The sequence below is a fragment of the Heterodontus francisci genome, chromosome 7, assembly GCF_036365525.1.
Source record: "Heterodontus francisci isolate sHetFra1 chromosome 7, sHetFra1.hap1, whole genome shotgun sequence".
Taxonomy (NCBI): domain Eukaryota; kingdom Metazoa; phylum Chordata; class Chondrichthyes; order Heterodontiformes; family Heterodontidae; genus Heterodontus; species Heterodontus francisci.
The window spans coordinates 108,811,891-108,956,069 of NC_090377.1; the positions used below are offsets into that span (position 1 = coordinate 108,811,891).

The window sequence follows — 144,179 nt, forward strand, 5'->3', positions numbered from 1 at the left end:
TGCCATCCCAGGAATCAGCCTAGCAAATCTTCTTTGCACTCCCTCCATGGCAAGAACATCCTTCCTCAGATAAGGAGACCAAAACTGCACACAATATTCCAGATGTGGTCTCACCAAGGCCCTGTATAACTGCAGTAAGACATCCTTGCTCCTGTACTCAAATCCTCTTGCTATGGCCAACATACCATTCGCCTTTCTAACTGCTTGCTGCACCTGAATGCTTGCTTTCAGCGACTGATGCACAAGGACACCCACGTCTCGTTGCACCTCCCCCTTTCCCAATCTATCACCATTCAGATAATAATCTGCCTTTCTGTTTTTACAATCAATGTTGATAACTTCACATTTATCCACATTATACTGCATCTGCTATGTATCTGCCCACTCATCCAACTTGTCCAAATCACATTGGAGCCTCTTTGTATCCTCCTCACAGCTCACTTTCCTCCCCAGCTTTGTGTCATCCGCAAACTTGGAAATGTTACATTTAGTTCCCTCACCCAACCTTTATATTGTGAATAGCTGGGGTCCAAGCACTGATCCCTGCGGTACCCACACGTCACTGCCTGCCACCCGGAAAAAGAACCGTTCATTCCTACTCTCTGTATCCTGTCTGTCAACCAATTCTCAATCCATGCCATATGACCCCCAATCCCATGTGCTTTAATTTTTCACACTAACCTCTTATGTGGGACCTTATCAAAAGCCTTCTGAAAATCCAAATACACCACATCCACTGGTGCTTCCTTATCTTTACTACTAGTTACATCCTCAAAAAACTCCAGTAGATTTTTTTATTTATTTAGAGATACAGCACTGAAACAGGAACTTTGGCCCACCGAGTCTGTGCTGACCAACAACCACCCATTTACACTAATCCTACATTAATCCCATATTCCCTACCACATCCCCACTATTCTCCTACCACCTACCTACACTAGGAGCAATTTACAATGGCCAATTTACCTATTAACCTGCAAGTCTTTGGCTGTAGGAGGAAACCGGAGCACCCGGCAAAAACCCACGCGATCACAGGGAGAACTTGCAAACTCCGCACAGGCAGTACCCAGAATCGAACCCAGGTCACTGGAGCTGTGAGGCTGCAGTGCTAACCACTGCGCCGCCCTATTTGCTAAGCATGATTTCCGTTTCATAAACCCATGCTGACTTTGCCCAATTCTGTTTATGCTTTCCAGGTGTTCTGCTATCACATCCTTTATAATAGACGCTAGCATTTTTCCCACTACTAATGTAAGGCTAACTGGTCTGTAATTCCGTTTTTTCTCTCCCTTCTTTTTTAAGTAGTGGGTTACATTTGCCACCCTCCAATTTGTAGGAACTGCTCCAGAGTCTATAGAATTTTGGAAGATGACCACCAATGCATCCACTAGTTCCAGGGCCACTTCCTTTAGTACTCTGGGATGTAGATTATCAGGCCCTGGGGATTTGTCAGCCTTTAACCCCATTAATGTCCCTAGCACTATTTTTTTTTACTAATACTGATTTCTTTCAGTTCCTTCCTCTCATTAGACCCTTGGTTCCCTAACATTTCTGGGAGGTTATTTGTGTCCTCCTTTGTGAAGACAAAGTACATGTTTAATTGTTCTGTCATTTTTTTGTTCCCCATTATAATTTCCCCCATTTCTGACTCTAAGGGACTTACATTTGTCTTCACTAATCTTTTTCTCTTCACATATTTATAGAAGCTTTTACAGTCAGTTTTTATATTCTCCGCAAGTTTACTCTCTTACTCTATTTTTCCCCGCTTAAATCATCCTCTTTGTCCTCCTTTGCTGATTTCTGAACTACTCCCAATCCTCAGACTTGCTGCTTTTTCTGGCAATTTTATATGCATCCTCTTTGGATTTAATACTATCCCTAATTTCTTTTGTAAGCCACGGTTGAGCCACCTTTCCTGTTTTATTTTTGCGCCAGACAGGAATGAATAATTGTTATAATTCATGCACACGTTCTTTAACTATTATCCATTGCCTATCCACCGTCAACTCTTTTAGTAAAGTCTCCCAATCTACCGTAGCCAAGTCGTGCCTCATTCCTTCGTAGTTTCCTTTATTTAGATTCAGGACCCTAATTTCGGATCCAACTACTTTACTCTCCATCTTAATGAAGAATTCTATCATGTTATAGTCACTCCTCCCCAAGGGACCTCGCACTACAAGATTGTTAATTAATCTTTTCTCATTGCACAATACCCAGTCTAGGATAGCCTGTTCTCTAGTTGGTTCCTCAATGTATTGGTCTAACATATTTGTGGTAGCTATTTGGAGCTCCCATAGCTGCACTGCAAGGTTATCATTCCAATGCACTTAATTGAAGAACCATTGTGGGCAGTCAGCCTTACCATGTTGGATCATACCATAGATTCCCATTTCTTTAGATATATTTCCTTCAGTATACAGATGTGCAGAATATTTGCACTTGCTCTGGTGTCAATTTTCACTCTGAGCTTATGCTTGCCTCTCTTCTGCGGACATATAATCCCAATCATGGCAAATGTCTCAGATTGCACAATAGCATTGACGTGCTGATCCAAATTAACTATGTGAAATACTTGCTCGCTGTTCACACAAGTGCATTTTGCATCCGTATCCTCCTGACAATCTGCTCTTTGCTGACCTGATATACCTGCTTAGGCTTTTGTTTTGTGTTGGCATAACTTTTGTTGCATTTGCCATCCTGCCTTGCAGACCTTCTCTCTGCATGTGATCTGCCACCATTCCTGTGTGCAGTATCTGAGCTCATCCTTCTGCACTGCCTTGCTCAATGTTCTGTCATGCCACACACCATGCAAAGGTCTTGGTACGCCGGACTACCGCAAATTGGGTGAGTTAGACCACATTAGGGCAGAGAATTGTTTGGCATGAAGAACGAAATCACGATTTATGCACGCAATTTAAGAAAGGGAGGAGATACAGGACATTGAAGATAAAGGGGCCATGACTATAAATAGATCATCTAAGAACAGAGCCAACAAATATGAGAGGGGAAAGCTAATGGCTAGATTTGCAACAAACTGCAAGAATGTCATAAACAATTCACAGAAATAAATATTTTCATTTTGACATTAAAAGGCAGGAGGAGATTGAGGTTTAGTGATACAACAGCACACCACAAGGAATCTTCTTGTGGCCTGTCAAATTTGTCCCCCTAGGTAACAGGACTTTTTCTTACAAAGGTAATTTGATTAGAAAACTGTGTCCACTACTGCAAGCTGAAGAAATGGCAAGGGGTTAACAAGCACTCTAAGAAAGATATCCAGGGTCATGCAAGACACCAACGTATATTCGCAACCAGAGAATGGTGATTACAGTAACTCCCAATTTCTGACTGCTTAATGAATAATTTAATTAGAATCCTCTCCAGTGGCATTTGAGTTAAGATGCTAGAATATTCCCAATGATTCAAAGGCTAAATAACATTAGTGACAGATTTGCTAGCTGGTTGCTCTATTTTTAAACTGTGGAAACAGTTACTTGTGTAAGTACATCTATACTGTTTCATTCAAACACAAAAGCTAAATACTGTGGATGCAGGAAATCTGAAACAAAAACAGAAAATGCTGGAAATACTCAGCAGGACAGGCAGCATCTGTGGAAAGAAAAACAGAGTTAATGTTTCAGGTCTGTGAACTTTCATCAGAACTGTGTTGTATATTGTTTCATTATTTTGTTTCTCAGTAGAAAATATTTCTTAGATTGCTGAAAGTAACACAATCTATTTTTGTTTATCTTACTTACAGTCAGTATATATTTTATGTGTATGTTAGTTATATATTATAGATAGATTTGTCTGATAATTTATAGATATTGTTACGACCAGGTGAGAAAGAGGTCTGGGGGTTCCTTTCAGCCTTCACCTGGTCTTACTGTAACAGGGTTTAATTTTAAACACACTGTTTTTAGCTCCCCCTTGATGAATCCTTGTTCACTGCTTTCCAATTATAAGGTAAAGAAACCAGCACAAACAGGCTTTCTTAGGCTTAAAGAAGAAAAGTGAAATTTCTTAAACTTAAACTCTAATTCAGTTGACGCCTACGGATACACGATGCGCCCACACTAACATGCATGCGCGATACGCATATGGAAATAGAGACAGAAAAGACAAGAAAGATAAAGTGGAAAGGTTTGAAGCAATATCTGAAGAGTTTGTTACAGTTCTTCGAGCTCACTTTAGAGTCCTTTTGTAGGTTGATCTTGCTTTTCATTGGGGCCCAGTATTCTTTTTAAACCTTGTTCACTGTAGGAGACTTTTCTCTCTTGGGGTTCATGTGTCTTCAGTGGGTTTTTGGAGATCCGTGAGAAAGAGATGGGAGCAGACAGGAGAGGCTGCAGCAAGCCAGCCAGGAGAGTCTTTTCAATCCAGGAGCAAAGAGCTTTCTGCCAGTTGAAACACTGTCTCTGCAATTTAAAACTCTACAAGTTGGCCAGCAGGGTAGTCATGTGACTTGTCTAACTACGTCTGACTTTGTGTATTGTTGGATCGGGGATAGCTCCTTTGTTCCAAGCAGTGTCTGTTAATATGCAAAAATGTCCTTCCAGCCAGAGGCCTACAACCCCTTGTATTAGGCCTCCTCTTCTCTCCAGCAACAATTTGGAAATTAATGTCCATGTGACGACATTAATGCGCCTCATTCTTGACAGGTGTGGGCCTGCATGCCACCTCCACACCTGGGGGAATGAAAGGTGAAAAGGCACATTTCATTAAAAGGGTTGTGAGAAATATATATGTAAAATACAGAAAACCATGCATTTCTCTCATTCATTCCCATTCATTTATAAATCCTAAAGCTTATTCAAACTGTCTTTTCTGGGTGCCAGTTCTGCTTTAATTTCCCCTTTATGGCATCCTAGTAACCATGTGTTTCCTTGGGGAAGTTGTTCTTCATTTTGCGCCTTTCCATGACTACCTAGGGCTTTTGTTCCTGCTGAAGTAATTTTTGTTCAGGAAAGTTAGTAGTGGGCAGGGCCATCCTGAACTCTTTATCAGTGCTTTGCTGAGTCATGCAAAGGTTTTTGACTTCAGGGGATGGATGGTTCTCTTTTTCTCTGACTGTGGGGGTGGATTCTTTGTTAATCTCCACTTTGTTCTCTTGGACACACCTGTCTGCAGATATTTGTGCAGACTCAACTGCACTCTCCTGTGGTACTTCAACTAGGAGAGGCATCACCCTCATGGTTTCTGTGCCCACTAGAGGTCTCTCTTTGTCTCTGCAGATTCCTGTAAATGCTGTAAGCAACTCTGGTGGATCTGCTTTGATCATGAGCTGATCCACTACAGATTCAGGGAAACTGCAGGGGTCCATCTCCTGACACTGCCCTGTCTCTCTGACCTCCTGTGGTCTTTCTTTCACTACTGGGGGGGCTACCACCTTCACCAGTGCCAGATCATTACCTAGGAGCAGGTCAACCCCGTTCACAGGCAAACTAGGGACAATTCCTACGGTCACCAGTCCCGAAACTAGGTCGCATTCCAGGTGCTCCCGGTGTACAGTTACAGGCATACTCTGCCCTCCAATACCATTCAACAACATTCTGGTTTTCACTGCACTCTCTGGGGGAAAGGTCAGGCCTTTTCCCAGTAAAAGGGATCTAGTGGCCCATGTGTCCCTGAGAATTACTCTGGGCTTGCTTGCCCCACTCGAGGGGTATGGGGTTACTTTCCTTTCAGACACAAAACCTGATAACCTTCAGGAATCCTATTAAATTTTCTTGCACTTGCAGCCGTAAGCTTTCTGGGTCTCACTCTTACTGCATTTAAAGCCACAGCTTGTTCTGCTGTGCTTTCCATCAGGTTCCCGTCTTCACTGAGCAGGTGTGTCCTGATTAATCTTACCGGTTTTCCGTTTAGTTTCCAGCAGTCAGCTCTTAAATGCCCTGCTTTATTACAATGGAAGCACACAGGTCTCCAGGTCTCACTTTTGCTCACAACACCTTCCTTTTTGGCTGAAGGAGGGCCCCTTGGGTGTCCTGCCTTCCTTTCTCTCCCAGGAGTGCCTGGGCGGATATCACCTTCCCACCTTTTGTCCTTTTTGGATTTGTGGGGGTGATCAGGAAAGGCTCTCCCCTGGGAAACCAACTTATAAATTAAAGCAAACTCACCAGCCAGGATGGCCTTTTGCCGGGCTCTCTGAACCCGCTGCTCCTCTTCATAGGTCTTTCTGGAGAATGGGCAAGAGTTTTTAAATTCCTCTAACAGAATTACTTCCCTGAGATTCTCATAACTGAGCTGTACTTTAAGAGCCCTTAGCCACTGGTCAAAATCCAGTTGCTTACTTCTTTCAAACTCCAGATAAGTTTGATTAGCTTGCTTCTTGAGGGTTCTAAACTTTTGGCAATAGGCTCCGGGTACTAATTCATACGCCCCGAGGATAGCATTTTTGGTCAGTTCATAATTTGATGAACTCTTATCTGGCAAGAGGGAATAAACTTCATGGGCTTTTCCAGTTAGCCTGCTTTGCAGTAAAAGAGATCAGGACTCAGCAGCCCATTTTAGCTGCCTTGCCAGTTTCTCAAAAGACACAAAAAATGCCTCCACATCTTCCTCACTGAATTTTGGAATTAGCTGGGTGAGTTTTAGCAATTTTTTACCCAGCCCTGAATTATGCTCCTCCATATTGGCCATGCTTTCACTGGGGTTACTCTGTTGCCCCCTCATTAACTCAAGCCACTTCAATTCTCTTTCTTCGCATTCTTTTTGGAATATTCTTTCTCTCTTTCTCCTCTCTCTCTCGTTCCTTCGCCTGTCTTTCTTTCTTTCTCTTCCGTTCCTTCTCCTGTCTTTCTTTCGCTTTCTCCTGCCTTTTGTTTTCTTCACATTCCTTCTGGAAGGCTCTCTCTTTCTCCCTCTCTCTTTCCTCAAATTCAAGTTTCCTTTGTTCTAATTGTATCTTTGCTAACAATACCCTGTCAAAGTCAGCTTCTAACACTGCTTCTGCTTCATCAGATTCAAGGGAAAATTGGTTGGCCACTAGTCATACGAGTTCAGACTTCCTAGCCTTGCCACGTACAGTGATCCCACACTGCTCAGCCATTTTCCTCAACTCTTCCATAGACAGTGCTTTTAACTTATCCCAAGTTACTTCACCCTGGCTTGGAGAGCTACTAGCTTCAGTTGCAGGCATGTTAATATTCAATCACACACAACCACAAGGAAACCTCTTGCTCTTTTGTTGATTGGGAACAATTTGGCTTTCCACTTCCAATCTCTCTTGTTTGTCTGTGGATAAAATCCAGACGCTAGCACCCAAATTTCTGTTACGACCAGGTGGGAAAGAGGTCTAGGGATCCCTTTCAGCCTTCACCTGGTCTTACTGTAACATGATTTTATTTTTAAATACACTGTTTTTAGCTCTCCCTTTGTGAATCCTTGTTCACCGCTTTCCAATTATAAGGTAAAGAAACAAGCACAAACGGGCTTTCTTAGGCTTAAAGAAGAAAAGTGAAATGTAATAAATTTAAACTCTAATTCAGTTGACGCATACGGATGCACGACGCACTCACGCTAGCATGCATATGTGATACGCAGATGCAAATAGAGTCTTAAAAGAGCAGAATAAAGATAAAGTGGAAAGGTTTGAAGCAATATCTGAAGAGTTTGTTACGGTTCTTCGAGCTCACTTTAGAGTCCTTTTGTAGTGCGATCTTGCTTTTCGTTGGGACCCAGTATTCTTTTTAAGCCTTGTTCACTGTAGGAGACTTTTCTCTTTTGGGATTTTTGTGTCTTCAGTGGGTTTTTGGAGTTTTGTGAGAAAGAGATGGGAGCAGACAGGAGAGGCTGCGGCGTGCCAGCTCGGAGAGATCTTTTCAATCCAGGAGCAAAGAGTTTTCTGCCAGCTCAAACACTGTCTCTACAATTTAAAACTCCCCAAGTTGGCCAGCAGGGTTGTCACGTGACTGGTATAACCACTTCTGGCTTTGTGTATTGTTGGGTCAGGGGATACCTCCTTTGTTCCAAGCAGTGTCTGTTAATATGCAAAAATGTCTTTTCAGCCAGGGGCCTGCAACCCCTTGTAATAGGCCTTCTCTTCTCTCCAGCAACAATTTGAAATTTAATATCCATGTGGCGAAATTAATGTGCCGCATTCTTGGCAGGTGGGAGCCTGCATGACAATATCTATATATAAATGCATCTGTGAGTGTGCTGTTGTACTTTTGATTTATTGAGGAGGGAGTTATAGATTTCTTTCATGCTCGTGAATTAATTACCTGTAATATTCTGTGGCAAAAGTATTATGAAGTTTTTCTTGTGACATTTCACACCATTTTAGAGGTGTTTCATTAATTCAAACAGTATGACGTTGCATCTGTTAAATTGCTCTCACAATATTAACACTGAATGAGTTCAAGTGTAATGCTGCCAGTCATGAGACAAGTACCTCTAGCTGGATAATGTTTTATCGCCATTGCAGGTAACAGTGTAACTGAGAAATTAAAATAAGACTGCCACCAATGCAATAACTGTGTCTGTGCTGAACTGTACTTTGAAGTCTCTCTACATTCAAAGGAATGTAGTTTCAATAGCCTTGTAGCCAAGAATGCCCTCCAATGGTTGAGTTGAGCCCTGAAAGTGTTTAGATCAGGGTTGAAAAATGATGTGTGAATGAACTATAGTTTAAACAGGTGTCACATGAGTCAGTCACTGCAGGAAAGATCTGTGACATTTGACTGAGATAGTAACAACAGGCAGCTGGTAATTGAGTCAGGGTCAAAGACAGTCATACTGATTGGAATAGATCATGCTGGCCCAATACCCAATCTGATTCTGATAAGATGGCAATAGACTTTGCAATTCTAAACTCAACGAACACTAATTGAGACACTAGAATGATTTTCCCTCCATGTAGTTAAGACTGTGGGTAGAATTCCTGAATTGTTTTTAACAGAAAAACTAGCAATGAATCATACTTTCTGTAGTGAAGGACAATGGAGAGATTAGTAACAGGAGTGGTAAATTGCAAACTTATTGTCAATGATGAATCGCTACTTGAACTTAGATTTAACATTTAACAAGCTCAGATGTACATCTCTATTCATGAACTACTTTATGTGGCATGACCTACATAGATGAGAAGGCAAACAAGCCATAACAAATCTCGTTAATTAGCTGTAAGACGCACTGAGCGTTTAATAAAAATGTGTTAACTATGAAAAAATACTTGTAATTACTTGTGGCAATATCTAATGAATATTTTAACAGAGTACTGTTACTGCCAATAGTTTAACCATGGGAATGATTTGTAACCTAATTATACTGAACTATAACTGACAGTGAAGCCCCACCCCCCCAATGGATATTTAAGCTGCATAGTCAGAACTTGAATATTCACAATCACAACAAATTACTGTCACGTCTGTTATGTTAGATGGTGGCCTTACAGTGTCAGCAGTCGTTATCTGATGAGCTGTTTGCTTAAACCAAAAACAATCTGCTAATTAGTCAGCAGACAGTCAACAGCATGGACTCATAAGGAAAAGGTGTTCCAAAAGGTACACCTGAAACATGAAAAAAATTAGCACACCAAGATACACCTCACAGCTTGACTTCTTGCTCCAGCATTACATTTTAGTTCTTAACATTTTAATTGCAAAAAGGACTGACAGTAACAACTGTGAAAAACAGACAATTGGAAAATGCAGTTCTGAAAAAATAGCAATTTTGAAACAATAATTTGATTTTATTAATTTTGAAACATGAACATGTATGATTGGGCATGCCTGCTGCCTGAATATTTAAGACACATTCAGCTGCTTAGATTTAAGCCGGCGTGGGTGCTGAGTGACACGTCAGACTCATTCGAGCAAGCTCACTAATTCCTGCACCTCAGCTAAGGTCTGGCAGGCTATGTTCCTGTAGAGTGCTGAGGAGAGTGGTGGGGCAAGACAACAACAGCAACCTGTATTTATATGGCTCCTTTAACATAATAAAACATCCCAAGGTGCTTTACAGGAACGTTATAAAGCAAAATTTGATACTCAGCTGCATAAGGAGATATTAGGGCAGATGGCTAAAAGCTTGGTCAAAAAGGTAGGTTTTAAGAAGCATCTTAAAGGAGGAAAAAGAGGTGGAGGGGTGAAAAGGCTTGGGGGGAATTGCTGAGCTTAGGGCCTTGACAATTGAAGTCATGGCCGCCAATGGTGGAGCAATTAAAATTATGCTCAAGAGGCCAGAATTAGAGGAGAGCAGATGTCTTGGACGGTTGTGGAGCTGGAGGAGATTACAGAGAAAGAGAGGGGTGAAGACAGGGAGGGATTTGAAAACAAGGATGGGAATTTTAAAATTAAAGTGTAACTTAACCAGGAGCCAATGTACATCAGCAAGCAGAGGGTGACAGAGGAACAGGGCTGGGTGCGATTTAAGACACAGGGAGCAGAGTTTTGGATGTGTTCAAGATTATTAAGGGTGGCTGATAGGAGACCAGCCAACCAGCATTGGAATAATCAAGTCTAGAGATAACAAAGGCATGGATGAGGGTTTCAGCAGCAGATGAGCTGAAGCAGGGATGGTGTTGTGCGATGTTACAGAGGCGGAAATAGGCGGCCTTTATGATGCATGGATATATGGTCAGAAGCTTATCTCGGGGGCAAATATGACAGTAAGGTTGTGAAGAGTAGAACAAAGACAACTGGTGTCTGTAGATTGACCAGAGATCTAAGCTAACTGTCTCTAGTCAACATTATACTGCTATGCATATCAGTTGAGACAAGATTTTGATGACATTGAATATTTTAAAACTTTGACTTCCACCTTTAGAAATATGAATGGGTTCAATAATATTATGAAATCCTCTAACTTTAAGGTTTTTTTTTTAGAACAGATCTAAACTGCAGTGTTCCAGGATTTTGTGATACATTGGGCCAGATTTTGCGGTGTAAATAATGGTAAGGGCGCTGTTTTTAATTTGTAAATCGGACAGCAACTTCCATTGACTGCACATGTGTAGTTAAATGCATAAATTAGGAAGTTGCTGTCCAAGACACCCTACTCCTCTAGAAGTTGCACAATAATGTCAAGAGACTCGGCATTCAAATACATTGAATTTGCTGTATTTACCTCATAGACAGGCACTAAACTGAGCTGAAAATGTTAAAGCTTGGCTAGTTCAGTGTAATCACCCTTATAACAGTGCAGTAAGTCTGCCAAACAACTTCTCTGGCACTGAAAATTAACTTTTATAAGTGTGGAGTCTCATGCTTTCAGATTTCAATTTATTGTCAGTGTTTTAAAATAAAACAATTTCTTTTACTTTTTCTTTCTGACTCTTTTATCCAATATTTATTTCCCTTTCTTTATTTTGCATTTGTAACTGATTTGAGAATTGAATTTAATAATACAACTTCCGTATTGCTAAAAATAGAGACATTTTGTCAAAGCTTTTCTTCTTGCACTCATCAGGAGAACTCGCAAGAATACCAATGTGAGGGAAAGCAACAAATTTATACAGTATGAGGAGACAGTGCTGATTGGTTGGCAAGTGGACTCTGATTGGTAGAGGTGCTTCCATGGAGAATACAGACTGTTAACTGCCAAGCTTTGTCTGAAATTTAAACCAGGCAGCTTGATTCTGATTGGTCAAGACATTGCCCTGAGGAATGAACCAGCAAATGGCTGTCACTTATTTTGTTTAGCTGAAACAGGCACAATCTAACTTTCAACAATGTGTGTAATAATGTGTGAAATCTAACTTTCACTTCCTAGTTTGGTCTCGATACGGCTCATTAATGAGTCTTAAATCTGATGGGTTAAGGTGATTCACAGTTGCTTGCCCTGTTCCCTCAGGCCCCAGATGCTCTGGAGAGGGCACTGCACTTTTCTGATAGTTGGCTGATAGGAACTTTGCATGAAAAAACTCATAAAAAGTTTATGGGCAAGTGCAAGTGTAACAAACGGCTGGTGCTGTTCTTTTGCCACTCACCGCAAAGTCCACCCCATTACGTTAGGATAATATACTGGCTGTTTTGATACCTTGCTTCAAGTTCATCCCAGACTAATTAAGTGAGTATCTCTAGCTGTTGTCTTCAAAACCATAACTCAGTTACTATAACATGCAAACAGGAGCATTAACTGCCCGTAAATCAATAACCTGTTAGTCTCAATCTTAAAGATAGCTGTGTGGTAAATTTAAATCACAGGGTGCAGTGGAGGACATTCTAGGATTCAGATTAAGGGACACTAATGAAGCAATTTAATCCCAATACCCACACCAATACAATAAATGTGGAGAGGAGAAAGAGTCTGTGGGCTAGCAACTGAGGGATGCAGCATTCAACCTTCCAGTTTGATGGCTGGCTAAGTGTTGAAAGAACTGTGTGAAGTAGATCTAAGCAGATTTGCGGTGTTTCCCCTCTCCACAACACCCTCCCATTAAGACAGAAGGCAGCATGCCTGTAGGAAGTGCTGGCCAGGCCACCAGATTGCATGAATCATACATAAGAATGATGATTCTTATGATTTACTTTAAAGCAAGTGCCAAGGTACATCTAATCAATGGTTCCATTTACAAGGTACAAGGCTTAAATATAGAATCAGACAATCACAGAGCACAGAAGGAGGCCATTTGGCCCATCATGTCAGTGCTGGCTCTTTGGTAGAAGTATCCAATTAGTCCCACTCCCCTGCTCTTTCGCATAGCTGTTTTCCTTGAAGTATTTATCCAGTTCTCTTTTGAATGTTACAATTGAATTTATCAGCATTCCACAAAAAGTTGCCAGGCAACTTTTGTACATTTAGGGCTGGATTTTCTTCCCAGCCCGACGTCGGGTTCCATAGTGGAGGGAGTAGCAGAGAATTGGAGCGGCAGTGGCCGCCACGGAAACTGATGCCAGGATTGCCAGAACCGATCTTCCCGGGGGCGGGAGAGGCCAAGGTCGGCCTTCCCGCCCAGAGGCCAATTGAGGCCCTTAAGTTGCCTACTAACTGCCAATTAAGGGCCTCTCCCCACCACCACTGGGATCTTACTCGTGGCGTGGGGGCCTCTGCCGCACAGGGAAGACACCTTGGAAAATGAGACAGGCTCTCTGTGGGCTTGGGGAGGGTTCCCTCCTTCGTGAGCAATTTGTGGCTACTGAGATTGGCTGGCAGCTCTTGGGGGTGGGATCCCCATCGCTATGAAGTGCTTAAATGGACAGGGATCCCACCTCCTTAAACTTTGACCCCAAAAGACCAGAGGATCGCTCCGGGGGTCAGAATAAATGCAGAGACGGGTTTCCCCCCGTCTTTTCGGCCCAGCACCAGTAGCCCCGCCTCCTGCCTCAAGTGCTGTTCCCTGCAAGTCCTCACAGAACCTTACGACTCTTTAATTGCTGACCATTTACATCTATAATGCAAATGCATTGGTGCAATAACATCTTTAAGGAAATAAGGACAGAGAATGCTGGAAAACATTTAGTAGGAAAGGCAGTAACAGTGCATACAGAAACAGAGTTCACGTTTCAGGTCAATGACCTTTCATTAGAACTGGAAAATGTTAGAGATTGACAATTTTTAAGCAAGTACAGAGCCAAGGAAAAGTTGGGTGGAATGGGAGGAATGAACAAAGGGGAAAGGGAAGGTCTGTGATAGGGTGGAGGAAACATCTTTAAAGAACCTCACACATAAGAGCACTGTAGCTCACATCACATGGTCATTTAATGATAGCCAAATGGTCTGAAGTCTTGATGCATGTTTGTCACCATGTGCATGACACGTTGACTTACAATTTGTCAAGACTACTTCTCCATTTGGACCTAATACAAGGAACTAGATCTGAACAATATAAGGATTCAGAAAATACAGGGGATCAGTGATTTTCACATTTGGCAGAAGCAGTAAACTGGCGATATAGGTTTGGCCATCATTATACACTGAAGTCAATGGGAAGGAACAGCGGGTGTGCCCTTACTAAAAGTGAAAATTACCCCCAAATATTTGACTCTATCAATGATGGCCCACAATAGATAACGTTGCCTGTAATCAGTTTGGGGGCAAAAAGAAGATTCTGATCAGGGATCTCTTGGAGATGGCAATGTAGCATTAATCAATTTTTTGTCATTGTAGGCCTGTAACAGTTGCCTGCCAGCACTGGCCAATGCATCTCTCTTTGCAAGTGCACGCACAGTTGCTCACATCCCAAAAGATGCAAGTTGTGAGCTTAAGGAGGTGGCGCCAGGTGAATTACAAAGGACGAGCAGGCCATAGTGCCAAAGGAGTGAGAGCTTGATTGCCATCATGGATTCCTGTGGGAAATGTAGCTGTGTGGTGGCAATGGATAGCTGTGTTATACTCCTGTGGCTAGTTAGTTATAAAAGGAAATTAAACAGCTGGCAATGGTGCACCATGATCGGCCAGTCATTTTGGATATCTGCCAGGAGCTTATTCTTACCTGGAAGGATGCAGAACCACAAATGTTAAGTTAACGGTAACCTTAACTACCACTGACCGTGGAAGCACTATCATGCATATCATTAATTAATAAATCTGGAATAAAACGCTAGTCTCATTAACAATAATCATGAAACTACCGGATTGTCCTAAAAAACCATTTGTCCTTTCTCTAAATCTCCTTTAGGGAAAGAAATATGCCATCCTTACCTGGTCTGGCCTACATGTGACTCCAGACCTATAGCAATGTGCTTGATCCTAACTGCCATCTGAATGGTGTAGCAGCCATTCAGTTGTACCAAACTGCTACACAAAAGTCCACTAAGAATAAAACCGGACAGATCACCTGGCATCGACCTAGGCATTGGAAACCACAAAGGTGGTCAACCCAAAAACCTGTCAACCCAAAAAAGTCCTCCTTTTGAACATCTGGGGACCTGTGCCAAAGTTTGGAGAGCTGTCCCAAAGACTAGTCAAGCAACAGCCTGACATAGTCGCACGCACGGAATCATACCTGACAGCCATAGTCCCAGATTCCTCCATCACCATCCCTGGGTATGTTCTGATCCACCAGCAGGACAGACCCAGTAGACATGGCAGCACAGTGGTATACAGTCGGGTGGGAGTTGCCCTGGGAGTCCTCAACATTGACTCCAGACCCCATGAAGTCTCATGGCATCAGGTCAAACATGGTCAAGGAAACCTCCTATTGATTACCACCTACCGCTCTCCCTCAATTGATGAATCAGTACTCAACGACACAAAAACACAAAAAATAGGAGCAGAAGTCGATCATATGGCACATTGAGCCTGCTCCGCCATTCAATACGATCATGGCTGATCTTGGGTTTCAATTCTACTTTCCTGCCTGCTCCCCATATCCTGCTTCGCTGCGAGACCAAATATCTATCTATCCCAGCCTAAAATGTATTCAATGATGGGCACAACCCTCTGGGGTAGAGAATTTCAAAGATTCGCAACCCTTTGAGTGAAGTAATTTCTCCTCATCTCAGTCCTGAATGATTGACCCCTTATCCTGAGACTGTGTCCCCGTGTTCTAGATTGCCTGACCAGTGGGAACAATCTCTCAGCTTCTACCCTATCAAGCCCTTTCTGAATTTTGTATGTCTTAATTCTCAATGCTGAACACCACTTAGAAGATGCACTGAGGGTAGCAAGGGCACAGAACGTGCTCTGGGTGAGGGACTTCAATGTCCATCACCAAGAGTGTTTCGGTAGCACCACAACTGATGGAGCTGGCCGAGTCCTAAAGGACATAGCTGCTAGACTGGGTCTGTGGCAGGGGGTGAGTGAATCAACAAGAGGGAAAAGTCTGCTTGACCTCGCTCTCAGCAAACTACCTGTTGCTAATTCATCTGTCCATGACAGTATGTGTAGGAATGACCTTGTGGAGACAGTCCTTTCTTCACACTGAGGATAGCCTCCATTGTGTTGTGTGGTACTACCACCGTGCTAAATGGGATAGATTCAGAATAGATATAGCAGCTCAAAACTGGGCATCCATGAGGCACTGTTGGCAATTAGAAGTAGAAGAATTGTATTCAACCACAATCTGTAATCTCATGACCTAGTATATCCCTCAATCTACCATTACCGTGAAGCCAAGGCACCAAACCTAGTTCAATGAGGAGCGGAGGAGTGCATGCTAGGAGCAGCACCTGAAAACAAGGTGCCAACCTAGTGAAACTATATCACAGGACTACTTGTATGCTAAATAGCATGCGATAGGCAGAGCTAAGCAATCCCATAACCAACAGATTAGATCAAAGCTCTGCAGTCTTGCCACATCCAGTCGTGAATGGTGGTGGAAAATTATACAACTAACAGGAGGAGGAGGTTCCACAAACATTCCCCATCCTCAATGATGGGGGAGCTCAGCACATCAGTGCAAAAGACAAGGCTGAAGCATTTTCAACCAGCGGTGTGTGTGGATGATCCATCTTGGCCTCTTCCTGAAGTCCTTAGCATCAGAGATGCCACTCTTCAGCCAATTCGATTCACTCCACGTAATATCAAGAAATGGCTGAATGCACTGCTTGCAGCAAAGGCTATGGGCCCTGACAGTATCCCGGCTGTGGGGCTGAAGACATCTGCTCCAGAACTAGCTGCACCCTGAACCAAGGTGTTCCAGTACAGCTACAACACTGGCATCCACACACCAATGTACTAAATTGCCCAGGTATGTCCGCTGTCCACAAAAAGCAGGACAAATCCAATCTGGCCAATTACTGCCCCATCAGTCTACTCTCAATCATCAGCAAAGTGATGGAAGGGGTCATTGACAGTGCTATCAAGCAGAAATTACTCATCAATAACCTGCTCATGGATGCTCAGTTTGGGTTCTGCCAGCAGCTTCAGAACTCATTACAACCTTAGTCCAAACATGGACAAAAGAGCTGAATTGCAGAGGTCAGGTGAGAGTGAGTGCCCTTGATATTAAGGCAACATTTGACCGAGAGTGGTATCAAAGACTCCTTGTTAAATTAAAGTTAATGGGAATCGGGTGAAACTCTCTCGACTGGTTGGAGTCATACCTAGCACAAAGGAAGATGGTTGTGATTGTTGGAGGCCAATCATCTCAGTCCCAGGACATCATTGTAGGAGTTCCTCAAGGTCGTGTTCTAGGCCCAATAATCTTCAGCTGCTTCATCAATGACGTTCCCTCCATCGTAAGGTCAGAAGTGGGGATGCTCACAGATGACTGCACAGATGTGTTCAGTACCACTCGCAACTCCTCAGATCTGAAGCAATTCATACCCACATGCAGCAAGATCTGGACAACGTTCAGGCTTGGGCTGATAAGTGGCAAGTAACATTCGCACCACACAGGTGCCAGGCAATGACCATCTCCAAAAACAGAGCATCTAACCATCTCTCTTTACATTCAACGGTATGTTAACATTGCTGAATCCCCCACCGTCAACATCCTCAGGGTTACCAATGACAAGAAACTTAACTGGACCAGCAATAAAAAATGCTGTGGCTACAAGAGCAGGCCAGAGGCTAGAAATTCTATGGCAAGTAACTAACCTCCTGACTCCACAAAGCCTGTCCACCATCTACAAGGCACAAGTCAGGAGTGTGATGGAATACTCCCCATTTGTCTGGATGTGTGCAACTCCAACAACACTCAAGAAGCTCGACACCATCCAGGACTAAGCAGCCCGCTTGATTGGCACCCCATCCACCACCTTAAACACTCATTCACCATTGGTGGCAGCAGTGTGTACCATCTGCAAGAAGCACAGCAGCAACTCACCAACGCTCCTTTGGCAGCACCTTCCAAACCCATGACCTCTACCACCTAGAAAGACTAGGGCAGCAGGCAGAACGCCATTACCCACAAATTCCCCTCCAAGCCACATACCATCTTGGCTTGGAACTTTATCGCCCTTCCTTCACTGTCGCTGGGTCAAAATCCTGGAACTCTCTCCTTAATAGCACTGTGGGTGTACTGACACCACATGGACTGCAGCAGTTCAAGACGGGGGCTCGCCATTGCCTTCTGAAGGGTAGTTTGGGATGTGCAATAACTGCTGGTCTTGCCAGCGACACTGACATCCCATGAATTAACACATATTAAAAATACACATTATCTGCAGGTGTCCTTGGAGCACCTAGCAGAGCAGAATAACTGGATTTTTGCTGACCCGTAGCACATGAAACCAATTCTTAACAGTCATTGCAGGTAGATGGGCCAAGACCTGTGAAGATGGCTGGTGACTTTTGGTAGGAGGAGCCAATTGAACCCTGATATTTTCTGATCTCTCTGTCATGAGTTCTTTTATCTGTACCAATTAAAGGATGAAATACTGGAATGTGGTGCTTCAATAAGGTAACTCTGACTAGGTGTGACTTCTGGTCAGGTGCAATGTTGCTCCTGAGGTAATACAAAAGTTGGTACTGTGGGAGAAACTTTACAGATCCCATTTTATTTAAGGATTTTTATGTCTGCAGAACTTATTTTTAAAAAAGGCTTCTTTGGTCAGTTTCTCTGTAATACTGATTCCGCTAATCCTTTCATTACATAAACATTCTCTCCCCATGGTCTGATCCAGAAAACACAAAACATTGTATCGATCATTAGCTGAGAGGGTAAAATAATGCTTTAATCAAAAAGGAAAACTGTTACCAATCCAAAATTATCTGAAAAATTGAAAAACATGCTTTCAATACTCTTCAGCTTTTTTTAAGTTGCAGTTTTAGCACCGGTTATAAGAGACAGAAGTGCAAATGTGTTGGACTTCCCTCCCCATTCCCCCCCACCCCAAACATCGGAAGTTTGAATGCACCTGCTTACGGCCTTTATTAGCATGCTGAGTGCATGAATAACTATACTCTCACTCAAAAGTAGTGAGAATGAACAGAATGGATGTAAAGCCCAGCAGAAATATAACTGCAATGCAGGTGAGACAGGAACCAGCTGGGAGAAATATCCAACTATTTTTAGCACTGTATTTCATCTGAATCTCACCAACAGTAGTGATACTGCCAGTAGAAAAATCCAATCCAATGATGCAAACTATTACATACTATACTGATGAGCCGGAACTCTGATAATGTCTCAGTTCTGAGCATATGCAAATACTTTGTCCGTTGTTATAACTGTGCTTCTATATTTTTTGTTAGGTTTTTTTGAGGACTCGTATTTTAGAATTATGGACATTGTTTCATTTGGGAAAACTGAAAAGGATGCCATGGATGTTGTTTTCACTGGGATCATTGAAAGGACACTGAGGGGACTTGGTTTGTATACAACCCTTGATGGAAGTCACCTGTCTTCAGATAAATACCCAGCAGGGGCTTTTTGACTTGGGGGAGATGTTTACAGAGAAGTGACAGATCAAGATTTATAGGGGTCAGGAGGCTTGATTTTTGAGATATTGTTTTAGGTTTCGCTTTGGAGAGTGTGTTGGGGTGTGAACTGTTTTGAAGGCAGTTGGAGGAAACCAGCCCAGAGAGCAGTCACCATCAGTACCCTCTTCCATCTCTTTGAGAAGCTCTTTGAAGTGAGGGTAATAAATAGAGAAATTGATGCTGCATTCCTCCTGAAAGGCCTGCCAGAAACCCTTCTTGCTGCATTTCTTCTGGAAACCCTGCCAAACTGATCTTCAACGTCGGCTGAAAATAACTATTCTAGAAAGATCCCAGTGACAGCCGTTTATGCGTATTTGGGATGCCAAACTAAGAACGAACAACTGACATCTTTCCATATCTCTTTTCTTTTCTTCAAGAATTAGCTAGTATTTGGCCAATTTGGTATTCATTTTTGTCTTTTTTTGGTAACAGAGCTCTAAAGGGAAAATCTCTATTTTTCAGTGTGTGTGTTTGTGTGTATGTGAGGGGCTAAGGTAAAAGAGAACCTTCATATTTCAATGTGTGTTAATGCTCTGCTTTGTTACTAGTTAAGTCCTGTTTTATAATAAACTGATAATTTTGTTGCTTATTAAAGAAACCTAATTGGTGTATTTTATTCTAGGATAAAATAGAGTCTATGATTAATCATATCAGTAACGGGGTAAACATTTACATATGGCGAATGCTGGCAACTGACTCCCACGACTTGTGATCAATGTCACAGGACTTCATGTCGCATTTGCAGACGTCTTTAAAGCGGAGACATGGACGGCCGGTGGGTCTGATACCAGTGGCGAGCTCGCTGTACAAAGTGTCTTTGGGGATCCTGCCATCTTCCATGCGGCTCCCATGGCCAAGCCATCTCAAGCACCGCTGACTCAGTAGTGTGTCTAAGCTGGGGATGTTGGCCGCCTCGAGGACTTCTGTGTTGGAGATACGGTCCTGCCACCTGATGCCAAGTATTCTCCGGAGGCAGCGAAGATGGAATGAATTGAGACGTCGCTCTTGGCTGACATACGTTGTCCAGGCCTCGCTGCCATAGAGCAAGATACTGAGGACACAGGCTTGATACACTCGGACTTTTGTGTTCCGTGTCAGTGCGCCATTTTCCCACACTCTTGGCCAGTCTGGACATAGCAGTGCGCTTGTTGATTTCTGCATCTAGAGACAGGTTACTGGTGATAGTTGAGCCTAGGTAGGTGAACTCTTGAACCACTTCCAGAGCGTGGTTGCCAATATTGATGGATGGAGCATTTCTGACGTCCTGCCCCATGATGTTTGTTTTCTTGAGGCTGATGGTTAGGCCAAATTCATTGCAGGCAGCCGCAAACCTGTCGATGAGACTCTGCAGGCACTCTTCAGTGTGAGATGTTAAAGCAGCATCGTCAGCAAAGAGGAGTTCCCTGATGAGGACTTTCTGTAGGGTTAGTATAAATGGGTGGCTGTTGGTCGGCACAGACTCGGTGGGCCGAAGGGCCTGTTTCAGTGCTGTATCACTAAATAAAAATAAATAAAATAAATAAATATGTTGTGGCCTGTGGAGAAGTGAAACTTGAAAAAACAATGGACTCCTCCCACCTCGGTCGTAACACCGTGCAGAATTTAATTAGCATCTAGAACAGAACCCTTGTATCATGCCAAATTTTCAATGTAGTCTTTGATCTTCATTTTGTGTTTTCATATGGAAAGATAGTTCCATTTTAATTTTGGTTATTTCAGAACCATGGAAAAGAATATCCAGTGGGAGAAATGTTTTGAGGCCTGTTTTCAGGCTCAAATGACCCGCATGCTCACAGTGGCACCAGAGGCAGGAGGGCAGAAATTGGACCCCAGGCATCTCCTGAGTAGTTTTAGTGAATTCCAGATTCCTGAGACAATCTGCCAGCTTCCTCTGAACCAATTGTGATGGCTGCAAAGATGGCAGAAACCCACAGTTGTGTTGTAAATCCAGGAGGGACGTTCTACTCATCCTGGCTCCATAGTAAAGTAGCTTAAAAAGCAATAAATAATCTTTATGTTGGCAGACTCCAGTAATCCTTTTAAGGATCGCACTCCCAGCTCATGCTCCACTCTGTTTATAATGGAACTTTCAGTGGGGTCCTTAAACGAGCATTATGCTATCATATGAAAGGGGCTTAATGTCTATTTAAGGCAAGCGTTAGGCACGCCTGAATATACTGGAGTCAATATGCATCATGCGTCCTGTCTGAGGTCTAATACAAAAGGCAAAATATTGCAGACACTGGTAATCTGAAATATAAACAGAAAATGCTGAAAACACTCAGCAGTTCAGGCAGCATCTGAGGAGAGAGAAACTGAGTTACCATTTCAGGTTAATGATTTTTCATCAGAACCGGAAAATGTTAACAGTTGTAACAGGTTTTAAGCAAGTGCAGAATGAGGGGAAAAGGGGAGAGGTGGAGGAAAGAACAAAAGGGAAGGTCTGTGATAGGGTGGAAGGCAGGAGAGATTAACTGAAGAACAGAATTATTGCCAGAACTTGCTGTCTGAAAAAAATGGGAGCAGTGGTTATAATGTAAAATTGCTGACCTCTAATTTCACCTCCCACAAAAATCTTCACATATTCATCACTGTCTTCATGCTTGCTTCTTCTGCGTTCCAGTTCAACTTATACAACCTGTAACCTAGTACATCCTGGAATCATTGGGGAGATTTCTAACCTGCAAAGCTGGGTGTCAAATGGAAAGTAAAAATAGTAGAAAATTGAAATGCGACCACAACCCAGTTTTAATGCACCTAATTCCAGTTTAAACAGAGGTGTGTTTAGCTGTATGCAAGTAATCTGCTTGCCAGAGGTTGGTCGATCAATAGGACAGGCGAGTTAGTAATTAGCTGATTACATGATGGTAATGAGGCAATTTTTCATGGAACCAAACAGGATTTCAATTTAACACCACCAGAAGCTTGAGAAACCCACCAGTGAAATGGAAGCCAGATTGGACTGCACCTCATGATGGATGTTTAAAGTTCAGATCACCTGATCTCAAAACAGGGTCCATGTTTAAAGCTGTTTTGTCAGTACCCGCCGGTAAATGTTTTGTCGAGAGTTCTTGGCAGCACAGAGGTTTCTGAAAGGTGTGAAAAGTTTCCGAACAGACAGCAGCAGGATGTGGGAGTGTGGGGGAATGGGCACATGAATGTGAAGCTGAGTGGGGCACGGGGTAGGCGTCATGGATGTTTTAAACATTACACTGGACAAGGGCAGCAGTCACCATCCATGGCAGCAATGTCATTCTGTGGGTAGGATCAGCAGGTTAGGAGGTGCGCAGGAGAAAGGTGCACATGAGAAAGGTGTAGAGGAAAGAGATGCAGAGGAGAAAGGTGCAGAGGAGAAAGGTGCACGTGAGAGAGGTGCACGTGAGAAAGGTGCAGAGGAGAGAGGTGCACTGGAGAGAGGTGCAGAGGAGAGAGATGCACTGGAGAGAGGTGCAGAGGAGAGAGATGCACTGGAGAGAGGTGTACATGAGAAAGGTGCAGAGGAGAGAGGTGCACTGGAGACAGGTGCAGAGGAGGGATGTGCACATGAGAGAGGTGCAGAGAAGAGAGGTGCACTGGTGAGAGGTGCAGAGGAGGGAGGTGCACATGAGAGAGGTGCAAAGGAGAAAGGTGCAGAGGAGGGATGTGCACATGAGAGAGGTGCAAAGGAGAAAGGTGCAGATGAGAAATGTGCAGAGAGAGGTGCACATGAGAGAGGTGCAGAGGAGAAAGGTGCATTGGAGAGAAGTGCAGAGGAGGGAGGTGCAGAGGAGGGAGGTGCACTGGAGAGAGGTGCAGAGGAGAAAGGTGCACTGGAGAGAGGTGCAGAGGAGGGAGGTGCAGAGGAGAGAGCTGCACTGGAGAGAGGTGCAGAAGAGGGAAGCGCACATGAGAGAGGTGCAAAGGCGAAAGGTGCAGATGAGAAATGTGCAGAGGAAAAAGGTGCACTGGGGAGAGGTGCAGAGGAGGGAGGTGCAGAGGAGAGAGGTGCACTGGAGAGAGGTGCAGAGGAGAAAGGTGCAGAGGAAAAAGGTGCACTGGAGTATGGTGCAGAGGAGAGAGGTGCACAGGAGGAAGGTGCAGAATAGTAGAGAGGAGAACAGAGTGGATAATAGCAGGGAGGAAAGCAACAGAGGGCCGAGGTTGCAGGATTGTTTCCACAAACAGAAACCTACCTTCTTTGACCTACCTGAAGATCAGTGCTTCCATAGGCTCAGATTAATTCGCAGGTGGTCACAGATATCTGCAGCCTCCTTCAAGAGCAGCTTCTTGCTGAATCCAATGGGCATACAGTGCCCATCATGCTGAATGTCACTACAGGCTTCAATTCCTTTGCCTCTGGCTCCTTCCGGGGTACTCTCAGAGACTTCTTGAGGGGCTGTAGGTTGGCTGCCATAAATACATATGGCAAGTGGTGGATACATTGTTTGCCAGGCTGTCCACTTATGCCCAATTTCTCTGTGATGACGTTAGACAGAATGACTGGCACTTGGACTTGCCTCTTTGGCTGGCTTCCCACAGGTCCGGAGAGCCATTGATTGCACACAAACTCTGGCACGCAAATTCTGGAGAAAAATCATGGGGGAATTAAAAGTTGTATTTTTTCATTTTCTTTGAGCACTTTCATTGATTAGTTATAGAATTATTGCAGATGGGGCAAAGGTTGTTTGACTGATAGTCAGGAATCATCCAATCAGTTTAAAAAAAGGATCAGTTCACTTTCCAATTAGCCATGGGACAGCAATCCACACAGAGGATGGACCAACGGCGGGAGTGTGAGGGCAAGGTGGTTTGAGGTAGGCAGTCATGTGATGAAACCTCCAGGAATACAACCAAACAGATTAGGCAACCCTACCCATCATGTTGCTGCTGCCGGTGGGGGTGGGCGAATGGAAATCGAGACCGCTGTCTCAGTAAAGGATAAGGAACCAATTTTCCTGTCACGGTGAGTGCCATCAGTTGTGGCTGGGGTACATGTTATATGTATCTAGGATGAGAAAAGACTATCAGGCTCATATATGCTTGCCACCCATCTTCAGCTGATCACCACCACGTACCAAACCCTCTGCCTCCTGGGCAAAGGAAAAATAAAGCAAGCAGTCGAAATTCAGAAATCTTCTTGCAGATACATCTCCCTCCATCACCTCATGGATGATCAAACAAGCCTGTTATAATACAGATGAATTTAGGAATCTTTTGTTGAAATGAAGTTAAACAATGCAATCCAGATCAGCAGCAGATGAAAACAAATTGATGCTGACTCTACCAACTCTTTCTCTAGTGGGTGTCTTAAAGCAGTCAGGCTTCTCGCTTGAAGTTACTCAGCAGTTTAGAAATGTTGATTTGCAATGTGTAATTTTGAACTAAACTCAGCTTTCCTTTCAGATACCTTAAAGGTGGAGATTGGTGATTGGAAAGAGTAAGAACTGTACTGATTTTTTATGGATATCTATGCAGTGTTGAATTGCCATCGACTGGTCTTGGAATTGAAAATCTATTTTGTGAGTGAGTTTCCCAAAAATTTCCAAATGTAAACTGAGTACCAAAAGTTTATCTGCGAACATCAAGATCCAAGCCATAATCCCATCCCCTGTTCCCCCCACCGCCAGGGGTAGATCAGAAACCCCAGCGAGGAAGCGCAGAGGTGGAAGGGAAGGGATCAGAAAGAACGAGGTTGGGTGGAGGGGAGATATTGGGAAGGCCAGGTCAGAGAAACATTATGACACAGAGGGGAGTTCAATTGCAGGGTGGTTTACAGGTTAGCTTGGTTGGGAGGAAACAATCATTTTCAAATATATATCTACTTCCCTTTAAAAATGTTACCATTTAATCTACTTTCACCACTCTTTCAGATCACAACTCGCTACGTAAAAAAGTTCTCCTCATCTCCCCTCTGGTTCTTTTGCTAATTATCCTAAACCTGCATCCTCTGGTTACTGACCCTCCAGCTGGGAGAAGCAGTTTCTACTTACTTACTCTAACAAACTCACTCATAATTTTAAACACCTTAATCAAATCTCCCTCTAACCTTCTCTGCTTTAAGAATAATTCCAGCTACTATAGTCTCTCCACATAACTGAACTGCCTCATCCTGGGTATCATTCTAGACTGTTTCACAAGGTCAATGCAGGCAGAAAACTGGAGGAAACACTTGCTTCCACCTTTTCCCAATTGTATGAGCATTTTATTTTACAGGAGACATCCCAGATCGACACCCCTGTCAAGACAACCTGTCAAAACGATCGTTCCTCCTACTGGTATCATTAGCACCCGAATTTGCAATTACATTTTGGCCTTGTTCAGGGTACAAAATATTTTGGGAGAGTCGGGGACATATGGGATCAAGCAGTAATCTTTTACGTCTCAGTTATACTGCAGCTTCTACATTTGGTGCAAAGTGATTGGATGCTTATCAATGCAAAGATAGAATTGTAATTTAGAAGATGCTAGAGATGTGAGGTGTCAGATCCCTTACAGGAGGATATCTCATGCCAATTTTCAGTATCATTGGAGCCTAAAGCTGCAGTGATGGAGTAAAAGTGAAAGAAATTAATAATTTTATATCTGAGATCAATAGATTCTTGTAAGCGAAGAACACCAAGGGACGTGGAGCCAAGACCGGTGGATGGAGTTAAAGTACTGAAAAGTACCAGGATAGATTAATATTTCCTATTTGTCAGGAAAATGTAATGGAAGATTTATTTCAAAACATAGTCAGTGTTGACTGTGAACAGAAGACAGAGGGCGCTTTTTACTCATTTATTGGATTCCCAGTATCTCAAATGTCTCCTGTTAACCCAAACAAACACCAGAGATTTGCTCATGTTAGCTAAGTGTCATTTGGGCAAGGATCACTATCTCAAGTAAACCATCACCTAGCAAACTGGGTTTAAATGGGCAGCATTTTAACAGTTAAATCTTCAATCTTACTTCAGAGAATACTATTTAGGCCAACCCCTGAGCATCAATTTAGTAGTGACTGTATCAAGAATCAACACATTTAGTTTATTTACTCTTTATCACTTTTGCTTTTCCTTTTAACGACTGGAGGGGAGATGAAAAGTTTTTTTTTTCACAGCAACTTGTTGTGATCTGAAATGTTCTGCCTGAAAGGGCGGTGGAAGCAGATTCAATAATGACTGCCAAAAGGGAACTGGATATGCGCTTGAAAAGGAAAATTCTGCAGGGCTTTGGGGAAAAAAGAGGGGGTGTGGGACTAATTGGATAGCTCTTTCGATGGGCCGAATGGCCTCCTCCTGTGTTGTAAGATTATATGAATTGAAATGTGTGGGGGCTTATGTTTTGGCGGCAACTACTGACGATTCCGTTACATACAATTGCATAGTAAATTTCTCAAAGCACGTCATAAGAAGATGGAACATTGAGCAGAAGATTACAAGTAATTGGAGGAGGCAGTAAAAAGCGCGATCATTGAAGTAGGTTTTGAGGAAACTTTTGCAGGTTCAGAGAGGGGTAATAAACGGAAGGCTTTAGGACAAGAATTGTAAAGTGCAGAGACGTGATGGCTGAAAGTCATACCACCAATGGAGGGCATTGAGATCCTGTATTCAGTTCAGCAATAGAAAAATATTAGAAGGAAATTAAATAATCTGAGCATCCAGGTGTTGTCTTATATTGAGAATGCACACTGTATATTTACTATGTATTTCCTGTCCGCTACATGTTGTCCCAGCAACAGAAAATACCAAAATCAGAATGCTCACTGGCTCTTAATTGACCTTAACAACCACACTTTAAAAAATAAATCACAAACTAAGCCACGGTTATTACCTGCAGCCTGGGCAAGGAGGCATAGTCTCAGGTTGAGGAGTCGGCCATTTCGGACTGAGATAAGAAATTTCTTTGCTCAGAGGGTTGTGAATCTTCAGAATTCTCTATCCCAGAGAGCTGTCAATGCTCAGTCGATGGGTATATTCAAAGCTGAGATTGATAGATTTTTGGACTCTACTCCTATTTCTTATGTTCGACATTCTGCACATAGGGCATAATTTTATCTTCGTATGATATTGTAGAATGGGTGATGGTGAACTGGCAGCCTGTTGACGTCAATGAAAATAAATGTTGAGGGAGATAGAAAATGGGCTGTTGACATGATGGGGTCGCAATTGTTGCACAAAATGGCGATAAAAATTACCAATTTTGCATGTCTATGCTTTTCACCCCAAAGAGACCTGGAAAATGTCAGTCCAATGTGAGTCTGGGACAGCAACCTAAAACAGGAGTTATGCGCTTTGCATATGATAATGAGGGACCTAACCTCTATTTTAGTTCCTCTTTGCCCTGAGCGTACCTGCATAGAAAAAGTGCACTGGCGTTAACATGATTTGCCCGCTGTAAGCAGGAGACAGTTAATCCATAATAGGTTGCATGGTACACCACTCTCCAGTGTTAAGCCTCCTTGTTTTGTTTCCATAACAAATTGCTTTGTCAAAGAAATGGCTTACAATGAGTGGCCACGACAATTCACACTGCATTTCCAGTTCGTGTTATCCACAATACAATCTCTATACAGATGAGCCCCGTTCCTGCAACACACTGTTGTTCTAACAGACAGAAGCTGGATAACATATTCTCTACAGCAACAGCCCCAAAATTCTTTCCAAGGCTGAAATCAAATAATATTCAAGTGCTAAGGATTAAACAGCAACCTGTGTGTTAACTGCCCGTTTTGATCGTGCATTTCTCTCTCCCTCTTTATTGCTTTGTTTTGATGCCTTTGATGAAGGGAATCCTTACGGAAACTCATTTCATTATCTGCTGGAATCCAACCATCAAAAGAAAGGACCAATTTTACAAATGCAGAAGTTAAAGGATATGAATTCCATTAAAGGGTCTGGGGAGTTCTGCCACCTTCCCCATTACTGACCTTGTAAGCAGTGGACAGAGCTCCTTCTGCTACAAGACCTGTGGATTCCCAACATATCGAGCTGAATTTTCCCTGCCCCATAGAGATAGGGTTGGAAGCAGTTGGTTTAGTTTAGTTTAGAGATACAGCACTGAAACAGGCCCTTCGGCCCACCGAGTCTGTGCCGACCATCAGCCACCCATTTATACTAATCCTACACTAATTCCATATTCCTACCACATCCCCACCTGTCCCTATATTTCCCTACCACCTACCTACACTAGGGACAATTGCTAATGGCCAATTTACCTATCAACCTGCAAGTCTTTGGCATGTGGGAGGAAACCGGAGCACCCGGAGGAAACCCACGCAGACACAGGGAGAACTTGCTGGGAAAATAGGGGGAAGCAAAATCTGAATGACTCCCAAAATATTCCTACCTCCAGGGGACTTTACATGGAGGTGGTCAGCCAATTAGGGCAATTAAAGCACTACTTAGGTATTTACCTGCCGTTCGAGCTGCCCCCTGCCAGGTTTGGAGGCCGCCATCTCATTGGAGATGGCCTCCTGGTGGCAGGTAGGGTGGCCATCGGAGCCGGAGGCTCCATGCCCCAATGGTGGGGTCGCAGGGATCAAAGGTGGCAATCACATTGGTCACTGCTCCTGCGGAGGGGTTGCCCCTCCACCCCAATGGCTCTATTGGCATCGGGCCTCTTTATTTGATGACTTCTCTGTAGGCAAGCAAGGCTGCCTCCATATTGAGGTACCCTCATGCTCGGCTTCTGTCTTAGCTGTGCCCACCTCTCCCAGTGAGGTTCCCAGCCTGCCATCGCTGCAAACCCTCTGATTGGGCCTCCAAGCTCGGGAACCCACCCGCCATCCTTAATAGAACAGCAAGTGCGGAGGCGGCCAATTAGGAGGCTGCCTCTTGGAAGGTTGCACCGGCAGGCACACTGATGATATGGGCCAGCTCGGGACTTCCCCCCCCCCCCCTATATGGGCCCATCGTGGGGGTCCCGAACACCTGCCGGGAAGTTGAGCTCAATGGGATTAGGTCCTGGTTTAATTTCCTTCTGCATTCCACTAAACATTCAGCAGGAAGTGCACCAGCAGCACTGTAAGTTCAGCCCCTAGATCATTTGACTTAGCATAAGCAATACCACAAGATATTCCACTGTGTATGTATTATATACAGAGAATCTTGCATCTAGAATATGTACATTTCACATCAGATGTCACACTTTGTTACAGGTTCAAAACAATCCTAAAAATAAAGAATGCTCGTTACTGACCTGGAGCTTGAAATTTACATGCATTTAGAGTTACCGAGTGAACTCAGCAATTCATAAGTTGCTCATTACCTGAATTTGCCTATTTACAGCATTGGTCTTAAAGGCTAAGGCAATGAATAAGAGCTAAATCATTAAGGTTTACAACAATATTTGATATTCTTAAAGTTATTCCCCTGCAAAAAAAATTAAGTCCAAGTGCTTCAATGCTGCACCCCTTAATGTCCATGTGCAATTTTATCAGACAGAAGAATCCAACCTGGGACTCTGCTTAAACACAAATATAGAAAAAGGCGGATAAAAGGAAAAGGTCAGCTGGTTTGTTAAGCCTGTCCCATACAATCATGCTGCCACTGAGCTTCATTACCCTAGATGCTGCCTGTTCATTAGCAAAATCTCCTGATAGGCAAAAAATAAATAAAAACTGAGGCTAATTCAGGGATAAAGAAAGAATTCTGGGAAATTTCTCTCTGGTCCTGAAGACAATCAAAAATGAGTTCCAGTAAACAACAGTAACTTCGAGGTACATCACGTAGTATTCCACCTATCAGCCTGTTTCAGAATCTCCCCTTGTTGCCTTTTGAACATTTGCAGTTGAATCAGCCCTGGCTGCATGAAGCTGCAACTTCCAAATGCAAATGTCCATGGCCAACTGTAACAAGAAAAACCTTCTGAAGACGAGAGACCCAAACTGTAGATATGATGTATTGCATCTGAACCCACCAACTAACTGAAGGCGGCAACAACATTTACATGCTGCTTTCTTTTACTGGAAACAGTATAGGGAGTTTAGACGGGGGTCTAATTCGAAGCCACTCCTCCCTTTTTTTCTGCACCAAGAGGGCTGGATTTAAAACAAATACAAATCTTCAGGAAACAGCACATCATGGGGTTAACACATTGCAGGAAATCAGATATAACCAATTCCTTTTAAGGCAGAGTTGCTGTGTCTGTTTCTGTTCCGCTACCCTGTCTTTAATAAACAACTGGAGAGTCCCGCCAGCTGCATCCTCGATGTGATACCGTGCTCGAGAAGTTCTGAAGGAAAGGGGCCGCTAAAATGAGATTTGGACGCGGCTGGAGGCGGTGAGAGAAAGTGGGCACATTGCGGCAGATGTGAAGCGGATGGCTGGTCCAGATGTTTTCAGAAACTACCAAGGGGACAGTTAAATGGTTTTTTTATTTGTTGCCAAAGGGTCTCTCTCCCTCCCAGTTCTCGGTTTGGTGATCGCATTGTCACGGGCTGCTTGCTCCATGTCACTTGCATCATAGTGAACCTGACAAGAACATCGCGGGTCACAACATAAAGTGACTTTAAAAAAAAAATTCAGCTGCAGCAGAGAGCTCGACTCGATTGGGACAGAATTCCACATCGACACCGAGACATCGGAACTGAAAACTGAGTGCAAATCCAATCCAGTTTGCAAAAGCAAAGTGCAGACAAACCGCCTCTGCAGGAAGGGGTATTAAAGAAAGACACAGCGTGTTTGGTGTTGAGCAGCGAGAAGGGTTTGCTGCAATAAACTGTGGAGATGCGGTGAATTTCTTTGCGGTTCAGTTGCTGGGTGCTGAGGATCGCAATCGGAGACGGGTCGCTCCGTTAATCGCCGCTGCGATCGTGCTGGCTTGGACTTCCAGCTCCAGAGTTTTGGTTGGACCGCACTTGGAAAAGGGGGTTTAACCCGATTCCCACCGCGATTCGCCTGGGGGAGTGTTCCGCCAAAACGGACATTTTCTTAACTTCTCAACTCTGATCTGACGTGGCATTTTCTCAACATTTCCTCCCCTCCCCTCCGTCGCTGATCCTCAAGTTTTTCTGTTGAGGGATTTGATTCGGACCTCCACAACTGGAACAGATGGAAATCCTTTCCCTTCCTGTCTGAACACACTATGGGGGAGTTTCCCTAATGGCTACTTTTTCAGGGAGATGCACATTTATTCTCTAGGATCCCCACCCGCATCCAGCTAGACCCTGGACACATCATAGCCGCGGGGCCTCGGGATCCTTCAGCCGCTCCCGAGTATCCCTCAAACTGCAGTGGCTGTGACCTTCCAGACTTCCCTGATTCTTGAAGATTTATCAACCCCAATCCAATTCCCCAAACTCTCCAAAGTAGATTGCATTATCCAGGTTCCTGTTAAATTGAAGTTTGCTTCATCCTTTATCCTCTCTGGAGCTCCTTGCACTGGGTTTCTCAACCCAGATCCCCTCCCCCCCCCCCCCCCAACCAAACAGGATGATGGCTTCTGGTGCGAAGAAGGTTTTGAAGAGCAAGAAGGTGGATGAAGCTCAGGCTTTGGCTCGGAGTTGCGCAGGGAGACCAGACTTCCAGCCTTGTGACGGCCTCTCCATCTGTGCCACCCACAGCCATGGCAAATGCTTCAAACGACACTGGTGCTGTCACTTAGGATGGTGTCACTGTAAGCAACATTTATTACTGCTCCTTAATGTTTGTGTGTGATTAGATGTAGTAAAATGTCAGTTAAAATTATGTTGAGGTCCATCATGATGTTGTGATTGGCTCATGCGGTCTACAATCCTCAATATCTACTGAGAATCTCAAATTAGCATCATTTAAGTATCTCTTGCAGGTGAAGCCATGTTGACTGGAGTTTGTACCAGCAATAGCCATAAAACCCGTTGATGATCCAATTTAAAGTCTGACCATCATCCACTCTTTTAAGTTCGGAAAGCAGGTTGTGATAGCTGTATGAATGGAACGCTTGCTACATATCTGCTTTTGGTACTCACATTTACCTTGTTATAGTTAGGGCTTTTAAGACACAATTTTCTGTTTCATTTGACCTGTTAACAGGTTCCATATGGAGACTGCGTTTCCTTACTTCTGTGTGCCCTCCTCCAGTTATACCCTGCCATCTTCACCTGTGGACCACACTTGGTCTGATTCCCCTTGGCAACCTCATAAGAGCTCAATAGTTTATTTAAATAAGTAAAAATTGGATTTGACTGGTAGGCTCAGCAAAACATCAAAGCAGCAAATATTCATCATTATAATCCTGATGGCTCATTGGATAAATGCATCACATAATTTGGCACTGCAATGAACTGATCCAAAAAGCCTTTTAGTTTCATCATGCCCATTGTTGAATCTCAGCTGGGTGGTTTTCCTGGTAATGCATTTTTCCTCACTGCCAAACGAAGAAATTGGTCAAGATTTCTAGTCACATTTTCCATCTAGTAATCCCTGCTGGAGAGCATTTCACCTGGGTGGAACTTGGGCAACCATCAGAATTGAGCACATTGGTTGAGAAAGGGATTCACTCAACCCCTGCCCCTGGTCAAAGTGCCTCCTGATACTGATCACTAGGCTGACACATGAGGAAGGCCATTGTGGTAATGTACCAGAGGGCTACTGCCCATTCAACAGTGAATTCATGTCTTCAGTAGAGGGAGGATAAGATCAGAGGAATAAATTGGAAGAGGAAATAACCTAAATGCTGGAAAGAGAAGTTGAAATTCTGAAGTTAGTCGGGACTGCAGTATTGAGACAATGGGATGACAGTCCTTCAAAGTCAACTCCCACGCTTTACATAAAAATTGATAATTCTGAAGTTGCAGACAAAGTCTGTCAGCATGTAAAAGATAAAAGACAGGTTATTGTTTTAAAAGGGCACAATTCATCATGATGGAGCTCCTGCGTACTTCCAGTATTTTCTGTTTTTAATCTCTGATTTCCAGGACATGTGGTTGCTCTATTTATCTCCTTGCTTTTTCAGTCGATTTCAAAAGGATAGTGCAAACTCACTGGAGGTTTACAGAGCAACATTAAGCAAGTAAGGTTTCATGAGGTGACTTATGAACCCCCAATCAAGCAAAGCAAAAAAAGGCAAAACGAGAGGAAGCCAACCTGCCCTCAGTTCCAACAAAGCCGACAACCTAATTTAGGCTGGACAAGGAGGGGAAGAAAATTGAATTCACCACATTTTTACAATTGAATCTTGTAACCACTTACATCCTGATCTGGGAAATTTGGCTGGAGCACCTGCCAGCCTTTGATTACCATTAAATCCCGAGACCAGAGCACTTGGTGAGACCTCAGTCACAGGCAAGAAGCCTAATCGTCTAAATATGAATCAGATTAGGTTAAATGAAAGTCAACACATCAGAATTCATCAAAAATTGCGCACAGAAACCAGTTTTACAATGTTAGTTTTATTTCAGTATAATAGACATCTGAAAATTACATCATAAACTGGACAAACGTAACCTCAGTTTTTTCAGTTATTCATTGGCTCAGAATTCTGAACATTTATTGCTTGGTTGAGAATTATTGCTATTTAATTTCGTCCTCATCTCATGCACCGCTCCCCCCCATAAAAAAAAGCTGGTCATGTGAAGCCACGAAATAGGAGAAAATGAATTCAGAGTCCTCCTGTTTATGTTGAATTTCTGTGCTCAGCCTGTTGAGAGATGTTTGCTCTGGAGATGTGCAACATTTTCCCATTTTATCCAGAATAGATCAGTTTCAAACACACCCATTTTCAGCTACATTTGGAAAATGGGAAAATATTACACTCAAAAGGACACAAATGTGTATCAACAAGAAATGTTTTCACCTCTACTAAACAACCCAGAAGTTCCATCTGCATGGTGATCACTCCTTGCACGAAGAGGAACCTCATGACATCAAATCTAAATTTGCCATTTTCCTTTCTGAACCTGTGTCCGCTTGTCCTACTGTCAAGGTTCAACCTGACATAGTGGCCGGAATTTTACACCACCCCAAAGAGCCGGATAGTGGTGTGGGGGGGGGGGTGGCGTAAAATGGAGTGGGAGGCTCCGGGAGGCCTTCCCAACCTGCTCCCGCCTCCGCCCCACTTTTGTAGGGCGGGGGGCAGGGGGGGGGAATGCGAGAAACGGGCCGCCTGCCCCAGGCCAATCAAAGCCCTTAGGTTGCCAATTAACGACCACTTTTATGTGTAGCAAGCGGGTTTCCTGGAGCCGGGAAAGGCCGCCGGTAAAAGCTGGCGGCCTCACCGCACCCCAGGGGTGGGCCCTGACAATTGAGCACAGAGTGCCCAATTGTCGAGGGCCACTGCCACTTCCCCAACTACCCTCAGGACCCACGACGTCCCCCTTCCCCCTAAACAACCACCGTTGCCTTGCCGGAGCCCAACCAATTACCCCCAGCGAGGCAACCCAAACTTACATGGACTCTTGACTTGTACGTCGGTGGCCAACTCCCGTCCGCCCAACATAACATCCAGCCCAGTGTACTGAATTTACTTCATCTATGTTATTTTTTATATTTTTCTGAGAGCTCATGTCAGTCATCTCCTTTCAGGTTTCAGATACCAAACCTTCTAACTCAGTCCACCATATACTAGGGACCAGTTTCACCTCATACCCAGCACTGGACTCAAGATACCATATTGAAGGTGTGGCCTAACCAGAGTACCACACATTCTCATTTTTTTAAAAGGTGGGGAATGTTAGTGCTCAGGAATAGGGCACTTTCCATTCCAGGCATCCTGGGCCAATGTTTCCGCTTTTACGCAATCGTTAATCCAAGCCCAAAGTGCACCCAAAATTGCGCTAGTTTTGAGAAGTGATATTTTTTCCCTCAAGTTTCTTCTCAGACTCATTTGCATATCACCAAATGTAAAATCATTACAAACCAGTGTTTTAGAACATACTTTTAAAAACAAATTTATTTTTAAAAAATTTCCTCGGTATATTTAAGAGTGGTAACCTGGTGTAGTTTGATTAATACAGCTGAAAATGGGTTTACCACAAGAAAATAAGCAATAATTAATTTAAAAAGCTATATGGAACTTGCTAGTTATATTGATGTATAGTGGTCAGTTTCGTAGTAAATTAGAAAACAAATATTCAGTAGCTTTTGAAAAGTGTCTATTAGTGTCCTTGCATCCAAAATAACCAGCTTAATTTTAAGTGGTGCAAACAGGGACAATTAGTAAAAACCTGCAATAAAGGTTAATTCAAGCTGGGGTGTGACCAGTTTTGAAGGCAAGACCAGATTCAAGTACGATATTATTTGAACTAGTCAAAAGATTGCGGAAACTCGTTTTGTGTTGGACGTAATTTGTGCATAAAATTCCTTGATCTATCTTTTGTGCTGGTTTGGCCAATTTTGGGAGAATTGCACAGAAAAAAAGCAGTGCAACCTAGTGGAAACCCTGGGCCCCAGTTTCAGAAACATGTGCTCCTAGACCAGGTCAGGTATAGTTAGATTTTATACTAAAGCTCCCTCTACTCCAAAAATCCTCCTCGACTCAACAACTCAAAATCAGAAAAGCATTTCCCTCTGTACCATTGTGACATTTCTTTCCATTTTTCACACCAACCTTCCTTAAAATCATGTTGTCATTAAGTATCAAATTCGGTGCAGTTTTATGCTGCAAATACTTTCCTAGTGGAAAATGGATTTAGGCTGCCCGAAGTGATTTCACGTAGGAGAGGAGACTTTCATTCCATCAGTCTGAGATGAATTTGAACCCAGATCTCAAAGGTGTTAGACCAGTGTCTAACTTACTGCACCACTAAATATTGATAGCAGCTATACCTACTTTACAACAGTCTCACAAGTGCCAGCTACAACTTCAGCAGCTCCTTCAGATTTGTAATAAATCAGATCTGATAGCTCTGTAGCCCTATGGCTTGAAGACATTTATTGCAGCCACTGCTGATTGGCTGCAGAAAGAGATAATCCTTTGTAGTGCAGGCCAACAAGGAAGTGCAGCAGTTGTCATGGTAATCTGGAATATCTTTTATGGAGAAATATTTCATAAAAAGATCATCCCAGGGATTCTTCCCTCAGGGTAGTGCCTGAGATGGGAGTGCAGTTCCATGGCAGTACATTCTGTGTACTTGCCACCCTCACTGCTTCTTCTAAGTGGTGTTCAACATAGAGGAGTACTAATTCACCAGCTGAGGGACAGAGGGGTGTGGGGGGGTGATGCGTGGTGGTAGGTAGTAATCAGCAGGAGGTTGCCATGCCCATGTTTGACCTGATTCTATGAGACTGCATGGGGTCCGGAGTCAATGCTGTGCTTCAGGGAAGGAAATCTGCCATCCTTACCTGGTCTGACTTATATGTGATTCCAGACCCACAGCAATATGGTTGACTCTTAAATGCCCTGTGAAATGGCCTAGCAAGCCACTCAGTTGTACCAAACCGCTAGAGAAAAGTCTAAAAGGAATGAAACCAGGCGGACCACCCAGCATCGACCAAGGCACCGGAAACGACAACGGCACACCCAGCCCTGTCGACCCTGCAAAGTCCTCCTTATTAACATCTGGGGGCTTGAACCACAATTGGGAGAGCTGTCCCACAGACTGATCAAGCAACAGCCTGACATAGTCATATTCACGGAATCATACCTTACAGACAATGTCTCAGACACCACCACAGTGGCGCAGTGGTTAGCACCGCAGCCTCACAAATCCAGCGACCCGGGTTCAACTCTGGGTACTGCCTGTGTGGAGTTTGCAAGTTCTCCCTGTGTCTGCGTGGGTTTTCTCCTGGTGCTCCAGTTTCCTCCCACAACCAAAAAGACTTGCAGGTTGGTAGGTAAATTGGCCATTATAAATTGCCCCTAGTATAGGTAGGTGGTAGGGACATATAGGGACAGGTGGGGATGTGGTAGGGGTATGCAATTAGTGTAGGATTAGTATAAATGGGTGGTTGATGGTCGGCACAGACTCGGTGGGCCGAAGGGCCTGTTTCAGTGCTGTATCTCTAAACTAAACTAAACTAAACTAAATATCTTGACCCACCAGAGGTGGCAGCACAGTGATGTACAGTTGGGAGGGAGTTGCCCTGGGAATCCTCAGCATTGACTCCAGACCTCATGAAGTCTCATGGCATCAGGTCAAACATGGGCACAGATACCTCCTGCTGATTACCACCTATCACTACCCCCTCAGCTGATGAAGCAGTACTCCTTCATGTTGAACACTACTTGGAAGAAGCACTGAAGGTGGCAAGGGCACAGAATGTACTCTGAGTGGGGGACTTCAATGTCCATCATCAAGAGGGGCTCGGTAGCGCCACTACTGACCGAGTTGGCCGAGTCCTAAAGGACATAGCTGCTAGACTGGGTCTGCGGCAGGCGGTGAGGGAGTCAACAAGAAGGAAAAACCTACTCGACCTCGTCCTCACCAATCTACCTGTCGCAGGTACATCTGTCCATGACAGTATTGGTAGGAGTGACCACCGCACAGTCCTTTTGGAGATGAAGTCATGTCTTCACATTGAGCACATCCTCCATCGTGTTGTGTGGCACTACCACCATGCTAAATGGGATAGATTTCATACAGATCTAGCAACTCAAAACTGGGCATCCATGAGGCACTGTGGGCCATGAGCAGCAGCAGAATTATTTTTAGCCACAATCTATAACCTCATGGCCTGGCATATCCCTCACTCTGCCATTACCAACAAGCTGGGGTATCAACCCTGGTTCAATGAAAAGTACAGGAGGGCATGCCAGGAGCACCAGGCATACCTAAAATTGAGGTTTCAACCTGGTGAAGCTACAACACAAGACTACATGCATGCGAAACAGTGGAAGCAGCATGTGATAGACAGGACTAAGCGATCCCACAACCAACGAATCAGATCTAAGCTCTGCAGTCCTGCCACATCTAGTTGTAAATGATGGTGGACAATTAAACAACTAACAGGGGGAGGAGGCTCCACAAATATCCCCATCCTCAATGATGGGGGAGCCCAGCACATCAGTGCAAAAGATACAGCTGAAGAATTTGTAGTCATCTTCAGCCAGAGGTACCGAGTGGATGATCTATCTTGGCCTCTTCCTGAGGTCCCCAGCATCACAGATGCCAGCCTTCAGCCGATTCAATTCACTCCGCGTGATATCAAGAAATGGCTGAAGGTACTCGATACTGCAAAGGCTATGGGCCCTGACAATATTATTGCAATTGTGCTGAAGACTTGTGAGCTAGAACTGGCTGCACCCCTAGCCAAGCTGTTCCAATACAGCTACAGCACTGGCATCTACAGGTATGTCCTGTACACAAAAAACAGGATAAATCCAACCTGGCTAATAACCACCCCATCAGTCTATTCTCAATCATCAGTAAAGTGATGGAAGGTGTCGTCGACGGCGGCACTTACTCAGCAATAACCTGCTTGCTGACGCTCAGTTTATGTTCTTCCAGGGCCACTCAGCTCCTGACCTCATTACAGCCTTGTTCCAAACATGGACAAAGGGGCTGAACTCGAGGTGAGGTGAGAATGACTGCCCTTGACATCAAGGCAGCATTTGACCGAGTATGACATTAAGGGCCCTAGCAAAACTGGAGTCAACGGGAAGCAGTACGAAAACTCTCTACTGGTTGGAGTCATACTTAGCACAAAGGAAGATGATTATGGTTGTCGGAGGCCAATCATCTCAGTACCAGAATATCACTGCAGGAGTTCCTCAGAATCATGTCCCAGGTTCAACCATCTTCAGCTGCTTTATCAATGACCTTCCTTCCATCATAAGGTCATATATGGAGATGTTCGCAGATGATTGCACAATGTTCAGCATCATTTGTGACTCCTCAGATACTGAAGCAGTCCGTGTCCATATGCAGCAAGACCTGGACAACATTCGGGCTTGGGCTGATAAGTGGCAAGTTACATTCACGCCACACAAGTGCCAGGCCATGACCATCTCCAACAAGAAAGAATCCAACCATCTTCAATGGCATTACCACTGCTGAATCCCCCATCAACATCCTGAGGGTTACCATTGACCAGAAACTAAACTGGACCAGCCATTTAAGTACTGTGGCTGCAAGAGCAGGTTAGAGGCTGAGAATTTTGCATCGAGCAACTCACCCCCTGACTCCCCAAAGCTTGTCTACCAACCGCAAGGCACAAGTCAGGAGTGTGATGGAATATTCTCCACTTGCCTGGATGGGTGCAGTTCCAACAACACTCAAGAAGCTCAACACCATCTAGGAAAAAGCAACCTGCTTGATTGTCACCCCATCCACCACTTTCAACATTCACTCCCTCCACCACCGCTGCACAGTGGCAACAGTGTGTACCATCTATCTACAAGATGCATTTCAGCAACTTACCAAGGCTCCTTCGAGAGCACCTTCCAAACCCGCGACCTCCACGACCTAGAAGGACAAGGGCAACAGATGCTTTGGAACACCGCCACCTGCAAGTTCCCCTCCAAGCCACAGTCCATTCTGAATTGGAACTAAATCGTCATTCCTTCACTGTCAATGGGTCAAAATCCTAGAACTCCCTTCCTAACAGCACTGTGGGTGTACCTACACCACATGGACTGCAGCGGTTTAAGGCGGCAGCTCACCACCACCTTCTTGAGGGCAATTAGGGATGGGTAATAAATGCTGGCTTAACCAGCGATGCCCATATCCCGTGTAAGTATAAAAAAAAGCTGCTTTCCAGTAGCCCAATGCAATGGCTATTCTTCATGTACAAACCTAAACAGTGAATGTCGGCAGGCATGTTCCATGAGGAGTGCTGCAGATGATCCTGATCCACTCCTTAGGTAACATCCGCACAACCACAATTTTAACAGAGGGAAGGAAACTTGCATTTATACAGCGTCTTTCATGAACTCAGCACACCTGGAAGCATTTTACAGCTTTGAAGAATAGTCACAGTTGTAATATAGGAAACAGCCATAACGTGCACAGCAAACTCCCACAAACAGCAATATGATAATGACCAGATTATCTGTTTTAGTGATGTTGGTTGTGGGATAAATATTGGCCAGGATACCGGGGTGAACTCCCTTGATCTTCAAATAGTGGGATCTTTGACATCTGGCTGTGAGGTCAGACGGGGCCTCGGTTTAATGTCCCACCTGTAAGACGGCACCTCCGACGTGCAGCTTTCTAATCCCCCTCTCTATCCCAATTACAGCACCCAATGCCAGCCCTGCTGAGAACAGCTAACTCATGTCAGCGCAGGGATCCAAACCTGGGATCTTTCTAATATGTAAGGCTGAATACCACACAATATTTTTACCCACTGAGCTTTGGGGGAAGGGCAGCTATATATATTTTATGAATTACTTATAGAATGAAAAAGGATTGTCCAATGTAACAAATGGAAATCCGATGTGTGCTGGGGTTTGAGTTTACAATTGGAATGCCAGTTTTGCACAGAAGGAGGCCATTCAGCTCATTGTGTCTGTACTGGCTCATTGAAAGAGCTATTCAATTAATCCCACTCCCCTGCTCTTTCCCCATAGCCATGCAAATATTTTCCTTTTCAAGTATTATCCAATTGCCTTTTGAAGTTATTATTGAATCTGCTTCCACCACCCTTTCAGGCAGCACAGTCTAGATCATAACATCTCACTCTGTAAACAAACTTCTTCTTATCTCTCCTCTGGTTCCTTTGGCAGTCACCTTAAATCTGAGCCCTCTGGTTACCGATCTTCCTGCTAGTGGAAACAATTTCTTCTTATTTACTCTATCAAAACCCTTCATGATTTTGAACACCTCTGTTAAATCTCCCCTCAATCTTTCTCTCTCTAAGCAGAACAATCCCAGCTACTGTAGTCTCTGCACATAACTGAAGTCCCTCATTCCTGGTATCATTCCAGTAAATCTCCTCTGCACCCATTCCAAGGACTTGGCATCGCTCCCAAAGTGTAATGCCTAGAATTGAACACAAATCTCTCGCTGGGCCCAACCAATGATTTATAAAGGTTTGGCATAACTTCTTTACTTCTCTACGCTGTTCCTCTACTTATAAAACCAAGAATCCCATATGCTTTTTTAATAACTTTACCTTGTTCTGTCACATTCAAAGATTTGCGTATGTGAACCCCTAGCTCTCCCTGTTTTTTATCCCCTTTAAAATAGTACCATTTAGTTTATACTGCTGCTCATCATTTTTCTCCCAAAATGTGTCATCTCACACTGCTCTGCATTAAATTTCATGTGCCAGATGTCTGGCCATTTCTCCTGAAATCTGCTGCTATCTTCCTCACTGCTTACTACACTTCTAAGTTTTGTATGATCTGCAAACTTTTTAATTGTGCCCTATACCCAAGCCCAGGTTATTAAAATATATCAAAAGGCACAGTGATCCGAATACTGACCCCTGGGGGACACAGCTGCATACTTCCCTCAGTCTGATAAAGAGCCATTCAACACATCACTCTGCTACTTGTCTCAGCCAATCTCTTATCAATGCTGCCACTGTCCCTTTAATCTCATGGGCTTCAATTTTTCTAACAACTCGATTATTTGTCACTTTATCATTGCTGGTGTTGATCACAAAGGAGTCCTTTAAACCTGTATATGTTATGCTATTCAGTACCTCTATCATAAACAAGTGCTCTTACAGAGCTTGCATGAAGACCTTTAATGAGCTCAGTATTAAATTAATCAGCAGTCTGCCAACAGCAGGGGCAAAGCCAGTATCCATCAGTAAAGCACCAAAGATTAAAGGAAATTGAAACACTGCAGATTAAAAGTTGAAAACGACAAATGCTAATCATTTAAATTAAAAATTGAAAATACTGCAAATATACAGCATCTGGAAACAAAAGGACAGGTTAATGCTCATCATGGAAATAGCAGATGCGCTGAGGCTCATCTACAAATCCTAACTAGATACAGGCGAGGCACCAAATGATTGGAGGTCTGCGAACGTTGTACGATTGTTTAAAAAGGGTGTGAGGCATAAGCCAGGTAATTATAGGCCAGTCAGTCTGACCTTGGTGTTGGGTAAATTGTTAGAATCTATTCTGAGGGACAGGATAAATTGTTACTTAGAAAGACACGGATTAATCAGGGATAGTCAGCTTGGATTTGTTAGGGGACGGTCATGTCTTACTAAACATGATTGAGTTTTTTGAGGAAGTGACAAGGAGGATTGATGAGGGTAGTGCAGTGGATGTGGTCTACATGGATTTTAGTAAGGCATTTGACAAGGCTGCCAACTGTGTAACAGCCCCGACAAACAAATTTTTCTGCAGCACCTGTGGAAGAGTCTGTCACTCTAGAATTGGCTTTTATAGCCACTCCAGGCGCTGCCCCACAAACCACTGACCCCCTCCAGGCGTTACCCATTGTCTCTCGAGACAAGGAGGCAAAAGAAGATTTGACAAGGACCCGTATGGCAGACTGATCAGTAAAATGAAAGCCCATGGGAAACAGGGAAAGGTGGCAGGTTGGATCCAGAATTGGCTCAGTGACATGAAACAAAGGGTAGTAGACGAGGGATGTTTTTGTGAATGGAATGCAGGTTCCAATGGTGTTCCACAGGGCTCAGTGTTGGGTCCCTTGCTGTTTGTGGTATATATTAATGATTTGGACTTAAATGTGGGTGGCTTGATAGGGAAATTTGCTGATGGCACAAAAATTGGCCGTGTAGTTAATAGTGAGGAGGAAAGCCGTGGACTCCAGAATTATATCAATGTTTTGGTTGAGTGGGCGGAAAAGTGGCAAATGGAATTCAATCCAGAGAAGTGTGAGGTATTGCATTTGGGGAGGGCAAATAAAGCGAGGGAATATACAATAAACGGGAGGATATTGAAAGGGGTAGAAGAAGTGAGAGACCTTGGTGTGCATGTCCACAGGTCCAGAGGTGGCAGAACAGGTAGATAAAGTGGTGAAGAAGGCATATGGAATGCTTTCCTTTATTAGCCAAGATATAGAGTTCAAAAGCAGGGATGTGATGCTGGAACTGTATCGAGTGTTGGTTAGGCCACAGCTGGAGTGTTGCGTGCAGTACTTGTCACCACATTACAGAAAGGACATAATTGCTTTGGAGAGAATACAGAGGAGATTTACAAGAATGTTGCCACAGCTTGAAGGTTGCAGCTATGAGGAAAGATTGGACAGGCTAGGGTTGTTTTCCCTGGAACTGTGGAGGCTGAAGGGTGACTTGATTGAGGTGTACAAAATAATGAGGGGCCTAGATAGAGTGGGCAGGAAGGACCTGTTTCCCCTGTTAGGGAGGTCAGTTACCAGGGGGCACAGATTTAAGGAGATTGTTAGAAGGATTAGAGAGGACATGAGGGAAACTTTTTCACCCAGAGGGTGTTCGGTGTTGGAATTCACTGCCAGGAATGGTGGTGGAGGCAGAGACCCTCAATTCTTTTAAAAGGTACCTGGATATTTACCTGAGGTGCTGTAACCTGCAGGGCTATGGAACAGGTGCTGGAAGGTGGGATTAGTTTGGGTGGGTAGTTAATTTGGCCGGCGCAGACACGATGGGCTGAATGGCCTCCTTCTATGCTGTACTTTTTCTATGGTTCATCAGAACCTGTATTTAAGATTTTAGGGTTAGGGTTTCTCTTTCCAGATGCTGACATTCTGGCAGTATGTTCAACCCCATATTCTTTCCATCACAAAGACCACCTAATTGCACAGCCAATCTGCTACTGAAACCCTTATCCATGCATCTGTCACATCCAAACTCAATATTCCAATGCTCTTCTGACTGCCCTCCAAACCCTCAGAACGATGAGCTCATCTAAAATTCCAGTGGCCAGATTCCAAATTGAACCAAGTCCTGTTCACCCATCACCCCTGTGTCCGCTAAGCTGCAATAGCTCCTAGCCCAATACCTTATAGTTAAAATTCTCATCTTCATGTCTAAATGCCTTTGAGGCCTGCACCTCCCTATCTGTACAATCTGCTACAACTCTACAACCCTCAGAGAACTCTGCATTCCTCCAACTCTGGCCTTTTCCACATTCCCCCAATCACTTTACCCCACATTTGGTGGCCATGCCTTCCGTTGCCAAGGCCATAAGCTCTGGAATTTCCTCCCTAACCCTCCTTTGAAAGCTGCGTTATTGGCCAAGCCTTTTACATAAAGCAGTGTTGTAAAAAATGCAGCTGTTCTAAATTTAGAAAATAGTAAACCAGCTGGAAGAACTGAACAATTTTGTTACTGAGAGTAATGTATTCATAAGTAAATAACATGGCATTCATTTGATTTATGTGGATAGAAAATTTGCTGGATTATCCCATTCACTGGGTGCCATGAAAACTGTAGACAAAGTGAAAATGACCCTGTCACATATTTAAATGAATGATCTGTGCGAATTGAGAACATAAGAACACAAGAAATAAAACATAGGATTATAGAATGGCTACAGCACTGAAGGAGGCCATTCAGCCCATTGCAGCCGTGTCAGCTCTCTTCAAGACCAACTCAGCTCATCCCACTCCCCCACCCTTTCTTTCCCATAGCCCTGAAAAATGTTTCTCATCAGATAATTATCCAAGAACCTTTTGAAAGCCAAGATTGAATTTGATTCCACTGCATTCTCAGGCAGTGTATTGCAGATCCTAACCACTCGCTGCATAAAAATATTTTCCTCAGGTCACCATTGGTTCTTTTTCCAATCACCTTAAGGTGTCCTTTGATTCTTGACCCTACTGTCAATGGGAACTACTCTGTCCAGACTGCTCTTGATTTTGGACAACTCTATCAAATCTCCTCTCAACCTTCTCTAAGGAGAACAAACCCAGCTTCTCCAATCTATATTGATAACTTTAGTCCCTCATCCCTGGAACTATTCTCGTGAATCTTTTCTGCAGTCTCGCTAAAGCCTTCACATCCTTCCTTAGAGTGCGGTGCCCAGAATTGGACAGAATATTCCAGTTCACCATAACCTCCTTGCTTTTGTACTCTATGTGTCTACTTGTAAAGCCCAAGATCCCATATGCCTTATTAACTGCTTTCTCAATCTGCACTGCCACCTTCAATGATTTGTGCACATATACCCCCAGGTCCCTTTGTTCCTGCACCCCTTTTAGAATTGTAACCTTTATTTTATATTGCCTCTCCTTGTTCTTCCTACCAAAATGCATCACTTCAGACTTCTCTGCATTAAATTTTATCTGCCATGTGCTGCCCATTCCACCAGCCTGTCTCTGTCCTCTTGAAGTCTATCACTGTCCTCCTCTCAGTTCATTACACTTCCCAGTTGTGTGTCATCTGCAAATTTTGAAATTGTGCCCTGTACACTCAAGTCTAGGTCATTAATATAGACCAAGAAAAGCAGTGGTCCCAGTACTGACCCCTGGGGAACCCCACTATATAACTTCCTCCAATTTGAAAAACAACCATTCACCACTACTCTCTGTTTCTCGTCACTCAGCCAACTTCGTATCCATGCTGCCACAGGCCCTTTTATTCCATGGGCTTTAACTTTGCTGACAAGTCTGTTATGTGGCACTTTATCAGAGCCTTTTGGAAGTCCAAGTGCAACACATCAACCACATTACTCTCATCAACCCTCTCTGTTACCTCATTCAAAAAACACAATCACGTTTGTTAAACACAATTTGCCCTCAATAATCTATGCTGGCTTTCCTTAATTAATCCACACTTGTCCAAGTGACTGTTAATTTTGTCCCGGATTATTGTTTCTAAAAGCTGCCTCACCACTGAGGTTAAACTGACTAGTCTATAGATGTTAGGTTTATTGTTACACTCTTCTTTGAATCCCAGAATTAGAGATCCAAGGGACTAAGGAGAATGAGGAATTGAAGGAAATTAGTATTAGGAAGAAGGTTGTATTGGAGAGATTAATGGGACTGAAGGTTGATAAGTCCCCGGGACCAGATATTCTACATCCCACAGTGATGGAGATAGCGGATGCATTGGTGATCATCTTCCAAAGTTCTATAGATTCTGGAACGGTTCCTGTACATTGGAAGAGAGCAAATGTCACCCCACAATTTAAGAAGGGAGGGAGAGAGAAAACAGAGAACTACAGACCTGTTAGCCTTACATCAGTAGTAGGGAAAATGCTAGAATCTATTCTAAAGGATGAGATAAATAGACATTTGGATAATAATGATCTGATTGGGCATAGTCAACATGGATTTATGAACAGGAAATCATGTTTGACAAACCTGTTGGAGTTTTTGAGGATGTTACGAAAAGAATTAATAAAGGGGAGTCAGTGGATGTTGTATACTTGGATTTTCAGAAAGCTTTTGATAAAGTCCAGCACAAGAGGTTGGTTAGCAAAATAAAAGCACATGGGATAGGAAGTAATATACTGGCATGGATTAAGGATTGGTTAACCAGCAGAAAACAGAGTGGGAATAAACGGGTCATTCTCGCATTGGCAAGCTGTGACTAGTGGGGTACTGCAAGGATCAGTACTTGGGCCCCAGCTGTTCACAATATATATAAATGATTTGGATGTGGGGACCAAATGTAATATTTCCAAGTTCGCGGATGACACAAAACTAGGTGGGAATATGTGCTGTAAGGAAGATGCAAAGAGGCTTCAAGGGAATTTGGACAGACTTACTGAGTGAGCAAGAACATGGCAGATGAATATAATGTGGAAAAATGTGAGGTTATCCACTTTGGTAGGAGGAATAGATATGCAGAGTAGTTCTTAAATGGTAAGAGATTAGAAAGTGTAGATGTACACAGGGACCTGGGTGTCCTCATCAATAAGTCACTGAAAGCTAACATGCAGGTGCAGCAAGCAATTAGGAAAGCTAATGGTATGTTAACCTTTATCGCAAGAGGATTTGAGTACAGAAGTAGCAAAGTTTTGCTTCAATTGTATAGAACCTTGGTTAGACCGCAACTGGAGTACTGAGTGCAGTTTTGGTCCCCTTACCTTAGGAAGGATATTATTGCCATAGAGGGAGTGCAACAAAGGTTCACCAGAATTGTTCTTGGGATGGCAGGACAGTCCCATGAAGAGAGATTGGGGAAACTGGGCCTGTATTCTCTAGAGTTTCAAAGAATGAGAAGTGATCTCAGTGAAACCTACAAAATACTTAAAGGGGTAGACAGGGTAGATGCAAGTAAGACGTTTCCCCTGATTGGGGAGTCTAGAACCAAGGGACACAATTTCAAAATAAGCCACTTCGGACCAAGATGAGGAGAAATTTCTTTACTCAGAGAGTTGTGAATCTTTGGAATTCTCTATCCCAAAAGGCTGTGGAAAGTCATTGAGTATGTTTAAAGCAGAGATTGACAGTTTTCTAAATGCCAGTGACATAAAGAAATATGGGGATAGTGTGGGAAAAAGACATTGATGCAAAGTTTTTATTCATTCATGGGATGCGGGCACCTCTGGCAAGGCCAGCATTTGTTGCCCATCCCTAATTGCACTTGAGAAGGCTGTGGTGAGCCACCTTCTTGAATCACTGCAGTCCATCTGGTGCGGGTGCTCCCACAGTGCTGTTAGGAAGGGAGTTCCAGGATATTGATCCAGCGACATCGAAGGAATGGCGTTATGTTTCCAGGTCAGGATGGTGTGTGGCTTAGAGGGGAACTTGCAGGTAGTGGTGTTCCCATGCATCTGCAGCCCTTGTCCTTCTAGGTGGTAGAGGTCACAGGTTTGGAAAGTGTTGTTGAAGGAGGCTTGGTGAGTTGCTTCGGCGCATCTTGTGGATGGTACACTGCTGCCACTGCGTGTCGGTGGTGGAGGGAGTGAATGTTTAAATTGGTGGATGGGATGCCGATCAAGCAGATTGCTTTGTCCTGGATGGTGTCATACTTCTTGAGTGTTGTTGGAGCTGCATTCATCCAGGCAAATGGAGAGTATTCGATAACTCTGTGACTTGTGCCTTGTAGATGGTGGACAGGCAATGAGGAGTTAGGAGGTGAGTTACTCGTCACAGAATTCCCAGTCTCTGACCTGCTGTTTTAGCCACAGCATTTATTTGGCTGGTCCAGTTCAGTTTCTGGTCAATGGTAATCCACAGGATGTTGACAGTGGGAGATTCAGCGATGATAATGCCATTGAACATCAAGGGGAGATGGTTGGATTCTCTCTGGTTGGACCTGGTCATTGCTGGCACTGGCTTATCAACCCAAGCCTGAATGTTGTCCAGGTCTCATTGCATATGGACATGGACTGCTTCAGTATCTATGGAGTCACAAATGGTACTGAACATTGTGCAATCATCTGCGAACATCCCCACTTCTGACTTATGATGGAGGGAAGGTCATTGATGAAACAGCTGAAGATGGATGGCCCTACGACACTACCCTGAGGAACTCCTGCAGTGACGTCCTGGGACTGAGATGATTGGCCTCCAATCACAACCATCTTCCGTAGTGTTGAGTATGACTTCAACCAGTGGAGAGTTTTCCCTGATTCCCATTGACTTCAATTTTGCCGGGGCTCCTTGATGCCACAGTCAGTCAAATATCACCTTGTTGTCAAGGGCAGTCACTTTCACCTCCTCATTTAGTATCTCAGCCATGCTCTCTGCCTCCACACGTAAATCTCCATTTTGGTTCCTAATTGGCCCCACTTCTCCTTTTACTAATTATGTGCCCATAAAAGACTTTTGGATTCCCTTTTATGTTAGCTGCCAGTCTCTTATACTCTCTCTTTGCTTTTCTCATTTGTTTTTTAATTTCCCCTCTGAACTTCCTATATTCAACCAAGTTCTCAATTGTATTATCCACCTGACATTTGCCATACACACCCTTTTCCTGCTTCATATTACTCTCTATCTGTTCCACCATTCAGGGAACTCTGGCTTTGCTTGTCCTCCTTTTCCCCCTCATGGGAATATTCCTCAACTGTACCCGAACCATCTCTTTCAAGGCAGCCAATTGTTCCATTACAGTTTTGACTGCTAATCTTTGATTCCAATTTAGCTGGGCCAGATTCGTTTTCACCCCACTGAAATTGCCCCTCCTCCAATTAGTGATTTTTACTCTGGAATACTCCTTGTCCTTTACCATAGATACCTAATCTTTTTGGTACAATGATCACTGTCTGCTCAATGTTACCCGACAGACTCTTGATCCATTTGACCTACCACATTCCTTAGAACCAGATCCAGCAATGCCTCCTTCCTCAGTGGACCTGAAACATACTGATCTAGAAAATTCTCCTGAGCACACTTCAGAAACTCTTCCTCTCTCTGCCCTTTATACTATTACTATCCCAGTCTATATTAAGATAACTTAAGTCTCCCATTATAACTACTCTACTGTTGTTGCACCTGTCTATAATTTCCTTGCAAATTTGTACCTCTATAACTTTACGACTAGTTAGTGGCCTACAGAATACACCCAGTAGTGTAATGGTACCTCTATGTATCTCTAAACAAATAGATTCTGTCCTTGATCCCTTTAGGACAACCTCTCTCTCCAGCACTGTAATATTTTCCTTAATCAATGCTGCTACCCCTCCTCCTTTCTTTCCTTCCTTCTCTTTGCTAAACGCCTTGGCTGTTCTATCAGAGTTCTGATGAAGGGTCATTACCTGAAACGCTAACTCGGCTTCTCTCTCCACAGATGCTGCCAGACCTGCTGAGTATTTCTAGCATTTCTTGTTTTTATTTCAGGATATAATTCAGGAATATTTAATATCCCTTTTTTGAGCCAGATCTCTGTTATTGCCATGATATCATATTCCCACTTGGCTATCTGTGCCTGCAGCTCACCAACCTTATTTACCACACTCCATGCATTCACATACATGCACTGTAAACCTAAGAAATAGGAGCAGGAGTCGGCCATAAGGTCCCTTGAACTGGCTTCACCATTCAATAATATCATGGCTAAACTTCTACATCAAATAAGATGTAGGGGATATTCAGGAATTAATAGAGATAGTTTGACATAGGAGTCTGATCGTCAATTAAACGTAACAGAAGTACTGTTGGCATCACTCTGATTTATTTTCATGTCATTTTTTTTCTTATAAATTTTCATACTTGTTGAGGTGTGACTATCAAGTAGCATAAACTGGTTGCAAGGCTGGTGCTCCTTCAAGCCCTGATGAATCAGATACAGGATAGGTTAGATACTGATCAAGCATTCCCAAGGCAGTGACAGGTGGATCCATAGTGTTCTGTACTAGTTCCCCTGCTCTTCATATCTTATCTGTAAGTAATGTAGCAAGGGGTATTTCTTGTATAATGATCTTAGAAAATTGCTGATTTCATGTATCAGGAGAGCGCAATAGAATTCTAAAAGATCTAGATCAACTGTAAGGATGCACATTGGAGGAAACAAAGTATATGTGCACAGTATGGAAGAATGAGCATTAGAGAAGGTGAAGAATCCCATTGGTTTGATTCATTAACCATTCACCGTGAAGCTGTTATTAACACAGCTAATCAAATACCAGGGCATACCTTAAAGGCATTTGACAATAAATCAAGTTATTCCAACTTAGCATAGATCGTTGGTGAGTACCCCAGATTATCATCCCATTGAAATCAATAGATTGGAAATCAGGTGGATTCTGTAATGGGCAGGTGGTCTGCTCCACCAATCATCACGCAGGTGGTGAAAAGAAAAATTTCCCCACATTTCTGAACCTTTTTTTTCTTGCTTTAGTTGGCTAAGGATATTTGTGCCAACCATTCTGGCCTGCCTATAATATTGGGACAATGAGTTGCCCAATGGAATTCGCCATTATTATTTGTGGAGGAGAAATGATAGAGCGATGCCAGGCTAACCAGAGGCAGATTGCACCATCTGCCAGTGCCCCCTCATCCCCAGGTAGAGATGTAATTTCATAGAAATAGCCCTTGGAATTGGTTACATAGGCTCCAGGCAACCAGATATACAAACATATGAATTAGGAGCAGAAGTAGGCCATTCGGCCCCTCGAGCCTGCTCCGCCATTCAATAAGATCATGGCTGATATGTTTGTGTCTCGAATTCCACACTCGCATCTACCCCTGATAACCTTTGATTCCCTTGCCTAACAAGAATCTATCTACCTCCACCTAAAAAATATTCAATGGTCTCCCCTTCACTATCTTCTGAGGCAGAGAGTTCCAAAGTTGCACAACCCTCAGAGAAAAAATTTCTCCTAATCTCTGTCCTAAAAGGGCGGCCCCTAATTTTAAAACAGTGCCCCTAGTTCTGAACTCACCCACAAGAGGAAACATCATTCCACATCCACCTTGTCAAGACTGTTCAGAATCTTATATACTTCAATCAAGTCTCCCCTCACTCTTCTAAACTCCAGTGAAAACAAGCCCAGTCTGTCCAGCCTTTCCTCATAAGACAACCCACTCATTCCAGGCACAAATCTAGTAAACCTCTTTTGAACCACCTCCATCGCATTTACATCCTTAAATAAGGAGGCCAAAACTGCACACAGTGTTCCAGATGTGGTCTCACCAGTGCCCTGTATAACTGAAGCATAACAGCCTTTTATTTTCAATTCTTCTCATCATAAAGGATAGCATTCCATTAGCCTTCTTTATTTCTTGCTGTACCTGCATATTAACCTTTTGTGACTCATGCACGAGAACACCTAGGTCCCTCTGCACCTCGGAATTCTGCAGTCGTTCTCCATTTAAGTAATACTCTGCTTTTTTATTCTTCCTGCCAAAGTGAACAACTTCACATTTTCCCACATTATCCTCTATCTGCCAGATTTTTGCCCACTCACTCAACCTATCTATATCGGTCTGCAACCTCCTTATATCCTCTTCACGCATATTTCCATGTGTCATCTGCAAATTTAGCTTTCCTCATCTCAGTCATTGATATAAATTTTAAAAAGTTGAGGCTTCACTCGTCACATCCTGCCAATCAGAAAAGGACCCATTTATGTATACTCTCTGTTTTCTGCCAGCTAGCCAATCTTCTATCCATGCTAATATGTTACCCCCTACACCTTGAGCTTCTACTTTTTATGTAGCACCTTGTCAGATGCTTTCTGGAAATCCAAGTACTGCACGTCAACGGGCTCCCCTTTATCCACAACACATGTTACTCCTTCAAAGAACTCCAATAAATTGGTTAAACATGATTTCCCTTTCACAAAACCAAGTTGACCATTCCCGAATACGTTGAGTTTTTCTAAGTGCCCAGCTATAGCCTTTCTAATGATCAATTCTAACATCTTCCCCACGACAGAGGTCAAGTTAATTGGCCTATAGTTACCTGTTTTCTGCTTTCCCCCTTCTTGAATAGAGGGGTTATATTTGCTACTTTCCAGTCTGATGGAATCTTTCTAGAATCTAGCTAATTTTGAAAAATTAACACCAACACATCTATGACCTCATTAGCTGCCTCTTTTAAGAACCTAGGATGAAGCCCATCAGGACCTGGACACTTGGCAGCGCGCAGCTCCATCAGTTTGCTCAGTACTGCTTCCCTGGTGATTGTAATGTCACCAGATTCCTCTCTTCCTTCCACCTCCACTATCTATTGTGAAGGTATCAGGTACCATAGGACTAGCACTGACAAGTGGAGTCAAGAGAATTTGTAAGGAAATTGTAGAGAAACTAAAATACTTTGTGTCTGTCTTCACAGAGGAAAATACTAAAAACCTCACAGAAATAATGGTGACTCAAGAGACTAGTAAATGAGGAACTGCAAGATAATAATATTAGTAAAAAAAAGTACTCGATAAATTAATGGGACTTAAAGTAGATAATTCCCTGGACTTGATGATCTACATCCCAGAGTGTTGAAAGAGATGGCTGTAGAGATAGTAGATGCGTTGGTGGTTATCTTTCAGAATTCTATAGATTCATGAATGGTTCCTGCAGATTGGAAGGTGGCAAATGTAACCCCATTGTTTAAGAAAGAAGGGAGAGAGAAAATGGGGAACTACAGACCTGTTAGTTTGATATCAGTCATAGGGTAAATGCTAGAATCTATAATAAAGGATGCGATAACAGGATGCTTAGAAAATAATGGTAGGATTGGGCAGGGTCAACATGGATTTATGAAAGGGAAATCATGTTTAACAAACCTGTTGGAGTTTTTTGAGGATGTAACTAGCAGAATAGATAAGGGGGAACGAGTCAATGTGGTATATTTAGCTTTGCAGAAAGATTTTGATAAGGTCCCACACAAGAGGTTTAAACAAAATTAAAGCACATGGGATTGGGGGGAATATACTGGCATGGATTGAGAACTGGTTAACGGACAGAAAACAGAGAATAGGAATAAATGGGTCATTTTCAGGTTGGCAGGCTGTGACTAGTGGGGTACCCCAAGAATCAGTGCTTGGGTCCCAGCTATTCACAATCTATATCAATGCTTTGGATGTGGGGATTAAATGTAATATTTCCAAGTTTGCAGTTGACACAATACTAGCAACAGAGGGAGCAACAAAGGTTCACCAAACTAATTCCTGGGATGGAGGGATTGTCCTGTGAGGAAAGATTAAATAGACTGGGCTTTTATTCTCTGGAGTTTAGAAGAATGAGAGGTGATCTCAATCAAACATCCAAAATTATTACAGGGCTCGACAGGGTAGATGCAGGAAGGATGTTTCCCGTGGCAGGGGAGGCTAGAACCAGGGGACACAGTCTCAGAATAAGAGGCAGGCCATTTAGGACTGAGATGAGGAGGAATTTCTTCACTCGGAGAGTAGTGAATCCATGAAATTCTCTGCCCCAGAGGACTCTGGAGGCTCAGTCATTGAGTATGTTCAAGACTGAGATCAATAGGTTTCTACATATTAAAAACATCAACGGATACAGGGATAGTGCAGGAAAATGGTGTTGACGTAGAAAATCAGCCGTGATCTCATTGAATGGGAGAGTGGGCTCGAAGGGCTGAATGGCCTACTCCTGTTCCTATGTCTTATATTCTTATGTTCTACCAGTGGTTGTAATAGCCAGTTGTGCCGTCAATCCCTCTTCACTGCCTCCCTCTATGAATACCACAATGATGTTTTATAATGATAGTGCCTAGATGCGAATAGCATAGCCACCTTCCTCACAATTATCTCATTCCTCACCAGAGCTGGTAGGTTGGAGTGTTGTGCTGCTCCATCATTTGACCACAGACTCAAGTTTCCTGCTTCCACTGAATTTTGCCGGTAATTTTTGTTACCCAAACAACCTTTGCAAAGGCTGAAGCACACATTAAAAATATTACTACCATTTTTATTACTTTTAAGTGGCCACATTTCTTTAAATTTGCCGCCTACTTTGTAAATAGTCACTTGTTTACATACAATTTACCCATCCCTCTCTAACACGCTCCCAAGCTTGGCCTAATAGGGGCCAGGAGATTACACTGCGCAAATGAAGCTGACTCCACAAAATCAAGGGGCAGGGGCAGATGCTAATTGCATATCATCCAACTGGTGCCCAGTCATTAAAATCAAGTCCATTTTGTGCTGTTTTGGGTATCATATCTTCAAAATGACATTGAGTTGCAGACGGTTCACAAAAGAGCAGTAAGGATGATTTTGAGAGTTTCTACACTTCATTGCAAAGACTGACAAAATGGAACTAGCTGTTCCTAGAGAAAACAGATTGCAAGGAGCAAGATGAATATTTTACCAAAAAGCAAATCATTTACACCATGATCACAGAAATACAGGAGGTATATATATAAAATGAACAAACTTCAGAGACTCTACGATTCTATGACCCTAGTGGATGTGGGGAGCAGGTTTATGAGTATAGTGAAGAGACCCAGTTAAAGCAGCAATGGTGTTTTAGTTGATGGCTTGAAAAGGAGCTGGATAAATATCTGGTTAGGAGGAGTCTTGAGTATTATAAGACTATTGGGATCTAGTGTTATCACCAGAAATTGGAAGGGTGAGACCCAATATGATGAAAAGATTGCCACAATTACATGCAATGTGGTTCCCTTCAGGATGTGTGGCCTATGAGAAAAGAAAAGACACTTAAAGAAGAAACAAAGAATCAAGGATGTAGGGAAATAATGAGGTCGTAGAGAAGGAATATAACAATAAGAATGCCATAGGAAAATAAGAAATAAGCAATTTTGGAAGAGGATAGAAATAACCATCAATTCTCTTCTTGTATGATCATTTATTGCACTTGCACTGAATTTCTTTCTGCACTATTTTAACCTAGGCACTACCCTGTTTAATTTAAACATCTATGTTAAAATAATGCAGAGAGAAATTTGGTACAGGCAGCTTAGAGTTTGTATGAGAGCAGAGCCAAATATAATTCCTATCCTTAGGTGTTCAAAACATAAGGGTTTATTTTAACTCCTAGCAGGAGTTGTGCGGGCAAAGTAAACCTACCAGTTCTCCACAGAGTGAGTCTGGGAGATTTTAACTCCCAGGTAAGATTGCCAACCCTCTTGCTTTGCTCGGGAGTCTCCTGGAATGAGCACTCTCAGATGCTGCTGCTGATAGAAACAGTCCTTTGTGTGCAAGGTTAGTGCATGTGCTGTAGGCTAGCCTGCATGGGAGAGATTAAACACTGGTTGCAAAATGACAGAAGTGAATAAAAGGTCATCTGCAATCTGCAAAAAGGGCAACCCTGGACACTATTTCATTTTCAGTTTGTTTCAATTCAAAATCCCCAAAAGAATTCAGGTTGAACACAAATGCAGAGGACGATCAAACCACTGAAGCAGAAAACAAGTCTAAATTTTTTCTGCAAAATAGTTAAAGCCTTATACTGATCTAAAATAATTAGATAAAAGCAAAATACTGCGGATGCTGGAAATCTGAAATAAAAACAAGAAATGCTGGAACCACTCAACAGGTCTGGCAGCATCTGTGGAAAGAGAAGCAGAGTTAACGTTTTGGGTCAGTGACCCTTCTTCTGCTATCTCCATCCCCACTTCCTTTGACAAACTTAGATGCAAGCCATCTAGACCAGGTGACTTATCCACTCTAAGCTTAGCCAGCCTTTCCAGTATCTCTCACTTCTCAATTTTCACCCCATCCATGACCTCTACCATTCCGCTTCTACCAATATTTTGCCAGCATTGTCTTCCTTAGTAAACACCAAAACAACGTACTCATTAGGTATTCCAGCCTTGCTTTGCTCCTCGAAGCATATATCACCCTCTTTGTCCCTAATAGGCCCCACCCCACCTCTTACTACCCGCTTACCATTTACATGCTGGTAGAAGATTTTTGGGTTCCCTTTCATGTTGCCTGCCATTCTATTCTCATATTCACTCTTTACCAGTGTTATTTTCTTCTTCACTTCCCTTCTCAACTTATTATATTAGACCTGGTTCTCACTTGAAGAATTCATCTGACATGCATCATACACCATTTTTTTGTTTCCTCATATTCACTATCTTTCTTGTCATCCAAGGAGCTCTGTTCTTGGTTCCTCTAACTTTCGCTCTTGTTGGAATGTACCTAGCCTGTACCTGAAACATCACCTCCCTATAGATCATCGATTGTTCCATTACAGATTTTCCTGTCAGTCTTTGGTTCCGTTTTACCCTGGGAGAGATTCCTTCTCATCATATTGACATTAGCCCTCTTCCAATTTCGACATTCTACTTTAGATTGTTCCTTGCTCTTCTCCATTACTAGTCTAAACCTCATCATACAATGATCAAGATACTCAAGTGTTCCCCCTGACACTTGGTCCACCTCATTTCTCAGCACAGATCCAGCAATGCCTCCTTCCTAGTTGGACTGAGAACATACTGATCAAGGACGTTCTCCTGAATGCAATCCAGAAATTCCTCCCCCCTCCTTTCCCTTTTCTCTAACATTATCCCAATCGATATTTGGGTAATTAAAGTCCCCCAATATCACCACTCTATAGTTCTTGCACATCTACGTGATTTCCCTGCAGATTTGCTCCTCTCTCTCTCTCTCTCAATATTTGGAGGCCTATAGAATACCCCCAATAGCATGATCATTCCCTTTTTGCTTCTCAACTCTAATCAAATGGATTCTGTCTTTGAACCTCAGGACTTCAGCTCTTTCCAACACTGCAATGTCTTCCTTAATCAGCACTGCTATCCCTTTTTCCCTTCTCTATATTTTCTGAACACTTTAGATACTTGTACATTAAGTGCCCAGTCCTCGCCATTTTGAAACCATGTTTCTGTTATTGTCAATACATCAAATCCTCACATGGCTATTTGTGCTTGTTCACCACACAAACATGTATGTTTACATACATGCATTGTAAACCTGTCTTTGTATTTCTAGAAGTGCTTCTTAGTTTGCTCCTATCTATTATGGAACTACCCTAGTCATATCCAACACTCTCACATTATGTACGTTATTCCTCTTTTCTACTTTTATATGCTAGTGCCCATTCTGCTGCCAATTTAATTTAAACCCTCCCCAATCACACTCGTAAATCTCCCCATGAGGACATTGGTCCCAGTTCCGTTGAGGTGCAACCTGTCCCTTTTGAATAAGAGCCTTCCTGCCCCAGAACTGGTCCCAATGCCCCAAGAGTCTGAAGCCCTCTCAGCCGCCCCATGCTTCAAGCCACGCATTATCCTTCCCACCAGTCTCGCTGTGCTCTCGCTCTCAGGGGCCACACTTTTATCCTTCCCACTGGTCTCACTGTGCTCTTGCTCTCCAGGCAGCTCTTTAATCCTGCCCACCAGTTCAATAGTGAATGAGGGACTGATGACATCTCCAGGACCACATGAGACCTCAGAGGAGAATGCACCATCTGTAGAGACAGCATTACATCAGTCCAGTGTACCCTTCACACACGCGTATACTCTCAATTCATTGGGCATTGACACGCAGTTAGAAAGGGTGGCACCAGCTGGTGACGCGCATGAGCAGGTAATGGAGATAATGACAGCTGCAGCCACTCACAATCGGAGGACTGAGGAAGCAATGCTCAGCTTCACACAAGTGCCAAGCCTCAGAAGTCAACAGCAAAGTGGCAGTTACTGCAGCAGCATGAAATGTGTGGACATCTGTCAGAGTTCCCAGAGGCTGTTCACTCCCACGCGCATACAATGGAGGTGTCCATCCATGCCATGAGTGGCGACATGTCTCTGGTGTGTAAGTGCATGGCCTCATCCATTGAGAGAGTGGGACTCTCATGGACAGCCACATGCAACAGACCACCAGTGGATGGAGCAAGTGCACAGTCCTCCACAGAATGGCCTCATCCATGAGCTGTGTCAAGTGATGGGTGGGCAAGTTGGCCCTGAGATGCCTGGACCCAGCGTCAGGTATTCAACCACTCCAGGCAAGCAGGGAAGAGCAGATGGGCATTGAAAGGATGGAGGTGCAGCTGCCTGAAGTATATGGGGCTCTTGCGGTTATGGCATTAACGACTTGGATGATGGCATAGTAAGTCATATATCCAAATTTGCTGATGATACAAAGTTAGGCGGCATTGTAGATAGTCTAGATAATAGCATAAAATTGCAAAGAGATATTAACAGACTCGGTGAGTGGGCAAAATTGTGGCAGATGGATTTCAATGCGGGCAAGTGTGAGGTTATCCATTTTGTACTTTCTAAATGGGAAGAGGTTAAGTACAGTGGATGTCCAAAGAGACTTGGGGGGTTCAGGTGCATATATCTTTAAAATGTCACGAGTAAGTGCAGAAAATAATCAAAAAGGCTAATGGAATGCTAGCCTTTATATCTAGAGGATTGGAGTATAAAGACACAGGTTAGACCCCACTTGGAGTACTGTGAGCAGTTCTGGGCACCACACCTTAGGAAGGATATATTGGCCTTGGAGGGAGTGCAACGTAGGTTTACAAGAATGATACCTGGACTACAGGGGTTAAATTACGAGGAGTGATTACACAAATTAGGCCTGTTTACGCTAGAATTTAGAAGGTTAAGGGGTATCTGATTGAAGTCTTCAAGATATTAACAGGAAAAGACAGGCTAGATAAAGATAAACTATTTCCACTGGTTGGAGATTCTAAAACTAGGGGGCATAGTCTAAAAATTAGGACCAGACCGTTCAGGAGAGATGTTAGGAAGCACTTCTTCATGCAAAGGGTGGTAGAGGTTTGGAACTCTCTCCCACAAACAGCAGTTGTTAATTTTAAATCTGAGATAGATAGATTTTTGTTAAGCAAAGATATTAAGGGATATGGACCAAAGGCAGGTATATGGAGTTAGGCCGCGGATCAGCCATGATCTCATTGAATGGCGGGACAGGCTCGAAGGGCTGAATGGCCTACTCCTGTTCCTGTCTTCCTCTGTTCCTCTTACAGAGCTCCTTGTGTTGATGGCGGATCCTCAGCCACATTGACAGTGGCACAAACACTGCATGACAGAGTCGGCTGCTGCATAGATACAGACAGCCCCCCCCCATGTGCCGGACCCCTCTAAGGCTCAGGCACCCAGAGGCTGTCCACTGCAGCCATATCATGCACCGGAGCAGAAAAGGCAGCAGCCTGTCTCCACATCAACTGCAGGCGCTGGAAGAGCACAACATAGGAGCACCTGCAAGAATTCACATAAATCCACTGGGTAGCACTTGAGGTCTCACTGGGTGATAGTTTTATGCTGAATGCCAAAGCGTTAGGTATATGTGCCACTTTAAAGGTCTTGTAGTGCATTAGGTAACGATTACCAGTGGGTCGTCACCAGATGGTGAGCAGTTGAGAGGGAGGGCATGATGAAATGTGGACAGAATGGGGGCAATGGTGAATGTATCCCTTGGATTAATGTAATGTCAGGGCCAGTGAAATGGTAATGGTGTTCAATGAAAGGCCACCAAGGTGACATCATGGAGAAGAGTGAATCATTTCCAGGGGTGTATAATGGTCTCTCAGGAGAAACGTGTGCTTATGAGTGAGTCGCGTGACTGCCTTGCACACATCAATGCCTTTTTTTTATTCTTTCATAGGTTTTGTGTGTCACTGGCAGGCCAGCATTTGTTGCCCATCCCTAATTGAACTGAGTGGCTCGCTAGACCATTTCAGAGGGCAGTTAAGAGTCAACCACATTGCTGAGGGTCTGGAGTCACATGTAAGCCAGACCAGCTAAGACAGCAGATTTCCTTCCCTAAAGGATATTAGTGAACCAGATGGGTTTTACAACATTCAGTATTTTTCATGGCACCATTACTGAGACTGGCTTTCAATTCCAGATTTTTATTAATTAATTGAATTGAAATTCCACCAGTTGCTGTGGTGAGATTTGAACCTGTGTCCCCAGGGCATTGGGCCAGGCGTCTGGATTACTAGTCCAGTGATATTACCACTTCACCACCATCTTCCATCAGTCTTGCGGATGCATTTCCACTTGGCCGCCAAGTCTCAACCCCCTCAGACTTTTCCTTCTCAGAGGAGGAGAGGGATCGCTCAATATAGTCATCACTCTCATGCTACTCCCCTCTGGAGCATGAGGTTGTGCAGAGCACAGCAAACCATCACAATATGTGAGACCCTTGATGGTGCGTTTTGCAGGGCTCTCCCAGATCTATCCAGGCATCTGAACCTTATTTTCAGAAGGCCTATAGCCTGTTCAGTGTTTGCCCTTGTAGTCACATGGTATGATTGTAGGTGTCATCAGCCTCCGTGTTGGGGTTCCACACACAGGTGTAAGCAGCCATGTCTTCAGTGCATAGCCCTTGTCACCCAGTATTCATCCTCAGAGGTGTTCAGGTGGCCTGCAAAGCTAAAGCACCTAGAACTGTCTCAGGATTTAAGAGTCGTGGCAGCTTCCCGGGAACCATGCACACGCCTGCAAGATCCTTTTGCAGCGGTTAGAGACGAACTGAACATTTAGCGAGTGGAACCCCTTCCTGTTCATGAAGGCTTCCAGTTGCTCTGCTGGAGCCTTGATGGTGACAGGCATGCAGCCAATTACTCGCTGCACCTGATGGAATCCAGCGATGGTCCCAAGTCCTATTACCCTTTCAGCCAGACTGGCTAAATCGAGACGATGCCTTATGTAGTACCCTGCCCTCTGTACATGGCATCTGTCACCTGCTTGATGCAGTGATGGGCTGCAGACTGCGATATCCCACAGATGTCTCAAGATGATCCCTGGAATGATCCTGAGGCATAAAAGTGGGTGGCAATGGGTGGCAACCACATCCCATTCATCTCAACATCTGCTGCAGAATTCTGCACAGATTCACTACCACCTGCCTGGACAGACACAATCTTCAAAGACACTGGTGCACTGTCGTCTCCTTGAAGCAGAGCCTCTGTCTATAAACAATAGAATCATAGAAATTTGCAGCTTGGGAGGCCATTTAACCCATCATGTCCGTGCCAGCCAGCAAGTAGCCATCCAGCCTAATACCACTTTCCAGCTCTTGGTCCGTCGCCTTATAAATTACAGCACTTTAAATGTTATGAGGGTTTCTGCCTTCACCACCCTTGCTGGCAGTGAGTTCCAGATCCCCACCACCCTCTGGGAAAAAATATTTCCCCCTCGAATCCCCTCTAAACCTCCTACCTCTGACCCTAAATCTAAATCCCCTGGTTATGGATCTTTCAACTAAGGGGAATAATGTGTTCCTATCTACTCTCTCTTCTTTGGCCTCCTTATCTCGAGAGACAATGGGTAAGTGCCTGGAGGTGGTCAGTGGTGTATGGAGCAGTGCCTGGAGTGGCTATAAAGGCCAATTCTAGAGTGACAGGCTCTTCCACAGGTGCTGCAGAAAAATTTGTTTGTCGGGGCTGTTACACAGTTGACTCTCCCCTTGCGCCTCTGTCTTTTTTCCTGCCAACTGCTAAGTCTCTTTGACTCGCCACACTTTAGCCCCGCTTTTATGGCTCTCCGCCAGCTCTGGCGAACGCTGGCAACTGACTCCCACGACTTGTGATCAATGTCACAGGACTTCATGTCATGTTTGCAGACGTCTTTAAAGCTGAGACATGGACGGCCGGTGGGTCTGATACCAGTGGCGAGCTGGCTGTACAATGTGTCTTTGGGGATCCTGCCATCTTCCATGTGGCTCACATGGCCAAGCCATCTCAAGCGCCGCTGACACAGTAGTGTGTATAAGCTGGGGATGTTGGCCGCCTCGAGGACTTCTGTGTTGGAGATACGGTCCTGCCACCTGATGCCAAGTATTCTCCGGAGGCAGCGAAGATGGAATGAATTGAGACGTCGCTCTTGGCTGACATACGTTGTCCAGGCCTCGCTGCCATAGAGCGAGGTACTGAGGACACAGGCTTGATACACTCGGACTTTTGTGTTCCGTGTCAGTGCGCAATTTTCCCACACTCTCTTGGCCAGTCTGGACATAGCAGTGGAAGCCTTTCCCATGCGCTTGTTGATTTCTGCATCGAGAGACAGGTTACTGGTGATAGTTGAGCCTAGGTAGGTGAACTCTTGAACCACTTCCAGAGCGTGGTCGCCGATATTGATGGATGGAGCATTTCTGACGTCCTGCCCCATGATGTTCGTTTTCTTGAGGCTAATGGTTAGGCCAAATTCATTGCAGGCAGCCGCAAACCTGTCGATGAGACTCTGCAGGCACTCTGCAGTGTGAGATGTTAAAGCAGCATCGTCAGCAAAGAGGAGTTCCTTGATGAGGACTTTCCGTACTTTGGACTTCGCTCTTAGACGGGCAAGGTTGAACAACCTGCCCCCTGATCTTGTGTGGAGGAAAATTCCTTCTTCCGAGGACTTGAACGCATGTGAAAGCAGCAGGGTGAAGAAAATCCCAAAAAGTGTGGGTGCGAGAACACAGCCCTGTTTCAGGCCACTCAGGATAGGAAAGGGCTCTGATGAGGAGCCACCATGTTGAATTGTGCCTTTCATATTGTCATGGAATGAGGTGATGATACTTAGTAGCTTTGGTGGACATCCAATCTTTTCTAGTAGTCTGAAGAGACCACGTCTGCTGACGAGGTCAAAGGCTTTGGTGAGATCAATGAAAGCAATGTAGAGGGGCATCTGTTGTTCGCGGCATTTCTCCTGTATCTGACGAAGGGACAACAGCATGTCAACGGTCGATCTCTCTGCAAGAAAGCCACACTGTGCCTCAGGGTAGATGCGCTCGGCCAGCTTCTGGAGCCTGTTTAGAGCGACTCGAGCAAAGACTTTCCCCACTATGCTGAGCAGGGAGATTCCACGGTAGTTGTTGCAGTCACTGCGGTCACCTTTGTTTTTATAGAGGGTGATGATATTGGCATCGCGCATGTCCTGGGGTACTGCTCCCTCGTCCCAGCACAGGCATAGCAGTTCATGTAGTGCTGAGAGTATAGCAGGCTTGGCACTCCTGATTATTTCAGGAGTAATGCTGTCCTTCCCAGGGGCTTTTCCGCTGGCTAGAGAATCAATGGCATCACTGAGTTCCGATTTTGTTGGCTGTATGTCCAGCTCATCCATGACTGGTAGAGGCTGGGCTGCATTGAGGGCAGTCTCAGTGACAACATTCTCCCTGGAGTACGGTTCTAGGTAGTGCTCAACCCAGCGGTCCATTTGTTTGCGTTGGTCAGTGATTATGTCCCCTGATTTAAATTTGAGGGGGGCGATCTTCTTGATGGTTGGCCCAAGAGCTCTCTTAATGCCATCATACATTCCTCTGATGTTTCCGGTGTCTGAGGCCAGCTGAATATGACTGCATAGGTGTTGCCAGTAGTCGTTTGCGCAGCGCCTGGCTGTTCTTTGTGCAGTGCTTCTGGCTGCTTTAAGTGCTACGGATGTTAACTCGCTGGGGGCTTTCTTGTAGTTCAACAGTGCAGTGCGCTTAGCGGCTATGACAGGTTCCAGCTCTTCATTATGAGATTGAAACCAGTCTGCATTTCTCTTCGCACTTTTGCCGTAGGTGGTCAAAGCTGACTCATAGATGGCGTCTCTGATGTGGGCCCACTTGGTCTCAGCATCCCCTGTGGGAGTGTTTTGAAGGGCTATTACAAGTGAATTTAGAAATTTTTGTAACATAATCATAATCTTATGCACTTCGGTTAGGTCTCCTCTCAGCCTCCTCCAAACAAAACAACCCTGGCCAATCCAGTTTTTCCTCATAATGAAATTCCCCAGTCCAGGCAACATCCTCATAAATCTCCTCTGCACCCTCCAGTGCAACCACATCTTTCCGATAGTTGACCAGAACTACAGCAGTGCTCCAGCTGTAGCCTAACTAGTGTTTCATACAGTTCTAGCATAACCTCCCTGCTCTTATTTTCTATGCGTCAGCTAATAAAGGCAAGTATCCTGTATGCCTTCTTGCCCATCTTATCTAGCTGTCCAGCCACCTTCAGGGATCTGTGGACATGCATTTAAAGGTCCCTCTGTTCCACAACACTTCTCAGTAGCCTACCAGTTATTGTGCGTTCCTTTGCCTTATTAGGCCTCCCCAAATACATTACCTCACACTTCTCCAGATTGAACTCCATTTGCCACTGTTCCACCCACCTGACTAGTCTATTGATATCTTCCTGCAGTCTCCAGCTTTCTCCGTCATTATCTACAACACGGCCAATTTTTGTATGATCTGCAAACTTTTTATTCATGCCCCCTACATTCAAGTCCAAATCATTGATATATGCCACAAAAAGCCAGGGACCTAGTACTGAGCCAGGTTTGGATCCAACTTGCCACTTTGCCTTGGATCCCATAGGCTTCTACTTTTGTGACCAGTCTGCTATGTAGGACCTTATCAAAAGCCTTGCTAACATCCATATAGACTATGTCAAATGCAGTACCCTCATGAATCCTCCTTGTTACCTCCTCAAAAAATTCAATCACGTTAATCGGAAACGATCTTCCCTTAACAAATCCGTGATCACTGTCTTGATTAATCTGTGTCTTTCTGAATGAAGATTTATCCTGTCCCTCAGAATTGTTTCCAATAATTTTCCCACCACCGAGATTAGGCTGACTGACCTGTAATTACTCAGTCTATCCCTCTTTCCCTTTTTAAACAATGGTACAACATTAGCTGTCCTCTGACGCTCTGGCAGCAGTCCTGTAGCCAGAGAGGATTAGAAAATGATGGTCAGAGCCTCTGCTAGTTCTTCTGTTGCTTCCCTTAACAGCCTTGGATACATTTCGCTGGGTCTGGGGATTTATCCACTTTCAAAGATGTTAAACCCCTTAATACTTGCTGCATCTGTGAAGAGAGAAACAGAGAAAACTGCGTATTTCCAGCATTTTCGGTTTTTATTTCAGATTTCCAGCATCTGCCGTATTTTGCTTTTTTTTCCTTAATACTTGCTCTCTCACTATGTTAGTTTCAGCTAATATTTCACACTCCTCCTCCCTGATTGCAATGTTTGTATCGTCCCTCTTTTTCGTGTAAACAGACGCAAAGTATTCATTAAGATCCATACCAACATTCTCCACCTCCACATACAGGTACCCTTATGGTCCCTAATAGCCCCTACTCTTTCTTTAGTTATCCTCTTGCTCTTTATGTATTTGTACAAAATCTTTGGGTTTTCCTTGATTTTGCTTGCTAATATTTTTTCATGCCTTCTTTGCTTTCCTAATTTCGTTTTCAATTTCCACTCTACACTTTTTATTTTCCTATAGGTTTGCTGCAGTATTGAGCCCTTGGTATCTCTCATAACCCTTTCAGCTGGGTAGCGCCTTCTGCAAAATTTAGCCTGCATTCTTGGCCCTATGCACCCTCATGAGGCTGCTGCTCCTCTGACTGTTGCAGCCCTCGCTCCACGTGGCTGAACCTGTCTGTTACTCACATTCTCTTCCTCTTCCTCCTCCTCCTCACTGGAGGAGTCAAACTCTGAATGCATACCACCCAACGAGAATTGCAGCCTTCAAGGCTGAGAGCCTCTCAATGCCCTAGTGCTGCGTACACTAGATGAAGTGGACCTTGGAGAGACTGTTCCAATAAGTGCCTTCCAATATGGGCTCCCACTGTGGAATCCCTCCAACTTTCCACTCCCTTGTTTGAATGAATCTCAGCCTGCCTGTCTGACAATGCAGCTGCACTCAATGGCTTCCACCTCCAGCCAACATGCACCTGCCTAAGAGTTCTTGTCTCCTTTTAGCAGGCAAGCTGCTGACACTCCATGAAACCTGTGTGCCCCCAGTAAAATTTAAAATGCACCTCAAACTCACTGACAATTGGCTGCTTGACAGCCTCAATTGTCTGCTCGCTGCTGTTATGCATGAACGCGATCCACTGCTCGAACGCCCTGTGAAATTTGCCTGCTGGCAGGAAGCTGTCAGAGTTCTGCTCTAACGCGATCCCCAGCCATTTTACCACCCTCTCCCCCCCACACCCTCCCCCCGTCTCTGGGACCATTGCCACGGGGCCAGTAATATCCACCCTTTATATGTGCAGTGTTGATATAGAGAAGTATCTGTGGGGATATTTAGGCCTGGATATGTATTGCAACATATTTAAGTATTGTATCCACTTATATTTATAATGGATTTATATGAAAGATAGTTGAAATGGACCCCCATGACCTCCTATTTTACAGTTAATTACATCCTTGTATGGGGCCAAAAATGACTCATTGAAAAAGAAAGTAATGCAATTTCCCTTAGCCTGTGTACAATCTGACCTTGCTGGCAGTACATACTACACAATAACACTGCTGTCAAAATCCAAACAATGTGTAATGGGATATGCTTAACTCTCTGAGAACTGATGTTCTGTCAATGCATTGAGAACAACACAGTATTTTGTATAAAACCAGGGGACAAAAAAAAATGGTAGGGGTTGATTTTTTTTGTCTGTTTCATGCTGATAAAACAGGATGGGAGGCAGACATTGGCCTCCCTAAACCCATCCAACCCAATTTCCCAGCTGTCTTTGTAATGATTTTTAACTAAAAGACAGTTTGTAACAATCTGAATAATGGGATTGGGATGTGATACCAGGAGAGCGCATGGATTTTTCATTCTGGAACTTAGGCCCAGAAAGCAATCCAAATGAGCGTACAGTGGCATTGTGGTTATGTTACAGAGCTAGTAACCCAGATCCGGAGACAGGAGTTCAGATCCCACCACGGCAGCTGGGGAATCTAAATTTAATTAACTAAATCTGGTGTAAAAAGCTAGTATCAGTAATGGTAACCATGAAACTACTGGAGAGTTGTAAAAACCCATCTAGTTCACTGATGTCCTTTAGGAAAGGAAATTTGCTGTCCTTACCCAGTCTGGTCGACATGTGACACGAGATCTACAGCGATGTGATTGACTCTTAACTGCCCTCTGAAATGGACTTGAAAGCCACTCAGTTTTATAGGAATGGATGGTAAATGCTGGCTTTTCCAGCGATGCTTGCATCCAGTAAATGAATAAAAAAAACTGATGCATGAAAGGTTCCTTTCCCTTTTGGGAGTAAACATCCTGTATGACATACGGCTGCATTTTACCCTCGGTGGATGGGAGCCATCCACCGACTGAAAAGTAGGTGGCGAACCTGCCTCTGCCTGGTCTGGGGATCCGGCCAGCATTTTATGATCCCTAGGCCTTTAATGGGTCTGAGGCAAGACTTCCACCTCATTGAGGCAGGAAGTCCCGCCTAATGGAGCTGCCAGCCAATCAGCAGCCAGGAACGGTGGCCACTGCTGGGACTGCAACCCAGCCATTGGAAGGAAGAATAAGGACGGCAGTGGAAAAAGGTAAGTTACTGGGGCCTCGCCGGGGGTGATTGGTCGAGGCCCAGTGAGGCAAGGGGGGGTGGTTGGGGCATCAAGGGCAGCCCTCTGTTGGGCACAGGGTGCCTGATCATGAGGGCCCCCCCCCACCACAGGCCATCAGAAAGCTGCCTGCTTTTGTCAGGCGGCTTTCCTTGGGCCTGGGCCGCCCGACCGGCCAAGGGTAAAACCATTAACTGGCTACTTAAGGGCCTTGATTGGCCTGAGGTGGGCAGGCCATTATTCACCACTACCTCCATAAAGTGGCAGCGGGAGCGGGTCGGGAAGGGCCCTCCGAGCCTCCCGCTCCATTTTATGCCCCCCTGCCACCTTCCCACTCTTTGTGGGGGGGGGGGGGCGTAAAATTCAGCCCATAAGCTTGGGTACTCTATTCAATTTCAACCTTATTTAGCAATCTGACTCAGAAGAGATTGAAAGGATAACCAGGCGAGAAGAGGGAAAATGCACAGTATTGCAGTTGGAGGTGCTTTTCTGAGACTGAAGTTGAGGCACAATGTTGGGGAATTGTAGTGAGAATTTCATTGTGCAAAACCCTCTATTTGTTTTTGATCTGGGAGTGCTTCAAATTGACATTGAGTGACAAAGAGACATTCCATTCCCTAACACACATTCCTCATCTTTGAGTGCTCGGTAATTCATACAAGTAAAAGCTTGGCTGATCAGAATCGTTGTTGTTTCCTGTAGTTCATCATTGCAGATTTGCTAGTTTTATTGAATAAAATATAATTTTGAGGGAAATAGGGCAGATAATCATATTGCAATAGTTCTGTTAACTCCCTTCTGAACAAGCTGGAAGAAAGGACATCATAAGCAGAAATCTGCCATTATACAATCAAAAGTTGCCCTAATACAAACAGTATGATATTTGGCACGAAATTAGGATTGGTAGCATTTGGGCACTACAGGAGGCATTTGGGAACCAAAATGGCATCCGTGGTGAACTCACATGCTTTTGGGGTGAGTCATGCTGGGTGCCATATTATTGATCACAATAAACAGCCACTGAAAGTAGGCAGAAAAGACAAATCATGATGTCAATCATTGTGCAATGCTGATTTAATGCCGCCAGTGACATTTTAGAGCTCAATATTGCAGCTAATGTCCCTCTCTACTTCGCATAGCTGAACATGTGTTCCACAGGAGGAAGGACTCCCCACCCCACCAGTGCTATTTAAAGGAATCATCAACTGCTTACAAGTTAGTTGTTGTTTGATTTCTTCTGTCTGTTTCTACAATTCTACAAGTGTTTGGAGATTTCTCTAGCTGTTTAAAGTTGCAAAAGGCTACAGGGAGTGGTGTGGCAGGTGCTCAAGAAGTTTTTGCTGACTTCAAGTCTTCTGCACAAACCAGTTGTTTCCAGACATGGTGCACAAGTAGGCATTCCTCTTGGAATACAGTATGACTTGGAGAATGAACAGAGGCAGATCAAGCTCCTGGAAGAGGTGGGGGGAGGAGGAGGAGAGCGGGAATGCTCACCCAGGATGTTCAGGGAGCAATTCTCCTACCTGGTCATCAGTGTGGAACAAAGTGTAAGGTTTCTGAGCTTCAGTAAGGATGTTCTCACTGAAATCTGCCACCTGCTGCAGTCACAGGTAGAACCTTTGAGCAGGGCAAGGACCACTTTGCCAGTGGCTGTGAAGGTGGCTGTGAATTTTTGTGTGTTTGGCTTCTTCCAGGCTGGAGCTGGAGATATTTGGAACATCTCACAGTTTACTGTCCACTGTTGCATAAGGGAGGTCACTGAGGCTCTGTATTCAACGAGGAATAACTACATTTCATTCTCTGTTACCAGAGAGAAACAGGCTGAGCAATCACGTGGCTTCACCGGGATTGCAGGCTTCCCCATGGTGCAGGGTGCCATTGGAGGTACATACATTGTTTTGTGGGTCCCATATGTCTACACTGCCCCATATCAGAAGCGAAAGGGATTCCACTCACTCAATGTCTAGCTGGTATGTAACCACAGGTAGAAAATCATGAAGGCCAGTGCTCGGTGGCCTGCAGCAATTGTGTGGCGTTATGCTGTGGCAGTCCACAGCTTCACAACAAATCAAAGGGTGGCTACAGGGTGACTAGGGCTATCTGCTGACAACATTACCAATGACTCCATGGTGCTTAAACAACGCTTCCACTGACAGAACAGTTTCAGAGAAGCCCTGCAGTACTTGGAGGAATGGGTGTCAAGATTCATTGTGGTCTACTGCATGGTGCACAAACTCGCTAGCATGAGGCAACAGCCCTTGCCACCAGCTATATGGCAAGTAGCTCAGGAACAGAAGTGTGAGGAAGAGGAGGAGGAGGATGACAGGAGGCAGCTGGACAGTCCCTTTCTGGCTAGGTTATTGGTGAAGCACTCATCAAAATGTGATGCCAGTCTAGAAACAGACCCATACTTTACCTTCCCTCTGTCACTGATCATCACGGCCTCCACTTAGTTACAATACTAAAAATAAAAGCCACCACAAAATAAACATTTCAAACCAGATACCAGATTTATAAATTAAATCATGCCATATTGCATACAAAAGTCAATTATAATGACCCTTATGCATTCCTTTAGTGCCTGTCTTCCCGTGCTCCTATGCAGTGCTTTCACAGTGGCTGCAGCATGACTGGTGAAAGGATGCTGACTTTCACTGGAGGAGACCGCAGATAACATTGGAAGGTGGGCCTAGAGACCTGTCTGTGGACTGCACCATCTCAGCATGGTTGGCAGCAGTCTGGGCAGGCTGGCTGACAGGCAACAACAAGGCCACTGGTGGACTTGCAAGTGGGAGGACGAATGCTGTCACCATGTGAGAGGAGAGCAGTTGCGTGCTCCATTAAACCACTACCCCAGGGTGGGGCTTCAGCAATCCTAGTAATCTGTCGGAGGACAGTCTGCTGGGCTGCTGTGACACTCTGCAAGCCCATTTGCAAACCATAATCCACAGCCATGATGCCAGCAGTATGAGCTTGCATGACCGCAGTCTAAGCTTCCATGCAGCACTTAGACATTAGGCACTGCTGCTTGTGCTGCAATGGAAGCTGAGTAATCAGCCATCAGATGCTGTATCATGGTTGGGTCTACAAGTGTTCTCATGGAGTTGGCCACCACTTCTATGCTGGAAATTACAGTTTCCAAGCTCTGCGCAAAGCCCTGTGCCAGGTTTGTGTTGGATGCCTCCATAGATGCTCCTTGACATTGACCACAGGCTTTCTGGTAGGTTTCCCAATGCATCAAGCAGTTCGTTCTTCATATCCACCAGCCTTCCTTTGTAGGCTGCCCCTTTGAAGTCCTCATCTGCGCCCGCTGCAACAGGATTTGTGTGCGACCTCGCCCTCTGGCCAGCTGACACCTAGACTATTTTTGCTCCCTGCCCTGACTGCAGGCCACTAGTGCCCAGTGTCTCAGCATGTGCCGATCCCACCTTACTGCTATCCTCTATCGTACGTGCAGTCGCAGTATCTGAGCTGGTGGCTGCAAATGTGAAATCGAGTGAAGGAGCATCTTCATCACCACTGTCTTGCTGCTCCTCCAGTGCCTGGCCAGGTCACACTTCTGTTTTCTTTGGGGGTGTGCTGCAATGCAGCTCTCTGTGCGCTTTCCAGGGCTGTACTACTCAGATCGGAGACACATCACATCGGAGAAAATAGTACCAACACATATTCAACCATCATATCACTCAATACTTTCTCATAATTAATGTTTCCTTATTATTACTGACCTGATTAATTTACTAGATTACATACTGGCCTTTCCAGCTTGTTGGGAAATCTATATTGAACCTAAACTTTCCTCACCGCCCCCCCACTCACCCCCAACCATATTAATTTAAATCCTCCCCCAACAGTTTCAATTACCCTCTGCACAAGTACATAGGTGCCATTTTGTGTTCAGGTGAGGATCATAGGAGCAGGTGTAGAGCACCCGGCCCCTCGAGCCTGCTCTGCCATTCGATATGATCATGGCTGATTTTCTACCTCAACTCCCCTTTCCTGCCCACTCCCCACATTCCTTGATTCCCGAAGAGATCAAAAATCTGTCTATCTCAGTCTTAAATATACTCAACATTAGATCATCCACAAGCCTCTGGAGTAGGCAGTTGCAAAGATTCACAACACTCTGAGTGAAGAAACTTCTCATCTCAGTCCTAAATGATCCTTATCCTGAGACTGTGCCCCCGTGTTCTAGATTCCCTCGATGAGATTATCTCTCATTCTTCTAGACTCCAGAGAGTATAGGCCCAACTTACTCAGTCTCTCAACGTAGGACAACCCTCTCATCCCAGGATTCAATCTAGTGAACCTTCTCTGTACTGCCTGCAATGCAAGTATATCCTTCCTTAAATATGGAGACCAAAACTGCGCACAGTATTCCAGGTGTGGTCTCACCAAAGCACTATACAATTGTAGCAACACTTCCTTATTCTTGTACTCCAGCCTCCTTGCAATAAAGCCCAACATGCCATTTGCCTTCCTAATTGCTTGCTGTACCTGCATACTAATTTTCTGTGTTCCTTGTATGAGTACACCCAATTCCACCCAATTCTGTCTGAGCATCAACTTTTAAAAGTTTCACACCTTTTAAAAAACATTCTGTTTTTCTATTCTTACTGCAAAGTGAATAACCTCACACTTCCCCACTCTATACTCCATCTGCCACCTTGTTGTCCACTCACTTAACTCGTCTACATCTCTTTGCAGCCTCTCTGTGTCTTCCTTACAGCTTACATTCCCACCTGACTTTGTATCTTCAACCAACTCAGATGCATTGCTCTCGCTCTCTTCATCCAAGTCATTAATATAGATTGTAAATAGCTGAGACCCAGCACTGATCCTTGCGGCACCCCACTAGTTACAACCTGCAATGAGGCACGTTTCAGCGAAGATTCACTATGAGTACCTGCAACTCCTGCGGGTAGTGCTCTGATGCACCCCTGCAACATTGATCATGTCACATTGTTTGGCAAACAATAGCTGTTGTTTACAGTAATACATAAAATGCTGAGCACAGCAACACAGGCCATTCGGCCCAACTGATCGTTGTTGATTTTTAGGCTGCATGCAAGCCTCCTCTCAATCTAATTACTTCTTCCCATCTTGCCCTTATACCCTGCTATTCCCTTCTTCGTGAATAAGGGGGCTGCATATTACTTAGTAAATAACAATCTAAATAGGGTAGAGGAGCAAAGGAATCTGGTAGTCCAAATACACAAATCATTAAAAGTAGCGACACAGGTTAATAAGGACATAAAATAGCAAACCAAGCACTAGGGTTTATTTGTAAAGAAATAGAACTGAAAAATAAAGATGTTAAGCTAAACTTACATTGAACCTTGAGCAGACCACACCTGGAGTACTGCATATAATACTGGTTGCCATAATATAAAAAAAAATATACAGAGGCCCTAGAGAGGGTGCAAAAAATAAATTCAAGGATGGTTCCAGGAATGCAAGGTTATACCTATCAGGACAGGATGAACAGGCTGGGCTTGTATTCTTTAGAACAGAGAAGACTGAGGGGTGACCTAATTGAGGTCTTTAAAATTATGAATGATAGAGTAGACAGTGAGCTGAAATTTATACTTTGAGTGGGCGAAAACAATGGCGGCCCTGTATATTAATATATGTAGCTTCCAGTACACATAAATACAAGCCCAACTGACATTCTTAAATAGGTTGTCAGCGATATTAAGTACAGCGGCTCATTTAAATAGCCAGGGCAGACTGCACCCCACCCCCCAACCCCGCCAGTGACATGGAGGAGACGGGAGCTGTCCATCTTTGGCAATGGCGTCAGCTGCCTGTGCTCAGGTGCTGACGCCATTTTTAAAGGGCTTCAAGCCCTACCATTCAATTTAATTATTTAAAGGTGCATTTAGTAAAAAAAAGTAAATGCATTTATTCTGTACCTCTCTGATGCCCCCCTCACGCCCCCCCCCCCCGATAACACTTAAATTAATTACTTGCCCTCTTACACCCCCCAAAAGACTTAACTTGTCCACCTGACCTTACCCCCTCCAAGTACATAAGCTTTAAACTAGAATCCTTCCCACCATCCCCAACACCAATGATATTACTTTGACCCTCTTCCCCACCCCCTGCACTGAGAAAATTACCTCCTATCCCCTCCCCACCAGTGTCACGCCTCAGTTCCCCGGACGGGGATCCAAAGGCATGGGAGTGCCGGCTAGCAGCTCAAATATTGCAAGGGGACAGATGGTGGGAAAGTAAAGGTAATTAATTTATTAATTTAAATTTATTTCAGTAAGTAAATAGCAGTCCCGTCGCTGAGCAACAGGGAGGCCGCCACGAGGCCTTGCCGCCATGGCAATATTGGGCCGGGCCCTCCCAGCGTCAGGGTGCATGGCGGCCCTCTCCTGGAGGCATGTTCCAGCTCCCCGCACCCCCCCACCCCCCACCCCCACCATGACCCCAGACGTCGGGGGATTTGTAAAATTCAGCCCAGCGTTTCCACTTGTGGGGAAGAGCAAAACTGGAGGCCATCAATATAAAATAGTCACCAAGAAATCCAAGAGGGAATTCAGAAGCAATTTCTTTACCCAGAGAGTGGTGAGAATGTGGACCACAGGGAGTAGTTAAGGCGAATAGTATAAATACATTTAAAGGGAAGCAAGACAAGCATATGAGCGAGAAGGGAATAGAGGGTTATGCTGACAGAGTTAGATGAGGAAAGACGGGAGGAGCCTTGAGTGGAGCATAAAGACTGGCATGGACTGCTTGGGCCTGTTTCAGTGCTGTATATCCAGTGTAATTCTATGTATGCAACAGGTCTCCCCTTAAATGCATCATTGCTATCTTCTTTCATGCTTATGAATCTCAGGCCCTTTCTGCAGAATGAGATTAATGTTGCTGAGGACCAGATAGTGGATCTCTGGTTCCACACTCAATCATGCCGTGCAGCAGTGAGTTCCACACTCTCACTATCTGTATAAAGAAATTCTTCTTAAGTTGTTTATTTAATCTGTTAGTGGCCATTTATATTTAAGCCTACTTGTGCTGGACTCACTGACTACTGGGAACAGTTTCCTCACATCCATCCCACCAAACACCGTCACAATTTTAAAGACCTTTATCAGATTTCAGCATGGCCTTCACTTTACCAGAGAAAAGAGCCCCAGCCTGCTCAATCTTTCCCAAGAGTTGCATCCTCTCAATTCTAATAACATCCCTGTAAATCTTTTCTGTACTTTCTTCAGTGCTTCAATATCCTTTTTGTCGTATGGAGACTAGAACTGCATACAGTAACACATGTGGTCCAACCAAGGTTTTATATAAAATTAACATTACCTCCCTGTTTTTGAATTCTGTTCCTCTAGAAATACATTTAAATATTTTGTTTATACTCTTTGTGAACTTATCAACTTGTGTAGCTACTTTTATATTTATGTAACTGTATTTCCAGATCGCTTTGCTCCGCGACCCCATTGAGTTTCTTAACTTCCAAGGAGTAATTGACCTTCTTATTCCTCCTACCAAAATGAACCATCTTACATTTTGCGACATTGAATTTAATTTGCCATTTATCCATCCATTCTGCAAGCCTGTTTATGTCTTTCTATATTTTAGTGCAGTCCTCAATATTATTAGCTATACTGTTGGTATCATCAGCGCATTTTGACACCCTGGGTAGAATTTGCAACCTGATATGGGAGCGAGAACAGAGTCGGGCTGGCATGTAATTTCACACCACCAGTCAAGATGGCAGCTTGTAGCACCATCTTGCCCCGGAGCCATTTTCTCAGAGGCGGGATCAGGGGCAAAAGGGCTACCCATCCACAAGCAGGGGGTAACCAACTGAGGTAAGTTAAAGGTCAATTATCAGAGGCTGACTGGAATTTTTGAGCAGACCACAAGGCCAGCGCTCCAGGATGCCTTTGAGGCCCTCCCCCTTTACTTGGCCACAGGCCACCCTGTGGAGAGCACCACCTCCACAATGGCGACCCAGGAACTGTGGCCATTTTGCAACTCAAATTTGTTAAAGTTGCCGAGAGGATGCCTCAAGATTCGAGAACCGATCAATTAAGGATGGAGAGCACATCCTTTGGGTCTGGCCACTAATTGACCAGGGAAATCACTACCAGGTGACACAGTGCGGGGTCGGGACACGCATCTGAACCTGACATCGGTGTCCTGACCCAAAATGCAAATTCCTGCCCCATATCTGCAATATCTCAATCCTAATATTTTACGTATATGGTGAGCAACAGTGGTCCCAGCATGGTTTCCTGTAAGACACCACTTCCCATTTTCTGCCAAAGAATTTTCCCTTAACTCCTACCCTTTGTTTTTTGTTTTGTAGCCATCTTTCAATCTATCCTGCTACCAAGCATCAGACCCCACAAGACAGTACCTTTGAAATGAGTCTCTCATGTGGCGCCTTTTCAAAAACCTTTTGAAAGTCCAGGTATAACACATCCACTGTATTGCCTTTCTGATATTCCTTTAAATAAATTTTTTATAATAATATTTTACTACTGAGTATGGAATTGAATGAAAAAATCTTGGAAAGCAGCCCTCCCAAGCTGTCGACAAACAGCACGATTCTGTTGCGAGTGCAAAATTAACCAGCCACAATGTAGTTACAGTTTTCACAAAAGCCAGAATTTGCTTTTTTAAACGGAGAAAATATATCATCAATCCAGGTTTCACCAGCATGACCCTGAGCTTCGGGTTACTTGACATTTTAGTTCACCACCCTGCTCTCACACCATCATTTCTGTCCTTGGCCTGCTCCAGTGTTCCAGGGAAGATCAGCGCAAGCTCCAGGAACAGCACCTCATCTTCCGATTAGGCACTCTACAGCCTTCTGGACTCAGCATAGAGTTCAACAATTTCAGAGCACGACTGTCATTTTTGTTATTATTTTATTTACTTTTTTAATTTTATTTTTTAACCATGTGCCTGTCTTAAACTTTGTTTTTCATGTTTCTGCTTTCAGACAAAGCTGTTCATTATTCTGTCATTAACACTCTGTCTGGATTAATGCTTTGTCTTTTACTACAACTATTAGAACCCCCTTTGCCTTTTATTCCATTACATCTCTGTCGTTTAATTTCTCCTGCCCTCCGCCCTATCCCTTTTGTTCTTCTTCCCCCTCCCCCCTTTTCACTTGCTCAAAGCCTATTACATTTCTAATCTTTGCCAATTCCGATGAAAGGTCACAGACGTGAAACATTAACTCTGTTTCCCTCGCCACAGATGCTGCCAGACCTGCTGAGCATTTCCAGCACTTTCTGTTTTCATTTCATCAGACAATGCTGTCTGACCGTACAGAATATCCTGCCCTAAAATATAGTTTTTTTTTAAACTCCATGATATTAGATAGGGCCTGGACATGGGGTTTGAAGGCATTCCTGTGTTTAAATATGTTATTTTTAGTAAGCTGTTATATGACTGAAAACTTGTCTTTTATGCTGCAGAAAGGAAGACATAATTTTTTTAGGTTGCTCATTTAATTTAAAGCAAAAATTGAAATGCTTGCTCCCTTCAGAATCAGGATACCTGTGAATTTCTTTGACTGTCTCCTTCCAAATGTTCCATCTGTTTTTTATTATCTTTCCCACTTGGCTGAATTATCTAGCTGGCATCCAACTTGTGTGTTAACACCCCTGTTAAAATGCAGGAGAGAAGTAATCCCTCTAGGCTTGCTCGAGGCTTGTTAATGTTCTAAGCACAACGTCTAGCTCTAAAGTCTCAGCCTAAGTTTTTAAAAAATCTATTTTCATGTACATTATCCATGCTCCTCAGCATTTAAAAATAAAAGTTCTGTTCTTATTCCTGGAAAAAGGCTTAAAACAGTTCTTGACTGGGTCATATTTTGTTGAAGATTAAAACTTGTTTCAAAGTGAGGTTTTTTTTTAGGGTTAGATTTAAACGTTTAGGATTTAGAGTTTAGAAATATGCTGTCTAAGGACTGTGCCAAGTCAGGCTGGAGAAACAGGAAGAGGACAACTCCTGGAAGCCAGCCAGACTGATTTCCTGTGGCTCACTGAGATTAAATTACTGAATTCCTTCACCGCAAAGGAAATGAAACCAAATGGAAACAATGGCAGGTTCTCAACAGAAATAGGCCAAGAGCTCAAAATAGACTTAAATTTTGCTTTCAGTTTGGTTTGTCTCGTTTTCCTTCCCCCATTTTCAACCCCAGCACACAGACCCGCACACATTGTTACCAGTGAATTTTGTCTGGATGTCCTTTTGTTACTACTAACCAATTAGAATGGCATGTGTTTGGAGTCTACCTCATTGAAAATTGATTTCTGGCAGGAGTAGGGCTCTTGCTGCTGCAACATTTATACATCAAGTGTAAATTCAAGGTTTTGAATTGGAACTTTAAACAGATGGCAAATCAAAAATGCCCACCAATCCAAAGACAGGATGCAGAGTGTGCCAGCTTGACTTGGTTTGCTGAATGTTTAAACACTGAGGACTGTCCCTACCTGAGCTTAAGCAAACAAGGGAGGGGGTATACCCCATACTGGAACATCAACATGTGGTGCACAAGTGCTGGGGTGAGGGTTCATGCCTGAGTGTCCCATACTGCTGAACTCCCAACTTTATTTCAGCTGCACTGCTGTGGGGTAAAGCATTTGGATTTTGGAGGGCAATGTGGCTAAGGTTAAAAAGTGCAATGGATGGAGGGAAATAACATTCCTGGCTCATTTTAAAGTGACAGCACAGGAAACAGGTCATCAGGTTGCCCATCCACAGCATTAACTGCATGTAGTATATGGCCCAGTGAGGACATTAAAAAAACAGACAGTGGGGATGTGCAGAAGGATGAAATGAATCACACTTATTATTCCCATGTTCTATCATGGTGCAGCTGCACCTGATAATCATCATCTGTCTGTTGTACCTGTCCTCAGAAATGGTGTGGAAAGGCAATGTAACATTTAAGTTATGGTCCCCTTAGTAAGGGAAATATCCGGTCTTTGCCAGTCTTCTTAGAGTGGGAAAAATTCACATTGCCTGAAGAGGTGGTGGAGGTTGGACGTTATAAGATGTTGGTCAGAGGGATATTTTTGATCCCAAGAGGTCGAGTGGAGAGAAAAGGATTTTTGGTAATTGTTGGCATCTCACACACACCATTCTTTGGGATGTGGGTGTTGCTGACAAGGTCAATATTTATTGCCCATCCCTAGCTGCCTTTGAGAAGATGGTGGTGGACCATTTTGAACCAATGGAGTGAAGATGCACCCACAGTGCTGTTAGGTAGGGAGCTCCAGGATTTTGACCTAACGATGATAGATGAACGGTGATATGAGTACATGTCAGGACAGTGTGCGGTTTGAAGAGGCCCTCAGAAATTTTAGTGCTAAGAATTACGCTGACAACCAATTTAAGATTGTCAGTCAGGCTCGCAGTGTGGTGCATTTGCATGTACTGGGAGCTACATATATAATACACAGGGCCCTTTTCTCTGCAGACAGAAAGAACATGTAGATGCATTGTGCCCGTTTCAGCGAAACAAAATAATTGACAGTCATTCACTGGTTCATTGCTCAGGGCAATGCCTTGACCAATTAGAGTAAAGCTGCCTGGTTTAAATTTCAAACAAAGCTTGGCAGTTAACTGTCAGTCACCATAAACTGGTGCATTCTCCATGGCAATGCTTCTACCAGTCAGAGTCTATTTGCCAACCAATCAGCATTCTCTTCTCATACAGCATAAATGTGTTGCTTTCCCTTACATTGGTATTCTTGCGAATTTTCCTGATGAGTGCAAGACAAAAAGCTTCGACAACATGTCTCTGTTCTCAGCAATACTCATTGTGATCTTGTTATTTATTAATTTGTTACAGTAGTTTACCTTTTCCAAGAAGAAAAAGTCTCACATTAGTAATAATCAGCAAAAATAAATGTCAGCGTTTGCTTTCTTACTCCCTTGCATTCTTTTCATTGTCATTTGTTTTGACCCTTTTCAGGTAGATATATTTACCAGCCTATGACCCATGTAGAACATCTACCAAGCACTTCAATCCCCATCGGCACAAGCAGCCATGCAGATACCGTCCAGTTATCCATCTCCCTTGTGGAACGTTTCCTAAAGACTGCTTCTTTCCTCAAGCCTCAGTTCACAACAGATACACCAAGGTACTGCAGTATTTCCAAGCTCTTTGTTGACAATTATCGGGTCAAAAGGATTAATGGCAAGATGTGCTATGTTCAGCGTCAGCCTCAGTCAGCTCCTGCTGTGCAAGACCCAAAGGTTGGAGATAGCTTTAGTCAGGCTACCTCAGTCGGTCCGAAGGATCCAACTATGGCAGATAAGATACCGGCACCACAGATAAACCATTGCTCTTCACCATCTGCTTCAGAGGATTCTGGGATAAATGCTTTAGGGTTGCACTACCCAGAATCATGTGATGAAGACACAGAGGAGGATGAGGATGAAGATGAATTGAGCTCAGATGATGACTCTAGTCCAGACAGCCAGTGGGATCAGGATGATTGTGCTTTACTTTCTCCTTCCCTATCCACTGTGGAAATCATTGAAAAAATTGAAACAACTGTCTGAACTAAAGAAGTAAAAAAGGATTTCTCTGGCCTCTTTGTCAATCTCTGATGAAACAAACTCAACTATAGCTTGCAAATTCCAAGATAAATTGAAGATGTCCTCACTATTTCATATCACTGTGTTAAAATAGTCAAAAACACAGGAATCATTCAAGCCTTTCTCAGTTATAAAACGGACAATTAAAATGTAGCACATTCAGACAGTAGACCAGTGACTATTGTGCCTACCTAGAGATTTAGACTGTGTGAAAGCCCAAAGTGGGCAGAACTTTTCACATTACCAAGCACAATATCCAAGCTCACAACTTTTTATCAAATGCTTCAGCAATGAGTCATCATTTGAAACCATCACATGGAAACACTTTCGACTGTGCAAGACCACTTCTACAAGCCTAGGCTAATGTTTTTCTTGAGGGGGTGCGGGAGAGGGCAGGTTGTGCGGGATGGGGTAAGAGAATAGGCACCAGTAGATGATGCATAGCATGTCAAGATCACTGCCAATCACCAGAAGGATTACACAACAAAACACATGAAGAAGAACAACAACTTTATTTATGTAGCGCCTTTAACGTAATAAAACTTCCCAAAGTGCTTCACAGGGGCATTATAAAACAAAATATGGCACCAAGAAACCACACAAGAAAATATTAGGTCAGATGACCAAAAGCTTGGTCAAAGAGGTAGGTTTTAAGGAGTGTCTTAAAGGAGAAAAGGTAGAGAAATGGAGAGGTTTACAGAGGGTATTCCAAAGCTTGGGGCTAAGGCAACTGATGGCGCAGCCTCCAGCAGTCGAGTGATTAAAATCAGGGATGCTTAAGAGGCCAGAATTAGAAGAGCCCAGATATCTCTGAGGTTTATGGGGCTGGAGGAGATTACAGAGATGGGGAGGGGAATGGCCATGGAGGGATTTGAAAACAAGTATGAGAATTTTAAAATCAAGATGTTGCTTGACCGGGAGCCAGTGAAGATTAGTGGGAACAGGGGTGATAGGGGAACAAGAACAGATGCGAGTTAAGACACGGGGAGCAAAGCTTTGGATGCCCTCAAGTTTACAGAGGGTAGAATGTGGGTGTCCAGCCAGGAGTGCATTGAAATAGTCAGGTCTAGAAGTTACGAAGACATGAATGAGGGTTTCAGCAGATGAAGTGAGACAGGGGTAGAGTCGGGCAATGTTATGGAGGTGGAAATTGGCAGTCTTAGCGATGGCACAAATATGAGGTTGGAAGCTCATCTCGGGGTCAAATATGATACCAAGATTGCAAATAGACTGGCTTAATCTCAGACTGTTGCCAGGGAGAGGGATGGAGTCGGTAGCTAGGGAACGGAGTTTGGAACAGAGATCAAGGCTTCCGTCTTCCCAATATTTAATTGGAGGAAACTTCTGCTTATCCAGAATTCAAATTCCACACCTTTTTCTTGAATAACAGACCCAGAAAACGGTTTAAGGCCTGGGGGCTAAAGCTTTTGTTACATATCAAGTCATGTGACTCCTTCACCTCAATAATCTGTGGATATATTGCTGAATGAATTATGTTACCCCCTGTATGGAAATGTGCTTTCAATTCTGAGTTGCCATGTAAAATATATACTGTGATTCTCACAATGTTAAATCTTTACTGAGGGTGATAACGTTATTAGAATAGAAACTTTCATGTTGTATTATTTGCCTTGCTCTATGCTGTTTTGTATTTAAACAGAACATTGCTAAAATAAATTAGTGGATCAGGATTTTCTCAGACAAATTAAGTCCTCCGACAACAGGATGCATCAACTTGGGTGTACCTATAATCTGAGACAGAAGATTATGTACAATTAAGGAGAATTTTATGAGGAATGTAAGATTAACACGGACCTCCACAAAATGTCGTCTTAGTTCCTTTATTTGAACGTGTGTGCATTTTAGATTCAAGTTGTAGATGAAAGGGTTGTATGGAGAATTAAATGCACTTCGAGCATTTCAATAGATTGTGGCACATGCTTCTATTTTTCTCTCAAACCTGTTCAACATGGCTAATTGATCACTGGTTTTCCATGTCCTCGGTCCACTTGAGATCAATGGCCAAATCTGTACCAAGCCACCAACAGATGGCAGCAATAAGCATGCTATATAATACAAGGAAGAACTGTACAACTGACTATTGGAATATACATCCAAGTAATGTGACAGTCTTCTCCCTCCTAAAGAAGCATGTGATTCAGATTAATGATGTGCCTATGTATTCAAGCAGGTAAGGAATAACAGTGCCTAATGGGCCCACTAGGAAGTTAAAGAAAAACTAAGAGTAGTAAATGGAAATTTTGCCAGTGTGACACAAGAGGATGTGCTCCTCTCTCCTTTTATAAAATTCAAATGGAGTGCCTGACACAATGCAAACAAAATGGTGCAAGAAATGTGTTTATTCACTTGATGTTTGGCATCAACTACCTGCTGTACTGCCAACTATTCAGGTACGCCATATTAAAAATAGATGCATAGTTTCTGATTACATTCCAGCAATTTTCTGATTCCCACTATAGTCTGTAATCGCAACACATTAGAGATGCGGCAAACTATAGTTTAACCTTATGTATACATTCACTGCGTCAAGGTGAAGGAATTAAGTTCTGGATTCAATGCACAGAAAGGACTGAATTTTATGTAAGCAGCGAGGGTCCCGACACTGGGCCAGAAAGGGAATGGGAACCCCACCTCAGCCGCTTGGGGAGCATTTTATGGCACTCAGGTAGAGGGCCGGCAGCGCAGCAGTGCCACCAGGAGCGGTAGCCAATGCTGGGACTGCAGTAGGCCCAGGACCACGGGCAGCGCTGGAAGCCTAGATTGAAAGTAAGTGGGGCGGGCTTGCATGGGCTGGCGAGAATGGTTGGTGGGGGGCTGGGTGGGGGTGTTGGTGCAGGGACAGGCTTTGCTGCTGGGGGCCCTCCATGGGCTACAGATTGCCCAAGCAGGAGGGTTCCCCCACCCAACCCACAGGGAGGCCGGCAGGTCTTACTGGGTGGCCTCCCCAATTGGCGGAGGACTCCCCCACCGTTGGCTAAATACAGACGGCGGCAGCAAGATGCCCATAAGTGGCCATTAATTGGCCACTTCAGGGTCTCAATTGGCCGTCCTCGGCCTTCCCCGCCCTGACAAATTTCAATGTTGTCGGGAAGGCAATGGGCACTCCATTGCCTTCCCTCATTATTTTATGAGGCCATGCCCCACCCCCCCCCCACCTCCCTGCGCATCACTAGACGGTGAATAAAATTCAGTCCGAAGTATCACAAATATTTCCACATCAGATGTTTTATATATATATATATGTATATACATTGCATACATGGCTATCTAGCTTCATTTACTGTTGTCAGAAGCAGAGATATTCTTGTTTTGGTGTTGTCTCAGCATAGCATGAAACAAGTACCTTCAACATCCTACATATTTACCTATAGCCTAAAATTATAATGTAAGCATAGGCAGATAAAACCATAAAAAGGTCAATAACATCTTGCCTTTAATAAATGGGGCATAAATTAAAAGAGCAAAGAGGTAACAATAAATTTATACAGGGCAATGGCTCAGTCAGAGTTAGAATACAATGCAGAGTGTTGGGGGCCCGTTACAGAGAGGACATTAAAGCGGTGGAGAATGTACAGTGTAGATTGTAGAAGGTCAGGATGATGCCAGGGATGAAAAACTATAGTTTTGAGGAGGAACTTGAAGTACGAGGACTCCACTGGAGCAGAACTGGCTGAGGAGATTTAATCGAGGTTTTTAAAATTATGAAAGTTTTTCCCTATTCACCCTATCAAAACCTATCAACTGGACAGGAGGTTAATGATGAGGGATTACTCCATTGTGTGGCAGCTCCTGGATTAGGGAAGGGGAAATGAACCAGGGTTTTCACTATTGATCACTATAGTTTGGTGCCTGCAGGAAGTACACTTCTGTGACTGTTGTGTCAGAATACGATCAGCTTTGCTATCCTTAACAACTGCATAGCCTGCCAGTGCTCAATGTCTGGGTTAAACATGAAGAATGGCTACTAGTATGAAATACCAGAAGGTGACTATTCCCAGTGGAGCCTGACCTCAGTGAGCAAGTCAGTGCCTTCAGGCAAGCAGATGGAGGGCATGTCACGGGGGAAAAAGGAAAGAAAAATGGTCTGAAAACAAAAATTTAATGAGTATACTAACAGTCTTGGATCATTACCATTTTGCAGTGACTATGGATTTCTGGTACAATTTCAATAGTGGAAATCAATTCTGAGTATGTATTGCGAATTTATATACTTCCAAGCTCACTATTGTTTGCAGGAAATAACTTTTCTCTAGTTTTCAAGCTTGAATTTCCTCATTGCTGGCACTTTGGCCTACCACTTTCTAGCCATCACAGACACGATGTGCTGAATGGCCTCCCGCTGCTCTATGATTCTGTGAATTTTCACATGCCTGTCTGGCTGTGGATGAACGGATTATGGCATTATTTACAGTTATATTTAGCTATAATTAGGAGAAATGTTAATGTGAATATCAAACAATAGTACAGCACAGGAACAGGCCATTCGGCCCTCCAAGCCTGCGCCGATCTTGATGCCTGCCTAAACTAAAACCTTCTGCACTTCCGGGGACCGTGTCCCTCTATTCCCTTCCTATTCATGTATTTGTCAAGATGCCTCTTAAACGTCATTATCGTACCTGCTTCCACCACCTCCCCTGGCAGCAAGTTCCAGGCACTCACCACCCTCTGTGTAAAGAACTTGCCTCGCACATCCCCTCTAAACTTTGCCCCTCTCACCTTAAACCTATGTCCCCTAGTAACTGACTCTTCCATCCTGGGAAAAAGCTTCTGACTATCCACTCTGTCCATGCCGCTCATAACTTTGTAAACCTCTATCATGTCACCCCTCCACCTCCGTCGTTCCAGTGAAAACAATCCGAGTTTATCCAACCTCTCCTCATAGCTAAAGCCTCATTTGGCTTTTTGGAAAAATCTGAAGCAAACACATTCATTTATTTAAAAAATAATGAAAATGTAATTAAAATTAAAACTTGAAAGGAGTATTACAGAATGCAATATTAGATATAGGGTTCAATGCATATGTAAGGATAGAATAATCAGAGCATCAGTAGGATAGAAGAAATGGATACATTTCTACCACACAATTGGTTATGTTATCCATGTAGATCGCATTGAGTGACTCTGGGCTATTATTCTTTTATAGAAGATTATACAGTATCATGTTAAATGCTTAGTCACAGCAGGTTCACATCAAAATGTGCCATGTAAAGGCAAGAAAGTATGAGTTAGGTACGTAGACCATATGTCCCAACTGGTGGATTGCATCAAACAGCACACTCCTTTGGCTGTTCGCAATAGGCAGAGTACAGACCGTACTCAACCAGCCCATACTTGCAAAACTTAGAAAACAGTGTCGAAAGTTAGATGTGATTCCGCGATTGGACAGCACTCACTGAACAATTCCGAGTTTGCTAAAAATTACACTAACAATCAATTTAAGATTATCAGTTGGGCTCGCAATGTCGCTCACTTACACTTGCTAGAAGCTACATATATTCATACGCAGGGACCTGTCCTTTTCAGGCAAAAAGAATATGTCCAGGTGTTGCACCTTTTTTGAATTAAAGAAAGCGTGGTGGACAATAGTTCCCTGGTGCATTCTCCATGGCAAAGCCTCGACCAGAGTTGACTTGCCAGCACCCTTTTTTCAGGCAGTATAAATTGTTGCTCCCTTTGAAATTTGGCATTCTTGCAGTTGTACTGATGAGTGCAAGACAAAAAGTTTCAACAGCATGTCTCTATTTTCAGCAATACTAAAGTATGACTATATGAAAATTCTCTTCATTTCCCTCTCCAGCCACCAGTACAGGGAAGGCATTATATGGACACCGTACGGCAAGTTAAAACATTACAATAGTGGTCATGCAGAAACTATTTCCAAAAGATCCCCAACTAGTCACACTGATCCATCTGTTCAATACTGTATACATTTTCCAATTCTGGGGGTAATTCTTTTGCATCTCTGCTCCCATTAGGAGTGAAGTTTCATCTTGAAAACAATTTTATCTGAGAACATAAGTTCTCAGAATGAGGCCATCTCTGTCATATTGCCAAAAGTCACTGACCTTTGGAATACCCAGTCACTTCAGTACATTTAGATAAGCAAAGAAAAATGTAGGAATAGGCTCTGAAAATGATTTGTAGTCATTTATAATGTTACAACCAAGTGAGAAAGGTTTCTCGGGGTCCCTCTCAGCCTTCACCTGATCTTACCGTAACAGGGTTCAATTTTAAACACACCGTGTTTTTAGCTCCCCCTTGGTGAATCCTCGTTCACCACTTTCCAATTATAAGGCAAAGAAATCAGCACAAACAGGCTTTCTTAGGTTTAAAGAAGAAAAGTTGATATTTATTAAACTTAAACTCTAATTTGGTTGACGCCTACGGATACACGACGCTCCTACACTAGCATGCATACGTGATACATGCAAATAGAGACAGAAAAGAGCAGAAGGAAAAATAAAGTGGAAAGATTTGAGGCAATATCTGAAGAGTTTTTGTTATGGTACTTCGAGCTCACGGTAGAGTCCTTGATTGTAGAGAGATCTTGCTTTTCGTTGGAGCCCAGTATTCTTCTTAAACCTTGTTCACTGTAGGAGACTTTTGTCTCTTGGGGTTCATGTGTCTTCAGTGGATTCAGATGCTGTGAGAAAGAGATGGGAGCAGGCAGACAGGAGAGGCTGTGGCGAGCTAGCCAGGAGAGATCTTCTTAGTCCAGGAGCATTCTGCTTTCTCCCCAAACTATTTGTACAAATTCAAAAATCTCAGGTTGCCCAGCAAGTTAGTCATCTGACTAGCTGGTTTGATCGTGTCCGTTTGCGTAATTGGTCATCATAGCAGTCAACCTGGAATGCGAGCTCCCCCACCTTCAACGCCTAGTGATCAAAAGTCCATTGAGGTTGAATGTCAGGAAATGGCTGCACTGTCCTTCCAAACACTGTCTGTTAATATGCAAATGTATTTTCCAGCCACAGCTGATCTGCTTAAAAAGTCCTTTCTTCTCTCCAGTAACAGTTTAAAATCAATGTTCATGACAAAATTAATGTGCCTCATTCTTGGCAGGTGGGGGCCTAGCATGACAATAATTATTCAAGATAAACAGCTGTTCTTGTTTTACTGTAGACTTGTTTTAATTCTTATACCCCAAATCACCTGATCTCTAAAATGACTAATTTCAGTTGTTCGAATTAATCACAGATAACAAATAGCAGCGGGGTTATCAAAATACTCCTAAAAGCTCCAGAATTTATTTAATTTTCACTTACAGGTAGGACCCAGGAAGTTTCCCTACTCTTTCTTCTCTCCATTCTATTCATATATTCAATTGCATCATGCTTTCTGGTCAGGAAGTCACTGACCAATTCCCAGTTTCAATGAAGTCATTGGCTCCCTGTTTTTGAATGGTTTCCAAGAGCTACTATGAGTTTTTCAAGGTAATAATATGTTCACTCATTACTGTGAAGACACACTCAATTTTTCCTCTACCAACTCAACATCATCTAAGGATCTATGGAAATAAATCCTCTGCCTTTCCCATCCATGATACTGAGCATTAACATGCCAATCTATTTTGATACCAGTTGGCCTTTTAAAAAAATGAGTCACTTTACCACCGTCTCTTATCATTCAACTTTTCACAGTGGAAATGAACTTGAACAAAGTCTGGTTGCCTTGTGCTCAACTCACTCAAGTCCTGGCTATTCCAATATGCAAACCCCCGCTACTGAACTCGATTTCCACAGCAATAATCTGGATAATTTTCATGGTGGCAGGTGGCAAGAGAAACATTTTTAGTTTGTATTCAATGGCCAGAAAATAAAACACCTGGCAACAATGAGGCACTGCAACATTGCAGAAGTTCTAAAGCTGGAAGAATTTTAATGCTGAATTACAAGAAACTCTTCCGAACCTCAGAACTGCTAGCGAAGAGTGCATTATTTATTGGCTATGCCTGCAGCTGGAAATAGTTTGTATAAGCTCAAGAGGTTATACAATCTTCACGAGTGTTAAAAGATTTTTGCTGTCACTTACTGTGGTTTGCTTTGTACATTATTAATCCATGTACCCTGTTTGTTTCCAATAAAAACTCTTTTAACTCCTTCATTTGTGTAAGAATTCTTGCAATCAATGTCTTAAGTGCCAGGAGTGAATGTAACTATGTTTGACACAGTTTTGACTAATGTATTGCAAAACCAATGTTTGTAACATTTTTCATAAACTATATTGATAAAATTTGGCCCATCTGGAGAAATGGTACCATAATTTGAGACATTGAATCACCAATGAGACAATGAAGTTTTAGACGAGATTAATCACCCACTCCGCATTCCACCTCCACTCCCCACCACAATATTTTCTGCAGAAGAACCGCACACTGATCCTTGGTGTTCGAGATTTGATTCTTGAGGAACTTGGGCTTTTCAGCTTTGAAAGGTGTTTGCAAGGTGACCTTAAAGCGATATATAAGGTAGTAAACAGTATGGAAAAGGTAAATCTGGAAAATTATGTTAAATTGCAAGAGCTGGACATGGGGGCCACAGGTTTGAAACAGCAAAAGACAAATTTAGGACTGAAACCAGGAAATTCTTCACACAACCAGTGAGCTATGCATGGAATGGACTCCTGGACAGAAACTGGAAGTAAAAATATGAAATAATTTAAGAGCCAGAATAGGATGGTCGAGCTTGAACAGTGCCAGCCCAGTTCACACCAGTGAGTAAACTTGTGTATTCTGTAAAAAGAAAAGAATACAATCATTGCAGAACACATGAAGATTTTCTTACGATATCTGCTTTTGGACAATTTTACTATTAGTGCTAAAAAAGAATACAAATAAGTGCATTAATGGCAGAATTGCTGACACTTTGCATTTCTACTCAGTTCTAATGCTACAGCAAGAGTCATTTGAGAGGGCATTTACACTGCAAGCTTAGCAACAGTGAGACTATCTGGAGGCAGTACTTTCAGATCACTTTGGTTTGGCACCCCATGGTTTGTTAATCCAGGAACAACTAAACTGAAGAGGAGCAGCAAGTTTGCAAGACTGAATGAATTTTACTTTATTACAATGAAATGCAGCCTATTTCATGAAAAAATCGTCTGTTTGCGTGTGTATCATGTTAACAAAATATGCATAGCACACTTCATCAGGTATCGAATCTGTCTCAGTATAGTATCAAAACATCTCACCGCTGGCTATGGGCTAACCTTTCTAAAGCAGGCAAAGCATAAGGCTTTTTAACCTCAGCAGTCTATTGTGAATAGGACTTGCCATGTTTTTCCAAACATGCATGAACTGTGACGTGAGAAGATGGCTGACACACTCTGAAGCCAGAGGATGGTCAAGGGATGGCTCTGCTTCTGATTTATCCCTTTCTTAGCATTTTAATTAGCTTCAGCATTCCAGGACTGTGGAGTGATAGATAAAACCAGCTGAGATTCCCATTTGTGATCGCTAGGTCGTTAAATACATGTGTGAAGATTGAGTGAGGAAGGAAAAACAAAGTATGGAATGAGAAAAATCCATCTTTTCACAAACTATGAACTCTATCCCACCTATTTGATCTCCTCATGAAAAGTTCTGCAGTAATATTCCCTAAACCCCAAATTGTAGAATATGCATCAATTCTTGCAATGCTGGTATTTAACCATGGCCTGTTGCCCCCCTGGAAACAATATCCTACCAGATCAGCTCTATCAATACAGGAGTCATTGGTTAAATTCAGTGATCCCCAGCTTTGAGTGAAGAGCTGTTGGAGGGAAGGTCATTAATTTGCCTTGCAATGAGGGACATTGGAAGCATTACATGTACAAGTCAAAGTGTGGGTATCTGTTGTGGCTGTAATTCTATAGATCAAAATCTTTTCACTGGAGCATTTTTTGATGTTGTCAAACCATGATTCTTATGGATGTTCCCCTCTCTTTGCATTGTCATTGCAGAATGGTGCATGTAAATTGTCCACTGTCCCAAAAATCCATATGATCAAAATCATGGTGTTGACCAAGAGCAGCTCTAATTGCACATTTAATTCTTGAAGAACCATATAATTGGGCATTTTATCACTCAGATGTTATGAAACTGCATTTCAAATGTCCTGATCCTTTAATAATCTACATAGTCAAGCTCTCTGCACCCATTCTAATGATTTGTTTCCATTTTATGTCCTTTATCTTCCAGATAACATATAGATCTCACTCACTTTTTTGCATCATTTTCATGAATTGTTTGATTTTAAATAAGTATCCATATTAAAATTCATCTGGTATTCTTTTGCCCATCTAATTAATTGGCCCAATCTCCTTGAGTATAATTTATCTCCCTCATATTGATCAGCTTTCCATACAACATAGTATAATTTTCTTTATAATATTGAAAGTGGTTCTTTTCCAAGTCAATTATAAATGAAGCAGAGAGCTTAGGGCACGAAACAAACTGTTCAAACTCCCGTTACCACTACTTCCCAGAAAGAGTTCTTTCTATTCACCACCATCCTATGCTTTCTGTTGTAAATCCATCTTTTAATCCAGTTAATTTGTCACCAATTCCTCCAGCCTTAACCTACTTCAAAAGGTCTCAAACGTTGAATTAACCAAATTCATTCTGTTTATTCAGTGGATAGTCTTCATTCACAAATTTAGACTCCTCCATAGGGAATTCCAGTAGATTAGTGGGACAGGATCTATTGCTTCCAAATCCGTGTTGACTTCTGCCAATGAATTTTACACTGTTTTAATGAGGCATGGCATTGAGCTTCCTGTGATGCTTCTCAAGATTAAACACTCTGCTAAAATTTACCTTTCAGATTTATTGACATTGGAAGCCTACCAGCAATGGTGACACGCTATGTCCCCTTCCCCACATTACCTCCTCAGAAACTGTATTAGCCCCATCTTGAAAATAAACAAAAGAGAGTTCTACATTTTTGGGTGTATAGGCACTGTTTTCTTCACACTGTCTTGACACAGAGCACAATCTATGAAACTTGCTAGCTTCAGAATGATCTTGCCTGTGTTATGAAAGTGCTTTGATTTTTTGCTAAATATTTTTTGAGGATTCATATTTAATTTGTGGCAATTGATTCATTTTTTGGAAGGTTGAAGATTTCATAGATGCTGGACTTTGTTGAAAAGACTCCATGGACACTGAGAGGGTCATCTGAGAGGTCTTGTCTGAAAACAACCTTTTACTGGAAGTCACATATTTTCAGTTCAATAAACAGCAGAAACCTCCGTGACCTGGGAAAGATGTTTACAGAGAAGTGACATGCAAGATTTATGAGGGTCAGAGGTTCTGACTGGCTGTTTGTGGTTTCGTTTCTGAGATACTGTTTTGGTTCAGTTGGGGTGTGGACTGTGTTTGAAAGCAGTTGGAGATAAGCCTACCAGAGAGCAGCCACCACCAGCTCATCCTTTTCCATCTCTTTGACAAGCCCTGAGAATCAAGCGTACGAAATAGAGAAGCTGAAGCAGCATTTCTCCTGAGATGCCACTGAAAAGCCTGTTGGATTAATCCTCAACTCCGCCTGAAAAGAACTGCTCCAGAAAAGATCCCAGTGACCCATCACCGTATATCTGGACGCCAAACCAAAAGGGATAACTGACATCCTTCCATATCTTCCTTTTTTTTCTCTGAAGAATTAGCAAGTATTTAGCCAAGGTATTCTGTTTTTTTTTAGGTCTTTCTTTGTAACAGAGCTCTGCAGAGAGAATTTCTGTACTTTTTCAGTGTGTGTGTGAGTTTGTTTGTGGGGTATTTTAAAAGGGAACTTTCAATTTTCAATCTGTGTGTGAATGCTTTGCTTCTTTACTGGATAAGTCTTGTTTTATAATACACAGATAATTTTATGACTTATTAAAGAAACATTGTGTATTTTATTCTGGGATAAAGAGTGACCATATTGGTAACTGGGTAAACATTTAAAAATATATGTTGTGACCTGTGGAGAAGTGGGACTAGAAAAGACAGTGCACTCCTCCCACCTCGGTCGTAACACCCATTATTGGATTTGACATCTCGTGATATTACCGATACTGGATGTTTCATCACGATAGCTGTTGTCACCATTTGGTAAATCTTTTTGGTATTTTTTCCCCATGTTTTTTATTTTCACGATTGAAATATTTAAATAAAATATTTTAAACAACAAGATGCACTCTGTGGAAGGCACCATTTTCAGGAGAGAAAGGAAGAAGGTGAAATAAAGTTGACTTTAAAATTTGATTTTAAAAAAAATCAGCCATTAACTGCCACTGTGGGTCACTGATAGGAGATACTGAATACTCATTGGTTGTCTGATTCCAATCTATAAATGTTACTACCACTCAGTGATATTCAAGTATTAAATAAATTCAGGGTTGCTCACATTATATCCAAGTTTCTGCTGTAATTATTCTGGAATTATTTGCCACGACTCACCATGCATCCATGATGTTAGGCATTATGAATGCCCCTTTCATTCTTTTAGTGCACTGTGATCTTCTTGCAAAAATGCAAGAGTAACTAAAATCACAGAGACAAAAAATGTGTTTAATTAATCATCCTAGAGGTATATTCTTTGAAAGCTAGGCATTGATTAAACTCATTGGACTAGGTCATACAGGAAGTTTTCAGGTTTATTTCCAGTCAATGCATTGTTAGCTGATCTCTGCCAAGGTGATGGGAGAAAGGCTATAGTTGCTGTAGGTTAGGGAGGAGATAATTTACCAGGGTTCCCATTCCTGATGGCTATCCAGTAGTATTTCTATCACCAATAGCACTGAGAACACTGCCTTAAACATTCCTATCTCTTACACAACCACTCTAAAAAAACAGCCTATGTGTCAAATTCTCTCTTTCCCATAAAGGCAGAGACATTATCAAGGCCTACACATGAATAAGACAGAATGGGTCCCAAGTACAGAAATTTATTCAATGCTCACTAATTAGCTATTCTGTACACTTGAACCTAGACATAGGATAATTTTAATCCAACTCACCCTGCAGGAAACTGAGGGGATCAAATTAGCTGTCTGTTTATACTCCATCTGATTTTAGTTTCCAGTACTAAGGAACCAGAGGTAATCAAAAATGCATTGAAGCCACTCTTGATCATAGCTGCTGTCAAGTGGGGTAGGTGGGGCAGGAGTACTGAGTGATACAGATGGCTAGACACAATCCTTTCACCTCAATGACCAGATGGAATAAAAGTCTCCTGGTTGTCTGAAAGGCCCTACTTGAAACAAATTTAGTCACTCGCCAGCCAAGTTTCTAGTGGCATGAACAGACAGCACAAAAACTAGCCCTACTTTGCCACTTAATTGGAAATCTCACTCACAATGACCACTAGATGACTGCATAGGAAGTAGAGAAAAAAAAGTCACTACTATATTCCAGAAAGCCTGTTGGTGAAGGATGATACTGGAGCCAATCTTTACTCAATCTTGTATTTATTTACAAGCAGTACACCTTCCAACTCAACCTCCACGCAATTTCACTAAGTGTCTCTTTATATGTGCTCAAATAAGGCCTCAATTAACACTCTCCACCTGCATATAAATAAACACAATTGATAAGCAATTAACAGTCATAATAGGTTTCCATCAGATGTTGGGCTGAAGGTTAAGTGCAAGGGACTTTATTCTCTTTCTGACTGTTTTATGCTTAACCAGGAAATACTCAGTTATGATACCTGGTGCAAAAAGTTGTACCTGTTTAATTTCCCCCTGTTCATGAGTATAAAATGCCCCATTTCTTTCATTTTAAAAAACTGTACTGCAGGGACTTTAGAAACTGTAGGGCAGGAGAGACGGTGGCGGAGTGGTAATGTCACTAGACTAATAATCCAGAGGCCCAGGTTAATGCCCTGGCAATATACGAACATACGATTAGCAGCAGGAGTAGGCCTCTCGGCCCTTCAAGCCTGCTCCGCCATTCAATAAGTTCATGGTTGAATTGATTACTCCACATTTCCACCTATCCCCAATAACCTTCCATCCCCTTGCTTATCAAGAATCAGTCTACCTCTACCTTAAAAGTATTCAAAGATTCTGCTTCCGCCACCTTTTGAGGAAGAGATTTCCAAAGACCCACGACCCTCTGAGAGAAAAAAATTCTCCTCATCTCTGTCTTAAATGGGCGACCCCTTATTTTTAAACAGTGATCCCTAGTTTGAGATTCTCCCACAAGAGGAAACATCCTTTCCACATCCACCCTGTCAAAACCCCTCAGGATCTTATATGCTCTTCTAAATTCCAGCAGAGACAAGCCTAGCCTGTCCAATCTTTCCTCATAAGATAGCCCACCCATTCCAGGTATTAGTCCAGTAAACCTTCTCTGTACGGCCTCCAATGCATTTATATCCTTCCTTAAATAAGGAGACCAATACTGTATACAGTATTCCAGATGTGGTCTCACCAATACCCTGTATAGCTGAAGCATAACCTCCCCACCTTTGTATTCAATTCCCCTCGCAATAAACGCTAACATTCTATTATCTTTCCTAATTACGTGTTGTAACTGCATACTAACCTTTTGCGATTCATGCACTAGGACACCCAGATCCCTCTGTATCTAAGAGCTCTGCAATCTCTCACCATTTAGATAATATGCTGTTTTTATTCTTCCTGCCAATTGGACAATTTCCCACTTTCCCACATTATACTACATTTGCCAGGTCTTTGCCCACTCACTTAACCTACCTATATCCCTTTGTAGTCTCCTTATGTCCTCTTCACAAGTTACTTTCCTACCTATCTTTGTGTCATCAGCAAATTTAGCAACCATACCTTTGATCCCTTCATCTAAGTCATTTATATAAATTGTAAAAAGTTGAGGTCCCAGCACAGATCCCTGTGACACACCACTTGTTACATCTTGCCAACCAGAAAATGACCCATTTATGCCTACTCTCTGTTTCCTGTTAGCTAACTAATCTTCTATCCATGCCAATATGTTACCCCCTACACCATGAGCTTTTATTTTCTGCAATAACCTCTGATGTGGCACCTTATCAAATGCCTTCTGGAAATCTAAGTACAATACATCCACCGGTTCCCCTTTATCCACAGCACATGTATCTCCCTTGAAGAACTCCAATAAGTTAGTTGAACATGATTTTCCTTTCACAAAACCATGTTGACTCTGCCTAATTACCTTGAATTTTTCTAAATGCCCTTCTATAACATCTTTAATAATAGCTTCTAACATTTTTCCTAAGACAGATGCTAAGCTAGCTGGCCTGTAGTTTCCTGCTTTCTGTCTCCCTCCCATTTTGAATAAAGGAGTTACATTCACTATTTTCCAATCTAACGGAACAGAATGGTTTCACAATTCCCACCACGGCAGCTGATAGAATTAAAATAAATGTAATTAATTTTTAAAATCTAGAATTGAAAGCTAGGTTCAGTAATGGCGCCATGAAACTATCATCGATTGCAGTAAAAACCCATCTGGTACATTAATATCCTTTCGGGAAGGAAATCTGCTGTTCTTGCCTGGTCTGGCCTACATGTGACTCCAGACCCACAATAATGTGGTTGACTCATAACTGCCCTCTGAAATGGCCTAGCAAGCCATTCAGTTCAACGGCAATTAGGGATGGAGAACAAATGCTGGCCTTGCCAGCGATGCCCACATCCCATGAAAGAATAAAATAAAAAGCAACGAAGAGAACAGTTGACTGAGGCTGGAGCTAGCCCAGACTCCAAGCAAAAAACTAAAATAGAATAAGTTGATTTAAAATGGTTGGTCTTATCTTTCAACATCAGAATCCTTTAATTTTGTTCAGCTAATTTATAGTACATCTGATGCATCATATAACTGTTTGGATGCATGTAATCTGGTCTTGTTAACGACAATCATTGTTTACTACAACTGTGGTCAAATATTTGAATAAAAAACAGAACTTCAAAAGCAATGCACTGCTTTTGCAATCTTTGTCAGATCGGCCATGTGGATAGGTGGTATGGAAGTAGAGAAATAACCTCATACATGTGCACTTTACAGTTCACTGTTGAAAAGTAATTATGGTGATATAGTAGGTTCTGGGGACCACTTGTTCATGTTTTTTTATGCACTCTAATCCAGGAGTTATGCAATTAGTTGGTAAAATGTGCTTTTGTGCTGCAATGCAACTAACACCACCACTCTCAATTATCTTTCACTCCACCTCACGTTTATTGAGCCAAATAAGATAACAAACATTTTTTGCATGCGCGCAAGTGAAATTTAGTTTTTTGTTATAATATATTGAGATGGCTTGGCCATGTGAGCCGCATGGAAGATGGCAGGATCCCCAAGGACACATTGTACAGCGAGCTCGTCACTGGTATCAGACCCACCGGCCATCCATGTCTCCGCTTTAAAGACGTCTGCAAACATGTCATGAAGTCCTGTGACATTGACCACAAGTCGTGGAGTCAATTGCCAGTGATTGCCCGAGCTGGCGGAGAGCCATAAAGGCGGGGCTAATGAGTGGCAAGTTGAAGAGACTTAGCAGTTGGCAGGAAAAAAGAGAGAAGCGCAAGGAGAGAGCCAACTGTGTAACAGCCCCGACAACCAATTTTATCTGCAGCGCCTGTGGAAGAGTCTGTCACTCTAGAATAGGCTTTTATAGCCACTCCAGGCGCTGCTTCACAAACCACTGACCACCTCCAGGCGCTTACCCATTGTCTCTCAAGACAAGGAGGCCAAAGAAGATTCTGAATGATTAGGGCAGTTAAATCTCCTTTATTCATGGGAGTTTTAAGAGAGAAAACTAAAACAAGTACAGAAAAAGTACAAGTCCCTGCCTGCAACAGTAGTAGACTCGCCAACTTTAAGGGCATTTAAGTGGTCATTGGATAGATATATGGATGAAAATGGAATAGTGTAGATCAGATGGTTTCACCGGTCGGCGCAACATCGAGGGCCGAAGGGCCTGTACTGCGCTGTAATGTTCTAATTCTAAAAAAAAAGGGTTTTCTTAAAGAATGGAAATCCTCAAAGATTGTACCATTAATTAGGAAGAAGGGAAACCTGGATAATAGGTTTTGAACTCAGACATAGCATTAAGGCAGAACTTCTTTTGAAAGAAAAAAGTAGTATTTCAGACATTCTTGCAATAGAAGAAGGAAAGATGCAACTTCGGTCAATGTTTGCTTAAACCTGGGGAATTTTGCAGCTGAACTTTCAAACGCCCTTGGGAGGGAGGTCAGGAGTGGGCGCATTTTGGAAATAGCGCTCTCCCAGATGGCGTGTCAGTCTTCCGTGCTTCCGGAGTGCGCTGCTATTTTCAAAGCAGGGGCAGTGGGGGAGGGGGAGCCAGCAACTTGCTCGCCGTCAATTAACTGTCCATTAAGCTCACTGAAGGGCTGCAGAGGTCCAGAGAGAAATTGTCAAAGTGGCGAATGGGAAAAGCAAACGCTGTAGTGCACGTTAATGCACACCTGCTAGGAGCACTGCAGAGAGCCATAATGTGATGTTGCTGCTGAATTAAAGTGTTGAAAAAAAGGGTTATTCAAACTGAGGTTCTCAAGCGGTGGCACAAAGTTGCCATCGCTTGAGCAGAGTGGGTCAAGTACCTTGTGATTAACTGTTTGGCCACTTGTTTGCACAGTGAGCCTGCTGGCCCTCTGCTTTCCTGCCTGCTCCAATCTGCAAGGCAACAGTATGCCCAGTCATGGTAGCTGTCTGCCTTTGAGCATTGCACTCCAGAACCAGTTTTTTCCTCCAGGCAATGCCCAGCACCACAAATTGAACACCGAGCTTTCTCCGGCCCCAATTAGGGGCTTTGCATATTAAAATTGCGTTATGTTAGTGACACAGATGCGGCACCAGGTCAAGACCTGGTCATGATATGGGCATAGCGTTTCTGACCCCAGATTGAAAATCCAGCCTGTGGTCTTCGTGAGATAAAAATAGTCTCTGGCCTGAGGGCACAATTTATTTATTCAATAATTGTAACTAAACTGAACTGATTTCTCTCTGAAATGTGTTTGTATTTGTTTTATTCAAAACTCTGTATTTTATACCTCCAGCTGTGCAAGAATTATGAAAGGTTTTGCAAGGCAGATTGTTTAATATCTGTGTCAAACCTATTTCCTAACAATGTGTTTATTCAATAATTGTAGTGTGACCCAATTCTGTGGAGTCACTTCTGTGGTGAGTAAAATTCATGGCCTTTAAACACACTTCGCGACTCCCATGTTTAATTGAGATTGGAAGAGAGAGCTAGAGAGACAGCAAAAGAGACAGAAAGATATGTAAGAGCATTTGAGAGAAAGGTAATTTTTAAAAAGTATAAAAACGCAATACTGATTGTCCATTGGAACTAACCAAATGTGTAAAGGAAAGTAGAATTATCTTTCATTGCATTTGGATGCAATTAGGTAGTTTAGTAAAAATCTGAAATTTGCTCAGAGTTTGAATATTGATCAATGAAAGATCACTCTGTATTTGACACAGTCTTCTTCCCATCCAAAATATTTCAATGATATCATAATGAATTGCCATTTAACCAAAAGTACTAATAGGAAACAGACTGATATGGACAGAGCATGTGGTAGGAGGTGGATATAAAGGACTGATGTTACAGAGTTCAACCAATGGGATCACTTTGATAAATCAAGAAGTACAAAGAACTATGGTTATCTTAAAAATCGTAACATTATTTCCCTTGGATGGCCCGCATCTTTGCTCCATTAAGTTGAAGGGATCCAGCCTCGATACATGGCATTTAGTTGGTGAAGCTATCGACTGTCAGATCTGGATGGACCACATCAAGCAGTAATGGGCTCTGCTCTCCTCAGCCAAAACTGCTCAATACTCCAGGATCATCCTAGAATGCAAAGATAACTCCAGCTTCTTTTCTTCACTACCAAGCATCTCCTTAAGCCCCTTTCCTCTGCCCCTTCCACCCTCGCCTCCAACAATAAATGTGAGGAGCGCATGGACTTCTTTGTCAATGAGATTTAGACTATCCATTCAGCTGCCTTTGCCACATCCATCCCTTTCCCTTGCCCATTAAGGTACCATGTTGTCCCTACCTTCCCTCTTCTATTTTCTTTCAGAAATTGTAGGAAGAAACTATGATCCCTGCTCCAACTGAACCGGAAATGTTCCCTGTTTCTACTCTTGAAAAGTAATTCCATGGAGTCAAATACTGAATCTGTCGTATGTTTTGAGATATTTCAACTTCATAATTTATAAAGAAGTATGTGAAACATACACTCTTTATGCAACTACTTCACCACATTGGCACTAAAAAGGTGAATACTAACACTTGCAACAGCAAAATAGCACCTCCCCCTCTTAGGTATCAATTCTTCGCCCACTACTGTTTCTACCACTTTCAAATAGGAGTACCTCTAGTGTAAGGGCACACTATCTATCCGACCTACATACTGTCATTGGAATAGGAGAAGGCCAATCAGCCCCTCAAACCTGTTCTGCCATTCAAGAAGATTGTGGTTGACCTGTATCTTAACTCCATCCGTTTTCCTTGGTTTCATATTCCTTAATATCCTTACTTAACAAAAATCTATCAATCTCAGTTTTGATATTTTTAATTGAGCCAGCCTCAACAGCTTTTTCGGGTAGAGTTCCAGATTTCCACTATCCTTTGTGTGAAGAAGTGATTCCTGACTTCACCCCTGTATGGCATGGCTCTAACTTTGAGGTTATGTCCCCTTGTTCTGGACTCTCCCACACCAAAGGAAGTAGTTTTCCTCTATCTATACTACTGAATCACTTTAAACATCTCAATGAAATCACTCCATTCTCTTTTATACTCAAGCAAAAACAAGCCCACTCTGTGCAAGCTGTCTTCACAATTTAACTCTTTTATCCCAGTATCATTCTGGTGAATCTCCGCTGCACCCTCTCTAAGGCCAATATACTCCCATACTCCGGATGTGGGGGTAACCAGAGTTTTATACAACTGTAGCATAACTTAGATCCCTAAGTATTTCAGCCCCTTTGAGCTCAAGGCCAACATTCCATTAGCTATTTTTCACACTTGTCACACAATAAACTGTCATGCAACAGTTAACAGAGATACATAATACCCATATATTAGACACTTGAAATGCTACTTGATGTGTAATACTATACTTTGATACTTATGAGCCTGTTTCAAATGTTTTCTTGGCAGGTATTCAATGAAATCCATGTCACTGTGTATTCAATTGAATTGTGCTTATCAATGATCTGATTGCCTTTTGCAGGGGTTTCCATTGCTGAAAGGCTCTACAGTGATTTGAGTGCAAGATAAACAAATAATTCTTATGTATTGGAGTGAATATCAACATGGGCTCCTAGCCCATAGCAGCTTCGGGTTAAGTTTGGTATGTTAAATGATCAAATAACAAATTTGACACTTCTTGCACATATGTGACTGTCATTTATTTACAAAGTGCCACTGGTATTTTAAGAAAGCCAAATCAGGAATGTCTGCAGCACTTGATGTCGGGAGGGGCCATTATATTAAATAGCTATTACAAATGTTATAAACTTAAAGTGACCTCAGATGAATCTTGTCCAGGTTTCATTTTACACAGTAGTGATCTTAATTCTTTTCGATGGGAGTCATCTATTTTAATCAGACAGGTGAGCCAATGGATGATGTGCTCCATTACAGAGGAGAGGAAAGGAAATATGCAGCAAAAAATGTCAAGGCACAGTGTTATGATCAAGTCTCAGTATAAATCTGGAATCCAGAAAATTATATCCCCTTTATATAATCACTGAAAATCCAATGTATATCTAGAGCGGTTGAATGCCCTACTTCTGCTCCTAATTTGTATGTTCATATGTATGTCTGTGCCAAATTCCTAATGCTGAATACTCTCAAACCTTTGTCTAAATAGAGAGATTTGCTTTAATTTAATGGCATATTTAAGCTGATCAATGAGAGTTTTTGTTTATAAGCTGGAATTTATTGTTTTCAGCCTCCATTTACTCTATGCAGTTGGTCCAGTCATTAGAATAATAAGATATACATAGTCACTTGGTCGTATAGAACTTGAGTATTGTTGAAAAAAAGAGACATGCTATTGAAGCTTTTCATCTTGCACTCATCAGGACAGATGCAAGAATGCCACATTTCAAAGGAAGCAACTATTTATATTGCATGAGAAAGGGTGCTGATTGGTTGACAAGTTGACTCAGGTTGGTCGAGGTGTTGCCATGGAGAATGGACCAGGGAACTATTGTCCCCCACACATTTGTTTAATTCAAAAAAGGCATAACACCTGGATATTTTCCTTTTGCCTGCAGAGGACAGGTCCCTGTGCATGAATATATGTAACAGCAGCATCCTGTTAGTGGAAAATATGTGTTATAAGATTGGCCTTATCAGTAGTCTCGTAAGTAGGCACAAGCAGAAATAGGGCACATCAGAGTTATCCTGTGGGATAATGGCTATCTTGATCAGATCATTGCTTGTTGTGTATCGCGCATACTCACAAATGGGCCTATGGCCGCCATTTTCAGACCTAAAAAGTGCCCAATCTACCTCAAATTACCCTGGAGGAATAAGGTATCTCAAAAATTTGAGGAACAGGTGAAGCTAGCCAGTTCACACTGCTACTATGCAGTAGCAACACAAGTGGTATTTTCCACTAACAGGATGCTACCGTCAAGCCAAAAAGATGTTCTGCCTACCACACAAATGAGTAATTGAGTAATGTGGCATATGATTTCTGGTGCCAGTGTGATGCCAGAAACATAAGGCATATGTCCCAATGTCTGGCAGAACGTATCAAACAGCACGTCCCTTTGGCTGTTTTCAATAGGCAGAGTACTGACCGTACTCAACCAGCCCGTACTTACAAAAATCAGAACGCAATGTCTAACATAACAAATGATTTCTGCAATTGGACAGCACTTACTGAACAATCCCAAGTGTGCTAAGAATTACACTAACAACCAATTTACGATTAGCAGTCAAGCTCGCAATGTGACTAACTTACACTTGCTAGAAGTTACATACATTCATACACATATGCAGGGACCTCTCCTCTGCAGGCAAAAGGAACTTGTCCAGGTGTTGCACCTTTTTTGAATTATACAAAAGCGTGGGGGACAATAGCTCCCTGGTGCATTCTCCATGGCAACGCCTCGACCAATCAAAGTCAACTTGCCAACAAACCAGCACCCTTTTCTCATGCGCGAATTTTACACTACCAGGATGCTGCTACATATATTCATACGAAGATATTAATACCTCCTCTCTCCTCACCATCCAAGGCCCCAAACACTCCTTCCAGGTGAAGCAGAAATTTACTTGTACTTCGTTCAATTTAGCATACTGTATTCGCTGCTCACAGTGCAGTCTCCTCTACATTGGTGAGACCAAACGCAGTTTGAGTGAACGCTTTGCAGAACACCTCCACTTAGTCCACAAGCATGGCCCCGAGCTTCTGGTTGCTTGCCATTTAATTCACCAACCTGCTTCTATGCCCATATTTCTGTCCTCGGCCTGTTGTAGTGTTCCAGTAAACATCAAAGCAAGCTCGAGAAACTGCACCTCATTTATCAATTAGGCACTCTACAACCTTCCTTGAGTTCAATAATGCAGGAGCATGACTAGCCTTTTTAATTATAATTTTATTTTATTTTATTTTATTTTAACCATGCCTTAAACTTGATTTTTCATGTTTGTGCTTTTGGAGCAGTTCATTATTCTGTCATTATTCTGGACTAATGCTTTGTCTTTCATCACACCATTAGCATTCCCTTTGCCTTTGTCCCATGACATCTTTGTTATTTAATCTCTCCTGCCCTCTGCCCTGTCACACACCTTCCCTTTTGTTCTCTTCCCCCCACCCCTGTTTCACTTGCTCAAAACCTATTACATTTCTAACCTTTGCCAGTTCTGATGAAAGGTCACAGACCTGAAATGTTAACTCTGCTTCTCTCTCCGCAGATGCTGCCAGACATGCTGAGTATTTCCAGCACTTTTTGTATTTCAGATTTCCAGCATCCGCAGTATTTTGCTTTTATTCTCCATGGCAACACCTCGACCAATCAGAATCAACTTGCCAACCAATCAGCACCCTTTTTCATGCAATATAAATTGTTGCTTCCTTTGAAATTTGGCATTCTGGCATCTGTTCTGATGAGTGCAAGACAGAAAAGCTTCGACAGCATGTCTCTTTTTTCAGCAATAATGACATATGTACACCTCCACAGATCCTGCAAATACCACCTCTAGATTTAGTTACTAGATAAACACTTCAGTCATATGAAATACTAACACCCACACCCCGTCCATACCTTTTTCACTACCTTTCCCTTCTTTGTTCAGATAACCTGATCAAGAGTTGATAAGTTCTCTCCAAATATCAATAGAGAAAAGCTTTCAACCTAGACTTTCTTACTGAGAGCCCAGAGCTTCCTTATAATCATTGCGGTGTCTCAGGATTACAAACCTTTCTTTTTAGTCAGTGAAAGCATCAAACATATGTGGGTCAGACATAAATTGAAGATTGGCACATTTCTAAGATGCTTAATTCTGCCATACAAAAAGAATCTATTGCCCGAATACTGAGGCAGGTTTTGAACTATCCTATCCATTCTCACTGAGACAAACATGTATGATCTGATGAAAGGCCAGAGACCTGAAAACTCTGGTTCTCCCTCCACAGATGCTGACAAACCTGCTGAGTATTTCTAGCACTTTCTGTTTTTATTTCAGCTTTCCAGCATCCACAGGACTTTGCCTTTATTTTATGTATGTCATGTTTGGGGGCAGCTCACACCCAGTGGTAACCAGACACTGCTGTAACTCAGACTTCTATCTGTCAGTACTGGATTCAAACTCAAAATCCAAAATTGAAAGGGAAGGAGATCATAAGTTTCTTTCATCAAGCCTGGATTTAAAACAGGATCTCAAAGAACCATGCTGTCGTCACCATGCATGATAACCAGAGGGAAATTTTCATTTTCAGATGTAAAGCCATTCTATTCTAGTTTGTACTGCTTTAAAACTTAGCCAGAATCCCTGGCACTAATTGAACTCACAATCTTTGTGTTTAATCTTATTTGATTCACAATTCCAAAGTGCAAACTCCAGACAAAAGAAATGAAATTTTCAAGCATTAAAGAGACAAGCATTAAAGTGCAAAATTTAGAAAGTTTCTGGAAAGCCTTAAGGGGCATCTCAATTTTTCAGGAATCTTTGCCAATGCAATGAGGCATGGGATTAAGAAATGGTAGGCCAGGATGTAGGGACAGGGATCCATAGGCGCAGCCACGAGCCAAGCCAGTATGGCTTAGCACTTGGTCTCCTCTTTGGCAGCTAAAGTTGAAGTGTTGTTCCATTAAATGCTTACGAGAAGTGTTTTCCACTGGCCAGTCTGTAAATCCATCCCATAGCTCAGCATTACAGCATGCCAGCAAAAAGGTTCAGCTATGGCTGGGATTTTATGAGTCCTGCGGTGTTCCCGATGGCGGGACCTGAAGTTGGCGTAACTTCTGCCATTTTTGCCATATCCCATGAATCATGCGGCAAGGAGCAGGAGACACATGGGATAATGCAGTAGGGACGGCCTTTCGTTGGTGGAACCCACCATCGCTGGGCCAAGCAGCATGGTCACCACGGCTATAAAGCATTATGTGTTTCAAACCTCAAGGAGCAGCAGCCTTCGTGAAGTGTCTTCAGGGTTACCAGAATTAAATCTTTAACTTATTTGTAACTGCTCTTTCTGTTCTTAATTTTTCAAACCCAGCACCAATGCCCCATCATTTTTTTTTTCACTGCAGCAAAGAAAATGTCAGCCAGCAGGCAGTGTCCTGCCCAACAGTTCAGTGATGGCTCCTTGCAGATTCTCCTCCAAGCTATCAGGGAAAGGTGGGAGGTCTTCTTCCCTGCTGATGGAGTCAGAAGACCCTCTCGCCTGACCAAGGTGGCCTGGATGGAGGTAGCAGAGGAGGTGTTGAACTGTGGGGTGACGTGGCAAACCTGGGTTCAGTGTCGCAAACCTATCAATGACTTGCTCAGATTGACGAGGGTAAGTGGTCTTGGCGCAGCAGTACCATTGTTTTTCTCCCTTACTCTGTCTCTTTAAGACAGAGGGCAGACAAGGCATGCAGTGGAATGCGTGAGCAGCTTTGGGGCCATACACATACTGATTGTGCGCAAAGTTGATGATTGGCATTGTTGATGTGCTTGGATGTGTCGTGCGAAAGCCAGTCCTGAATGAGTGAAGTCGTTGCATGTATACAATGGTCGTGATGCATCTTTTGGCATGTCATTAAATCTGCACTGTCTTCAGCAGGATAAATGCACCCGCAACCAGTGCGAGCATGCTAAGACAGGTGGAGATGTCCCAGATATCAGTGTGCTGACACCAGCTGAGGAGGAGGCGGCAGAAATAGCGAGAGAGCAGGGAGTCAGGGCAATCGCAGATGGCGAGGCAGGATGCTCAAGGCGTAAGGATGAAGTGTCATCTTTAGTCTTGCAGCTATATGTGCAAACCAAAGGAAAGTGTGTGAACTCATGTTCAGCTGATGCTTAATGAGTCTCTGTTTGTGTCTCCACTACAGGTGCCCGCACTCGAGTCTCAGAATGTCATGAGGCCCAAGACTCCTATGAAAATACATATAAGTGTACGAACTAGGAGCAGGAGTAGGCTATTCGGCCCTTCGAGCCAGCTCTGCCATTCTATAAGATCATGGCTGATCTGTTTGTGGACGCAACTCCACTTTCCTGCCTTCCTCCGATACCCTTTGATTCCCTGGTTTGTCAAGAATTTGTCTAACTCTGTCTTAAAAACGTTCAATGACTCTGCCTCCACTGCTCTCTGGGGAAGAGAGTTCCACAGACTCACGACCCTCTGAGAGAAAAAATTTCTCCTCATCTCCGTCTTAAATTGGAGACCCCTTATTTTTAAACTGTACCGCCTAGTTTTAGCCTCTCCCACAAGGGGAAACAACCTTTCAATATCCACCCTGTCAATTCCCCTCAGGATCTTACATGTTTCAATAAGATCACCTCTCATCCTTCTAAATTCCAATGAATGCAGACCCAAACTGTCCAACCTTTCCTCATAAAATAACCCTCTCATCCCAGTCAAGTGAACCTTCCCTGAACTGCTTCCAATTCAGTTATATCCTTTCTTAAGTAAGGAGACCAAAACTGGACATAATATTCTAGAGGTGGTCTGACCAATGCCCAATACAACTGTAGCAAAACATCTCTACTTTTATATTCCATTCCCCTTGCAATAAACAACAATATTGCATTTGCCTTCTTAATCACTTGCCGTACCTGCATGCTACCTTTTTGTGTTTCATGTACTAGGACACCCAGATCCCTCTGTATCTCAGAGTTCTGCAATCTCTCGCCATTTAAATAATGTGTTGTTTTTCTGTTTTTCCGGCCAAAGTGGACAAGTTCATACTTTCCCACATTATATTCCATCTGCCCAATCTGTGCCCACTCACTTAACCTCTCTATATCCCTTTGCAGACTCCTTATCTCTGTTCTTTACTACCAAATGACTATTTCCATCTATATCCCTTTGTAGCCTCCTTATGTCCTCTTCACAACTTACTCTCCTACCTATCTTTGTGTCATCAGCAAATTTAACAAGCATACATTCTGTCCCTTCATCCAAGTCATTGATATAGATTGTAAATAGTTGAGCCCCAGCACTGATCCATTTGGTACTCCACTAGTCACAGCTTGCCAACCTGAAAATAATCCATTTATGCCTACTTTCTGTTTCCTGTTAGCTAATCAATCCTCTATCCATGCTAATATGTTACCCCCTATATCATGGACTCTTCTTTTGTGTAGTAACCTTTGATGTGGCACCTTGTCAAATGCCTTCTGGAAATCCAAGTACAACACATCCACAGGTTCCCCCTTTATCCACTATGCTTGTTACTTCCTCAAAAAACTCTAATAAATTACTTAAATATAATTTCCCTTTCACAAAACCATGTTGACTCTGCCTGATTGCACTGAGATTTTCTAAATGACCTGCTATAACCTCCTTAATATTAGATTCCAGCATTTTCCCAAGATAGATGTTAAGCTAACTGGCCTGTAGTTTCCTGCTTTCAGTCTTCTTCCTTACTTGAATAGCAGAGTTATATTTTCTATCTTCCAGTCTGATGGGATCTTTCCAGAATCTAGGGAATTTTGGAAAATTAAAACCAATGCATCACTACCTGAGCAGCCACTTTTAAGGCCCTGGGATGAAGCCCATTAGGACCTGGGGACTTGTCAGATTTTAGTTCTAATAGTTTTCTCAGTACCCTATCCCTGGTGATGGTAATTGTTTTAAGTTCCTCCCTGGGGAGCAAGAAGAAGTCAATGCCCCAGGCGGTTCACCATCACCTACCTCGTCTTCCACCTCTGCCAGCGCAGATACATCCACACAGTTTGCGGTATGTTTAAGATGAGAATCTGGGTCACAATCTGGTGGTCATGACACAGACACGTCCCAGCAGCTAAAGGAGCATGTGCCAGCTGGGTTCCCTGACAATCGGAGGACTGCTGGGGGCTAGGTCCCTGCTCAGCCTCACACTCATGATGTTCCTCTGTTGCTACGAAAAGTCTGCTGGATGTGCAGCAAAGCCATGTGGAAACTATGTTGGAGATGCCTGAGGTCATGCATGGCCTTGCATGTGCCATGGAGGAATCCATATGACATCTACCATGTTCCAGGCATATGACTTCCTCAGTCGAGAATTTGGCAAGCTCCATGACGAGTCTGGTTGAGCACACGAGCCATATCTGCTCTGACCTGCACTCCATTGCTATTGCTGTGGGCTCCATGCATCAGAGTCTAAGTGAGAGGGGGACGAGGAACCTGGACTTCCCTCTGGGTGCTTCTTCCCCTCAAGGAGACAGGCAGGTGCCATCATGTACCGAGATGGAGGGCGATCGCGCGCCAGCTGCTCTGGTGCCTTCGTCTCAGGACACCCCCAGGGTAAGCGGCATCTCGTCCTCCCCCCCAACATTGACCCCCTGACCTCCAGCAGGCAAGCACACGGGGGATACTCAATCACCAATGCTGCAGACCACCAGTACGATGGAATCATCAAGGCCCCGTTCCTCTGGAGGAAGCCCGCCATGGTCATCCACAGCACCGGGGCAGCGCACTGAGCAAACTGTCTCCACTTCAGCTACTAATGTTGGGGCAGCACCTAGACGTAATGGGAGAAAAAGAAAATTAAAACAGCTGTGAGCACGAAGATGACATGGGTGCTGTAAATATTATGCACATATTGCAGAAGTTTAAATGCATCTTTATTTACTTGAATATTTGATGCATTCTTGTAAATCATTTGCTTTGTTTCATTTGAAAAGGAAAATATTTATTGGAGGCCTATTGCAGGAATGCACTGATGCTTGCAAAGCATTTAGAAAGTGTCCAGTGTCCATTTATCATTGCTATTTGAGCCTTTATTCCTCAATGATGGCTGTTTGTCATTTGCAGTTTTTTCACTTTTTTTCACTACCAACATGCCTTACATTTGTGGTTCTGCATTTTTGGTTCCATTGTAGCCCTGAGAAGATTTGATCTGCCGGTCACATCAAAGTGTTGCAATATTGTAGCTTCCTAAGTGTGCAGGTTAATGCCTTGATGCGGAACAATTTTTCGAAGAGACACAAGTCGCATTTAATGAAGTTGATAGTATACAGGTTGTTTGCCACATCTCCACTGCAGGTTCATGTGCTGTTGTCAGAAGAGCCCTGCTTTTTGATTACAGCAATGAATAAGACCTCAGGCATATGTGAATATATTTTAAATTTTTTTTCTCCTCCCAACGTTCCTTGAGGAAGTGACTTATTATAGGCTGAAATGTTCAAATATGAGGTTCTCCTCGATGTCCCTTGCATGTCTCTCCATAGCCCTCATATTGATGATGGTATCGTTGGCATTGTTGTCCTCCTCACCCTCTTCATAATCATCCTCATCTGAGGAGGACTGGTGTTCCTCCTGTTCCTCTGCCTGCAGAATGTTGCCGCGTATAATTGCCAGGTTGGGCAATTTACAGCAGACCACAATTATTCCTGAGACCCTCTGTGGCGTGTACTGATCAGCCCCTCCAGACTGGTCAAGGCAGCGGAAGTGGTTTTTCAGCATGCCAATGGTGTGTTCGATGATGGCTCTGGTGGATGCATGAGCAGCATTGCATCACTCTTCAGCTGTGTTTTGGGGATGACACATTGGTGTCAACAACCTTGTCACCCAGGATCCAGACGTTTACTTCGGCTGGCAGCTGTGAGTTCCTCAAAATGTATGAGGCCTGACAGCCCCCTGGGAAGCTTGTGCAAACATGCATGATTCTTCTCACGTGGTCGCAAACCAGTTGTACATTCAAAGAGTCAAAGCCGTTGCGATTCACAAATGCAGAACGCTGCTCCGCGCGAGCTCTAATGGCCACCTGAGTATGGTCAGTCACCCCTTGCACTCTAGGGAACCCAGCGATGGTGCCAAAGGCTGCAGACCTTGCAGCCTGGCTGTCCACACCTACAGGTAGGTAAATGAAATCATTGGCACATCAAAATTGGGCATTGGTCACCTCTTTGATATACCTATGGGTTGCAGACTGTGATATGTCATATATGTCGCCCGTTGATCGCTGGAAGACCCAGCTAGCAAAAGAATTGAGTGCAGCAGTCACCTTCAGCACAACTGGCATGGGATTCCCACCAAACCCAAGAGGTTGCACGTCACGCCACAGGAACCTACAAATTTCTGTGACCATTTCATGTGATATCCTTAGTCATCTCTGGCTGTGCTCTCTGACATTTGAAGGTAATTTGTCCTTGTATTGAGTGCTCAATGACGTTCCAGGGCCCATGTTTGATAATGCCTTTCCTGGATGTTATCATTTGAAACTTCCTCACCTTCCTCTTCTGCCTGTTGCTGGCATTCAGGCATCATGCATTGAGGGAAAAGAGCCCTCCTTAGTCACTCCTTCTGCTCTTCTGTGGTAGAAGATAAACTGGGTGCATAAGACTCATGTCACTGTAGCTTTTCAAATAATGAAATGAGTAGTGAGTTCCAATTTAGCCCTCTGTTGCCAGTCAGCTGAACCATTGAGGCAATGAGCTTTTATGTGCCTTAAAATTGTAGCCAGGTGGAAATCCCACACACTATCATTTGTCTCCTCCCACTTGCCTTGCAATCCTTGATTGGCCATGTGGTTTGCATTATTGTTTAAGAAAATGGTGTGTGTACAATTTAGAACAAGTCACACCACCTTCCAACCTCCTCCTGCAACCTTCCAGCCTGTACCCATCACCCTTGACCCAACCAATGTAACCTTAACCATTTCCTCTGTTACCATTGAACCTCCCCCATTACCTTGGACAGTGTCATAATCAATTTATTCATGCCATCCCTCACCCTTTCCTACTCCCATTATCATCGACATGCCGACTCTGATCCTTGATCCTCCTCAAATCCACCTTAATGTTGTTGCCGAGTCCCGTTCCCCTTCCTATGATGTTGGAGAATACCCAACCATAAAACTTGTCCTTCCCCCCACAGAATCCATTTGCCCCCGTTGACTGTGACCATTCCCTCTGCTAGCCAGTACCCTGAATTCGCCTCACAGGTCCCTGATGTTGACAGCACTTATCCCTCCCTTTAGGCCCCTCATGACCATCTATTGACTGTAAAACACAAATCAACTCCCCACCCCTGCAGCCGCTCACATCCAGCTTCAGCAGCAATAACAACCGCTAAACACCATGGATGCTCCCCTCCTCCCTCCCCTGCTCCTCCATGCGCCTAATCAACACACCCTTTGTCCACCCCTCTTCTCTCCCCTGTCCTCCCAAGTACCCTCCCTTGCTCTTCCATGTAGACCTCCCCATGCCTTCACGACATCCCCTGAGAATAATTGCCCTTGCTGATGCGGAGCCTGCAGCCAAACATCTATTCCAATGTTGGCATTCATTTTGAAGATGAGTTCAAGACAGAAAAACACTGACCTTGGTCTCAACTGCACAGAGCCGACTGTTGCACGCCACATTCAAACGAACGTGAACCAAGTGGCATGGGAATAAGGCTCGGAGTTCACTTAATTTGGCAGGTCGGACATAATTGGAACTAAATGTAGGGTAATGAGTATTCATTGCATGTAAATGAATGCAAAGCTGCAATTCGCCACCGTGCGGTGCGATCTCTGGAATGACGCAAACACGCAGTCGGCTTAATTTCGTTTAAAAATCTGAGAAAACACCTCCTGCCAATTAAATCACCTGGCACACCACACATTCCACTATTGCAGGGCCCATAAAATGCCACCCTGTTTCAGGCCATGGATGGCCATTGCTATCCCTGCACATATAAAGAAAGAGAGACTTGCATTCACACTCTCAGGACATCAGAAAGTTTTCGAGAACCATTATTTTGAAGTGTAGTAATGCAGGAAACGCAGCAGCCATTTTGCAGACAGCTAGGTGCCATGAACAGATTATTCATTGTGGCGATGTTGGATAAATGATAAATATTGGCCAGGAGACCTAGGAGAATTCCCCTGTCCCTTTTTGATTAATGTCAATGGGATCTTTTACATTTATCTCAGGGTAGATGGCATGCCAGCTGCAGCAAAGGCTATGGGCCTTGACAACATCCTAGCTGCAGTACTGAAGACTTGCACTTCAGAAATTACCACATCTCTAGCTGAGCTGTTCCAGTGGAGCTACAACACTGGCATCTACCTGACATAGTGGAAAAGTACCCAGGTATGTCCTGTCCACAAAAAACAGTTCAAATCAAATTCAGCCAATTACCACCCCATCGGTCTATTCTCAATCATCAGCAAAATGATAGAAGCTGTCATCAACAGTGCTATCAAGCGGCATTTACTTAGCAATAACCTGCTCACCGATGCTCAATTTGGATTCCACCGGAGGCTTCAGACCTCATTACAGCCTTAGTCCAAACATGGACGAAAGAACTGAAATCCAGAGGTGAGGTGAGACTGCCCTTGACATCAAAGCAGCATTTCACCGAGTGTGGCACCAAGGAGCCCTTGTAAAATTGAAGCTAATGGGAATCAGGCGGAAAACCCATCACTGGCTGGACTCATACCTAGCAGAAAGAAAGATGATGGTAGCTGCTGGAGGTCTATCATCTCAGCCCTAAGACATCACTGGAGGAGTTCCGCAGGGTAGTGTCCTGGGTCCAATCATCTTCAGCTGCTTCTCTCCATCATAGGGTCAGAAGTGGGGATGTTCGTTGATGATTGCATAGTGTTCAGTTCAATTTGCATCTCCTCAGATAATGAAACAGTCTGTGCCTGCAAGCAGCAAGACCTGGACAATACTCAGGCTTGGGCTGGTAAGTAGCAAATAACATTTGAGCCACACAAGTGCCAGGCAATGACCATCTCTAACAAGAGAGAGTCTTAACCATCTCCCCTTGAGATCAATGGCATTAACATTGCCGAATCCCCCACCATCAACATTGTGGGGATCATCATTGACCAGAAACTTAACTGGGCCGCCCATATAAATACTTTGGCTACAAGAGCAGATCAGAGGCTAGGAATTCTGCAGTGAGTAATTCACCTCCTGACTCCCCATAGCCTGTCCACCATCTACAAGGCACAAGTCTCTTACCTGGATGAGTGCAGCTCCATCAACACTCAAGAAGCTTGACACCATGCAGGACAAAACAGCCCGTTTGATCAGCACCCCTTCCACCACCTTAAACATTCACTCACTCTATCACCAGCGCACAATGGCAGCAGTATATACCATATACAGGATGCAGAAACTCACCAAGGCTTGTTCGACAGCACCTTGCAAATATGTGACCTCTACCACCTAGAAGGACAAGGCATCCAGTGCATGGGAACACTACTGTCTCTAAGTTTCCGCTCCAAATCACATAACATCTTGATTTGAAATATATCACTGTTACTTCATTATCATTAGAATTCCCTCCCAAACATTACTTTTGAAGGGAGTACCTTCACCACATGGACTGCAGCAGTTCAAGAAGGTGGCTCACCACTACTTTGCCAAAGGCAATTAGGAATGAGCAATAAACACTGACCTGCCAGCAACACCCACGTCACATCAATGAATGGTTTTTGTTGCCTCACATGCAAGCATTGTGCTGTATGGCAACTGTCGGTGTTCCTGCAGCTGACTGCAGAGTTTGCCACCTTCCCCTCGACTGATTGAGACCTGAGAAGCAAATTTACCACAGTCAGTGGGTTTGCCGGGCCTGCAGTAATGGTTAGTGGCATCTTGGCGAAAGAGAAAACCCTGGCTCTTGATCAACCTGGCTTGCTTTGTTCATGTAATACTATGTAAGGCTGCATGCTGTGGTTGGGTGACTTCTGCAGAACCTTCCAGCATTAGGGATAGTGAAACATTCACATCTCATTATGTGAGGTCTGGTGACAAAGTTATAATAGGAACAGGAACTTTCGCCAACAGTGTCTACCAAATGAAGTTTGCTACCTCCCTCTGAAGACTTTTAGGTGCAGGCACCATGAGTGTATAGATAGGAGGACCCAATGCACCACTCAGGAAAACTGATCCATCTGGCGTCTTTGCACTGGTCCCATTTTCCTCCAAGAATGTCAGTTTGAAAGATTCCTTGTGACAAACTCTCTGATGCGAATTAAGACAGCACGCACAAAGCAAAATAAATAAATAACTACACCTGGTACTAAGGATATGAAAGACAAACAGCCAGCTGGAAAGTACAAAATAAAACTACAAGAAGGGACTTTAAAATTTCTAATGCACACAGTAAAAATGTATGCATTTGCAAATGCATTCCCAACTGCAAGTCTACCCACAGCCTTATCGCCTACCAGGCTCACTGATGTGCTGGAGACTTGGCATCCAGCTCACCCTGGGGAAAATAGTGCAGACTCTTCTGTGAAAAATCATCATTATTTAGTGAATCAACTGTACTGTATTAGCAGATAATTACAACAGAAATCATCACATAAAATCATCTGAGGCATGGATCATACAGGAATTATATTTTGTCTAGCTGGAGATGAACTTATTTGCTAATGTTAGAAAACAGAACTCTTTCTTCCATCAATGGCACAGCCTATCCTTCTCTGAACAACCTGTTATGGTTGGGCATAAAATTTGTCCAGCATAATGGGTGCAGAATACTGCTCTGCCGACATAACAACAGTCAGTGCATTTCAAAGTAGTTTATTGTGTTCAGAGCTTTAAACATTTTAACATTAATTATGAATGCCAATATTATTCACCTATTTTAAGTGACCTAACCTCATTAGCTGATAAAATAATAGAACCATTCTGAGGAAGAGGCGAGAAGGATACAATTACATTTATCAATGGTCTAATATATAGCAGTCACCATAGATTCAGAAAGGTGATATCCTTCTTGTAAATGGCCTCAACTAATTTTATGATGTTGCAAAGGAATAGTGAAACTCCTTACAATATTGAGAAACTTTAATAAGGTACCATACGAAAGACTTCCAAGAAAACATAAAGATCATTGGAATCTAAGGTAGAACATAGGACTGAATAAGAATTGGATGAAAAATAGGGAAGAAAATTAATGGAGATTGTAAGGGTCGTATTTGACTGTGAGTGGACACTCAGTGGTGGGGTGGGGTGGGGATGCCAGGGGAAGTAGGTGTGATTGTACTGCCAGCCCAATATCCTCAGCAAAAAGTCCAAGCAATTTTGATGGCTGGGTCTCATTTGAATAATGCCAATTACCTGTGACCACTGAACTATTTTCTGCTCACTGCTACTATCCATTCCCATTGGGCATTGGCACTGAAAATCAGCCCAAAAATGTTCCAGTGGAGCAGGATTTCAATACTGAAGGGATCAGTGCTGGAATTCTTATTATTTTCATCTAAATAAATGACTTGGATGTGGAAACCAATTGTAAGCTTGTTGATTTTGTAGTTAACAGTAAAATGGGGAAGGTAGTAAGGACAAAGGATACAGTTAATGATTTTAAAAATAGGTTAAGGTTGTTTGGCCAGCTAAATAACAAATAAACTTTAACTCTGATAAATATGAACTATTATATACTAGCCAAATAAAAAGACCGCATATAAAATGAAGGGAGTAAAATTAGCAATTTTGATGTTAAGAAAGGGATCTGGGAGTAGCAGAATTGTCACTTTCAACGTTGAGACAGTGTAGAAAAGCAATTAACCAATGTTAGGATACAGAGCCAGAAAATTAGAGTACAAGTTCCTCAGGTTCTAATATACAATAACAGATTACATAATCAATGCCACGCTAGAATCCAAGCTAAGTTGTGCTAAAGATCATTTGACAACTAACTTTGTGGAAAGCACTAGGGTGGATAGGGTGGTGGGAGGAGGTGTGTGGGGAGTGTGGTCCATAAAATGGCAAGGAATGGCAGTGTGGTGGGGGGGGGGGGGGGGTGGCGTGGAGTGCCCATTACCTTCCTGACACCATTAAACTTTGTCAGATGTGGGGAAGGTTGAAGATGGCTTTCCTGCCCAGAGGTCAATTGATTGCTTTGGCAATCTGGGGCCTACAGAGGGCACCCCGGCAGCAAAGTCTGTCCCTGCGCCAACACTCGCCCTCTCCCCATCCTCAACAAGCACCCCCATCGCAGGGGCCTGGCTCACTTGCCCCAGCAAACCTGCCCCACTTACCTGCTTCTGAGGCCGGTGTCCATGTCGCCTCTTCAAGCTGGGTACAGTGCCAGCAGTGGTCACCGCTGCCGGTGGTGCTGCTAAGACTGCTGAGCTGTTGGTCCTCTAATTGGCTGGTAACTCTCGGGGGCTGGATCCCCATCTTTAAAGGAACAGGACCCCTACTGCCTCCATAAAATTCAGGCCACAATCGAAGATAACGGACTGAATTTTACGAAGGCGACGGAGGTCTCAATGCCAAACCATAAAGGCAGGGGAAACCCCACCTTGGTGGTTTGGGGGACTTCCTGCCACATTTTACACACACAGGTGGTTAACTGCCTGGCACCAGGGTTCCCGTCCCTTTAAAGGTGGGGATTCCACCTCCAAGAGCTGCTGGCCAATCAGAGGGCCAGCAGCTCAGCAGTCTCAGCAGTGCCACCGAGAGTGGTGGCCACTGCTGGGAATGCATCCAGCTCAAAGAGGCAGCAGGGACACTGGCCTAGGAAGCTGTTAAGTGGGGGTGGGTTCACTGGGGTCAGTCAGACAGGCCCCAGCAGGGGCGGTGGCGGAGGGCAGTTGTTGAGAGCAGGGGATTGGGTGTTGGCGCAGGGGCGAACTTTGCTGCCGGGGGCCGCCTGCGGGCCACAGATTGCCCAAGCAGGAGGCCTCTCACCCTACACTCAGGGATGCTGCCAGGGTTTACTAGGCAGTCTCCCTACATGTTGGGGAACCCACCAGCCACTGGTAAAATGACAGTGGCAGCGGGAAGAGGCCCTTAAGTAGTTTTGTTTCCAAAGGGGCAGTTTTGGATCCATTATTAATTTCAACTTTTATTAACAACCTAGACTCATGTGTAGGGAACAGCTTTATAAAGTTTGCAGGTAATACAAAACTTGGCAACATAGTAGGTAGTAATGAGGATAGTTGTGGGCTTCAAGATAACATAGACAGGATGGTGAAATGGGCAGAGGTATGGCAGATGGAGTTCAATGTGGAAAAGTGTGAAGTGCTGCATTTTGAGAAGACTAATATGGAAAGATAGTGTATATGATGACATGATTTTGAAGAGTATAAATGAGCAGAGGGACCTTGATGCCCATATACAAAAGTTACTTGGGTTTATAAATAGAGGAATAAAATATAAAAGCAAAGAGATCATGCTAGTACTTTATAAACACTCTCCCTGAAAAGGTGGAGGAAGCTAATTCCATAAATAATTTTAAAAGGGAGTTGGACAGGTACTTAAGGATGTGGGATTTACAGGATTGCAGACAGGAACAGGGATGTGGGACTAAGCTCAACTGCTCTTTCAAAGGGCAAGTACAGGCATTACAGAAAAAAGAAAGACTTACGTTTATATAATGCCTTTCAGGACCTCAGGCCATTTTTACAGTCAATGAGCTACTTTTGAACTGTTTTAATTCAGGAAATGTGGCAGCCAACTTTCACACAGCAAATAGCACTGTGATAGTGGCCAGATAATCTGCTTTTTGTGATGTTGATTGAAGGATACATATTGGCTAGGACACCGGGGAGAACTCCACTGCATTTCTTCGAAATAGTGCCATAGGGTATTTTATGTCCACCTGAGAGTACAGACAGGGTCTCAGTTTAATGTCTCATCTGAATGATAGGTCAAATGATCTCCTTCTGTGCTGTACATTCTCTGATTCTATGATAACCAGACACCATGGTTTTGCCAGCATTTGCTGTAAAAACACTTGTAATAACTTGAAGTGTATTCTGCAAGAGCTTTTTATTCAGCTTCCCTCCAACTCCACTGAGTGCTGCTGGACGGCACAGAGTGTGAAGAAGTGAGTGAATTTTAAGGGTTAATCTCTCAAGACTAGTTTTTGTTTTGTTTACATCTAGCAATTAATTGAAATTCCTGTTTCAGTTAAGACGTAAATTAGATTTCTTGCAGTTTTAAACAGGGGTATACTAACACTCTGAGAGTAGCCGAAGCTAGTTCTTTAGGTAGCTAGCTTAAACCTGTTTCTGAGCTCTAGCAGAGCTGACACAGCATTGTATTCAGAGTATAAATTCAGGGGACTCTCAGTGCTGCTTGTCTGCACTGAGTGCTGCTGGAGGGCACAGAGTGTTAAGAAGGGCATTTGGTAAGTGAGGGAGTTCGGTAAGGAGGGGAACTATATAAATTAAGAAGAAAATAAATTTGAGTGCACAGAGTGTAAAGTGGGAGTTTAGTGTGCGAGGGAGGGGCTCCTTTCTTTCTTTTACCTTTTTTCAGCCTCCAGTAGCTGCCTCTCTCTTCAGTACAGGGAAAGAAGTTGATTGGTGAGTAACTGGTAAGTTATTTTACTTCTCATTGTAATAAAAAGTTTTTAAAGTTACGTTATGGCAGGTCCGTTCAACCAAGTGGAATGTACATCTTGCGGTATGTGGGAAGTCATGGACGCACCATGTGTCCTAGACGAACACATCTGTAGGAAGTGTCACCGGCTGCAGAAGCTTGAGCTCCGGGTTTCGGAACTCAAGCAGCAGCTGGAATCACTTTTGTGCATCCACGAGGCAGAGGACTACGTGGACAGCATGTTTAGGGAGGGGGTCACACCACAGCTTAGGAGCATGCAGGCAGAGAGGGAATGGGTGACCGCCAGGCAGTCTAAGAGAACCAGGCAGGCAGTGCAGGAGTCCCCTGAATCTATCTTGCTTGTTAATCGGTTTTCCATTTTGGATACTGGGGAGAGCGATGGTTCCTTGGAGGAGTGCAGCCAAGGTGAAGTCCGTGGCGGCATGGGTGGCTCAGCTACACAGGAGGGGAGGAAGAAGAGTGGAAGAGCAATAGTGATAGGGGATTCGATAGTCAGGGAATCAGACAAGCATTTCTGCGGCAGTAAACATAACTCCAGGATGGTGTGTTGCCTCCCTGGTGCCAGGGTCAAGGATGTCACGGAGCAGCTGCAGGACATCCTTTTGGGGGAGGGTGAACAACCAGAGGTCGTGATCCACATTGGTACCAATGACATTGTTCGGAAGATGGATGAGGTCCAGAAAGCAGATTTTAGGGAGTTAGGAACAAATTAAAAATCAGGACCTCCAAACCAGTAATCTCAGGATTACTCCGAGTATTACGTGCTAGTGAGCATAGGAGTAGGAAGATTGATCGATTGAATACATGGCTGGAGAATTGGTGTAGGAGGGAGTGCATCAGATTTCTGAGGCATTGGGACCAGTTCTGGGGCAGGTGGGACCTGTACAAGATGGACAGGCTACATCTTAGCATGACCGGAACTAACATCCTCGCAGGGAGATTTGCTAGTGCTGTTGGGAAAGGTTTAAACTAGCTTGTCAGAGGGATGGGAACCTGAGGTGTAGCTCAAATTGGAAGGAAATAAAGCTGGTAACAGGAGGTAGAAAAGTAGCAAGTGACATGAGAAGGCAGGCAAAACAAAGGCGAGCATCAACTGGGCTTAGAATGCAGAATGTCAAGAAGACAAGGTTAAGGGTGCTCGACCTGAATGCACATAGCATTCGCAACAAGGCAGATGACTTAAAGGCCCAAATAGAGGTAAATGAGTATGATCTAATTGCCATGACAGAAATGTGGCTACAGGGTGATCAAGGCTCGGAATTAAATATTCAAGGATATTCGACATTTAGGAAGGACAGGCAAAAAGGAAAAGGAGGTGGTGTGGTACTGATAATAAGGGATGGGATCAGTACATTAGTAAAGGAGGATCTCAGATCGGAAGAACAAAGTGTGGAATCTGTTGGGGTGGAGCTAAGAAACAGCAACGGGCAGCAAACATTGGTGGGAGTTGCTTATAGGCCACCAAACAGTAGTGGTTGTGTGGGGCATGGTATTAATCAGGAGATTAGAAAAGCATGTAGCATGAGTAATACAGTAATCAAGGGTGGCATCAATCTGCATATAGACAGGGTAAACTTAATGAGCACTAATGCTGTGAGGACGAGTTTCTGGACTGTGTTAGGGATGGTTTTCTAGATCAGTATGTTGAGGAACCGACTAGAGAACAGGTTATTTTAGATCTAGTATTATGTAATGAGAAAGGGCTAATTAATAATCTTGTTGTAAAAGAACTTTTAGGGATGAGTGACAATAATATGGTAGAATTTTACATTATGTTTGAAAGTGAGGTAGTTCAATCTGAAACCAGGGTGTTAAATTTGAACAAAGGAAATTATGAAGGTATGAGGGGCACATTAGCAGAGGTGGATTGGGAAAATACATTAAAAGGTATGACAGTACATAGGCAATGGATAGTCTTCAAAGAAATATTACATAGCCGACAGCAACTATACATTCCTTCAAGGTACAAAAAACCCAAAGGAAGTTAAGGATTGTATAAGATTGAAAGAAAAGGTCTATAAAGTTTCCAGAGATAGTAGTAAATCTGAGGATTGGGAGGATTTTAGAATACTGCAAAGGAGGATGGAGAAACTGATAAAGAAAGGGAGAATAGAATATGAATGAAAGCTAGCAAAAAATATAAAAAGCTTCTATAGGTACATAAAAAGGAAACATTTGGCTGAGACAAATGTGTGTCCATTACAGGCAGAGTCAGGAGAATTGATAATGGGGAATAGAGAAATGGCAGAGAAGCTAAATGATTACTTTGTGTCTGTCTTCACTGAAAAAGATATAAGAAATCTCTCGAAATTAGAGATTCAAGGCATTTGGGGGAATGAGGAATTGAAGGAAATTAGTATTAGTAAGAAGGTTGTATTGGAGAAATTAATGGGGTTGAAGGTTGATAAGTCCCCAGGACCTAACATTCTGCATCCCAGAGTGTTGAAAGAGGTAGCTATGGAGATAGTGGATGCATTGGTGATCATCTTCCAAAATTCAACAGATTCTGGAGCGTTTTCTGCAGATTGGAAGGTCGCAAATGTCGTCCCACTATTTAAGAGGAGAGGGAGAGAAAAGAGGGAATTACAGATCTGCTAGCCTTATATCAGTTGTTGAGAAAATGCTAGAATCTATTCTAAAGGATGTGATAAATGGACACTTGGATAATAATGATCTGATTGGGCATAGTCAACATGGATTTATGAATGGGAAATCATGTTTGACGAACCTGTTGGAGTTTTTTGAGGATGTTACTAACAGGATTGATAAAGGGGATACTTGGATTTTCAAAAGGCCTTTGATAAAGTACCCCACAGGAGGTAGGTTAGCAAAATTAAAGCAATTGGGATAGGAGATAATATACTGGCATGGATTAAGGATTGGTTAACAGGCAGAAAACAGAGAGTAGGAATAAACGGGTCATTCTCACGTCGACAAGCTGTGACTAGTGGGATACCACAGGGATCAGTGCTTGGACCCCAGCTGTTCACAATATATATAAATGATTTAGATGTTAGGACCAAATGTAGTATTTCCAAGTTCGCAGATGACACAAAACTAGGTGGGAATGTGTGTTGTGAGGAAGATGCTAAGCAGCTTCAAGGGAACATGGAAAGACTTAGTGAGTGGGCAAGAACATGGCAGATGGAATATATCAGATGGAAAATGTGAGGTTATCCACTTCGGTAGGAGGAATAGATGTGCACAGTATTTATTAAATGGTAAGAGATTAGAAAGTGTAGATGTACAAAGGGACCTGGGAGTCCTTGTCAATAAATCACTAAAAGCTAACATGCAGGTGCAGCAAGCAATTAGGAAGGCTAATGGTATGTTAGCCTTTATTGCAAGAGGATTTGAATACAGGAGTAGTGAAGTCTTGCTTCAATTGTACAGAACCTTGCTTTATACTAACAATAAACTTCGCTGCAATGTGAATGGCTGCCAAAGCATTTAGTCACAGAGAGATGCAGCACTGAAACAGGCCCTTCAGCCCACCAAGTCTGTGCTGACCATCAACCACCCATTTATACTAATCTTACATTAATTCCATATTCCCTGCCACATCCCCACAATTCTCCTACCATCTACCTGCACTAGGGGCAATTTACAATGGACAATTTACCTATCAACCTGCAAGTCTTTGGCTGTGGGAGGAAACTGGAGCACCCAGCAGAAAGCCATGCAGTCACAGGGAGAACTTGCAAACGCTGCACAGGCAGTACCCAGAATTGAACCTGGGTCACTGGAGCTGTAAGGCTGCGGTGCTAACCACTGTGCCACCTTGGAGTATAAATTTCAGTTGCCCAGCAAACAGTGAAGGAGATCAAGGGAGCTTATAGGAATTAGATACTCTCAAGGAGGAATGTCTTTTATTGGAGGGTTTTGGAGCAGGGAAGGCTGCGTAACAGGGAGTGGTTTAGAAAGAGGTGATAAAAATTAAAGCAGAAGAAGGTACCTGGCTCTGGGGAGACAGCAAGCAATGGAATTAGTTTTTGAATGTTCTAGCAAACAGCTAGCACTGACATTATGGCCATATAGCTGCCTTTTATGCCAGCATGGATTTGTTAAATCTATTGTTCTTGGTGTTTTATTGTGACATTGTAAACACATTCTAATTAAGTACTGAAGCCAAGGTCTTCAATAGTGGCTGAACAGTTCTTCAGAAGCACTAGGTGTACTGTTTGCCTGCTATGTGGATGGATTGAAGGTCTCCTGCCTTCACTGCCTGTAAGAGGTCTAACTGAAATGAGTGAAATGCTGTCCCAACCCAATTTCCAGGAAGCACAAGCCCATTGCACAAACTGATCATAATTCAGCAATAAATTAGTGGCCTCATTCAGAGACCAGTAACATGGATGGTCCTTGGAAAAAACTATCCCCATTTCAATTACATCTGCACTTTCAAAATCCTAACTGTAGAGCTTTTGGATCTCCATTCCCTACAACATACTTACTATTCCCTGGTACAGCCCTCAGCTCCACTCCCTTAAGTCCAAGGGATGCAGACTTGAAAGGATCTGGCAGACAACTGGTTTAACCATTCACCGCCAGATCTGGCTGGACCACGTAAAGCACTATCAGGTCCTGCTCTCGTCTGCTAAAACAGCTTACTCTTCCAAGATCATTCTGGAATGCAAAGATAACCCTAAGCTTCTTGTCTGTACTGTAAACCATCTTAAACCCCTCTCCCTATCTCCTCTACACCCACCTCCAGTGTGAAGAGCTCAAGGACTTCTTTGTCACTAAGATTGAGACCATCCAATCAGCTGCCTCTGTCGCTTGCCTCCCTTCCTCTAGCCCATTGGGCCAAACTTCCCCGAAAGCTCTCCCATTTTCCAAGCCCTGAACCTACATCTTTCTCTGGTTTCTCTCCTATTTCCCCGCATGCCCTGTCTGAGCTTATCTTGCCCATGAGACCCAACTCTTCCTCCCTTAAACCTATTCCCATTAACTGCTGACCACCCAACTTCCCTTCCTGGTCCCTATGATATTGTTCTCTCTCTTCAGCACTCTCCCTCACTCCTTTGAACCCAGAAGACCCCATTAAGAATTTGGAGGCAAAGAAATTCAGGGCTGTATTGACCTTCACAGCCACTGGCAATGTGTGCTCATCTGGCTCTCTTGGAAGGAGGTCTTGTTCCAGGAGACTGCAGATGTCAGCGATGATATGGCATGAAAACCTGAGCCTACTGAGGCACTGTTGCTCTGTCATGTTGACGAAGTTCATCCTTTGTCAATAGACCCTGTGCTTAGGGGTATTGCCTCCTTTGAAGCATTGTGTCCTTCCCCTTTGTCCTGTGGAATGACATGTGGCTGCGGAGAAGGCAGCTGCTTGTTGCTGCTCTCCGGCTGGTGCTGTTGGTGTGACGCCTCATGCTTCTGGTGCTGCTGCTATTGGTGTGGCTCCTGGCACTGGTGTTGGTGTGGCTGCTCCACATGTTTGTCATCAGAGCTCCGTGCTATAGCTTCAAAATTTGCGCCCACGCTGCAGTGAAGGCTGACAGCAGGGAAGATCAGATCAAAGCGAGTAAAGTCCAAGGCAGGTGAAATTTTTTTTTTTTTATTCAGTCATGGGATGTGGGCGACGCTGGGCAGGCTAGCATTTATTGCCCATCCCTAATTGCCCTTGAGAAGGTGGTGGTGAGCTGTCTTCCTGAACAGCTGCAGTCCATTTGGGGTAGGTATACCCACAGTGCTGTTAGGAAGGGAGTTCCAGGATTTTGAACCAGCAACAGTGAAGGAACGGCGATATAGTTCCAAGTCAGGATGGTGTGTGACTTGGAGTGGAACTTGCAGGTGGTGGTGTTCCCATGCATTTACTGCCCTTGTCCTTCTAGTTGGTAGAGGTCGCGGGTTTGGAAGGTGCTGTCGAAGGAGCCTTGGTGCATTGCTGCAGTGCATCTTGTAGATGGTACACACTACTGCCACTGTACGTCGGTGGTGGAGGGAATGAATGTTTGTAGATGGGGTGCCAATCAAGCGGGCTGCTTTGTCCTGGATGGTGTCAAGCTTCTTGAGTGTTGTTGGAGCTGCACCCATCCAGGCAAGAGGAGAGTATTCCATCACACTCTTGACTTGTGCCTTGTAGATGGTGGACAGGCTTTGGGGAGTCAGGAGGTGAGTTACTCGCCTCAGGATTCATAGCCTCTGACCTGCTCTTGTAGCCATGGTATTTATATGGCTACTCCAGTTCAGTTTCTGGTCAATGGTAACCCCTAGGATGTTGATAGTGGGGGATTCAGCGATGGTAATGCTGTTGAATGTCAAGGCGAGATGGTTAGATTCTCTCTTGTTGGAGATGGTCATTGCCTGGCACTTGTGTGGTGCGAATGTTACTTGCCCAAGCCTGGATATTGTCCAGGTCTTGCTGCATTTCTACACGGACTGCTTCAGTATCTGAGGAGTCACGAATGGTGCTGAACATTGTGCAATCATCCGCGAACATCCCCACTTCTGACCTATGAGTGAGGGAAGGTCATTGATGGAGCAGCTGAAGATGGTTGAGCCTAGGACACTACCCTGAGGAACTCCTGTAGTGATGTCCTGGAGCTCAGATGATTGACCTCCAACAACCACAACCATCTTCCTTTGCGCTAGGTACGACTCCAGCCAGCGGAGGGTTTTCCCCCTGATTCCCATTGACCTCAGTTTTGCACGGGCTCCTTGATGCCATACTCGGTCAAATGCTGCCTTGATGTCAAGGACAGTCACTCTCACCTCATCTCTTGAGTTCAGCCCTTTTGTCCATGTTTGAACCAAGGCTGTAATGAGGTCAGGAGCTGAGTGGCCCTGGCGGAACCCAAACTGAGCGTCACTGAGCAGGTTATTGCAAAGCAGGTGCTGCTTGATGGCACTGTTGATAACACCTTCCATCACTTTACTGATGATAGAGAGTAGGCTAATGGGGCGGTAATTGGCCGGGTTGGATTTGTCCTGCTTTTTGTTTACAGGACATACCTGGGCAATTTTCCACATTGCAGGGTAGATGCCAGTGTTGTAGCTGTACTGGAGCAGCTTGGCGAGGGGCGCAGCAAGTCCTGGAGCACAGGTCTTCAGTATTATTGCCGGAATATTGTCAGGGCCCATAGCTTTTGCAGTGTCCAGTGCCTTCAGTCGTTTCTTGATATCACGTGGAGTAAATCAAATTGGCTGAAGTCTGGCATCTGTGATGCTGGGGACTTCAGGAGGAGGCCGAGATGGATCATCAACTCGGCACTTCTGGCTGAAGATTGTTGCAAATGCTTCAGCCATATCTTTCGCACTGATGTGCGGGGCTCCCCCATCATTGAGAATGGGATATTTGTGGAGCCACCTCCTCCAGTTAGTTGTTTAATTGTCCACCACCATTCACGGCTGGATGTGACAGGACTGCAGAGCTTAGATCTGATCTGTTGGTTATGGGATCACTTAGCTCTATGCGATCTATCGCATGCTGCTTACGCAGTTTGGCACGCAGATAGTCCTGTGTTGTAGCTTCACCAGGTTGACACCTCATTTTGAGGTATGACTGGTGCTGCTCCTGGCATGCCCTCCTGCACTCTTCATTGAACCAGGATTGGTCTCCTGGCTTGATGGTAATGGTAGAGTGGGGGATATGTCGGGCCATAAGGTTACAGATTGTGATTGAATACAATTCTGCTGCTGCTGATGGCCCACAGCGCCTCATGGATGCCCAGTTTTGCATTGCTAGATCTGTTCAAAATCTAACCCATTTAGCACGGTGATAGTGCCACACAACACAATGGACAGTATCCTCAATGGGAAGGCAGGACTTCGTCTCCACAAGGACTGTGCGGTGGTCACTCCTACCAATACAGTCATGGACAGAAGCATCTGCAGCAGGCAGATTGGTGAGGACGAGGTCAAGTATGTTTTTCCCTCGTGTTGGTTCCCCCACCACCTGCCGCAGACCCAGTCTAGCAGCTATGTCCTTCAGGACTCAGCCAGCTCGGTCAGTAGTGGTGCTACCGAGCCACTCTTGGTGATGGATATTGAAGTCCCCCACCCAGAGTACATTTTGTGCCCTTGCCACCCTCCGTGCTTCTTCCATGCTTCCAACATGGTGGAGTACTGAGTCATCAGCTGAGGGAGGGCAGTAGGTGGTAATCAGTAGGAGGTTACCTTGCCCATGTTTGGCCTGATGCCATGAGACTTCATGGGTCCGGAGTCGATGTTGAGGACTCCCAGGGCAACTCCCTCCCTACTGTATGCCACCTCAGGACATACCCAGGGATAGTGATTGCAGTGTCTGGGACATTGTCTGTAAGGTATGATTCCGTGAGTATGACTATGTCAAGCTGTTGCTTGGCTAGTCTGTGGGACTGCTCTCCCAACTTTGGCACAAGCCCCCAGATGTTAGTAAGAAGGACTTTGCAGGGCCGACAGGGCTGGGTTTGCCATTGTCGTTTCCGGTGCCTAGGTTGATGCCGGGTGGTCCGTTTGGTTTCATTCCTTTTTATTAACTTCGTAGCGGTTAGGTACAACTGAGTGGCTTGCTAGGCCATTTCAGAGGGCATATAAGAGTTAACCACATTGCTGTGGGTCTGGAGTCACATATCGGCCAGCAGATTTCCTTCCCTAAAGGACATTAGTGAACCAGATGGGTTTTTACATCAATCAACAATGGTTTCATGGCCATCATTAGACTAGCTTTTAATTCCAGATTTATGAATTAAATTCAAATTCCACCTTCTGCTGTGGTGGGATTCGAACCTATGTCCCCAGAGAAATACCCTGGGTCTCTGGGTTGCTAGTCCAGTGATAATACCACTACGCCACCACCTACCCCTGACTGCCAAAATGTTGGAAATCACCTGTGAAGCTGTGACATCAAGCTTTTAGAATGAGCGCTTTCCCATAGGTGTGCAATTTCACTGTTTAATGACTTTCAAGCCTGTCAGCTTCATTGATCAAAGACACAGCTTGGGAAACTTGTGCGCTGGCCGTCAAAATCAAAATCCTGAGTTAAAAATAGAACTAATTGCTTATTTGCATATTTAAATTAATGACTAACAGCTCCATGGGGATTTCCCACTTGCCTGGGAACACGCTCTGGTAAAACCCAGAAGTGGGTGGGATCATATCGGGTTTTCAAATCAGTGGTATCTTTTGGCCATTTAACAGCCCTCCCGCACCTGCTGCCCCTTTGACAGTTAAGATTCTGCCCAAAGATTCAGGTCTACGTCAGTATTAACAAAAGATCATCAGCCTGGAACACTGTGGGAGGCGGGGGGGAGGTATTTAACCTGCGGGAGGTGGGGGTGGCTGGGAGGTGGTGGGGGCTGGGTGTTGGGTGCAGGTGTGTTGGCAAACTGACAGGAACATGCCGATTTCTGTATTTAACCAGTCTTCTTTTCGAGGCATATGCAGGAAACCTCAATGAGGGAATGGGGGCAGTAATTTGAATATGTTAAAAGGCAACTGACTGAAGGCTGAGTCTTTAAGTGCCAGTGCCTGGGTTTCCCAGGCTGTGTGAAACTCGCCAGGGTCAACAAGGTGAGAGCACAGCAGAAATTGATGCTGCAGTGAGATTGACAGGCTGGAAAGGTCTGCCTACATGAAAGACTTTTGCTCACAGGACTTGTTCTGAGAGTGTGCTTTCATTATTTTAGAGGTGATTTCCAACACTTTGGAAGTTATTTCTACCTTGGAGCTTTTTGACTTTGATCTGCACTCCCCAGCTGCCAGCCCTCACAACAGCAGGGGAGCAGCTTATGCAGCTCTACCTTGGACCTCAGTTGAGAAACACGAGGACCAGCATTAGGAACAGGACTACCAGCACCAGGAGCAGCAGCAGCAGAAGCAGCAGCTGCCTTCTCCTCAACCACCTACAGCTCCACAGAACAAAGGGGATGAGCACAAAGCTCCAGCTTGCTACCCCCAGCAAAGGGTTTACTGGCAGCAAGCCAGCTTTCTGGACATGACTGAACAATAGTGCCTCAAGAGGTTCAAACTTTCTCGGTCGGTTAGTGCAGACATCTGGAGCCTGCTGGAAAAAGACTTCCTTCCCAGTGGTCCGGGTGGGCATGCACTGCTAATGACCATCAAGGCCACCCACAGTCCTGAATTTCTTCACCTCCAGCTCCTTCCAGGAATCTGCTGGTGGCATCTGCATGATTTCATAGGTGGCCAATGCCATGTTTGCCAGAGCTGCCACTTATATCCACTTTGCTATTGATGAGGCCAGTCAGAAAGAGAGTGCCCTCGGATTTGCTGCAATGGCTGGATTCCCACAACTTCAAGGAGTAATTGGTTGCACCCATGTGGCAATCATGAAGTCTTCAGATAAAGCAGCAGTATTCATCATTCAACAGAAATTCCACTCCATTAATGTTCAACTGGTATGGAACCACCAGAAGGTATTTGTGCATGTGTGTGCAAGATATCCAGGAAGCTGCCATGACTCCTTCATTCTGCACCATGGAAGTATATCACAGATCTTTCAAGTTTCAAGTGGATTTTGCGGGTCCCCTTGGCTTCAGCAGATCTGGAGGTAAGCTGCTTAGTCCCCTGCTGTGACTGTTCAGATGCTCATGGTGGATGTCCTCTGGGTTCTACAACCTGTGAGAGCCTTGCCAAAGACTGCTCTTCCTGTATCTGTGAAGAGGCAGACTCCGTCATCAGGGCAGGAGTCAGCATGTGGGGCTCTGACTAAGGAGGGAAAGAAAGGGGAGATGATTGGGAGCCTTGAGCAGAATCCCTTCTTCCATCTCCCTTTTCTCCATCTTTCCTCTCATGGCCCACTAGCAAAGTGTTCCCTGTTAGCCAAGAGCTGAAGAACACTTTGCTGCACTTCAGTGAGGCGCTGAACGGCCACAGCGAGGCTTTCCTCTGTCCTATTTAAACTGGTAGACTGAGTGTGCAGGCCACTGGTGAGTGCCAGTGTGCATTCGGTTATCTGTCACTTCTGATGCTCCATGCAGGTGGGCACTCTTTCAATGGACAGGGACATCAGTGCAAAGGTCTGAGACATCATGACACTCATGGTGGAGATGGACACCTCCACTCTCTCTCCAATGGTGTGCAGTGCCTCTGGAAATGCTGACAGAACCTCACATATTTTCTGCTGCTGGTCCTGATTAGTCTTTTCGGTCAATGACCCCCATGGCTCATCATCTGCATCCAGCAGAGCTTGGAGTGTCCTGCAACCTGTGATGGGGACTCTCCACTGCTGTCCCTATCTCCAACACCTGCTCCTGCTCAGTTATGATGTGTAACTCGGCATGTGACAACCCAACTGTCAGCCTTGGAGGCCCCACCGGGGTGTGTGTATCTGAGCTGCTGAAGGGTGCACGTGAGTCATGTGACATTGTTCCCTTAGAGTGCACAACCTCCTCTGAGCTCTCCTTGGCCTTCTCCGCACCAGCTCGTGTCACACTTGAAGGAACTGTGGGATATTAAAGACATGAATTATAACAAACAAGGGGAAAACGTTCAAAGTCATCATTGTGCCGATGATCATATTGCAGTTACAGGTGACGGCATGTCAACATCAGTGATGTTTTGTGCCATGTGGCAGTGCCATATCTAATTCTGTCACCAGGTATCTGGGAGATTCCCATTTCTCCATCTCCAATAGATAGGCGCTCTGCAACTTGGCAGATTTGCAATGTGTCTCATCTTTATCTTTACATTCATGTGATGTGGGCGTCGCTGGCTAGGACAGCATATATTGCCCTTGAGAAGGTGGTGATGAGTCGCCTTCTTGAGCCGCTGCAGTCCTTGTGGGGTAGGTACACCCACTGTGCTGTTAGGAAGGGACTTCCACGATTTTGACCCCGCGACGGTGAAGGAACGGCGATATAATTCCAAGTCAGGATGGTGTGTGGCTTGGAGGAGAACTTGCAGGTAGTGGTGTTCCCATGTATCTGCTGCCCTTGTCTTTCTAGGTGGTAAAGATCGTGGGTTTGGAAGGTGCTGTCTAAGAAGCCTTGGTGAGTTGCTGCAGTGCATCTTGTAGATGGTATACACTGCTGCCACTGTGCTTCAGTGGTGGAGGGAGTGAATGCCTGTGGATGGGGTGCCAATCAAGCGGACTGCTTTGTCCTGGATGGTGTCGAGCTTCTTGAGTGTTGTTGGAGCTGCACCCATCCAGGCAAGAGGAGGGTATTCCATCACACTCCTGACTTGTGCCTTGTAGATGGTCAGGGTGGCTATGACAGGAGGGCTGCCCCCTCCTCCCTGTACTCTTCCTCTCCCTAGTGTTCTGTGCTCTCTTCTCCTGGAAGGAGAGAAAGCAGTGAGTTATGAGCATGGGAAATGGAATATGTTGAGAGGATGGAAGGACAGCATTTGTGAGGGATGGGTGTGAAATGTCAATAAGATAAGGATAAGTGTTGGGGATATGTGGAGGTGCCTCGAGAAAGACGAATGGGTGAAGCTGCAGGTTTGTTGGTCTGAGGAGAGTGCTGTGCAGGAGAAGGCAATGGATGACAGAATGAGGGTGGTTGCACTTGAAGGTGGCATTCCACTCACCTTTCCTGCCCTGATGAGGCCATTGAAACACTTCCGGCACTGCGTCCAGGATAGTGGGACCACACTCCTGCTGCTCATCTCCTCTGCAACATCAAGCCACACCTGTTTGCTAGCAGATGCTGGTCTCTTCCTCCAATCCACCGGGAATAACACAGCCCTGCAGGCTCTTACTGCCTGCAGCATTAACTCCAGGGATGCATCCCAGAACTGGGTGCGGGGGGGGGGGTGACCTTCCCACATTGGCAGCCCATCACAAAAAGTTCCTGCCTGTGTGCTGACACTTGGAAAATTGTAACCCCTGCCGAAGTCCCTTTAAATAGAAATCCTCTGACAGCCAAGTGTGTGATGTCATCATGCCCACCCGCCCTGATTGGACAGTAAACCCAGGAGTGGGATGCTAATGCTATTGCCATGGCTGAGTTAAAAAGCCACGGCAAAGCCCACTCCTAGATCTTCCGGGCTCCCAACCTGCTGTCAGTCTCCCCTGCTGTGAGCAGTCTCAATGCTAAAATTCAGCCCTTTAACTCTGTTTCGCTCTCCACGCCTGCTGAGCATTTCCAGCCTTTTTGAGTTTTTGTTTGATGCTGAGTCTGGGTACAAGATCTGGAAAAATTTTATTCTCCTTGAGCTAACGTTGTTCATCTTAACAAAAAAAACCCATCAATATATTTTCCTTATAAAAGCCTCGTAGGATACAAGCAGCAGAAAAACTTGCTCCGAGCCAGATGGTTGGTGCTGTGAGTTCCTAGGCTGACTGTTCACTTTGCATTGGAAGCCAATTAATTCAGTGCTCAGCTAGGTTGCTGGATGATTGCCTTGTTCGTTAGATCCTCACTCTCTCTCTCTCTCTCTCTCTCTCTCTCTCTCTCTCTCAGGAATGAGAAAGCACAGCACAAGTTATTTAGCTTGTATTGCTGCGCACACAAGCTCCCCAGTCCATCAACCTTTCTCTCATAGCATTTAAAATAATTTCCAAGATAAAAGGGTAAATTTCACTTCTGATTTTCAATTGCAGCTACTATTGTATTTTTTCAAAAGCAAAACATTTCTGGAAATATGAAATAAAAACTGAAAACTCGAAAAATACTCAGTAGGTCAGGTAGCATCTGTGGAGAGAGAAGCAGAGTTGACATTTCAGGCTGTTGGCCTTTTGTCAGAACTGAAAGAAGTTAGAGATGTAACAGGTTTTAAGAAAGCATGGAGGCAGAGAAGGGGGGAAGAGAGGAAGAACAAAAGGGATGGTCTGTGATAGGGTGGAAGCAGGAGTGATTAAATGACAAATGGCATAATGGTGCAAGGCAAAAGGCGATGGTAATGGTACAAGAAAAGAAAAAAAGGTGAGGCTCGAGGAGATTTCAATGGGCGAGGCAGAATCATCACCAACAGCTGCTGTCCAAAACATGGGGCCAGAGCTTATGATCGCAAGTTATTGAAATCAATGTTGAGTCCGGAAGGCTGTAATGTGCCTAATTGAGAGATGAGGTGCCGTTCCTTGAGCTTACGTTGAAACGTGTCAAGGACAGAGAGGTCAGAGTGCGAGTGGGGCAGAGAATTAAAATGACAGACCATCAGAAGCTCAAAGTGACACTTGCACACTGAGCCGAGGTGTTCAGCAAAGCAATTACCGAATCTGTGCTTGGTCTCCTTAGTGTAGAGCAAACCATATTGCAAGCAGCGAATACAATATACTAAATTGAAAGAATTACAAGTAAATTGCCAGTTCATCTGGAAGGTGGAAAGGGAGGAGATAAAAGCACAGAAGTTGCATCTCCTGCGCTTGCACAAGAAGGCGTTGTGGGGAGGGAAGCAAGTGTTGGTGTGATGGATGAGCGGACCAGGATGTCGTGGAAGGAACAGTTATTTTGGAATGATAAAAGGGAAGGGGAAGTGGGGGGGGCGGTGGGGGGCAAGATGTGTTTGGTGGTGGCATCATGCTGGACGTGGCAGAAATGGGAGAGGATGATCTGTTGAATGTGGAGGCTAGTGGGGAGGAAGTTGAGGACAAGGGGAAGCCAATTCTGGTTCTAGGAGGGAGGGAAAGGGGTGAGAGCGGTAGTGCAGAAAATGGTCAAGAGTTCTGTCAACTACAGTGGAGGGAAAAGGCATATTGGAAACATCGACATGGAAGCTGTCATCATCAGAGTAATCAAGGTAGTTGTGGGAGTCAGTGGGCTTAGAGTGGACATTGGTTGACAGCATTTCCCCATAAATGGAGATAAATAAGTCGAGAAAAAGAGAAGAGTTGGAGATGGATATATGAAGGCGAGGGAGGAGGATAGAAATTAGAAGTGAATTTGATAAGGTTTTCCAGTTTTGTGCAAGAGAAGAAATTGGCTCCAATACAGTCATCAATGTACCAAAAAAAAGAGATGGAGGGGGACCCAAGTAGGACTGGAATAAAGAATGTTCCACATATTCCATGATAAACCAGGCATAACTAGGACCCATACCAGTTCCCATAGTAACACCTTTTATTTGGAGAAAGTATGTGGATTCAAATGAGAAGTTGTTCAACGTAAGAACAAGTTCAGCCAGATAGAGGAGGCTGGTGGTGGATGGGCCTCTTGCAGAGGGACTGGACGTCCAGTTAGGATCAGGAAACTGCAAACCGTTAAAGTGGTAGAGGGCATCGGATGAGTAGCAGATCTAGGTTGCAAGCGACTGGACAAGGGAAGGAAACATAGAATCGCGATCTTAAAAAATAAGTTCAGTGGGGCAAGAGCAGGCTGAAGTAATGGGTCTATCAGGGCAATCCTGTTTGTGGATCTTGGGAAGGATCGAAGATCCACAAACTGTAACATGCATTATTTGCTGCTCACGATGCAGTTTCCTCCACACCGGGGAGATTGATTGGATGATCGCTTTATTGAATATCTTTGTTCAGTCCGCAAGCTTAACCCTGAGATTCCAGTCGCTTGCCATTTTTATTCTTCTTCCTACTCCTACCTTTCTTTCCTTGGCCTCCTACACTGTTCCAGTGAAGCTCAACGGGAGCTTAAGGAACAGTACCTCATATTTCAATGAGGCACTTTACAGCCTTCTGGACTCAACATTGTTTTCAGTAACCTCAGGTCATAACCACAACTCACATTTTTTGGAAGCAGATGCTGGTGATCGTTCTGCTGTTGCCAGTTTAAGCTCATCTAGAGACATCCTTTGTTTCTTTAATTGTACCATTGCTCTCTCCTTTTACCTTGCACCATTATTCCTTTTGTTATTTAATCACTCCTGCCTTCCATCCTATCACAGACCTTCCCCTATGTTTTTTCCTCCCCTTCCCAACCCCCACTGGCTCCCATCCTTTCCCTGGCTCTACTTGCTTAAAAATTGTCAAATCTCTGACTTCTCCAGTTTTTGACAAAAGGTCATCGATCTGAAACTTTTGACGGGATTTTACTGTCCAAGACTTCAGGACTCCGATGTCCAGAAAAAAGAATAGTCAGGATGAATGCGTGGCTTGAGAGATGGTGCAGGAAGGAGGGGTTCAGATTTTTGGGACATTGGGACCGGTTCTGGGGGAGGTGGGACTATTACAAATTGGACGGTCTACACCTGGGCCGGACTGGAACCAATGTCCTTGGAGGTGCTTTTGCTAACGCTGTTGGGGAGGGTTTAAACTAATGTGGCAGGGGGATGGGAACCAATTGAGGTCAGTTGACAGTAAGGAGGTAGTAACAAAAGCCTGTAAGGAACTAGATAATGAAGTCAGTGTGACTAAGGGGAAGAGCAGGCAGGGAGCAGATGATGAATATAAAGGGACTGGTGGTCTGAGGTGCATTTGTTTTAATGCAAGAAGTGTAGTAGGTAAGGCAGATGAACTTAGGGCTTGGATTAGTACCTGGGAGTATGATGTTATTGCTATTACTGAGACTTGGTTGAGGGAAGGGCATGATTGGCAACTAAATATCCCAGGATATCGATGCTTCAGGCGGGATAGAGAGGGAGCTAAAAGGGGTGGAGGAGTTGCATTACTGGTCAAAGAGGATATCACAGCTGTGCTGAAGGAGGGCACTATGGAGGAGTCGAGCAGTGAGGCAATATGGACAGAACTCAGAAATAGGAAGGGTGCGGTAACAATGTTGGGGCTGTACTACAGGCCTCCCAACAGCGAGCGTGAGATAGAGGTACAAATATGTAAACAGATTATGGAAAGATGTAGGAGCAACAGGGTGGTGGTGATAGGAGATTTTAATTTTCCCAACATTGACTGGGATTCGCTTAGTGTTAGAGGTCCAGATGGAGCAGAATTTGTAAGGAGCATCCAGGAGGGTTTTCTAGAGCAGTATGTAAATAGTCCAACTCGGGAAGGGGCCATACTGGACCTGGTGTTGGGGAATGAGCCCGGCCAGGTTGTTGAAGTTTCAGTAGGGGACTACTTTGGGAATAGTGATCACAATTCCGTAAGCTTTAAAATACTCATGGACAAAGACGAGAGTGGTCCTAAAGGAAGAGTGCTAAATTGGGGGAAGGCCAACTATACCAAAATTCAGCAGGAGCTGGGAAATGTAGATTGGGAGCAGCTGTTTGAAGGTAAATCCACATGTGATATGTGGGAGGCTTTTAAAGAGAGGTTGATTAGCGTGCAGGAGAGACATGTTCCTGTGAAAATGAGGGATAGAAATGGCAAAATTAGGGAACCATGGATGACAGGTGAAATTGTGAGACTAGCTAAGAGGAAAAAGGAAGCATACATAAGGTCTAGGCGGCTGATGAAAGACGAAGCTTTGAAAGAATATCGGGAATGTAGGACCAATCTGAAACGAGGAATTAAGAGGGCTAAAAGGGGTCATGAAATATCTTTAGCAAACAGGGTTAAGGAAAATCCCAAAGCCTTTTATTCAATTATAAGGAGAAAGAGGGTAACTAGAGAAAGGATTGGCCCACTAAAGGACAAAGGAGGAATGTTATGCTTGGACTCAGAGAAAATGGGTGAGATTCTAAACGAGTACTTTGCATCGGTATTCACCGAGGAGAGGGACATGACGGATGTTGAGGTTAGGAACAGATGTTTGATTACTCTAGGTCAAGTCGGCATAAGGAGGGGGGAAGTGTTGGGTATTCTAAAGGGCATTAAGGTGGACAAGTCCCCAGGTCCGGATGGGATCTATCCCAGGTTACTGAGGGAAGCGAGAGAGGAAATAGCTGGGGCCTTAACAGATATCTTTGCAGCATCCTTAAACACGGGTGAGGTCCCGGAGGACTGGAGAATTGCTAATGTTGTCCCCTTGTTTAAGAAGGGTAGCAGGGATAATCCAGGTAATTATAGACCGGTGAGCCTGACGTCAGTGGTAGGGAAGCTGCTGGAGAAGATACTGAGGGATAGGATCTATTCCCATTTGGAAGAAAATGGGCTTATCAGTGATAGGCAACATGGTTTTGTGCAGGGAAGGTCATGTCTTACAAACTTAATAGAATTCTTTGAGGAAGTGACAAAGTTGATTGATGAGGGAAGGGCTGTCGATGTCATATACATGGACTTCAGTAAGGCGTTTGATAAGGTTCCCCATGGCAGGCTGATGGAGAAAGTGAAGGCGCTTGGGGTCCAAGGTGTACTAGCTCGATGGATAAAGAACTGGCTGGGCAACAGGAGACAGAGAGTAGCAGTAGAAGGGAGTTTCTCAAAATGGAGACGTGTGACCAGTGGTGTTCCACAGGGATCCGTGCTGGGACCACTGTTGTTTGTGATATACATTAATGATTTGGAGGAAAGTATAGGTGGACTGATTAGCAAGTTTGCAGACGACACTAAGATTGGTGGAGTAGCAGATAGTGAAGGGGACTGTCAGAGAATACAGCAGAATATAGATAGATTAGAGAGTTGGGCAGAGAAATGGCAGATGGAGTTCAATCAGGGCAAATGCGAGGTGATGCATTTTGGAAGATCCAATTCAAGAGTGAACTATACAGTAAATGGAAAAGTCCTGGGGAAAATTGATGTCCAGAGAGATTTGGGTGTTCAGGTCCACTGTTCCCTGAAGGTGGCAACGCAGGTAAATAGAGTGGTCAAGAAGGCATACGGCATGCTTTCCTTCATCGGACGGGGCATTGAGTACAAGAGTTGGCAGGTCATGTTACAGTTGTATAGGACTTTGGTTCGGCCACATTTGGAATACTGCGTACAGTTCTGGTCGCCACATTATCAAAAGGATGTGGATGCTTTGGAGAGGGTGCAGAGGAGGTTCACCAGGATGTTGCCTGGTATGGAGGGCGCTAGCTATGAAGAGAGGTTGAGTAGATTAGGATTATTTTCATTAGAAAGACGGAGGTTGAGGGGGGACCTGATTGAGGTGTACAAAATCATGAGAGGTATAGACAGGGTGGATAGCAAGAGGCTTTTTCCCAGAGTGGGGGTTTCAATTACTAGAGGACACGAGTTCAAAGTGAAAGGGGAAAAGTTTAGGGGGGATATGCGTGGAAAGTTCTTTACGCAGAGGGTGGTGGGCACCTGGAACGCATTGCCAGCGGAGGTGGTAGATGCGGGCACGATGGAGTCTTTTAAGATGTATCTAGACAGATACATGAATGGGCAGGAAGAAAAGAGATACAGAACCTTAGAAAATAGGCGACATGTTTAGAGAGAGGATCTGGATCGGCGCAGGCTTGGAGGGCCGAAGGGCCTGTTCCTGTGCTGTAATTATCTTTGTTCTTTGTTCTTTGTTCTTTGCTCCAGAGCCCGCAGTTGCCACCAGTGGGACTGGCTAAGCAATTTTATAGGAGGAAGCCTTCTAATTTGATGAAAATGGTGCTGGCCCAATCATAGCCTCGGGCAGCCCCTCTGGTCGAGGCCCAGCCAGAGTCTTGGCAGCCCCACCAGAGAGGCCCAATCAGAGCCTTGGCAGCTCCTCTGGTCAAGGCCCAATCAGAATCTCAACAGTCCTACCGGAAAGGCCCAATCAGAGACTCAGCATCCCCTCTGGTCGAGGCCCAGTCAGAGCCTTGGCAGCCCCACTGGAGAGGCCCAATCAGAGCCTCGGCAGCCCCACCAGCGAGGCCCAATCAGAGCCTCGGCAGCCTCACCGGAGAGGCCCAATCAGAGCCTTGGCAGACTCACCAGAGAGGCCCAATCAGAGCCTTGGCAGCTCCTCTGGTCAAGGCCCAATCAGAATCTCAACAGTCCCACCGGAAAGGCCCAATAAGAGACTCAGCATCCCCTCTGGTCGAGGCCCAATCAGAGCCTCGGCAGCCTCACCAGCGAGGCCCAATCAGAGCCTCAGCAGCCCCACTGGAAAGGCCGAATCAGAGTCTCTGCAGTCCCTCTGGGAGTGGCCCAATCAGAGCCTCAGCAGCCTCACTGGGAGAAGTGGGATCAAGTAGACAGGCCCCTCCAGATGGCTCACTGGGGCCGCGGGGGTTGGCCTTCCCTGCCTATTGCTTCCTTTTTGGGCCATGGACTCCCCTCCAGCTCTGATGACCCTACATGCTGCTGCATGGAATCCATCTCATTGAAGCTGTTGTCCTCCCCTCGCGGTGAGGGGCTCTTCTGCTGCCAGCCAAATGCCGGCAGAATCTTCCCGAAGTGGGTCATTAATTATTTAAATTAACTGGCGGCCTCCATTTGGCAGGCAGTCGCTCCATATCCTGTCCCGTCGCTGGGAAATTTCCCCAGTGGCGGGACTGCATCAGGGAGCCATCCCTATGCGGCTCCCTACTATTTTCCTGCCCCCCCCGCCCCCCATCTCCTAGCCCTCCACCCCAAAGCCGGAAAATTCCTGCCTGTTAACTCTTTTTTTCTCTGACCTGCTGTGTATTTCCAGAATTTTCTGTTTTATATTGTATTTTTTGATATTATGTTTCCTTCACCTCCTGAAAACACTGGAACAGATTATGACTTTGTGCAATAATGTACAACAAGTGATAGTGAATCGGCATTCATTGTACATCTCTCCAGAAATTTAGTTCCATTGACGTTAACAGGCTGCCGATTCATTATCGTCCTTTTTACGCAACGGCACAAAGTCAAATTTACCCCCACTTAGGATTGGCTTGTGACCAGAAGGGGTAATGATGGTCAACTTTCCCTTCCAAGTCGATTTTCCCTCTCTACTAGAATCTCCCTGGTGGCTAATTAATTTTGCACAGAGACCTTCAAGGCCTGATTAGCTGAGCTATTCACTGGAGAAATTCACAGAACCAAAAGGGTAGCCTACTGTTTTATAGATTCTAGATCCTAACCTGCATAAAAGCAAGAAAGAATCAACGTCAATTCACCAAAACAGCAAGAGATGGAGGATGAGAATAAAGGTAAATGAGGTTCTATAAAGATAGGGAAAAATTACTGGAATGGATAGAATAGAGTAAGAATATGTGGTGAGACGGTGGCACAGTGATCACAATGGGACAGCTTTTGTGAGGCAAAATGGCCTTTCTATGTTTGTAAATGTCTTAAAGACTCTGGAAAGTTTTCAAACACTATAATATTTAACATTAAGAGATCTGCTGAACATCATTCTGGATGGCAAGCGTGAAGCGAATGCTTATTTCAGTATGACAAGGGTATAGGCTAATGACAGAAGCTCCTGAGACATCAATAATTGCTCAGTTTGCAGTCTGGCTGGTCTATTAAATGTTGATGTTTGTCTCATAAATCTGTGAAATCATGTTGGTGCTATTAGTTAAAACGTGCAAAAAAAAACACGCAATTTGAACCAGAATATGTCCTTTGCAGATTAATACTTTAAATCAGTAAAAAATGATTGATGATGTGATTCTACAGACTGCTCACTTGGCAGGAATGCAATATACTTCTCAGATTCAATGGTAATAAATCAATCTGCATTAAACTTTCATCATTGTCTTGATGATGGGTATTGAGTATAGTGCTCCTATATTTGTTAAAGGAGAGAACCTTCTTCTGAACTGGTGCATAAAGATCATTGTTATATGGGGAGATACATGAGAGCAAGGTCAGGGGCATCCAGCATTAAAGGAGAGAGTGCATAAGTATCTGGCGTTGGAGCAGTTATGCTTTTATGCTGCCACAGTGGGGGTGGCACATCTGACTGTATCATAGTCAGTGGGTTTTGTTTATTCAGCTTTTACTAAGTTAGCATTTTTTTATTTTTTTATTTATTTAGAGATACAGCACTGAAACAGGCCCTTCGGCCCACCGAGTCTATGCCGACCATCAACCACCCATTTATACTAATCCTACACTAATTCCATATTCCTACCACATCCCCACCTGTCCCTATATTTCCCTACCACCTACCTATACTAGGGGCAATTTATAATGGCCAATTTACCTATCAACCTGCAAGTCTTTGGCATGTGGGAGGAAACCGGAGCACCCGGAGGAAACCCACGCAGACACAGGGAGAACTTGCAAACTCCACACATTGATTATACAGATCCAATTGGAGCAAGGACAGCTTTCTTTCACCTGCTCAGTTTCCATTTGCGAACAGGGAGGTGGAATAAGAGTGGTGAGACAAACTTTTTTATCCTTTATTCCTATTTTCTGTATTTGAATTCCTGGTCAAAAGCAGACATTTGATGTAGAATCACATTGGCTGCCTTTAGTATCCTCTCCAAGTCATTAATATCTCTTGGATGCCAACCTACCTCTCAATTGCTCTTCTCCTTCTGACCCTATCTCACCAAATTTCACTCCTTGCTGATTTTTGCTATTCACTCTCTGACCCAAAATGATCTGTACCCAGCAAGAGCCTCACCTTCATCCTATTACACCTCCATTAAAACAAATTCCGGGCATATTTTATGCCGAGCTCTCTTCCACTGCCTTCACCTCCATGTTTTCTTTTGTGGTCAGGAGCCCCTCCCCACCCTCCACCTCATACATGTCACCCTTTCTCCTGTACCTGGCCTTCATTATCCTCACTGACACCTCCTTCTGGCCACTTACTTCTCTTCATCTTTTTCATCAAGAACTGTCGCAATCATATTGGTCATCTCAGTTTCTCCACTCTGCCTATTCAATTTAATCCATCTCTCTCTGAACTTGCAGCGCTCTGTTCTCCCAGTTTTAATCCCAATATCATCACTAAGCCTCTCACTGTTGCATGCGTGAAGACCTATGCCTTGCTGAGGCCAAATGTTAACAGTGTAATGACTCCTCCTATCTCTCTCCACACCATGACCTAATTCGTAAACATTAAATCATTTGCTTAGAAACTCAATGGCGCCATGCCCATTTTTTGAGCACTAAATGAGAGTCTAAGCTGCCAATATGGCAGCCAGGAAATGCACACCCACTATATTGGCAAGATTCTGAAGGGGCTTGACAGGGTAGACACTAAGAGGTTGTCTTCCCCGGCTGGGGAATCTAGAACATAGGGACACAGCCTCAGGATCCGATTCTTTAAGACTGAGATGAGGAGAGATTTATTCACTCAGAGAAAAAAAATTAGGTGTCTTGACCGCTGTCGCAACTAACACCCGTCATTTGGCCTGTCAGCTCCGTGTTTATGTTTTGCTCCATATCGGTCACCGAATCTAATCCCATTTTCCTGTTCACTTCTCACCCTTCAATATTCCTCTTTTACAAGCAACTAGCTAATCCTCTTTTAACAGATTCATGGATTCAGCTTCAACAACAATTTGCGGTGAGTATGCCATATTCTGTGACCCTCTGGTAAAGCTATTTGTTTTCTAATCGCTCCTTCAATTATCTTAAATGTGTTGTCTCTGAGATACTAAAGTCTCGCTAATCAATGAAAACAACCTCTCCATGGTAGATGTGATCCATGTGGTCCATATGATCTCCTGGATTAGTTTTGATTGATTGAGGAAGGTTGGAGAGGAATCATGGCTGATCTTCTGCCTCAACTGCACTTTCCCACTGACTCCCCATATCCCTTGATTCCCTGAGAGACCAAAAATCTGTCTATCCCAGCCTTAAATGTATTCAATAATGGAACATCCACAACCCTCTGGAGTAGAGAATTCCAAAGATCCACAACCCCCTGAGTGAAGAAATTTCTCCTCATCTCAGTCCGAAATGATCGTCCCCTTATCCTGAGGCTGTGACCTCGTGTTCTAGATTCCCCAATCAGGGAAAACAATCTCTCAGTGTCTACCCTGACAAGCTCCTTCAGAATCTGCGATGTTTTAATGAAATCATGGCCGGTATTGAGTGAGAGAGAGGGGTTGCTATTTCCATTGCCTTCCTGCCCAGACTGCAATTTTATGAGCAGCGGGGGAGTTGACAAAAGACCCACCCACCCAGGCCAATTAAGGCCCAAAAGTGGCAAATCAATTGCCACTTAAGGGACTCCTCCTGCCGCCGCTGGATTATTACCGGTGGCGGATGAGCAGCTCAGCACTTCAGGAGGCCGCCCAGTAAAACCTGGCGGTCTCCTTGCCTGCCTGATCAGGCACCCTGTGCCTCATGGAGGGTCCCCCCCACAGCACAAGCCACCCCCACTGGAGCACATTCCCAACCACCCCCCCCTCAACTGACCCCACCCCCCACCTCACCACGGCCAAGCCAATTGTCCCCGGCATGGCCCCACGCACGTACCTTAATTCCGGGGCCTCCTCCAGTGCTGATCTTCTTGCTGGGTGCAGTCCCAGCAGTGGCCATCACACCAGGTGGCACTGCTGGGACTGAGAGCTGCCGGCCCACTGATTGACCGCAGCTCTTGGAGGCAGGAATTCCTGCCTCAGAGGGGAGAAAGTCCCACCCGAGGCCAATTAAGAGGTTGGGCCACGTAAAATCATGGCGTGCCTTCCAGGCCCGCCAAGGCGGGCTCGCCGCGACTTTTTGTCTGGTGGGCGGGGCCTCTGCCCCGATGTAATATTCCAGCCCACCTCTCATTCTTCTAAACTCTGGAAAGTATAGACCCAATTTACTCAGCCTCTCATCATAAGACAATGCTCTCATCCCAAGAGCCAATCTAGTGAACCTTCGCTATACCGCCACCAATGTAAGTGCATCCTTCCTTAGATATGGAGACCAAAAGTACGCACAGTACTCCAGGTGTGGTCTTGTCAAAGCCTTCTAAGTTCCCTTGAAGCACGCAGCACTCCAGAAATTGCAGTGCAGGGGACAAACAGGCGGGGCACAAGAAGTGGTCCTTTAAGATGTGCACATGTGCAGTTGTGCAGCAATCTTAAAGGGACAGCGCAGTGCACACAGTGAAGGGAAATCAAAAAGAATATTGATCATAACCCTTCATAGTCTTGAATACCTCAATCAGGTCATTCCCTAATCTTCTCTGCAAAAACCTTTAACTGCTCAAGTCCCTCTTCACAACTGCAATCCCTCGTCGTTTATAACATCCAATGGAATCTATTCTGCAGCATTCCTGTTGTTCTTATATTCTTTAACAGGATGTCCAAAATTGTACAAGATACTGCAGCTATCAACATTAACTGAGGGCATGTGGGCTATTGCAGAAATAAACATGGATGCAAGACCACAGGCTGAAAATTCATCTTAAGCAGCATTGAAAAATGGGCGGCATCGAATCTGCCACCTGTTACATTCCTTGCACGATGTTCAGCTCCATTTGCTTCAACACCACTGAGTATCAAGTGAAACTTATAACAGGTGGTCAATGCAATACAGCTTGTTCAGTGCTACCACTCAAACTCCCACATATCCTGCATCCTGTCTGGAATTCTGTCTGCAACAAGCATTCTTTGTTGGTGAATAAGCTGCCAACCACAAGACGTCACAGGGAGGAAATGCTCACACTGAACTCTTGAAGTGATTTCAAAAATCACTTGCTTCTGCATTCAAATCCTAATCCTTCCCCTGCAAAGTGCAGCTGTGAGGATGTTAGGTGGAGTTTGTATTCTCAGGAGAGGAGGGGGCCATCAAGGAGAAATAATAGGCAAGAAAAGGCATGATTTTTTTTTAACTTTTAGAAAGGAGTCATTTGTAAACATTTATAGAGCTATGCAGTTCAAAAACAAAGGCACGGACACAATGGGCTGAAGGGCCTGTTTCTGTGCTGTAAACTCTATGACTCACAAAAAATAAGTGTATTACTTTCTGTTGGTGAAACTTGGCAGTGAGTTGACTATTTAGCAGGATGAGAATTAGAATCCAGACAATTAGTGATTTATGCTTCAATCAGGATTTTATATTTAAATGTTATGCTCAGATTTAGAGTTCTATACAATGGGAATGAACAAGATATGGTCCACCACAGTAAAATTCTATGCTTTTATCAGCTGTGTGTTTATCTGGAATTGACTATTCGAGTCCCAGTTTGTTCTTTGGCATGACCAATTGGAGGCAAATCCAATTAGAGGAATTAAACAACTTTTGTGCTTTTTGAATCTGTCCCAAACTATAACACATTATACGATTTCATTCGACTTCATGGTTTAATTCCTTGGCAAATGACTTAATTGCCTTCAAACTTATTGGAATTAAAAAGGAAAATCATGAATGCTGAGAATTGGAAGGTATTTTTTATCTTACAGGAGTTCACATGGTTCTCTCTCAGCCAGCTGCACTCCATGGTATGAATGACCCTGCAGTTGGAAAACTGATAGTTATAATCCCACAAAAATGTGTGTCTAAAATGTGTGAGAATAAGTGAGCCAGTATCACATAAGTAAATGCCAGGAGCAGGACCCCTCTTTTTCCACTGTTTCAGTCATTGGATCCATTGTATTCCACAGTGAATCCCGATGCACTTGACTAAAGCAAAAGGGAAGAGTGATGTGTG

General features: G+C 43.9%; 2 protein-coding genes across 2 annotated transcripts; both read left to right on the forward strand.

Moving 5' to 3' along the window:
- Nucleotides 1-22,445: 22,445 nt before the first annotated feature.
- On the forward strand, nt 22,446-23,339 carry LOC137372408 (ribosome-binding protein 1-like). Its single transcript, XM_068036296.1, has one exon. It carries the CDS (start codon nt 22,446-22,448, stop codon nt 23,337-23,339), a length of 894 nt encoding a protein of 297 aa, XP_067892397.1.
- Nucleotides 23,340-30,362: 7,023 nt separating this feature from the next.
- Nucleotides 30,363-82,064, forward strand: LOC137372226 (UPF0524 protein C3orf70 homolog A-like). Its single transcript, XM_068035874.1, has 2 exons — nt 30,363-31,827; nt 79,512-82,064. The coding sequence occupies exons 1-2, from the start codon at nt 31,644-31,646 to the stop codon at nt 80,102-80,104; spliced, it is 777 nt and encodes a 258-aa protein (XP_067891975.1). The 5' UTR covers nt 30,363-31,643; the 3' UTR covers nt 80,105-82,064.
- The last annotated feature ends 62,115 nt before the right edge of the window (nt 82,065-144,179 follow it).

Coding starts and splice junctions, on each gene's coding strand:
- LOC137372408 (XM_068036296.1), top strand. CDS start 22,446: ATGGATGTTTTAAACATTACACTGGACAAGGGCAGCAGTCACCATCCA.
- LOC137372226 (XM_068035874.1), top strand. CDS start 31,644: ATGATGGCTTCTGGTGCGAAGAAGGTTTTGAAGAGCAAGAAGGTGGAT. Junction 31,828..79,511: donor TCACTTAGGATGGTGTCACT/GTAAGCAACATT, acceptor GACCCTTTTCAG/GTAGATATATTTACCAGCCT.